This window comes from Canis aureus, chromosome 32, assembly GCF_053574225.1.
Source record: "Canis aureus isolate CA01 chromosome 32, VMU_Caureus_v.1.0, whole genome shotgun sequence".
Lineage (NCBI taxonomy): Eukaryota > Metazoa > Chordata > Mammalia > Carnivora > Canidae > Canis > Canis aureus.
This window is the reverse complement of record NC_135642.1, coordinates 15,722,555-15,841,237: the sequence shown is the minus strand read 5'-3', so window position 1 is coordinate 15,841,237 and position 118,683 is coordinate 15,722,555. Positions and strand designations below refer to the sequence as shown.

Here is a 118,683-nt window from a genome sequence, read left to right as displayed (position 1 = left end):
CTGGTTCATGTGTTTACTTATATATTGTCTGACAGCTCCAACTTGGAAGCTCCCTGAGAACTGAAACCTGGTCTGTCTTATCCACTACAGTATTGTTACATAAGACAATGCTGGGCACATAGGAAGCACTCAATATTTGTTAAATAAACTAGCACTACAATAAACTACCTTAATATAAATCTTTCTGCCCTTCTAGTTTAGCATAGCCTAAAAGATATTCTAAATTTGCTCAAATTTTAGTGTTAAAATGTAGCTATTTGCATCACAAGTGTGATGTGTGTGTATGTATCAGAATCAGCAAAATAGTAAAACAAGTTTAATTTTAATTTATTAGAACCCAGTAAGTGATGATTTTAAAAGCAGAGTTTCCATCAAATTAACACTTAATTCCGGGCAAAAATACATGTAAAAAACCTAAATCTTAAGGCAGAAGTAAAATATTATAAAAACCAGCATGTCTAATACAGACTATAGAAGGTCAGAATTTTAGAGATTCACATAGTATTTTATAGCACTAAAATGTTAATACAGTCAGAAACATCAATTGGTCCAAGATTCCTCAGTTTATAAAATATCTAGACTAATTGAAGAAATTTTGCTGTATAAGTAATAGCTACCATATAATTAAGTGATTGTTTTTATGACAAACATAGGCAGGAAATTTCATGGTTTTCATTTGTAAATATTTTACAGTATTAAATATAAAGTATTACTAGAAGTATGTTTTAGATTCATCTTCCCACTCTAATGCCCAAAGGTGTACATCAATTTTCTTTAACTCCATTTTTATAAATTCTGTGAATTATCATACCTATTCATTATAGGCCTGACTATACTCAGCAAAGGCATGAATTACTTACTTATTTGGTAGAAATAACAATTTTAGTAAATCACTATATCTTTTCCTGGTCACTAAATAATTTCAAACTGAAGTCTAAGAATTTTTGCACCTCCGATAAATGAACAGCTTTTTTACTTCTGTAAGTTTGAATTTTTTATTAGAACCTGAGCACAAAGGGGGGAAAAAAGCATTTCATGTTTATGTGCAATTAACAGTAGTCCTTCTGAAAAACAGAGTTAACAACTTTAAATTTCTTCTTATGACCAAAATCTTTTGTTTTGGAGAGGGGGATAAAATTTAAAAGATATAAATCCAAAAACTGGGGTTAATTATAACTAGCTTATGCATTCTATGGAATAGTGTCAAAAAAGACAAATGTATTTAAAATAATTTCACAAGTCTAGCAAATATGAGGTTTATGGGTTCTTAACAACATATTAATTACAAAGATTCTTTATCTTTATTATAAACTTTTAAGCTATTTTGATAAAACGCCTGTAGACCTCACTGTACTTCTACTTATTTGTGCATTAATAAAAATCTGTTAAAACTCCTTATTTAGTACTTCCGAAAAATTCTAGTCAAATAAGATCACTATAACTACCAGAGAAGCTTTGAAATACTGATTGCAGATTCATTTCAAAGTTGATTTAGCTTCTTTCAGAATCTGGCATTTAAGTCATGAATGTTTTCACCAACTTGGACTCTGAAAATATAAAAATTTTAGCCAATGATGGTTATAAAGTTAAGCAGTACTAGTATTATATGAAAAAATAAAAATTGAAAATATATTGTCAATCATGCATTTCACAATTTCATGAACTAAGGAAGGTATAACTTATATTGTTATGTCTTTGCAGGTTACTTCAACTTCCATCAGGCAGCTAATCTGCCAAAACACATCAGCATTCATGTAAAATAAAAGAAGGAGGGAAATGATTTTGCACACATGCTGTCCAGTGTTCGGCTTCCAAGTTCCAACCCCTCCTTTATGTAACTATTGTAGGTGTAACTCCATGAAGAGCATGAGATGAGGAGTAGATAGAACAGAACACCTGTTGGGCTAGCAAGAATATATTAATTTATAAAAAGTTTTTCAGCTGAGTGTTTTCACTGGAGTTATGCTATGTGCAACATATAAACTGTACAACCAATTTTTCCTATTTGTCCATTTGTGGAATTAGGCTCAATAAAATGTAAAATATACATTAGTTCATTTTAAATGCAAAGATTACAGTTTTGCTTACTTTGTTTTTGGCTCAACTGTAATAACATCAAAAAAAATCTCTGCTTTAATAATACAATATGAAAAAGTTCACCTATGTACATGGGTACATTTCTTCATTAAAATTTTTCTTAAATCTATCTCAATGTATCTTTACAACTGATCTTTACAACAAAAGTCAAAAACAACAAAGTAGAAATGATTCCATTTTACAGCACTTTAGGTTTTCTGAAGTTTTCCTTTTAGGGCTTAAAGGACATCATTGAAACGTTGCTTTCCATAGTCTGCAGGATCCATCTGAAGTTCTCGTTCTTCATCATCTGTAAGGGAAATAATTATGTATCAAGAATATTATTTTTAAAATCACTTGCAGAAAACCAATTAAATAATGCCTCCGTTTTTTTCTCAGGCTTAAGGCAGCTTTCTGCTTGTTATTTTATGCCTCCTAAAATAGGGTTCTACTTCTTAGTTGCTTGGTTAACCAGCAAAAAGTCTGCCTTCCAAAGTATTCCAATATATTGGAAGATTACTTAATTTTAACAAATCTTTTTGATGATAGGTAGATAGAAAGAAGTAGAACTAGATATAGTTAGCAAAACTTTAGGAACTTTAGGAATCCACAAACATAATATATATTATTTCTATTAGATTAAGTAGTCCTTTATTTTTTATTTATTTATTCATGAGAAACACAGAGAGTGAGGCAGAGACACAGGCAGAGGGAGAAGCAGGCTCCCTGGGGGGAGCCCGATGTGAGACTTGATCTTAGGACCCCAGGATCACGATCTGAGCTGAAGGCAGACGCTCAACCACTGAGCCACCCAGGCGTCCCGAAGTAGTCCTTTAAATTGAAGTTTTGGATAGAAATCATTGTGTAGACATTTTCATGCCTTTAAAAATCAGCTTTTTTTTTCTAATTACAAAACAAATCCATATTCATCACATTAAAAAATAGAAAATAAAAGACAGGAAAATAAAAATTACTCAGAATCCCAATATTTAACATTATAGTGAACTTCTTTGCTCCTCTGCAAAGAGCTTATCAGCACCTTCTTAAATGAAATGTACTAACCAAACTTAACTTTTTCTTTACCAAAAAGAAAAAAAGTATTAATATAGTATGCTAGTAAGATCCTCAAAGTCAGGATACCTTGGTGGCTCAGTGGTTGAGCATCTGCCTTTGGCTCAAGTCATCATCCCAGGATCCTGAAATCAAGTCCCACATCAGACTCCCCACAGGGAGCCTGCTTCTCCCTCTATGTCTCTGCCTCTTTCTTTGTGTCTCTCATGAATAAATAAATAAAATCTTAAAACAAAAACAAAAACAAAAAAAAAGATCCTCAAAGTCACTTTCAGTAGCTATATTAAACAGCTCCATATAATATTTTGGAGTTTGACTTATTTAGCCATTGACAGGTATTTCTGGATCCTTCTTGGGTATCATCTATCACTTCACATTATTGTTAGCTTATCTGGCAGTAGCAATCCTTTTCTAATTTCATTACAAACTACAGAATTTGAAATAAGACTGCTCAGAATTTGAAATAAGACTGCTTAAAATTATGTTAGAACAAGAATGAAAAGTAATTTAATCAAAGCAAAGAAGCTTCCTTTTTAGTATACGGCTTTTAATGACATCTTTTGGCTCCTCCACAGCCTTAAAAAAGTGCATTTCATACTTTTTGGTTCAAACTAACCCAAAAGCTTAGTTTTTGATAAACTGAGCTGTTACTATCGTAATTGACCAGAAATATAATGTTATATAGTTTAAAGAGTTATATGTTAGAATTCAAATTCATGTGTATACTATAACTTTCTGAAAACTGTTCTTTTAGATTTGATAGGTTTTCCAGGTAAAATTTTGCTCAAGAAAGATGCCATATGGTGTATGCAGTTATGTATTAACTTTACATAATGATGTATTCTTATTTCTTCTTCACGTTTATTCATAAAAAAATGCCAAATAAACCAATTTTCTTTTTCCTTTCAAAAACTTTCCTGTTAAACTTATAGAAATTCTCATTTAGAATTGCAGGCAACCATTCTGCATCATAATCTAACAAAACGATCTCATATCTTCAATAGAGTAATCCACTAGGTATGATAGTGTCAACTCTGTTACAGGTAAAGGCTGAAATTATATCCATAATCACACTGTAATCTGAAAATATGCTAATCAATCTCTTATGGTACTCTTTGTACTTTAAAAACTATCTTTGGTTTTAAAAGGAAAATAATCACTGGCACCTCTCTAGAAAACTCTCCTTAGGATCCAGTTATAGGACATCACCTAATGACTATAAACATCTTTCAGGACTTTAGTAATTAAACGAAGATTTAATCACCATGGAACAGTGGGAAAAGCAGCTATACAAAAGAGAACTCCTAAAAATTTAACAGGAAAATTATTAAAGGGAAAAAGCAGATATGTCGGAAGGTTTTTAACTAAATAATTGTAAAGACAAAATAAAAGCAAGGCTCTAGAAATAGAAAAACTGAATTCTAGTCCTGACCCAGGCACTTAACAAACCTGATCCAGTTTCTAAACCCCTTTATTTTTTTATTTTTATTTTTTCTAAACCCCTTTAGACCTTTAATTACCTCCTCAGTAAAGTACAGATAGCAACTGTTTTTTGTATCTCAAAATAAAATACTGCATATGAAAGCAGTCTTTACTTCCAAAGTCTTCTATAAATATAAGGAAGAGTTTGTTGGTTCTATTGATTTATGCTTTTAATCAATTTTTAATATGGCACGTTCACATTATTTTTCAGAATTCCAGAGGACATTTGGACTATTGAATATTTCTTACATTGAACTACCATTTACATTAACTAGAGTACATTTTCAGAGTAGCTATTCTAACCAGAATTCAAATTTCTACTGATAATCTTTTTGCATGTATTTATAAAGTATGATGAAATTACCTAACCAAATCTGATATAGAACAACAGAGAACCACTAAATAAAATTATATTTTATTTCATTTTACAAAGCAGCAAAATCTATAAATACCTCATTAATATAAAATGACTAGTAAAGGAAATGAGCATTCATAATTTATTAAATAACTCCTAAATTCCTTCTGAAGTCAAGAAAGGACCACCTTCATAAAGCAAGCTCTACCAAGCAAGAACATTTTGGGGTTAACAAGGCAGTGAATGTCTCCACTAAAATGTACACATTAATCCATAGGCTAACATGCAATTATCCTCTAAAGCAGGCAGTCCTTGGGGGATCCCTGGGTGGCTCATGGTTTAGCGCCTGCCTTCAGCCCAGGGCGTGATCCTGGAGTCCCGGGATCGAGTCCTGCATGGAGCCTGCTTCTCCCTCTGCCTGTGTCTCTGCCTCTCTCTCTGTGTGTCTCTCATGAATAAATAAATAAAATCTTTAAAAAAATATTCAATAAACACTTTAGTGCTTGCAGTGTGGAAGACATATTCTAAGTGCTGAACAAATATCTGAATCATATAATCCACATAACAACAGGTAAATACATTTCTATTTTACAGATAAGGATATTGAGGTATAGAGGGTAGGTAATTCACAAGGTCATAGAACTGCTAAGTGGTGGAGCTATGATTCAAATCCAGGCCATCTGGCTCCAGAATCCAGGCACTTAAGCTTCCTTCCATAAATAAACCTAGTTATATGCAGATCATATTCTGTTAAGCAAACTTGAAGCTTCTATGGGACTAAAGATAAGAAAAAGAGAATTTGTAAACCTCCATCTCCTTAATACAATAAAGAATGAATTAAAAGACATATTCATCAGATGTGTAGTGTTTCCAGAGTTAATCTATCCATTGGGTCACTTAAAAGAAGGCAGGAAAAAGAATTTTTTATACCAATATAAATAAAATTCTTTTAGGGTGCTTCAGGAAACCAGGAATTAAAAAATCAGAATTAACCAGGATTGTAAACACAGGAAAAATTGGCTTCACTCAATTCTTTAAGAAAACATTCTACAGGTAGTGCTGTCCCAAATGATCAATACATATGAACAAGCATCAGAGATAAAGCTGGAATCCTCTATCTCTCTAATGGCAGAGATGATGCCAAAATCTCCATTTCATAATCAAGAATTCTGGGGACCAAAGCCAGAATATCCTTAGCTGAATCCAGAACTTCAGTACTGCAACTAGAATCTCTAATCCTAGGGACCCAACAGATTGAGAAAAAGAACACTACTAATATTAGAGCAAAAGAGCCCCTACTGCTAGAACCTTGAGTATTTCTAAAGTGCATGTTTCAGTTTTTTTGTTTGTTTGTTTTGTTTCAGTTTTTTTAATTGAAGTATAGTTGATACATTATATTAGTTTCAGGTGTATAACATAGTGATTCCCTAAGTTTAAACATTAGTTCTCCAAAAAGTATAGCAATCATCTATTACCAGCATGTTTCAGTTTTTGATATCTCTGGCTGCAGAGTCTCAATGGTGGTAGTAAAGTTTCCACTTTCTTTCCTGAGCTTGGAAGAAGATATGTTTGAGGCACGCTCAAATAAGAAACACATTTTCCCATAATACCTGTGTTATACATAGGGCTTCCACTGTGAATGTGACCACAGAATTTCAGAACTGAGTAGGACCATCTACTGTAGTTCAAGATTCACATTACAGATGAAGGATTGTGGCCCAGAGAGTTTAGGTGTCTTGAAACATAATACACAGCTGGTCTCCTAACTCAGCCTAATGTTTTTTTCCCCACTCTATTCTACGGCCTGCTTTGGCTACAAGTGCACAAACAGGCCTGGAAACCCAACCGTTATTTCTACATTGAAACTATGAAGAAATGCTTTTAAATTCTAAATATTCTAGCTTAATACTAAATATTTAGAATCCAAATTGTTGATAAACAAGGGAACACCTATAATTGCCTCTTCCCACTTTTTGGACTGTTAATACTACACCTAAAGAATCCCTGAAAATAGGGCAGTTCAGCAGTTTAGCGGCGCCTTTGGCCCACGGCATGATCCTGGAGACTCTGGATTGAGTCCCACATCAGGCTCCCTGAATGGAGCCTGTTCTCCCTCTGCCTGCGTTTCTGCCTCTCTCTCTGTGTCTCTCATGAATAAATAAATAAAATCTTAAAAAAAAAAAAAAAAGAATCCCTGAAAATATGTTTAAAATTATTTGGGTCTACAATATTCTTTTTTAGTCTGTTCACTCAAACTTATGCTTCATCTGCTGCAGCTGATGTTCTTGAAACTTTGTTCCCTATGATAAAGGGTCCCCTTGGTAGCTATCCTATCTTTCTGCTGCTGTCATCTAGGGAACCCCAAAATGGGATAAAAAAAGTTAAGTGGCAACCTCCAGCTCAACTAAGATTCACCTGCAAATGAGGAAACTCCTAAATTTAACAATCCCCTCCCTACTTCATTGAGGGTATCATTTAGGTCAGTTCCTCATATTCCTTAGAACTGATGCATTTATTCCCTTGTGGAAGGAAAGGCAGAGCAACATGAGGGTACTGGAGATCTAAAGTGTAAAGTGGCAATGAGAACTGGGGGTGAGGGAGGGAGAAGGGTACAGAGGAGAGAGAGAGAGAGAGAGAGAGAGGGAGAGAGAGAGAGAGGGAGAGAACTAAAGATAAATGTACCTACTATGGATAAAAGCCAAACAAAATACCTGAAATTCTGTGATAAAAGTCATTAATGTTAAGATAGCCTAAAACATAAGAAATTATTTGCTCTAATAAAAACCTCAAAATTATCCAATGAAATGATAAAAGATCTTATAAAAGAAAACCTAACAATGTTTAAAGTTTAAACTAAGTTTATAAGACCAGAAGTTAAGGGGTTATTATTCTAGTCACAGTTTAAGATAAAAACTCAATGAGAAAGCATAAAATTATTAGTTAACAACATTTACCCAGGGTCCTATGTATTATAAATACTATGAGGAAGTGGGGGGATGGGTGAATATAAAGGCAGAAAAAGATACAAACAAAATATAAGGCAAAATAAATGAAAATTCCTGCCCTCCAAGAGCTTACAATCTAATTTGTGATATGATATATAAGCACAACAAAGCCTGAAAACAATGTTATAAAGAATTGCAAAAAAAATCCAAACAAATCACAAAAGCAATAAGAAAAAATGGTAACATTTATGAAAAATGGATGAGATTATAGAAAAGGTGGGTATAATTTATTCAATGGCTCCAAACAGTGTTTGAGAAGGTCTCATTAATATATCCTTGTATAACTCTTAGAATTATCTTTTTCTTTTCTTTCTTTTTTTTTTAAGAATTATCTTTTTCTATTCCCAACAACCATTCTTCCAAAACTAGAATGTACTAACGAAACAATGCCTGTGAAACAATGCCTGCGTGGGAGTCAGTCTCTAGTTTCCCTTTTTCTATTAACTATGTAGCATTTTAGGAGAACTATATTTTCTTTTGAGTTTTATAAAAACAAACCCTGTCGGGTGCCTTGGTGGCTCAGTTGATTAAGTGGCTGCCTTCAGGTAGGGTCAAGATCTCTGGGTCCTGGGATCCAGCCCTAATCCCCTGCTCAGCGGAGAATCTGCTTCTCCCTCTCCCTCTGCTCCTCCTTTTGCCCCCACCCCCCACCCCTTGCTGGTGTGAGTGCACGTGCTCTTTCTCCAATAAATGAATAAAATCTTAAAAAAAAAAGCAGAAACAAAAAATCACCCTTATCATGAACCTAAATAAAATTTGATTACTTTAAAAAGAGTTAAAGGGAAAAGAAAGAGCTAAGGAAGAAATTAAGGCAGTTTACATTAGAAAATATTTCATGCATCACATTATAAAATCTAATACATCACACATTACGTTCATAATCAACTTTTACAGAAAAGAGAAAAACTTCCACAAATATTACTAAATGGTATTAGCAGGCAAAAAAGAGGCCTAATAACTTGCAATAACGCAACATACTTTGATATGCATGCATGGGTAGGCTGCATGCACACAGGTAGATTCTGAACTTTTAATAACTTAAAAGCTCAGAAGTTACACAGTTAACAAGGAAAATATGTTGAATCTGTGTATTAAACATGAAACAGACAAAACTTTACAAACCATTAAATATAAATTTTCAGCTCAGAAAAAATTTCAAAAACAGCCTTCCTATACTGAATTAGTAGTGAGATCATCTTATATTCATTGTGGAGGAGACTTCCTTTTGGTGCTTCCCTTATAACAAAAAGGCTGTCTGGTTAATATTTGTACCTAAAATAATGAAATTTTTTCAGATGAGAAACTGGAAAGGAATTATTTTCTGAGAATATTTGCTTTACATAAACTCTAGAGCTATTTCAAGCAATTTAAATCTAAAATTTCTGAATATTGTTGAGTTTCAAATTATAACGATATCAGTAATACATGTAAGATAATTAAAATGAAAATACTTAAATAAAATAATTAAAATCTACAAATATGACTATGATAAAGTTGTTTTCAAAATAAAATTGAAAACTACACAGGATTTCTTTGTATTAAGAATGTAATTCTACTAATAAGTGGGGAAAATTCTACACAAATTCAACCAAAAAATTTAGAGGTGGGTTTCACGGTCACAGCATGGAGGCCAGGCCCACGCTCACCTTGGACGTCTTCCTCTCCACCATCACCATCTTCTTCCTCATTGTAAGCCAGCTCAGCCTGCTTGTCTGCCTCGTACTCACCTACGTTACCATCATCCCCATTATAATCCGCCAGTTTAGAGCCATGCTGCGGATCAACAGGGGATTCATTCTCATCAAAGAATCGGCCTGTGAAGTAGGTAGAGGATTAATTCAAGAGTAAAGAGAGAAGAAAAGAAGGGACCTACACTGGAGGCAGATCAGAAAGTAGACAAGTGAAACCTGGCAACTTTCAGGGTACTGGTTATAAAAAAGATACATTTGGGGAAGGCTATCCAAGACAAAAAAGAAATAAGAATGAAGATTGAAAATAATTTTTTAAAAGAATTTCTCTTTTGTGTTAATTTCAGTACTTGCTACTTGAGGTTTGAATATTTTCTGAAAGAAAAGGTTACCATTTTCAGGACTGTATTCCTAATAACCAATGACTTCTCCAATACAAGTATTTATCTAATTTACCACTTTAGGAGAACAATAAATAATCTTATTACTAGATATAATACATATTTGAAATCTGTAGTCATTTGCTGCTTTATTAAATATCACTTTCTATTAATAATTTTGGTACTTTTCTTTGTAAAAATAAACAAGTACTAGGCAGACTAGTTTCTTTTCGGACGCTAAGACAAACTAACATAACTGATGGCTCTATCAAGTTCCTTCAGTGATAGTGACTTATGATAGTCTTGTATTTCCAAGGAGGGATGGCAGAAAGAATAAACCATCAGAATTCCTAGTGGTATCTGTTTTGAAAAAACATCCCAAGTAATTCTGACTTATTCTTTCCCATTTCCTAAATAGGACTTTTAAAAGTCAGTGATACAGGAAGCTTAAGAAAGTTGACCTACATGAGACTGTTACATTGCACACATTCATAAAAATAAGAAATAAAAAAAAGCAAAAGACATAGCACCTACTGTAGAAAGCTATTCAACAATTAAGTATTGACAATAAAAATGTTAGGCACACTAAGATCTGACTCACAAAAACAAGTTAAACTCTACTTTGACATGAAAGTTAGGTAGCATAAAAGTAAATTTTATTTCCAATTCCTAAAATTTAAATAACAGTAACCTACTGGCAAGAGAAAAATTTAAGAGTTTTAAAAAATTGTAAAAACTTTCTATAATAAGTCTAAATTTTTTTAATTAAAAAAAGTACAAATGGAAAGAATTATGGAGGTATTGGTCAGTTCTACAAATAGCTCACCACATTATCAGGCCAATATATTTCTAGTTTTTGGATAAAGAGTCAATCAGGAAAATAGTTAAAAAACAAATCACACTTACAAAGACTTTCAATGATAAGGGGTTTTTACATCGGAGACTAATGGGGGCTAATAAAAAGAGCATAAAATCATCTTATATTTATTCCAGAATAAGATGACTTTATTATTACATTATATGTTCAATTAACAAAAAAATGGAAAAGTTGATAAAATAGAGTTAGAGAAAAGAAATGGATATAAAAGAGATAAAAAGGAAAAACAGAAATAAGAATATGTAAGCTATTTGTGAGACAGACACCTTGTCACCTAATGATAGTTATGCAAAACAAAACATTTTGGTGGCTTTTGTTATTATTTCTTTCTCTAACAATAAAACAGATGATGCCAATGTTATAGAGATCTACATTTTCTTTTTAAAAAAGCATTATTTACTATGGACTAAACATCTGGAGCAGTTAAAACATCCTTATGCGATAAGAAACTGCTATTTTTTTTTATATATAAACATTTTAATATGGCAGTGAATTTCACAAGGTATATCATTTCCTCTAAGAAATTCTTTTACATTTTTTATCAATTATGAAATACAGAAGACTAAAAAGTTAGTCTGAAAAAGTTATTGTAAAACATAGTTAATATTATCAGACATGGTACATTAGCCAAAAAAAAAATCAACCTATACTTATTATAATTTTCCAACAGAACAATTTATAGTTTCTTTCTTTTATAGGTGTTTGATGATCTGACTAGCCTGAATTCAGTCCTAAAATTATAATACTACAATTAGTGACACTAGCTACTAGACAGAGATAACCAGAAATCAGCAACAAGAATGATTGAGAAATCAACCACAGGGGTACCCGGCTGGCTCAGTTGGTGGAGTGTGAGGTTCTTGATCTCAAGAGTTGTAAGTTTGGGCATTGAGATTACTTTTTAAAAATCTTATATATATATAAAAAGAGAATGGATGAGCACACCACTGTCCTTTGCTAAATAAGTAATTTGTGCTATCATATATACAGAATTTTCATTTTTGGAGAAACAGCTAACCCTTTGTATAGGGTTTCCAACATTATGATAGACAATAAGTAAGAAAAAAAGAACCAGCTACACAACATTGCCAGTCAAGTTGTGACATCAAACTTCACATTCAATAGTGAATGACTATGACAGTATAAATGAAAATGCATAAGTATAACAGGCTGCTAAATTATATAATGGTAAGGCAACATATTTGCAAAAAAAGAGTTCTATAAGGGAGAAATTTGTGTGGGTTAGAGCTAGAAAGGAAGGTTTCAAAAAAGAGGCAAATATAATAAACCATGACAGAGAGAAGGAAAGAAACATTGGAAGAATGGGTTAAGAAGGGAGATGGAGTATTCAGGAGACAGTAGGTAGATTAATTTGACTGGATTTATATGAGAAGGTAGAAAGAGGAAGTTTAGACAAGAAAATTAGGAATAATTATGGCAAACTTTTACAGATAAAGATCTTAAGGGGTCTCCTACATCCCCTTCACAAGGTCATTGTTAGAATGAATGACAAAGTATATGAAAGTACCTACAATGCTTTTTCATACAACAAAGACTTGCTAATATATGTGCAAGGTATTGTGCTGGGCACTGAGATGCAAAAATAAACTTTCCATCTCCACTTCTGATAACTCATTGTAGTAAGGGAGACAAACATGTAAACAAATATTTAGAAAGTGATGCTATGTGTGTTATACCAAGTGACCTAGAAAGTGACATCTGAACATGGAGACTATTGCTATCATTAGTTTCTATTTGATAGAGAAGTCTGGACTTCAGGAAGGTAAGGAGCTATGAGGACTTAGACTAGGAAGATTTAACAGGAAATTAGTTAGGAACAGGTGAATCAAATACATTTAAAAATAAAAACTGAATACATGGTACAATGAAATGGAAAGACTCAAAGAATAATTTTATAATCCTAGCCTGGAAACTAAAAATAAAGATACTCATACTTAAAATGGAACAATTGGAAGGGTATGGGAAAGCAAATGCTTTAGGTATACTGAATTTAGGGTTACAGTAAGATATGCAAATACAAAATTTTATAGATGCATGGAAAAAGATGGAACTAGACTCTACAAAGTGAGGGCTAGATGTACATACTTAAGATTCATAAATGTAAAGATGATTGGTTAAATTATGAGAAGATAATTTCCATTAGGAAATATTTACAGAAAACAGCTACAAGTCAAAAGAATGATCTTAGGTAATGACTGTATTTAAGAAGGGAAAAAGAAAGTAATGAGGGTAAAGTTATCACATGAGGGTATAAAACTGATATGTTTCAACAAGAATTAAATATTGTACTTGATCTCTGAAGCATTTTACCTATTTATTTATTTTTTTTTTTAAGATTTTTTTTTATTTGTTCATGGCAGAGAGAGAGAGAGAGAGAGAGGCAGAGACACAGGCAGAGGGAGAAGCAGGCTCTACGCAGGGAGCCCGATGTGGGATTTGATCCCGGGTCTCCAGGATTGCGCCCTGGGCCAAAGGCAGGGCCAAACCGCTGCGCCACCCAGGGATCCCTATTTATTTTATTTGAGAGAGTGAGAGTGCAAGGGCGGGGAAGGGCGGGGGGGGGGGGGGGGTGGAGAGAGATGGAGAGAGAGAGAGAGAGAGGGAGGGAGAGAGAGAAAATCTCAAGCTTGATCTGGGATCTCCAGGATCACACCCCAGGCTGAAGGTGGCACTAAACTGCTGAGCCACCGGGGCTGCCCTCATTTTACCTATTTAAAGATTAATTCACTTCTCTCTCTCAGTAACCACAATGTTAAAACTGTGCCCACCTAGTGAGTAATATGGTAATTATATTTCGCTTGGATCCCCAAATTTCCTTACATTTTTGCAAAATTCAATTGTTTACTTGAATATTATTTTCATCCTGGTAGCTGCTTAAAAGTGATTAACTTATCAGTGACAAGATACTAGCTCCAACCTAACAATTTAAACACAAGAACAAGAAGAAAGAAGCAACATATGCTCTAGCTACTGAAAAGTGTTCGGGTGGTATCAAGTTGGAAAAAAAAAATCATAAGAGATTGGTTGATACACTTTTCAGTTCACTTTAAACAACAGAACTTCATACAGAATGATAGGTATTCTGTAAAACACCTTAAACATCAGACTACAAACTTCCAAACCAGTAGAAAACGAAAGGATGATGACAAATAACTACAACACTTCTCAATCACAAAAAGGCATTTCAATCAAGAGAACTAGACTGTATGTTTCAATCTCATACTGGAAATCAAACCAAGATAAGTCACTTCTTTGCTTCATTAGCTCAAGTTCAATCACAGGTTTCAACTTCTCAACTATTATATGAAAAACAGGCTTATGTTTTTCTAGTCATTCTTTTAATATATTATCACTATTATAAACAACATGAATCAATCTGAGTTGATCATAATAACTCAAGAGAGAAAGAGAAGGAAAGTTTATTCTAAAACTTTCCTATAGAATAAAAGGAAAGTTTATTCTAAAACTTTTCCTCTAGAAAAAGAGGCAACTTCTTTTTCTAGCCTTCATACTCCTGGTATCCATTTGTACCATTCATTTGGAAATCAACATACTCGAATAACTCTTACATTATTCAATTTAACACCTACAGTTTTGACTTCTTCAAGTATCCCTAAGGGTCCAAAGCATGTGATAACTTATCATCTGTTGAGACATGAGTTAGAGTTGTAAATGCTGGAATGGTGAGGTGTGCAAATTATGACAGAAATGTTACTGTAGGCTTTCCCCACAAAGCAATGTAGAGGGAAAACTACTGACTGGCTTTAGAATGGCTTACTTTGGTTTCATTAAGAGGCTCATTACGGGACAAAAAGACCATACTTATTTTACATCTCCAGGTATAGGACCTGCATGTAGTAGATACAGGAAGTAAATCTATGGACTTACAGAAGGTAAAGAGAAACCAGGAAATGAAAGCAACACGGTAGCTGGAAATTACATCTAACGGCATCTGAACAATCTGACAATCATCACCCAGACCCCCATTTCCAATGCAGAGGTTCAACTGCTCTTTCCTCTTCTTTACTTTATCCACAGGCCACATTTTTGTTATTTTTTAAGACTAATTCTATGAGGGGGAGAAGAAGAAAAGGGAAACACAATTTGATTTGCATCAAGGTCAAATACTGTTTACCTTTTGCTTTTATCCTCCACCAATCCTACTGGACTAGTCTTAGAAACATTATAAAATAAAGGGGTCTGAGGTGGGAAGTATTTTGCTAATTTTTGAGTAACATTAGGCACACGTCACGTATTTATGACAAGTACATTAATCTTATTATGCACATTAAATAACTGAATGCTCCATTTCAACTTCAGTATTCATTTTTTCAACTTCAGTATTCAAATATTCTTTAAGTCAGAATAAACAAGGCTATAATGTAATTGATTAACAAATTCTTACATGCCAAATATGATTGCCTTTCTGAATTCATGTCATGAAAAAAAGTCATCTCAAAATAATATTGTAGCATATTGAAGAATGGAGCAAACAATTTCTTCAAATATTTGAGAAAAAAATTTTTTTTAAAAGTAAGCTTGCCACCCAACATGGGGCTTTAACTCACAACTCTAAGATTAACAATCCCATGCTTTTTTTTTTTTTTAAGATTTTATTTATTTGAGATAGCAAGCAAGCATGCATGAGCTGGGTGGGGGGCAGGGAGAGATGTAGAAGCAGGCTCTCCACTGAGCAGGGAACCCAATGTGGGGCTTGATCCCAGGACCGTGGGCTCAAGACCTGAGCCAAAGGCAGATGTTCAACCCATTGAGCCGTCCAGGTGCCCCAGATGTCCCATGTTCTACCGACTAAATGGGCCAGGCACATTTATAAAAGTTTGTTTTGTTTTGTCTTGTTTTACATTTTTCTTTATAAAGTAGCACTATGATCCATACTTTACAAAAGTTTGACAGATTTTTCTATTTATTAAATATTTTCAGGTATACAGAAAAGTGTGGAGAACATCCATGTTTCTCCATCATCCAGAACTTTGTCTAATTAAATTTTTTGCCATATTTGTCTTAGAACTTTTAAGATTTTACTTATTTATTTGAGAGAGGGAGGGAGAACGCACACAAGCAGGAGGGAAAAAGGGAGAAGTCGATTCCCTGCTGAACAGGAAGCCCAACATGGGGCTCGATCCCAGGACCATGACCTGAACCCAAAGCAGACGTTTAACCAACTGAGCCACCGAGGTGCCCTGTTTTAGAACTTTTCATAAAGAAAACATTACAGATATAAAGTTTCCTAGTACCTCTCCCTAGCATTCTCCTCCTATCCCCAAATAGGTCAAACATCCCCATGAAACTTTATGTATTCATTAATAAATAATATTGATGGGATACCTGGGTGGCTCAGTGGTTTAGCGCATTGCCTTCGGCCCAAGGTGTGACCCTGGAGTCCTGGGATCAAGTCCTGCATTGGAACCACATGGAGCCTGCTTCTCCCTCTGCCTATGTCTCTGCCTCTCTCTCTGTGTCTCTCATGAATAAATAAATAAATCTTTTAAAAAAATAATATTGATTCATAAACTTTAAATATATCACAAATGGGCAGGAAAGAGTTAACTTGGCATGCCTGGTTTGCTCAAACCCTGTACATTCCAAAGAAAGGTTTGTCTTCAGGACTGGTGGTTGGCTGGAAGCTGGCCGTAACTTCTGAGCCTATGGAATGTTCTGCCTGATAAGTATTTTTGTATGCCTGAGGCCTTGGGCCATGCTATACTAGGATGATTAGATAAGTTTATTCTAACAAAGCAATTATTGTTTATATTTGGTTTTGCTAGGTGAAGGGTGGGAAGGCTAGAGTCTGAGTAACTGAGTAGCTCAGTCACGAGGCCATTGCATGACATGTGGGCACTACATGACTGACCCCCAAGAAAAACTCAAGGATCAAGTAAGTTTTCTAGGTTGACAACATTCACACATCTTGTCACATGTTTGCTTGGAGGATTAAGAAAATCTCCATGCAACTCCAATGGGAGAGGATACCTGGAAGCTCGCCATGTGCTTTCTCCTGGATCTTGGCCCATGAGCCCTTTCCATTTGCTGATTCCAATCTCTGTCCTTTCACTGTACTAAACCACAACTGTGAGTATAACTCTTCTGTGTCCTGTGAGCCCCTCTAGTGAATTATCACATGTAAGGGTGATCTTGGGACTTCCAGCACATTATGCTTTTGAGATTTATCCAGTTGATAAATGTGGCTTTGTTCACTCATATGAACTCCTATATATAATTCCATTGTATGTATATGGTACATATGCCATGATTTATCCATTTTTTTAAAGATTTTATTTATTTATAGAGATAGAGATAGAGAGAGAGAGAGAGAGAGAGAGAGAGAGAGAGGCAGAGACACAGGCAGAGGGAGAAGCAGGCATCATACAGAGAGCCTGACATGGGACTCGATCCAGGGTCTCCAGGATCACGCCCTGGGCTGCAGGCGGAGCTAAACCGCTGCGCCACTGGGGCTGCCCCAGATATATCCATTCTTATATTGATGAACATTTGTTTCCAATTTTCAATGTAATACACAATGAATATTCTTGTACAGGTCTCCTAATACATATGAAAATGTTTTTAAGTACATATAAGGTGCTAAGTTGTAGGGCATGTGCATCTTCTCATTCTTATGATTGATCTTCTGATTAACAAAAGTTCTTAATTTTAATAAAGTCCAATTTATCACTTTTAAAATTCATGGTTAGCTTCTTGGGGGAGAGGAGATTAACCTGGTTGAAGAAATCTTTGCTTATTCCAGGTCATTTAGATATATTTTGTTTCTTCTAGAGGTTTTATTGGCTTTAAATTTTAAATCTGCAATCTATCTTGAATTTAATTGAGTGTACTGTGGACATAGGAGAGCCAAGGTTAATATTTTTCATCTGGCTACTCAATGGACCCAGTACTACTTATTGAAAAGTCTATCCTTTTTTCCATTGCATTATATTATCAGCTTTGTCATAAATCAAGTGACCATATATATGTGGTTAATTTCTGTATTCTCCAATCTGTTGGAGAATTCTGTCTATTCTTGTCCCAATACCATATTGTCTTGATTACTTCATCAATAAGATTTTTTTTTTAAACTTTAGTTACTTAATCATGAGAGACACAGAGAGAGAGGCAGAGACAGGTAAAGGGAGAAACATGATCTCTGTAAGGAGCCCCAAGTGGGACAGGATCCAGGACCCTGGGATCACACCCTGAACTAAAGGCAGACACTCAACTAAGCCACCCAGACATCCCTCACTAATAAAGATTTATAAAAATCTTGATGTCTGATAGAAGTCACTAAGTTTCATTCTTCTTATAGATTATCTTGGCTATTCTTAGTCTTTTGCATTACCCTACATATTTCAGAATCATTTTATTTCCGCCAAATTCCATCCAGTTACCACCAAAAAGAAAAAAAATCTGCTGGGATAACGAACGGAATAGTATTGAAATTCTAGATCAATCAGAGAAGAACGGACATTTTTAAAAACACTGAGCCTTCCAATCTATCAACATGGATTTTTTTTTTTATTATTTTTTAAAATAAGAATGTATTTTATTTTTTTTATGATTTTTAAAAAGATTTATTTATTTATTCAGAGAGAGAGAGAGAGAGAGACAGAGACACAGGCAGAGGGAGAAGCAGGCTCTATGTAGGGAGCCTGACATGGGACTCGATCCCCGGTCTCCAGGATCACACCCTGGACTGTAGGCGGCACTGAATCGCTGTGTCACTGGGGCTGCCCTCAACATGGATTTAGTTATATATCATCTGTCAATAATATTTTGTAGCTTATATAAGTTCTTATGATGATTATTTTGTTAGATTTCTTTTCAAGAATCTGATGTATTTCATGCTATTAAAGATAGTTTTCTGGGGTGCCTGGCTGGCTCAGCCAGTGGAACATGCAACTCTTGATCTTGGAGTTGTGAATTTGGGCCCCATGTTGTATGTAGAGATTATTTAAAATAAAAATCTTAAAAAAATAAAAAAATAAAATAAAAATCTTTAAAAAAAGTAGTTCTTTTTAAAAATTTCACTTGATATGTTTTTGCTGATATATACAATTAATTTTTTTTCTATTAGCCTTCTAATAACTTTGCTAAATATTTATTTAACATTTACTTTAATAGTTTGTAGATTGTTTGGAGTTTTCCACATATAAAATTATACCTGCAAATAATATCAATTAATCAGTTTTATTTCTTCCTTTGTAATCCCCATACTGTTTATTTCCTTTTTTGTACTTTGTATCATTGATTACACCTACAGTGAAAAGTTGAAAAGAAGTGATGATAGTGGTTATCTTAGGCTTCATGATTTCAAAGGGAAATTTTTTGATAGTTTCCCATTAAGTGATGTTTGTTATAAGATTTTTGTATATACTCTATCAAATTAGGGAAACTACTGGCTAGCTCTAGTTTGCTTACAATTGTTGTTTATCACAAATATATGTTGAATTTTTTTTGTTTTTAATATTTTATTTACTTATTCATGAGAGACACACACAGAGAAAGACAGAGACACAGGCAGAGGGAGAAGCAGGCTCCATACAGAGAGCCCCATGTGGGACTCGATTCTAGGACTCTGGGATCATGCCCTGAACCAAAGGCAGACACTCAATCACTGAGCCACCCAGGTGTCCCACGTTCAATTTCTTCAAATGCTTTCTTTGCACCTATGAGAAGCAACTACTCGATTTGTCTCATATGTTTTGTTAATATGGTGAATTATATAGACTGCTTTTTAAATATTACATATTTAATATGTAATATTAATTACATATTAATATTACACATCTCTCTCTGTCTCTCATGAATAAATAAAAATCTTTTTTTTTAAAAAGTAAGGATCTGTATACACTTGAATGAACTTGATAATTTTTGCTTCAAAATTTCTAGTTTTGATGAATTTTAAGTTTTGATAGAAGTATATTAAAATCTTTCACATTAGTTTTTTTCTTTTAAGATTTTATTTATTCACTCATGAGAGACACAGAGAAAGAGGCAGAGACATAGGCAGAGGGAGAAGCAGTCTCCCTGCGGGGAGCCTGATGTGGGACTCGATCCCAGGACCCTGGGATCATCACCTGAGCCAAAAGTAGACAAACCACTGAGCCACCCAGGTGCCCCTCTTCTTTAAATTTTCTTCTTTCTTTCAAAATTACCTTCTTTTCTTCTTTTATCAATTGTTTTTTTTAACTTTATTTTATTTTATTTATGATAGTCACACACAGAGAGAGAGAGAGAGAGAGAGAGAGAGAGGCAGAGGGAGAAGCAGGCTCCATGCACCAGAAGCCCGACGTGGGATTCGATCCCGGGTCTCCAGGATCGCACCCTGGGCCAAAGGCAGGCGCTAAACCGCTATGCCACGCAGGGATCCCTCTTCTATCCATTGTTTGTTGGAAGTGGTACCTTGTATTTCTATTTTTTTAGTGATTACCCTTTTTTTAAGTTTTTATTTTTTATTTATTTTTTAGGTAGACTCCCTGCCTGACGTGACACTTGAACTCATGACCCCTGAGATCAAGAGTTACATGCTTTACGAACCAAGCCAGCCAGGTACTCCACCCCCTAATTTTTAAACATACATAATTTAAACATTTTTAAAAACAAAATTACAAAGTATTCGGTATTACTATTTTCTTTCTGAGAGGGACATGAACTTTGTCACTTTACTCTTGAATACTTTCTCTTTTATTATTATTTGCTGTTTTTGCTGTCTTAACACAAAAATAATTTTAAGTCAATAATGAAATTTCATCAATAAGTTTGATTAATTTGAGTTCCCATTTTTTGTAGCTATTACTAGCCCTCTTCAATTTTTTTTTACTAAAGATTAACCTTTATCCTTCTTTCATCAAATGTGTCTTTGAGAGGGAAACTCAGTCTTATGTAACTGAATGTGTCCTGATTTTATCCTCATTAGGTGGTATAACATTTTAACATTCTACGTTGGTAGTTATTTTTCACTCATTACACTGAGGATATTATTCCGTTATCTTCTGTCATTTGACTTGTTTATGAAAAAGTCTACTATCAATATAATTGTCATTCTTTGGAAATAATCTATGCCTTCTGGTATCATTTAAGTTTTTTTCCTTTGTTTTTGGATACCCCTGAAGCTTTTCTACAATGCCTAAAAGCAAAGCAGGCACATTCATCTGAAAATAGTGTCTTTAAAAAAAAAAAAAAAAAAAAAATATATATATATATATATGTTTTTTAAAAATATAAAAAGAAAAAAAAGAAAAAATATATAAATATATATATATTTTTAAAGATTTTATTTATTTATTCATGAGAGACACACACACAGAGAGGCAGAGGCAGAGGGAGAAGCAGGCTCCATGCAGGGAGACCGACGTGGGACTCAATCTGGGTCTCCAGGATCACGCCCTGGGCCAAAGGCGGCACTAAACTGCTGGGCCATCGGGGCTGCCCTAGGTATATACTTCTTAAGATTTTATTTATTTATTCATGAGAGACACAGAGAGAGAGAGAGGCAGAGACAGAGGCAGGGGGAGGAGCAGGCCCCCCACAGGAGCCCGATGTGGGACTCAATCCCGGGGCTCCAGGACCATGCTCTGGGCTGAAAGCAGACACCCAATGACTGTTCAACTACAGAAAATTCTTTTTTTGTTGTTGTTGTTGTTTTTTTGTTTTTTTTTTTTAACTACAGAAAATTCTGAGCTCTTCAACTTCTTCAAAATTATTTTCAAGTATTAATTATCTACCAGTTCCTCCATTCTCTACCCGAAACTGTTATTAGACATATATATATATTCTGCCTTAATATGTCTGTCATATATACATATATTTGTCTCCATATCCATCTCATTGCCATTCCGCTATATCCTTGGTAAATATCTCAGTACAAGCTTCCAAATAACTTATTTTAGTCAATTATTTTCATGGTCTAGCATCTCATAGACTGATTTTTATTTCAGTGACTGTATTTTTCATTTCTAAAATGTATAACTGGTTTTTATATTTACCTGTTTTTGCTTTCTCTCTGCCTGTTTCTTCTTAATCTCTTCTTTTTTTGAGTAAGTTATCTCTTCATTTACCACTTTGAGCATCCTTAAACTTAGTTTTTAGCAGACTGTTAGATAAAATTCTTTTCACATTCCAGTTGTTGATATGGTGGCTATGTCCCTTAGCACTAATATTTTTCAGACATTTTAGAGTTTTGGTTTGCTCACCCATTTTCCATGTATTTGAGGTATTTATGCTTTTTCTCTTTTTCCCTCTCTGTGTCAACCCATATTATTAAGTTTAAAGACATTTTCACCCAGTTTCCTAGTTGAGAATGAGATTTATAATCACATTTCAGAGTTTCTATTCCATGATGCTATTGGAGATAGCAAAGATTTGGTATAAAACCAATAGTGGTGTGGTATCATACACCATGGTCACAAGGTGCATCTGCAAGTTTCTATCTCTATAAGTCTTCAGATTGCTAAATACTATAGTCCTTGAGAGCAGCCAGCAACAGCTTTATTTTCTGTTTCCTTTGCCAGGTGAGATGGGGCAATAACTAAGTCCTGGCTTTAAACAATAAGCATGGCTCCTATTTTATTGTTGAGCCAACTTCCTGGAAACTTACATTTCCAGACCTGAGAATCATAGGTTCAATCATTCAGTTCCTTTCATCATCTAGTATTTTTGATTCTCTCTTTTTTTTTTTTTTTTAGTATTTTTGTTTCTTGAAAGACCACAAAAATGTTAGCATTGTTTTGAGATTATCAGTACCTTTTTAGTTCTCTTTTTTATATATTTTGTCTATCACATGTATATATATGTATATACTCTCAGATACTCTAGCTTGTCTCTCCAGTATTGTTCAGGAGAATCATTAACCTTGGTTAAGTAAACAAACACCTGCTGCTACTGAAGCATACTATACAGAAAAAACTCATATGAAAGGCAGCTTCATCATTGCCTATTGTTTCAAATAGCTGTCTTTGCAACTTTCAGTATGAAGCTAATATTTGAAAAGAACTGTTCTCTCTACTCAAGGCATCTAAATATACAGAGTTATGTTGCTCCTACTGGCAAAGAGGTAGGATTTACATGAATTTTCAGTTTCAACTACTTTGGAGGATGTCTCACTCCCTCCTTGAAATATGCCTCCAGGATACTTTGAAATATCACCTAAACTCTATTCTGTGTTATAATATAGCCTACATTCTACATTTTAAATTAAACCAACCCAAATAGATCTTCCAGATATAATGAAACATGCCAACAAATTATCTAGCCATTTCCATATGACGTGGCAATACAAAATTTAATTTATAAAAATATATCAATAAAAATATGATATGCTAACATAAAAAAAATACTAAATTTAAAGCTGCCCAAAAATTGTGGTGATTGTTGTATAAAATCTAAGATTGTTCCTCCTATATCCAGTCAGGAAAAATTATAGCTATAAATGCATAACGTTCCACCTCACAGGTATTCAATAAAAGTTTATTTAAATGAATATATGAGTAAGAAAAAGAAATGTGAAGATTTAAGTATCTAAAACTTAAAAGTTAAAAAGTTTAATACCTAAAAACTTAGAAATTAAAGTGATAAACCACCAGTAGCAAAGAATAAAATAAGACAGATTAGAAATTAAACAGTGGCAGGGGCACCTGGGTGCTTCAGTTGGTTGAGTGTCTGACTCTTGATTTTGGCCCAGGTCATATCAGGGTCATGAAATTGGGCCCTGCTATAAGCTTAGGCTCTGCACTCAGTGGGGAGTCTACTTGAGATTCTCTCTTTCTTCCTCTGCTCCTCGTCCTTTACTCTCATGTTATTTCCCTCTAAAATAAATAAATAAATCTTAAAAAAAAAAAAAAAGAAATTAAACAGTGACAAAATCAATAGCTGGGTTTTTGAAAACTAGAAAAATTTAAAAAAACCTGATAAATGGGCAGCCCCGGTGACCCAGTGGTTTAGTGCCGCCTTCAGCCTGGGGTGTGATCCTGGAGACCCAGGATTGAATCCCTTGTCGGGCTCCCTGCATGGAGCCTGCTTCTCTCTCTGCCTGTGTCTCTGCCTCTCTCTCTCTCTGTGTCTGCCATGAATAAATAAATAAGTAAAATCTTAAAAAATAAATAAATAAAACATTTTTAAAAACCTGATAAACTACAATTTAAAAAAGAGTGACTATATAAGTTTTAGGCCTAAGAATTTTAGAATAAATTAAAAGTAGGGAAGTTCTCATAAGCATATATTAATATAATTTATGACCAAGTTATTTTATGTGACTATCTACAGAAATAAAAAATTCTTTTTTTTTTATTTATTTTATTTTATTTTATTTTATTTTATTTATTTATTCATAGAGATGCAGAGAGAGAGAGAGGCAGAGACACAGGCAGAGGGAGAAGCAGGCTCCATGCTGAGAGCCTGACGTGGGATTCGATCCAGGGTCTCCAGAATCACGCCCTGGGCTGCAGGCGGCGCTAAACCACTGCGCCACCGGGGCTGCCCAGAAATAAAAAATTCTTATTTGATACAGTAAGTTTAACAAATATTTAACAAATGCCTACTATGTAGATGAAACCTCTTGCCCCCAAGAAGTTACCACTTTATTTTATTTTTTTTTTGAAGTTACCACTTTAATACAGAAGGCAAGTAAATGAACAGTTACAGAATTCAGGACATACTATCCAACATTGCTGGTTCTTTAATGTTTTGTTTTTCAGATTTAAGGAAACCCTTTTCTCTTCTCTCTTAAGAGATCTATAACTTTTTTTTTTTCATTTTTTTAAGCGATCTATAATTAAAGCAACTTGATAAAATATGCCTTTGTGAATAAATATGAAACAATTTCTTTTTCTCTCTACATGATCCCTCTAGAATTCAGTAATCTTATATTCATGTAATATAGTTATTTGGGTAAGTTCAGTAAGAAATCTGTTCTCTTGGTATTAGGACACTTGGAAACTTTGGGTATATTACCAAGAATCTGACTAAATGTCATACTTGTGAATGATGCATAAAATCCAATATGACCAGACAGCTTTACAAATCTAAGGTTGACTATAAGGAGTCAATATTTATAAAGCACCCCCTTAGAAAGACCAGCTTGTATCAGGGGTACAGGTTTCCCAGCCTTGTAAGTGAATCACAAAGGTCAGTTCCTGGCAGGCTCAGGAAGCTCAGGATCTTGGGAACCTGGAGAAGAGAGGAATTCAAATAGGTCTACAGGTATTGCAGGCAAAGTCTGATGGCCAGTCCTTGGGCTTGGCTTCCTAACCTCCAGAGGCTTTTAAAATTAGAATCTGAGGGGGCAGCCTGGGTGGCTCAGTGGTTTAGCGCCACCTTCAGTCCAGGGTGTGATCCTGGAGTCCCAGGATAGAGTCCCACATCGTGCTTCCTGCATGGAGTCTGTTTCTCCCTCTGCCTGTGTCTCTACCTCTCTCTCTCTCATGTCTCTCACGAATAAACAAATAAAATCTTTAAAAAAAAAAAAATTAGAATCTGAGATTCCTTATGAAAAGTTCCAGCAAACAAACTCAGAAGACCTCTGTGGGCAATCATTACTCCTGCTGCACTCATTATGTAAATAATCGGATATATAATAAATTATATCACATAATAATATATAATTATATATAACATAATATATAATTATAATATAAAATTATAATGTATTAATATATTAATTTACTTTATATATAATATAATTATAATTATATAATTATAATATATAATTATACATGATATATAATTATATATCATATTATATATATATATTTATTTATTCATGAGAGACACAGAAAGAGAGGCAGAGAGATAAGCAGAGGGAGAAGTAGGCTCCCTAAAGGGAGCCTGATGTGGGACTCGATCCCCTAGATCCCAGAACCCCGGGATCATACCCTGAGCCAAAAGCATCTAGATGCTCAACAACTGAGCCACCCAGGTGTCCCAATCAGACCAATTTTAATGAGACTAGCCTTATTTTGCAAACAAATTAATCTTACTTCGATTATCTTTGATAGAAATGGTGGTGACTATAGAGAAAAAAATCATGCTTCAACAAAAAAACTATAGCAAACCCTTGTAGGTATTAAATTCTAGTCCTATTCATTGTCTTTAAGATTTTGTTACCTACTAGGGTGCCTGGGTGGCTGAGTCGTTTATGTGTCTGACTTCAGCTCAGGTCATGATCCCAGGGTCCTGGGATCAAGCCCTGCATTGGGCTTCCTGCTTGGTTGGGAATCTTCTTGTCCCTATCCCTCCACCCTTCCCCCTGCTCGGGCTCTCTCTCTCTCTCTCATAAATAAAATCTTAAAAAAAAAAAAAAAAAAAAGATTTTGTTAACTACTTGCTAACCAGACTGCATCCTGAATCCTTGTTGTTTCCCCCAGTATCTAGCTATAACTCTTCAAATTAAAGTGTCTAATTTTTCTCCCACCTTCTGATTTTGAATTACTAAAAATTAAAACTGTCCTTTTCCCAAGTCCTGCAAACTGAAGCTGGACAATTTGATGTAAACTTCAGAGAAATCACCAAAATGGTTATGTATGGACAAATTTTGTGCCTTCCTATGTGAGCCACTTAGAAAATTCAACAAATCACCTGATGACATTGCCAGAGACATTCAAAGTGTAAACTATGAAAATCTGTCGTATTTCCAGTGCCTTGTCCATATTGCATCTGAAGATGCTTAAGTCCAACATCTAGAAAAATCTTAATTGACTGACTCCTGGGCTAAAAAACTGGTTCCAACCACTAACCGTTGTTTCTCTTTTGTTTCCCTAGACACTCAGGATAGTCTACCAACTCAGTTTCTGGAATGTTATATTTCTTGAGGTTTCAAATGGGGGAATGACAGAGTTCAGAACACGCTTCCCCCAAATACAATGCCTTGGCATATTAAATATTTTAAGCTGGGCAGCCCGGGGGGCTCAGCCAGCGGTTTAGTGCGGTTTAGTGCAGCCTTCAGCCCAGGGCCTGATCCTGGAGACCTAGGATCGAATCCCACGTCAGGTTCCCAGCATGGAGCCTGCTTCTCCCTCTGCCTGTGTCTCTGCCTCTCTCTCTCTCTGAGTGACTATCATAAATAAATAAATTAATTAATTAAAAAAAAAAAGGAATTTCCTAGGTGAGGAGAGCCACAAAGGTGTCTTTTGTTATGCTGATAAGGTTAGTGTTGGAAGGAAGCTAAGGTTGGAAACCAGTTGCCAAGACAACCATGTGATTAGAGGGTGGGAACTTTTAGTCCCACACTCTCAACCTTTTAGGAGAGGGGAGGAAGGCTGGAAGCTGATTCAATCACAAATGGCAACGACTTCACCAATCACACCTACGTGATGAAGCCTTCCACAAAAACCCAAAAGGACAGGGATCAGAATGCTTCTGGGCTGGTGAGCTTTGGGGAGAGTGATGCACTTGGAAAGGGCATGGAAACTCCACACTGTCTCCCTATACCTTCCAATACCTCTCTTCTATCTGGATGTTCCAGAGTTCTATCCTTTCAGAACAAGGCTGTTATCTAGTAATTAAAATAGAGTTCTGTGAGCCACTCTAGCAAATTAAGCAAATTCAAGGAAGGGATTGTTGGAACCTCAGATCTACCATCCATCCCTTGGTCAGAAGCACAGACAACAATCTGGACTTTTGAATGGTATCTGAAGTGGAGGAGAGGAGAGCAATCTTGTATGACTGAGACCGTAATCTCTGAGATCTGAGGCTATCTTGCAGTAGATACTGTCAGAATTGAGTTGAATTGTAGGACACCTAGGGTGGTGTCTGAGAATTGGTTGGTCATGTGGGAAAAACCCATACACATCAGAACTGGTATCAAAATTGTTACATTATGGTAGGGAGAAGGACAAGAATTGGAAAAAATGGAAATTCTAAAGATAGGTTAAAAATAGTGCAACAATTTAATGTGCATATGTGTAAAAACAGAAAAGAAAGAGAAAAAGAAGAAAAACAAAGGATAAAAATTCTGGGACAGATGGTTATCAGGATAAAGAGAAACTGGGACGCCTGGGTGGCTTAGTGGTTAAGCATCTGCCTTTGACTCAGGGCCTGATCCCAGGGTTGGGGATCAAGTCCCACATCAGGCTCCTGCAGAGAGCCTGCTTCTTCCTCTGCCTGTGTCTCTGCCTCTCTCTCCGTCTCTCATGAATAAATAAATAAAATCTTTTTTTAAAAAAAAAGGATAGAGAAAAATTAATTTGGATCACTGTAAATTCCAAAGAAGTCAAATAATCTGTTAGGGGGAAAAATAAATGAAAACTGAGTAGCAGCCCATTTAAGCTCAGATAAAGAACAGATGATTTTAAAAAATGAAGGTTCTCATTAGAATGAAGATGGATATGCCTGAATATATACAAATAAAAATTCAATGCATCAAAAATCAGCTAAGTTGCAGGATACAAGATCAACAAACAAAAATCAGCATAACTGGAGAAATGTGGAGAAAGAACCTTTGTGCACTGTTGGTAGAAATGTAAATTGTATACAGCCACCATGGAAAAGTTCCTCAAAAAAATTAAAACTAGAACTGTCATATTATCCAACAATCCCACTTACAGTATTTGTCTAAAGAAAATGAAAACATTAACTCCGAAAGATATATGCACTCCAATGTTCACTACAGCATTATTTACATTACTCAAGAGATGGAGGGGCACCTGGGTGGCTCAGTGGGTTAAGCTTCCAACTCTTGATTTCAGCTCAGGTCATGATCTCAGGGTCGTGAGATTGAGCCCCATGTTGGGCTCTGTGCTTAGTGAGGAGTCTGCTTGTCCTTCTACCACCTCTGCTCCTCCCCCTGATCACATGCTCTCTAAAATAAATAAATAAAATCTTAAAAAAAAAGAGAGAGAAAGATGGAAACAACCTAAGTGTCCATCAATGGATAAGTAAAGAAGTTGTGTGGCATATATATTCAATGGAATATTATTCAACCATAAAAAGAAGGATATCTTGCCATTTGCGATAATATAGGTGGAACTTGAGGGCATTATATTAAGTGAAATAAGTCAGAGAAAGATAAATACCATATGATTTCTTTTACACATTTTTTTAAAAAGAAAAAAAAACACCACAAACTTATAGATACAGTGGGCAGATTGACAGTTCCTAGAGGTGGAGGTAGGGATGGGAGAAATGGGTAAAGGAGGTAAAAATGTTTAAACAAAACAAAACAAAACAAAAATGCAGCTGATGTAAAACAGGCACAGAAATTCTGAATCATATTCAAAGTATTGACTTTGTGTGTATATACATATATACACGTTTATATATGCTGATGTAAAATATACATATAATATATACAAAACACTGATGCACAGCTATTATTTCTACAAAAATGAAAATATTCTAAATTTTTAAGATGAAACAAATATTACATATTTTTTAGAAATTTGTATAAAAATTAGAACTTCAAAAGCCCAGGAAAAAATCAGTCATATTTCTGTGCATTAGCAACAAACAATCTGAAAAGGAAATTAAGAAAAGAGTTTACAATAACATCAAAAAGAATAAAATGCTTAAAAATAAATTTAATAACCAAGGAGGCACAAGACTTGTACACTATAAAATACTGCTGAAAGAAATTAAAGATATTCTGAATAAGTGGAAAGACACCCATTTTCATGGACTGGGAACTTACTATTGTTCAGATGACAATATTCCTCAAAGTAATCTACAGATTCAATGTAATTAAAATCCCAATTGCCTTGGAGTACCTGGTTAGCTCAGTTACTAGAGCATGTGATTCCTGATCTCAGGGTAATGAGTTCATGTACCACATTATGTGTAGAGCTTGCTTAATTAAAAAAAAAAAAAAAAAGCCACTGTCTTTTTAGTAGTAATGACAAGCAGATCCTAAGAGTCATATGGAATTGTAAGATATCACAAATAATCAAAATAATTTTATAAAGAAAAACAAAGTTGGAGAACTCATACTTCCTAATTTCAAAACTTACTACGAAGTTATAATAATCAAAACAGTGTGGTAGTGGCATCTGGAAAAGAATTGAGAGTCTAGAATAAACCCATCTAATTAATTTTCAACAGGGATTCCAAAACTGTTTGATGGAGAATAAAGAGTCTCTTCATCAAAGAGTATGGGACAACTAATACCTGCATACAGAAGAATGAAGCGGATTTTGACCTCAATATATATAAAAATTAGATTAAAAAATAATATAAGAAATAGATCAAACCCTGCATATAAGAGGCAAAACTATAAAACTTTTAGAAGAAAACACAGGGGGAATCTTTATAAGATTTAATTATGCAAAGGTTTCTCAGATATGACAATAAAAGCATGAACAACAAAACAAGAGATAAACTGGACTTCATCAAAATGAAAAAACTTAGTGCATCAAAGGACACCATCAAAGAGTAAAAAGATAACTCACTGAATGGGCAAAAATAATTGCCCATTGCCAATACAAAAATTGCCAATTTTTGTAATTGCCAATACAAAAATTATGTATCTGATGAGAGTCTAGTACCCAAAATATATAAAAGAATGTTTGAAATTCAACAACAAACAACCCAATTTAAAAATGGGCAAAGGACTTGAAGACATTTCTCCAATGAGGATTATACAAATGGCCAATGAATACATAAAAAGATGCTCAATGTCATTAGTAATAGGGATATGCAAATGAAAATCACAGTGAGGAGCACTTGTCTGGCTCAGACAGTGGAGCATGTAACTCTTGATCTCACGGTTGTAAGTTAGAGCCCCATGATGGGGGTAGAGATTACTTAAAAATAAAACCTAAGAAAAAAAAAGGACATCACAATGAGATACCACTTCACACCCAATAGGATGGCAACAGTGAAAAATAAAACAAAAAACCCCAGAAAGTATTAATTGTTGGCAAGGATATAGAAAAATAACTGTCATGCACTTCTGGTAAGACTGTAAAATGAAAAAAAAAAAAAAGAAAGAAAAAAAAAGACTGTAAAATGGCACAGTCACTGTGGAAAATAATTTGGCAGTTCCTTTATAAAGCTAAGCACAGAATTACCACACAGCCCAGCAATTCCATATTTTAGATATATACTTGAAAGAATCGAAAACAAGAGTTCAACAAAAACTTGTAAATGAATGTTCATACAGCACTATTCATGACAGACAAAAAGTGGAAACAATTCAAATTCAAATAAATGGATAACAAAATGTACTCATACAACTGAATATTATTTAGCCATAAAAAACACTGCACAGACTGAACCTTGACAACATCATGCTAAGTAAAAGCAGCCACACACAAAAAGCCATATATTGTGATTTCACTTATATGAAAGATTCAGAATAGGTGACTCCATCAAGTCAGAAAGCAGATTAGTCCTTGACAGGGACTGTGGGTAGGAGAGAACTGGAATGGCTGCTTAATGGATACAGGGTTTTCTTTTGCAGTGATGAAAATGTTCTAGAACTAGACAGTTGTGATTATCACCCAACATTACAAATGTAGTAAATGCCACAAAATATACTCTCTTTGGTGAATTTTATGTGCATTTTGCCACAATTTAAAAATTATTTTTATTTAAAAAATTCTTGCATGATAAACTATACTTCTCATGTCAGGAAAGGCAATGGAGTAAAACTGTGGTAAAAGTAACTTATAAAAGGTTAATATCTAAATTATCTATAAAGATTTGACACAAAGATATATGCTCAATCTCCAAAGTTATCAGGCGAAGTGGTCAAAAGTGACACACAGGGCAGCCTGGGTGGCTCAACCTGGAGACCCAGGATGGAGTCCCATGTCAGGCTCCCTGCATGGAGCCTACTTCTCCCTCTGCCTGTGTCTCTGTTTCTCTCTCTCTCTCTCTCTGTGTCTCTCATGAATAAATAAATAAAATCTTTAAAAAAAAGTGACACAGATTATATAACAAGAAATAATTACTATAAAATTCTTCACATAAAAATGGAGAGGCCACCAGAAAGTAAAGGCTTATTGAAACATCTTTAAGGAATCATTATATCCTAAATGCATTATAAAAGAGTTAAAAAGCAAATGTGGCCAGGCCATAGGGAAATAAATAAGTTTAAAATCTCAGTGACATTGTGAAACTGTTCTAGAGAATAAACTGACAATGCATAATGAGGTATAAAGCTTGTCAAATACTTTGACCTAGTAATTTCAGTTGGGGGACTACTTTTAAAGGAACACACTCAAAGTAGGAGAAGCAGGAAATAATGTGAAAATAAGATATTCATAGCCATGACAACTAATATGAGAACATATGAAATAATCAACAAAAGAGGAGAGCTGAATGAACTTTTATTATTGCTTAAACACAGGAATATTTGCATGTGTCTATATATGTGTGTATAAGTCTATTTAATATAACAACTGTGTAACTATTTGATAGGTTAAAATGTATGTGAAGATAATTCCAATGTAAATCACAAAACAGTGCTCCCATTGATTTTAGCTCTATATATACAGTGAAAAGAATTTGGAGTAAGAGTTTAAAACTCAATAGGCTCTTTTAATGAGTCGTAGAAAATAATAATTCCCCGGCAATTATTTTCCAATCACATTCTTTATCCAAAGATCAGTTAAAAAAAACAACAGGTATGGCAACAATAAAAAGTTTTATAGGATAAACTATTAAGTTTAGAAGAAAGTCTTAAATGAGTTAAGATACTGAATTAAGGTATTTTGTTTTGCCCTTACTACAAACCTCTTTTTGTTGAGATAAAAGTTTTCAGGCCAATTCCTTAACAAAATTTTGAGAAAAAAATTTTTTCACTGTATTTTTTTAAGATTTATTTATTTCAGAGGGAGGGAGAGAGAAGCAGACATCCACCAGGCTGCCTGACATGAGGCTCGATCTCATGACCCTGAGATCATGACCTGAGCAGAAATCAATAGTCAGACGCTTAACCAACTGAACCACCAAGGTGCCATTCACTGTATTTAAACATTAGGGGCACTTGGCTGGCTCAATTGAAAAGCATCCATTTCTTGATTTCAGGATTGTTAGTTCAAGCCCTACATTGGGTATAGAGAATACTTAAAAAATAAAAATAAAATAATAAATAAATAATAATAAAAATAAAAAATAAAAAAATAAAAAAACATTAGCCACATTTGTTTAATAAAAATGTTTTTCATATGACACTTCATTCAGTCAACATAGATGATACGCTTTAAAATATCAAAGAAGGAAAAGTCAGTTAAATGTATGCAAAGTATATATTCATATAGATGAAGAAATATGAACTGTCAAAAGACCAATAAAAATACCCTGAATAGATTTAAAAATGCAATATTGTGCAGTCCTCACCATACAAGGAACCTGTGCACAAATAACTGCCTGAAGACTGCTCTGAACAATTGTTGCCATAGAAGCCATTATAAAAAGCAAACAAAGGCAAACTGTGGCTTTTAGATATTCTATCTGTTCAGAAGTTGAAGGGAAAAACCTTGAAAAGTAGAAGCAATGAAGAGTATAGTTTAAGGAAACTGACCTAGGAGACACTATCCTGTCCAAATTCTCTCTACTACCAGAATTTTTTCCTATACTTCCTAAGAATCTGCCAATTAGAGTTACACAGATTAGCAGCTATTGTCCACTTATCAAAATTGGTACCTCTGAAACAATTAAGCAGTGATACTTTATTACACAGTACTACTAATTTGTTCAATTTCTTTTACTTCTCTCCCAATTCCTAAATGAAACAAATTGTAACTGGAGGGAATAGTAAAGGAAGGTGCATTAAACCTTCTACTATGGCAGTCTCCTCAGGTCTATATATCTCCCAGAATCCATTTTTCAAAACTATCTATCTTCTTGTCCTAATCAAAGTTTTCATTCATTAGTCTAACAAAATATATCTTTTCTCATTTCTCTAAAAATTTTTACAATCATAAGAATAGCATTTTTTAAAAAATCAACTCACCTGAAGTTTATTATTTAATAGTGGAGAACATGAGAAGCTTTCTAACGTCTTCTTTAAAATATTTCTACCCATTTAGAACCTGCTTTCCTTTTAATTTTACCACCATCATACTTTCTCTTTATATGCATATAACTTTACATTTATTAGACATTATAATAATGAAGACCTTAATTGAGCCTTGTAAACATATTATATTTAAAGCTTTTCAGCATAACATTTGTCAACTGATTCTTACTTTGCTTCAATTTATGGAAATCACCGACTCTATCCTTGGTAGCCTGCTTTAGTATATCTGCTTGAATTCTGGGTACACTCTCCAAGTTTGGACCTGGAATTAAACGCTGAAGAGGATTGGAAGGGTTCTGCTTTGAAGTCCCAGGGTTTCCATTGTGGTGTCCATGAGAATCTATAGCATAAGAACATCAAATTAAGGTTACATTTTGCCGAAGAATTTCGCAAGACCTGCATTAGGAAAAAGGTTAAGACACCCTGTTGTTTGATATTGAGTAGTCAGGTAGCTTTTGGGCGGTGGGGGGCCTTACTCTAATTTCTTTAATCAAATCTTATAGCCAATGTGATTTTAGCTGTGTGAAGTTTACTAATTATTTCTAGGTAAGTATCCCTACTAACTATAAAACCACCCACCAAAGAGATATACAGTAGAAACCTAAAGATTTAAGTGGCATTGAGACTTGTATCTTTTGTTCCCTTCAAACTCTGTATTGCCGTCAGAAATCTCTAGTCTCCAAGTCATTATCATCTACACAGTGACTCACAACTGTTAATTTTTTTTTGTATATTTACTTATTTTTAAGTAATCTCTATACCCAATGAGGGGCTCAAACTCATGACCCTGAGATCAGGAGTCACATGCTCTATTCACTAAGCATCTCATATTAAATCTTGATTATTTCTCTCTCTCTCTTTTAAAGATTTTAAGTAATCATTATACCCAATGTGGGATTCAAACTCATGACCTCGAGATCAAAAACTGTAGGCTCTACTGACTGAGCCAGCCAGGCACCCCATGTTAACTCTTGAGTCTTTCTTATTGGTCACCCCTGGAGAGAACTTTCCTTTTCCCCCACTCCCCTTTCTTCCTCATCAAAACCTTGATTTAGATCTTTATTATAATTAATTTAATTTTTTAAAAAAATTTATTTATTCATGAGAAACAGAGAGACAGAGAAGTAGAGACACAGACAGAGGGAGAAGCAGGTTCAACGCAGGGAGCCCAACGTGGGACTCGACCCAGGGTCTCCAGGATCAAGCCCTGGGCTGAAGGCAGCGCTAAACCACTGAGCTACCCAGGCTGCCCATATAATTAATTTTAATCATATAAATTCTCATTTTAGGGGAACATTTCTATAAAATCAAATGTATATTCAGTAGATAATAAACAGATGCATTTATAGGTATGGAGTAGGGAGTGAATACAGATAAATGTAGTAGTTAATAGAAGGCCTCTGTGAGATAAATTTCAACACATTTTGAAAAGCGTAAATACATATAGACTGTCAAAGATTAAAGGGAATACAATCCAGAGTGGCAGAACAAATAATTCTTCTGCTCTAGACAAAGTGCATTTTTATTTTTATTTTATTTTTAAAAAGATTTTATTTATTTATTCATGAGCAACACAGAGAGAGAAAGAGAGAGAGAGAGAGAGAGAGGCAGAGACACAGGCAGAGGGAGAAGCAGGCTCCACTCAGGGAGCCCGATGTAGGACTCGATCCTGGGTGTCCAGGATCACACCCTGGGCTGCAGGCGGCACTAAACCGCTGCGCCACCAGGGCTGCCCAACAAAGTGCATTTTTATTTTATTTTTTTTTATTTATTTATTTTTTTCAAAGTGCATTTTTAAATGACAATTTCTCCCTGAACTTTGATCAATCATCAGGAAATATATAACATTAACTAGAAAAATGAATGCCACTTCACTATGCTACTCAATGACATGTTTTATTCACTATATAACAATACATGACCAGTAAATTGGTTTTCAAATGGAATTTTAAAAACAAGACTTCATACCTGGAACCATATTTGCGGAGAGAGGTTGTCCTGTTGGAATATGGGAGATTGCCTGATGGCTTTCATATTGAGATACAGAAATAGAGGGTTTCTTTAAAGCTAAAAGAAAAAAGAGATCCATATTATTCCCATCAATATTATGATTTCTGAAAACCAACCATCATGAATTTTTTTGCACCGCACTAATCCTATAATGCTTATTTTAATTTTGTTATCTTTATAGTTGGTATATTAACTAATTAATTTATGGTTACTAAGTGATACATTGCACTATCCATCACAGATTTTGGTGACCAGTAAATCTGACCAGGATATAAAATAGTTGAAACTCTATGTTTTGTACACCACTATATCCCTAACACCTAGAATAAGTGACACATAACAAAAGCTCAACTAAGATTTGATGAATGAATAAATGAATCTCTTCAGATACAAGATCTTTTTCTATTGAAAGTGTAGGTAAAAATTGACATTTACAGATTAGGTGAAGCAATGAGAACATGCTACTCTAAGTTGCTCACATTTTAAATAAAAAACTAAATATGACTGATGAAACAAGTTGTATTTTATTTTTGAAGAGGGAAATTTTCTCTTTTGTAAAAGAGCTTTATTTACAAAGATGTACATACTTCCAGTGGGGGCTTTATTCTCCTTAAGAAATGAAGTAAATGGAGAAGTATCATTTTCCACTCACTACCACTAACTCTGTTTCCTTGGGCAGCTTAGCAAGATAGGCAGAGAGCAAAGAAGGAAATTAGAGAGAAAGAAAACAGATAAGGATAAAAAAAAAAATAGAGAGCCCATCTGTAAGATTGGATTAGTGGCACATTTTATTCTTCTAAAACTTTGGTGGTAGAGATAAAGTGTTCCTATTTCATCAAATTCTTCCTGGGCACAGAGGAATATCAGCCTTCCCTACAGTTAGGGACCCTAAGACTAGGTTCTGACTCTGAGGATATAAGTGAAACTGAATTTGCCACTTCCAGGTATGGCGATAAAATCTACACAAATCACCTAACAATCTCTCTTCCCTCTCCTGCCACAACTTACGATGCTACATACAAAGATGATGATAATCAAGTAACGAAAGAGACACTGCTTGGAGGAGAGCTACAAGAGAATCATCTAACCTGCATCAGACTGTAAAATGAACAATAAATAAATCTTTCTTGTTTTAAGTCACTGAAATTGGGGGTTTGTTAATATAATGTAGCCCCTCATCAATTTCTCTTTCTTCCTTTCTCTTTCTCTCTTTTCCTCTCTCAGAGGGACAGAGGGAAAGGGAGAGAGAGACTCTTAAGTGGGCTCTACAGACTTTTAAGTCAAGCTCAGCACGGAACCTGATGCAGAGCTCAATTTCATGACCTTGAGATCATGACCTGAACCAAAATCAAGAGTTGGATGCCTAATAAACTGAGCCACCCACGCACCCCACAGCCTAATGAATTTTAACTAGTATATTTGGGTTATTTTATAATCTTGAAAGTTTATTTCTTTTTTTTGAAAGTTTATTTCAATGATTGTGTTTTATTTATTTTTACATAGATTTCTTTTTTTTTTTTACATAGATTTCTAAATTTAAGGACCCAAGGAGTTTAAAATTCACTCTAAGAAAGCAACCTACTCAAATTTACAGAAAGTTGAGGTTTTCTATCTCACTATATTCTCATTACCCTGTTCCTATTTCTAGCTTCAATGTCCAACACCCACTTCTGCACATAAGACAGCTAAATAAAAATCAGCTAACATCTTAAAAGAGCAATACTTGCTGGGTTTAATTAATACAATTTTGATTTGCTAACAGACTCTGAGGACACTAAGCATCTGGTAGATAAATTTGGAAAGAGAAGTCAGTCACAATCTACAAATCTGTTAATCACTATTGGACCACAGCTAGCTCTGGCACACTCAAATCAGAAGACAAGAAACAGAATCTCCACAACTAAGCAAGAAGTAATTATAAATGTCCTTAGCTTTGTAGAATAATGCCTCCTGCTCAAGAACAAGGTGACTATTTAAAGGCAAAGCTATGACTTAAGTGAAAAAAAATGCTGGATCAAAAAGAGCCCCTGTAAAACATCCAGAGGAATTTAGAACTGATAGAGTATAAAGAGAGTAGTAGTAATATGGAGACCATACAAGTTTGATATGAATAATATATGTTCCTGGAGAAAACTCAGAAAAAGCAAAAAGCACAAAGAAGTTTAAAACTAACTATATAATTCGGTACACCTGGGTGGCTCAGCAGTTGAACATCTGCCTTCCACTCAGGGTGTGATCCCAGGGTCCAGTGATCAAGTCCTGAATCGGGTTCCCTGTGAGGAGTCTGCTTCTCCTTCTGCCTATGTTTCTGTCTCTCATGAATAAATCAATAAAATCTTAAAAAAAAAATAACTATACTTCTATCACGTACAGGTAACCAGCCTTCTTGAAATTATCATTTCAAGACTACCTTTCTAATGTTCTGTGGGGTTTTTTTCCTGTATGTTAAACTATACACTTTATTTTTTTTAAATGTTTAATTTATTCATGAGAGACACACACATACACACAGAGGTAGAGACACAGGCAGAGGGAGAAGTAGGCTACATGCAGGAAGGCAGACGTGGGACTTGATCCCGTGTCTCCAGAATCATACTGTGGGCTGAAGGCAGGCACTAAACCGCTGAGCCACCAAGGCTACCCAGACTATATACTGCCCAGAAGTAGAATCCTATCATACATACTATCTTACAATCTGATCTTTATTTAATATGTTATACCATTTTTCTTTGTCATCTCATTTTCCTCTACAACATTCCCAAATAGTAATGCTAACCAAAACTTCCAATTTAATGCTCACTATACATCAACTAAACAAATAATTTAAAAACACAATGCATGGGATGCCTGGATAGCTCAGTAGCTGAACATCTGCCTTTGGCTCAGGGCTGATCTTGGAGTTCCAGGATCAAGTCCCACATCGGGCTCCCTGCATGGAGCCTGCTTCTCCCTCTGCCTATATCTCTATGTCTCTCGTGAATAAATAAATAAAATCTTTAGGAAAATAAATAAATAAAATAAAAAATTAAAAAACAAAACAAAATAAAAACACAATCCAAAAAACTTCCAATTTAAAAGGCTTGGCTAGAAAGATCTGGGTGAAGAATTGTCACAGGCATCTTAGACTCCCACAAACTGCATCAATTAAACTAGCTGATGGTAAGTAGATTTCTACTGCTTAGGAAAAAGAAATGTGTGTTCTCTAAACATTTTGGTTTCTATGCTTTTATGTTGCCTTTTGTTTACTTTCCTTTTTTGTTTCTTTGAAAAGATCCTTTTTAAAAAACTACAGCCATGCAAGGCACATGCATGGGTGGCTCAATTGGTTAAAATGTCCCTTCAGCTCAGGTCATGATTCCAGGGTCCTCGGATGGAGCCCCGCATGGGGCTCCCTGCTCAGCGGGAAGCCTACTTCTCCCTCTCCCTCTGACCCCCTCCACTCATGCTCTCTCTCTAATAAATAAATAAAATCTTAAAAACAACAACAACAACAACAACAACAACAACAAAGCAATACTCCAACCTTGTTTTTGTTGAATTAAGGAGAAGGGTAATTTACCTACATCTAGGATAAGATGCAGGCTTCCCCAGGGGTCAGAATGAACAATTATAGTCAGTGGTATCAGAACAAATGAAGACCTAGAAAACTACTAATGTTAAAGATTAAGTGAAAGTGCTAATCTCAGTCTCCAAATTCTATAGGGTTCTTCAGACTGCTTTTCTATACAAAAACAAGTATCTAATGCTTATTCCACAAAAACGAGATACTATACTTTTCCTGTAACTTACTTTTTTCATTTAAAAAATCAAAATATATTTGTATGTTAATAAATATAGCTCCACATTATCATTTTTAACAACTACATATCACACTTTATGGGTATAACAAGTTTAACAAATTAACCCTCTCTATAATACTTATATATAACTCTCGATTTGTCATTATAAACAATTTTGTGTCATTTTTACGCCTACATGATAGAGTAAATTCCCAAGGAAGTACTAAGCAGTAGGGTAATAGCCATATGTATTTCTTAAAGTAAGAGAAACTAAATAATAAATGTGAGCTTAAAGTCAGTAATGTTGTGGGGAAAAAATCAGACATTAAAGACTGCAAAAAATAACTTATATTAAAGCATTTCTAACTTTCTATATATTTTACCCTGGTCCTCTCTATTGAGGACCAATGAGAGCAAGGGGAAAGTCTACAAGTCAACAGAGAGCATGCTGCTATCAGATAATATTAAAAAACAGGCTGCTAAAGTATGTATCATTGATAAAGCCAATATTAAGGAAAAGTACCAAAGATAAAATGACAAAGCCTAGTTATGATAAAGACAAAACAAAGGATACAAAGTCACTGGAGCACATAGCTTTTATCCTACTAGCCAGGTTCTGGGTTTTATATTTTTTATAAAGGAGAGCTATCAGTATGGAAATTTAATTATTCGACAATATTTATTAAGTATCTATCATATGCTACGCACTGTTATGAAAAGCTGGAGATTCAACAGTGAACAAAACAGACCAACTTATTGTCCCCATGAAGCTTATATTCTTGTTGGATAGATAATAAGTAAACAAAAGAGTGTGTATAAAATAGAATATAAATGCCAGAATGGAAAGTGCTATGTACAAAGCAAAACAGGGAAATATGATAGAGAGTGGTGGGAGATTCTATTTTAGATAGTCTGGTCAGGGAAAGCATTTTCAAGGAAGAGACATTTGAGCAGAATGAATGAAACATGGAGGAAAAACATTCAGGAAAATACCAGTAAGTACAAAGGCCTTGAGACAGGAGCATGCATAGTATATCTGAGGTACTGCAAAGAAAGGAGTGAGGATAAAGTGTTATAAGTGAGGTCAGAAAAGAAAGAAGGGTCTCTATTAGGGACACAACAATTAAAAATGTTAAGAATAATTGGTTAGGAAGCTGAGGGGCTGATGGCTGGGACTACATTTGGTAATTCCAAAGAAGGTAATAATGTACTAATTATAATAACAGTAGCTCCCATTTTCTGATTGCTTAGCATAAACTAGGCACTAATCTCAACTATGTCAACACTCAAATCTATGTGAGATAAATATGCCTTTCACAGATGAGGAAACTGAAACTTATGACAGAAGAGATGAGACATACATTTCACTTGACTTAAAAATTCAAAGAAGTCATTTCTGGAGAAACTGGCTGAATACTTATAAAAGGTAACAGACGGTTTAAGGTTACTCTTCATTCACCTCTCTATTAGACCTCAGTTGCAGTCCCTACCATGAGAGCCAAAAAAGAACTGTCTGCATTTCCTTTTTCCAACAATAGGGCTACAACCTTAAAAATGTTCAAAACTTCCAGTTTCTGTCTTACAGGGCTTCACAATCCAGTGACTGTGACTACAGAGAAGTAATACGGCACTAATAAGCAAGAGTCCTCAACTTTGGGAGCACTTCATTATTACAGATATCAGTCTGGACATACCAAATACAAGGGTAGTATCTAGCTATCTACATTAAGAGCTGCAACAGTGGTTCTGTTACATAGCTAAAAGAATAAAAGACAGAATAAAAAGCATGAACTTTGAAGTCAGACAGACCAGGATTTAAATCATGAGCCTGTAATTTATTAACTGTATGATTTTGGGTTAGTGACTAATTTCTCAAAGCCCTAGTCTTCATCGGAAAAACAGGGATAATACCATTTACCTTGCATGACCAATCTGGAGACTAAGTAAGAATATTAGCTAATGAATTATGATATAAGCCTAAAAAATAGTAGGTGTTCTATATATACTGAAGTATTCACAGTTGTCAATGTTAAGAATTAATCCTTAGAATGAAAAAGAACCTAAGATTCATATTGAAAAAACAAAAAATATTTAACGTAAAGCTACTGGCCCTAACCAATATATGGAGCTTCTGATTACATAGATTTAGCTCACACTTAGAGCAGTTCTGATGAATGTTTACTTATAGTAATGTTTGGGAAGTTATGAAACTCTAATTGGTTAAGTGCCCATAAAAATATTAATCATCTTGTTGAGCCTAGATGGCTCAGCTGGTGAAGCATCTGCCTTTGGCTCAGGTCATGACCCCAGAGTCCCTGCATCAGGCTCCCTCTCACTCTTGCTCACTCTCTTTCTCAAGCAGTTCAAAATGCATGTATCTTGAGTTCCAGAAGGAGAAAAATGAGAATAGGGCAGGAAATAATTTGAATAATATTTGATTTTCAACGAAGGCTGAAAATTCCCCAAATTTGGTGAAAAACACCAACCCACATATTGAAGTACCTCAGTAAATCTCAAGCAGGACAAATACAATCAGAAAACTATTTCAAGGTGTATCTTAGTGAAACTCATGAAAATTAAAGCTATAGAGGAAATCTTAAAAGTAGTTACCAAAAAATGAATACTACCAGCACCTGGCTGGCTAAGTTGGTAAAACATGTGATATTAGATCCCAGAGTGAGAGGGTTCAAGCTCTATATTGGACATAGAGCTTACTTAAAAATAATACTAATACATGGGCATAACAAAAAAATGATGGCTGGCTTAAAAATCAATGGAGACTAGAAGACAGTGGAATTGCATTTTGAAAGTGTTAAAAGTAAAAGAAATCAACCTGAATTTCTTTTTTTTAACCTGAATTTCTATATTCAGTAAAATTATACATTAAAAATGAATATGAAATAAAAATGTTTTCAGATAAGCAGAAGTTGGGAAAATGTGTTGTTAGAAGACCTGCACTTCAAGAAATGCCAAAGTAAGTTCTTCTGGCTAAAAGGAAAATAATAATCAAGATAGAGATTAGAATCCAGGGGCACCTAGGTGGCTCAGTTGGTTAAGCATCCAACTCCTGGTTTTGGCTCAGGTCATGATATGAGTCATAAGATCGAGCCCCTCATTGTGGGCTCCACGCTGGGCATGGAGCTTGCTTAAGATTCTCTCTCTGGGGCACCTAGAGAGTGGTGGCTCAGAGGCTAAGCATATGACTTTCGATTTGGGCTCAGGTCATGATCTCAGAGTCATGAGATCGAGCCCTGAGGGAGGCTGCAGTTCAGCAGGGAGTCTGCTTGAGATTTTTTTGCTCTCATTCTGCCCCTCCACCTACTCTCTTTTTCTAAAATAAATAAGTAAATAAATCTTAAAAAAAAAAAAAAAAGATTCTATCTCTCCTTTTCCCTCTACCCCTCCTTCCCAATCACACACACTTTCTCATTCTCTCTCTCACTAAAAAAGAAAAAAAAAAAGAAAAGAAATTAGAATCTTCAGGGAGGAATGAAGAACATTAGAAAAGGTAAATATATGGTAAATACAAGAGACATAACATTTTCTTCTCTTATTTTCTTCAAAGGCTTTTTAAAGAAAAATAATACTGAAAATATTGGGACTTATATATAAACAAAATATTTAACAAAAATAGCACAAAGGATGAGGCACAGTAAATGGCATCACATCTTTATAAACTGCTACATTGCACATGAAGTATTACAAGAATATTTCTAAGTAGACCATGATACAGTGGAAAGGATGCATATAGTAGTTTCTGGGATAAACACTAAAACACAATACTTTAGAAGCATAGTTTTTAAAAAGTCAGAGAAACAGGCACCAATAAAACTTTCAAATCCACTAAGCTAGCTATCCTCTTCTCCCCTGGTATTTTCTAATTCAAGACCCTATTTTGACTCTTTTTTTTCTTAATAATGGCTAGTATAAATTGTGGCCCCATAAAATATGACAATGAAAGAAATGTCTTTCAATGTATCATTAGAATTTTATGTATATTTAGCAGTAATTTCCAGTAATATAATTTGATATTATGCTAATATAAATATTTTTCCCTTACCGAAAAAAAAAAAACCCCTCCTGGTTTTACATAATTTGTTTCTTTGAAAACTTTTTCTTAAAGAGTCGGTTAGTATTTTAGGTTTGAAGGCCATACTCAACCCTGTGCTATTCTGGCACAAAAGCAGCCATAGACAATACATAAATAAATGAGCAAGGTAATGTTGCAATAACACTATTTATTAAAACAGGTAACCAAGCTTTAGATTGTCAATTACTTTTGTACAGGATGCCTAAGAGAAAAACTTATTTAAGTATATCTACACTGATTTAATTTGATAAAAATTTTTAATGTATTTTTATAAATTCAGGTTTTTCCTCTAAAAACTCTAACCACAAGAGAAAATCTTAACAAAAAATTTTACCTACTTGCTTTCTTTCTTTTTTTACTTATTTATTTGGGGGGGGAGGCAGAGGGAAAGGAAGACAGAATCTCAAGCAGGCTCTCTCCTGAGCGCAGAGCTGGACACAGAACTCAAATTTCAAGACTCCAAAATCATGACCTGAGCCAAAATCAAGAGCTGTATGCCTAACTGACTGAAGCACCCAGGCATCCCTATGTTGCTTTTTTTTTTTTTTTTTTAAGATTTTATTTATTTATTCATGATAGACACAGAGAGAAAAAGAGAGGCAGAGACACAGGCAGAGGGAGAAGCAGGCTCCATGCCAGGAGCCCAATGCAGGACTCGATCCCGGGTCTCCAGGATCATGCCCTGGGCCAAAGGCAGGCGCTAAACTGCTAAGCCACCTAGGGATCCCCCTATGTTGCTTCTTTAAAACATAATCTTTTCTTTTTTACTTCTCTCAAATATCACTATAATTACCTCTCTTTAATTAAAAAAGATTATTTATTTTTAATAGGTAATTTATGAATTATCTTATGAAATTTTGAAACCAAAATCCAAAAAGTTCAAAAGATTGTATGATGAAAACTAAGTGAACTTTTTATCTTCATCCTCAGTCTTCTTTCCCAGGGGTAATCACTATTGCCATTTAGAGCAGCACTGTTCAATAGAACTTTCTGCAATGATGAGAATGTTCTATACTTGCAGTGTTCAGCACAGAACCCACTAGCCACAGGCAACCATTTAGCACTTCAAGGGTCTAGTTTGAGTAAGGAATTGATTTTTTAGTTCTATTTAAGTTTAATGAATTTAAATAAATACATGTGACCAGTGGCTATTGTATTATTATTATTTTTTTAATGTTTATTTTTATTTATTTATGATATACATAGAGAGAGAGAGGCAGAGACACAGGCAGAGAGAGAAGCAGGCGCCATGCCCAGAGCCCGACGCGGGACCCGATCCCGGGACTCCAGGATCGCACCCTGGGCCAAAGGCAGGCGCGAAACCGCTGAGCCACCCAGGGATCCCCCGTGGCTATTGTATTAGACAGTGTAGGTCAAGAAAAATCCTCCAAGAGAAGTGGTTTTCAACCTTAGTTATTACATAATACAATCACCTAAGGAACACTTACCATACGGTGCCCAAGCTGCATTTCAGACCAAACATCAAAATCTCTGGAGTGGGACCAACCTAGACATAATTTTATTTTTAACTCTCCAGTGATTCCAATACACAGCCAAGGTCAAAAGCCTCAAATTCAGAAAACTATCATAAATAGAGTAGCTCGGGCAGCCCTGGTGGCTCAGCGGTTTAGCAGGCCTTCAGCCCAGGGTGTGATCCTGGAGTCCCAGGATCAAGTCCCGGGTCGGGCTCCCTGCATGGAGCCTGCTTCTCCCTCTGTCCTTGTCTCTGCCTCTCTCTCTCTCTCTCTCTCATGAATAAATAAATAAAATCTTAAAAAAAATAGAGTAGCTTTATTTAATATGCATTTTAAAACCAAAAGGTCTTTTTTCTAAGTTATTAATTAGAAAAGAATTTCCAATTGTTCAGGTACATAAAAATCTTCATATCAGGATTTTCCCCAAAGTAAATCATGGGAGGCAATTTTTACTAGGAGATTAACTGGATCTTAAAATTAGAAAAAAGTTTCCAAGCAAGAAATAAGATTTTTCTCTTTGTTGATATGCATGACACGGAGAGATACTTGCATTACATACTTCTGAAGAACTCCTAAAGATCAGTAAGGAAAATACCAACAATACAATAGAAAGATGGACAAAAGTGATTACCATGTAATTCATAGAAGAAGGCAACCAAAATGATTAATATATGAAGATGCTTTTTTTTTTTTTTAAGGGATGCTTAATGGTACTAGTACTACGGCACATTTAAATTGAAATAAGACAGCATTTCCTAACTGTCAGATTGGCAAAAAATTAAAGTATATACCAAACTCAAATGTTAGTGAGGATTTGAATAAACAGAAACTGTCATATATTATCAGTAGAAGTGTAAATTGATATTAATCAAGGTGAAGATATCGTACAATGCAAGAGCTCTACTCCTTGTACAGTTTTGTAACCATTGTGCTGAGAATTGTTTACGGGTTACCACTGTGCTGAGCCCCTCAACTCTCAGTGACTGAGGAGGGCCTGGGACAGGTAGATCCCTAGTCATGTTTTCTAGCCAGTAGCAGGCTCACCTTTGTAGTTCAACATACTATTCAAATATTAGTATCTAGAGACTGTCATATGCATAAGAAAACATGAAGAAGAATATCCACTGTGGTATTGTTTGAAATAACAAAAACCTGGGATCCCTGGGTGGCGCAGCGGTTTGGCACCTGCCTTTGGCCCAGGGCGCGATCCTGGAGACCCGGGATCGAATCCCACGTCGGGCTCCCGGTGCATGGAGCCTGATTCTCCCTCTGCCTGTGTCTCTGCCTCTCTCTCTCTCTCTCTCTGACTATCATAAATAAATAAAAATTAAAAAAAAAAAAAAGAAATAACAAAAACCTAAAATCAGCCTTAATGTTGTTTATATGTGAATAATAAATCATAGTATATTTATATAATTAAATAATTATAACTGCTAAAAAGCCACAAGTATGACACAGGTAAGTCGCAAAAGTATTGAGGGGAAAAAAGACAAATTACAGAATGATATATATAAGAAGATATTATGTATTTAAAGTTCAAGGCAGCAAACAAAACAATATAGTTTCATAGATGATTACAAATGCAGTAAAAGTCTAAAAACATGTATGGAAATTGATACACACCAATCTCAGCATAATAGTTACCTCTGGGGAAGAAGAGACAGGAATAGGATCTGGAGGGTACACAGGGAGGCTTCAACTTATCAGTAATGTTTTATTTCTTTAATAATAACATCAATAACAGAAATATCTGAAACAAATGTGGCAAAATGTTATGTTATTTTTGTGGCTTTCTTTGGAGGGGGCACAGTAGGTACTTGGCTATTCTCTGTTTTTCTGTATGTTTGGAATGTTTTAATCTAAAAAAGTTTAAAATAGGAATAGAAATAGGTAACTGTCTAACATAACAGGTGCCTAAGACAGCGTAAAAGTAAATATCCAGGTAAAGAAGGTAATGAGTTAAATTCTAAGACTCTTGTAAAATCTTGGTGACTAACTCAAATCAACATTAAAAACAAACAGAACACAATGAGGTTTAGTGGTATGATTTAGGGAACTCAGAAGCTGAAACGTCAATGCTAATCATAGGCACAGGCTATATACTCCTTGACTGTTTCAGAGCTACATTTTAAGATAGTTCAGCACTGCACTGTTATAGTTTCTATTATAGCCTTGGCTATCATAAATAAAATAGTCATTAACACATAAAAATCTGTTTTATTTTTTTTATTTTTTTTTAAACTTTAAAAAAAAATTTTTTTTTTATTTATTTATGATAGTCACAGAGAGAGAGAGAGAGAGAGAGAGAGAGAGAGGCAGAGACACAGGCAGAGGGAGAAGCAGGCTCCATGGACCGGGAGCCCGACGTGGGATTCAATCCCGGGTCTCCAGGATCGCGCCCTGGGCCAAAGGCAGGCGCCAAACCGCTGCGCCACCCAGGGATCCCCTAAAAATCTGTTTTAAAATGACAAGGATGTGTTCTTTACTTCTCAGTGGGGTTACAGCCTCTATAGCTATTAAGGACTCCACATATACACCAGAATTTGCACAGGCATTAAGAATTTTGGCATAGGGGGATCCCTGGGTGGCTTAGCGGTTTAGCGCCTGCCTTCGGCCCAGGGCATTATCCTGGAGTCCTGGGATCAAGTGCCGCACTGGGCTCCCGGCATGAGGACTGCTTCTCCCTCTGCCTGTGTCTCTGTCACTCTGTCTCTCATGAATAAATAATAAAATCTTAAAAAAAAAAGAATTTTGGCATAGACTACTTCAGAGAGAAAAAGATAACACTCAGTAAAAGGAATGACAAGAAGAAAACAAACATGTTTCTAATGATATGCAATAAACATAACAACAATAGTAACTAAGATTTATGTAGCAGTGGCTATGTGTCAGGCACTGTTCTACATGTTTTACATTTAAATCTCACATTCTCATTATGAGGTTGGGACTGTTGTTATCCTATTTCGTAGGTAAGAATAAAAGCAAATATATAGTTGTCACACACCTATTAAAAGATGAGAACCAAGGGTTTGAATCCTAGCAGTTTTGCCCCATCACTAAGGATATTCTAGTAATTCAATCATACACATTTACTGGGACCCTGTTATGTGTGAGGCATCATGCTAGCAGCTCAAAGTAAATAGATATGATACTACTTTCCTTTCTGTTTGAATATCACTGACTACACAGATCAAAGCTTCTTTTCACCAGTTACCATATCAAAATAATCTTTATATTCAAAATACATATCTAAATAATTAAGATAACTGTTACAAACTATGATTTTCAAAGCAAAGCACCAACAGTTTACGGAGGCTCAAAAATTAATCCAGAGGACTTCTGGTTTCTGGTTCCACATATAAGGAGCTTAGAAATTGCCATGCTACCTAAAAACAAGTAAAAAGCTAAACAGCTGAAAAATCAACAACTCTTCTCGGATAAGAGAGAAGATGACACAGGGCAGACCACTGTTCCTAAGAATAGAGAGACAGAAAGGTGCACACAGAGAAAGTCACAGCTTACAAGAAAGATTTATGAGCAGAAACTGCCACAGGAACCAGTACCAGGGTAGGAAAATCTGAACTGTAATTGATGTTCAGTGTGGACAACTCATTGGAGGCTCAGTGTGGATAACTCAGAGAGTTAAAAATTCTAGGGGCACCCCGTCATAAGGAGGCTCTTCATAATATTGTGAGATTTCCCTTCAGGAGCCCAACTATATTCACATAGTAAATACTGGAAGAAAAATCCCCTCAGGCAAGGAGGAAGGGAAAAGGAACCATTTTGAAATACACCAAAGCACTTTGTTCTTAAGAAGGCCTGCCCTCAGGAGAAACTAGGTAAACAAAGTCTAACCTGCTGGGGTATTGCCAGAACTTAAATGACCAAAATTAGAAAAATCCCCAACTTCAGCCTGCCTTCCTGCCCCACCTAAGGGGAAGAAAAAAAAAACTGAGAAAAACTTGTGCAGTTCACAGTTCAGAGGCACAGACTCTGTAAAAGAATAGTAATCACAGAACTAAAGAACACTTCACACTCTTCACTACTCACACGTCACTACCACATTACTAAAGGCCTACTTATGGCAGTAGCTATTACCTGGTACATCACACCTGACTATCAGGAAAAAATTACAAGTCATACCAAAAGCCAAAAAAGTATAATTCGGGGATCCCTGGGTGGCACAGCGGTTTGGCGCCTGCCTTTGGCCCAGGGCGCGATCCTGGAGACCCGGGATCGAATCCCACATCAGGCTCCCGGTGCATGGAGCCTGCTTCTCCCTCTGCCTCTGTCTCTGCGCCTCTCTCTCTCTCTCTCTGTGACTATCATAAATAAATAAAAATAAAAAAAAAATAAAAAAAAAAGAATTCTTAAAAAAAATTAAAAAAAAAAAAGTATAATTTGAAGAGACACAGAAGGAATTATACCAAACCAGGACTTTAAAACAACTATGATTAATGTGCTAAAGACTCAAATGGAGAAAGTACACAGCATGCAAGAACAAATAGGCAATGTAAGTAGAGAGTTGGAAAGCCCAGAAAGAACCAAAAAGAAATGCTAAAGAAAACACTGTAATGGGGATGCCTGGGTGGTTCGGCGGTTGAGCGTCTGCCTTTGGCTCAGGGCATCTGCCTTTGGCTCCCGGTCCTGGGATCGAGTCACGCATCGGGCTCCCTATGAGGAGCCTGCTTCTCCCTCTTTTCATGTCTCTGCCTCTCTGTCTCTCATGAATAAATAAATAAAATCTTAAAAATAAAAAAAGAAAAAGAAAACACTGTAAAGACAATGAAGATTGCCTTTGATGGGCTCATTAGTAGACTGGACACAGATGAGGAAAGAAGCTCTGAGCTCAAGGATCTATCAACAGAATTCTCAAAAACTGAAAAGCAAAGAGAATAATGGGAAAAAAATAAAAGAATATCTAAGACAGCTACAAAAAGTGTTAACATATGCGTAATGGGAATACTAGAAGGAGAACAGAGAAAAAAACAAAAGAAATACCTGAAACAGTAAATTTCCCCAAATTAATGTCAGACACTAAACCACAGTCCAGGAAGCTCAGAGAACACCAAGTGTAATAAATGCCCCCAAAAAACTACATCAGAGCGTATCATTTTCAAACTATAGAAAATCAATTATAAATAAAAATTAATCTAGAAGGCGGCCTCTAATAGGCCATGATGACATAGACAATTTCTACATATACAAATATTTTTGACATTAATGCTAAATTTACACAAAACATGGACTTTTTTGTGTTCTTCCCAGTTCTAAGCTATAACCATCATATGAGTCAATATGGCAAATTCATACTACAAAAATCAGACATGAATTTGTTGGAATCTCATCAAAAGTAGCATTATTCACCCTATTCATTCTAATGAAATGGTTGTGTGCTTTTTCTCATCAAGCAGAAGCAGCAAGACAGGATTTTTGCCCTAGTAAATTGGTTCATGTATGAAAGACATCTGAAAACCACTGTCTGATAAGCACCTAAATATACCTTAAAATGGTCAAGATAAGATCTCTAAGACCTCTTGCATTCCCATTTCATTTTACTCTAACTCTGGAATTTGTTGGTGGCCAGGTAATAAATTACGATAGTGGACCAATGAGAAAATAAATTGCTATTCTACATTTACAGTAGCAATGATAAAATTTTAACTTGAAAATTATGCACAAAAGAGGTTAAAAATTATAAATTTCAGTGTATATGACGTAAAAAAACAAATCCATGCAAGCAGGTAAACAACCCTTGTTCATACATCTAAATAGAGTGCTTCTATATACTAGAAACCTGCAGTTTGGTAAAACTTCAGGTGAAACTTAAAAAACAAACAAGAGCAATGTAAAAGAGATTAATCAAGCTACAGCTCAGTGACTCTAGGATTGGAGTAAGTGCTGCAAAATTCAAAATAATGCATAGCTAGAGAAAAAACAGCAAATAGATCCTACACCCAGCAGAAGAAGAGAGTTAATAAAGATTCGAGCAGAACTCAACGAAATCGAGACCAGAAGAACTGTAGAACAGATCAACAACACCAGAAGTTGGTTCTTTGAAAGAATAAGATAGATAAACCATTAGCCAGCCTTATTAAAAAGAAGAGAGAGAAGACTCAAATTAATAAAATCATGAATGAGAAAGGAGAGATCACTACCAACACCAAGGAAATACAAACAATTTTAAAAACATTATGAACAGCTATATGCCAATAAATTAGGCAATCTAGAAGAAATGGATGCATTCCTGGAAAGCCACAAACTACCAAAACTGGAACAGGAAGAAATAGAAAACCTGAACAGGCCAATAACCAGGGAGGAAATTGAAGCAGTCATCAAAAACCTCCCAAGACACAAAAGTCCAGGACCAGATGGCTTCCCTGGGGAATTCTATCAAACGTTTAAAGAAGAAACCATACCTATTCTACTAAAGCTGTTTGGAAAGATAGAAAGAGATGGAGTACTTCCAAACTCATTCTATGAGGCCAGCATCACCTTAATTTCAAAACCAGATAAAGACCCCACCAGAAAGGAGAATTATAGACCAATATCCCCGATGAACATGGATACAAAAATTCTCAACAAGATACTAGCCAATAGGATACAACAGTACAGGGATCCCTGGGTGGCGCAGCGGTTTAGCGCCTGCCTTTGGCCCAGGGTGCGATCCTGGGGATCCAGGATCGAATCCCACGTCGGGCTTCCAGTGCATGGAGCCTGCTTCTCCCTCTGCCTGTGTCTCTGCCTCTCTCTCTCTCTCTCTCTGTGTGTGACTATCATAAATAAATAAAAAAAGTTTAAAAAAAAAAAAAAGGATACAACAGTACATTAAGAAGATTATTCACCATAACCAAGTAGGATTTATCCCCGGGACACAAGGCTGGTTCAACACTCATAAAACAATCAACGTGATTCATCATATCAGCAAGAGAAAAACCAAGAACCATATGATCCTCTCATTAGATGCAGAGAAAGCATTTGACAAAATACAGCATCCATTCCTGATCAAAACTCTTCAGAGTGTAGGGATAGAGGGAACATTCCTCAACATCTTAAAAGCCATCTACGAAAAGCCCACAGCAAATATCATTCTCAATGGGGAAGCACTGGGAGCCTTTCCCCTAAGATCAGGAACAAGACAGGGATGACCACTCTCACCACTGCTATTCAACATAGTACTGGAAGTCCTAGCCTCAGCAATCAGACAACAAAAAGACATTAAAGGCATTCAAATTGGCAAAGAAGAAGTCAAACTCTCCCTCTTCGCCGATGACATGATACTCTACATAGAAAACCCAAAAGCCTCCACCCCAAGATTGCTAGAACCCATACAGCAATTTGGTAGCGTGGCAGGATACAAAATTAATGCCCAGAAATCAGTGGCATTTCTATACACTAACAATGAGACTGAAGAAAGAGAAATTAAGGAGTCAATCCCATTTACAATCGCACCCAAAAGCATAAGATACTTAGGAATAAAGCTAACCAAAGAGGTAAAGGATCTATACCCTAAAAACTATAGAACACTTCTGAAAGAAATTGAGGAAGACACAAAGAGATGGAAAAATATTCCATGCTCATGGATTGGAAGAATTAATATTGTGAAAACGTCAATGTTACCCAGGGCAATTTACACGTTTAATGCAATCCCTATCAAAACACCTTGGACTTTCTTCAGAGAGTTGGAATAAATTATTTTAAGATTTGTGTGGAATCAGAAAAGACTCCGAATAGCCAGGGGAACTTTAAAAAAGAAAACCATAGCTGGGGGCATCACAATGCCGGATTTCAGGTTGTACTACAAAGCTGTGGTCATCAAGACAGTGTGGTACTGGCACAAAAACAGACACATAGATCAGTGGAACAGAATAGAGAATCCAGAAGTGGACCCTCAACTTTATGGTCAACTAATATTCGACAAAGCAGGAAAGACTATCCACTGGAAAAAAGACAGTCTCTTCAATAAATGGTGCTGGGAAAACTGGACATCCACATGCAGAAGAATGAAACTAGACCACTCTCTTTCACCATACACAAAGATAAACTCAAAATGGATGAAAGATCTAAATGTGAGACAAGATTCCATCAAAATCCTAGAGGAGAACACAGGCAACACCCTTTTTGAACTCAGCCACAGTAACTTCTTGCAAGATACATCCACGAAGGCAAAAGAAACAAAAGCAAAAATGAACTATTGGGACTTCATCAAGATAAGAAGCTTTTGCACAGCAAAGGATACAGCCCACAAAACTAAAAGACAACCTACAGAATAGGAGAAGATATTTGCAAATGACGTATCAGATATAGATCTTTCCAAGATCTATAAAGAACTTATTAAACTCAACAGCAAAGAAACAAACAATCCAATCATGAAATGGGCAAAAGACATGAACAGAAATCTCACAGAGGAAGACATAGACATGGCCAACATGCACATGAGAAAATGCTCTGCATCACTTGCCATCAGGGAAATACAAATCAAAACCACAATGAGATCCCACCTCACACCAGTGAGAATGGGGAAAATTAACAAGGCAGGAAACCACAAATGTTGGAGAGGATGCGGAGAAAGGGGAACCCTCTTGCACTGTTGGTGGGAATGTGAACTGGTGCAGCCACTCTGGACAACTGTGTGGAGGTTCCTCAAAGAGTTAAAAATAGATCTGCCCTATGACCCAGCAATTGCACTGCTGGGGATTTACCCCAAAGATACAGATGCAATGAAACGCCGGGACACCTGCACCCCGATGTTTCTAGCAGCAATTTTCTAGTCCACAATAGCCAAACTGTGGAAGGAGCCTTGGTGTCCATCGAAGGATGAATGGATAAAGAAGCTGTGGTCTATGTATACAATGGAAATTTACTCAGCCATTAGAAATGACAAATACCCACCATTTGCTTCAACGTGGATGGAACTGGAGGGTATTATGCTGAGTGAAGTAAGTCAATCGGAGAAGGACAAACATTATATGTTCTCATTCATTTGGGGAATATAAATAATAGTGAAAGGGAATATAAGGGAAGGGAGAAGAAATGTGTGGGAAATATCAGAAAAGGAGACAGAACATAAAGACTCCTAACTCTGGGAAACGAACTAGGGGTGGTGGTAGGGGAGGAGGGGGGGCGGTGAATGGGTGACGGGCACTGAGGGGGGCACTTGACGGGATGACCATTGGGTGTTATTCTGTATGTTGGCAAATTGAACACCAATAAAAAATAAATTTATTTAAAAAAATACATGGTCCTTGCTCTCAACATTAAAGTTGAGTTAGTGGTTCTAAACTTTAGCATAGATCAGATACACCTGAAAAGCTTGTTAAAGCACAGATTACTGTGCTCCATCCCATGAATTTCTATTCAGTAAGTCTGAAATGGGACCTAAGAATTTGTATATCTAACAAGTTCTTAGGTTATGCTGATACTGCCGGTCCAAGGACCACACTTGAAGAATTACTGGATAAGGGGCACCTGGGTGGCTCAGTGGTTGAGTGTCTGCCTTTGGCTCAGGTTGTGATCCCAGAGTCCTGCATCAGGCTCCTTGCAGGATAGAATCACTGGATAACTTCATTACTTCCCAAATTATGCTCATTCTAACTCTGTTTTTTTATTTATTTATTAAAGATTTTATTTATTCATGAGAGACACACAGAGAGAGGCAGAGATATAGGCAGAGGGAGAAGCAGGCTCCCTGTGGGAAGTCCATGCAGGACTTCATCCCAGGACTGAGATCACGCCCTGAGCCAAAGCAGATGCTCAACCACTGAGCCACTCAAGCATCCTGAACTCCATATTTTTAAATTCCTGTTATTGCTCTTGTCCTTATCTTTATTTTAGGGGTGTATACTGTGAATTGGAAACCCAAAAGAATACAGACACAAAAGAATTTGAGAAGAAAACTATACATATGAAAGGACTAATAATATTCATTTATTGGGACCTCAGACACTCAGCAATTTCAGCCACATACAATGAGTTATAACCACAGAAGTGATCCCTAAGATTGAAAAGGAATAAAAATAGCCAAGAAGAATGAAAGATACGCTGTTACTTCCAATTTTTCACCACAATAAATTGGAGTCAGCAGGGAGGGTACCTATAACAATCAAGAAACACAGTAATGGCAAGAAAAACAAAGAGACATGAAAAAAAAAGAAAACTGAAGAGGACTAGGATACCAGCAGTGATACAGATTTCAAGTGGAAATGGTAAGAAGTGACACATTAATGAAGAAAGAAACAGACACTGAATAGAGTGGCCCATAAAAGCAGAAAAAGAAAAATAGGGAATAGGGATGCCTGGGTGGCTCAGCAGTTGAGTGTCTGCCCTTGATTCAGGCATGATTCTGGTCCCAGGATCGAGTCCCACATTGGGCTCCCTGCGAGGAGCCTGTTTCTCCCTCTGTGTATGTCTCTGCCTTTCTCTATTTATCATGAGTAAATAAATAAAATCTTTTTTAAAAAATAGGGAATAAACTATTGAAAGTGCGGGGTAATTAACTAAAAGGACAGGCCAAGTCCTAAAAACCTATAGAAGGGTATTACCATGCCATATTAAAGCACACCAAAAGCACAGCAATCTGGGAACATTTTGTCTCAAAGAAATGAGCCATATATACTTTTAGTAAACACAAATGACTAATATAGTATAACTGTTATGAGCAGTAACTCTGAGTCAAGAAAACATTCAAATATGGTTGATCCTTACAAGGCAAAAACAAGTACTTAGGCAAAATTTTAGCAAAGTTTTTCAAAACAACTGTATCCTAAACAAGGACTGGCAATTAGTGGGTAGTTAATTAACAGAAAATATCAATCTTCCATAAATCTATGAATTTTCTCAAGTGACTATGACTTTTACTCAAAAAGAGAATAGGATAATACTCTGATAACTTTTACTTACCAGTAGGAAGATCTTCAACTTTCGCAAGGTCATTCTCTTCTATTCCAGGCATTCCTGCATCACCAACTCGTTTGATTTGTTCTGCTCAAGTAACAAAAGATACAATTCTTTTTTTAAAAAAAAAAAAAGATATATTTATTTGAGAGAGAAAGAGAGAATGCATGTAAGGGAGAGAGAATCTCAGGCAGAATCCATGCTGAGGGCACAGAGCCAGTACAGGGCTTGATTCCATGACCCTGACATAATGACCTGAGCCAAAATCAAGCTGGCCACTTAACCAACTGAGCCACCCAGGCACCCAAATAATTATTTTTTTCTATTACATAAATTCAAAGTGTTTTGAGGAAATGTAATAATCAGTTTCTAAAGCAATAGGCTACATTGACTGCATATCTTTATATATCTTGCTTTGGACATAGCTGTAACTCTAAAATAATTTATTCTTTTTTCTTCTCTATCAAAAGATTCAAATTTGAAACAACACTGACACCTAATCATAAATGAACTAAAATCAAGCAATATTCTCTGACTGAAAATGTTCACTTCAAAATGAGTAGAAAAAGTCAATATCCTATTCACACAAAACAAAATTATAGTAATACCTTTCCCATGTGGAATATGATTGCTCGAGGGTTCTTCGTTCTTATCTGCAGCATTCTCAGCTACTTTGGGATTGTCTTTAGGTACTGCATGATTGTTTATACCCAATTCATTTCCATCTTTTGATTCAAACTTGTGTGACTCTTGCTGTTAAATAAAGATTTGGTAACAGTAAATATTTTTCAGTTCAAAAGATTAAACAATTGACACAACTACCAATTAAATGTTCTGAAACAGTTCATTTTTTGAAACATACACTATGGGCCCAAATTTCAAACACTTGGAGATGTGGGATATAATACTATTTTCTATTCAGTTTTTGTACCTAATATCAAATCAAAGAGTAACACTTTTGAAAGTCTCTATTTATAGTAAATGGTCTAAAATGTTAGGCAGAGGTAATTCTCTTTGGCTATGCTGAGGCTGTGATTCTGCAAGAAGATAGTCTTCCTGAGCACTGTAGGTCACTATGGAGGCTTACCATTGGGCATATCCTAGGTGCTATGGACAGGTGGATTCTCTACAAGCCTAGGTTGTAATCCAGCAGGATGGTGGACTACAGGAGGTTGGCACATAGGTGCCCCCTCAAGTGTGATAGATGGCTACTGACATTGCCAGGATTTTCCAGATGCAGAAACAGCAAGAGTGGAAAACAGGCAAACTTCTTTCTAGGTGCACTGGCCACCCAAGAATAGAAGTAATGGCAGAACAATACACAGGTCAGTATTCCTTCCAACCTGCTTTTAACCCTATTATCTCCTTGGAAACCTGAATCTAACCAGGACCTGGTTAGACCTGACCCAATTCTATCAGTGGGCCAGTTCTATCTTTTATATTGGTTGAGTGGCCTCAGTGGAAAATTGAGAGAGTCAAGGAGTTAAATACACATGCTTGCATTGCCACAGTGGTTCTTCTACTTAATAGTTAATATTTAGTGCATATACAAATATTTTGTCAACATTAAAGCACTATGCAATGTAATCAATAGTAATGTTATAAAGAACAATAGTACTAAAAAATCTAAAGGAAATCTAGAAAAATAAAGCCAAATTTTAAGAATTTGTCACAATAAAGAAGAAAAGGTAAATGTGATGATTAGGCATAGGTTTTCCAGCATACCTGGCAAATAAAATTAATAATAAATATTGCTTCATAGTTTACAAACAGCTTTCAAACCTATCCTCTAGTAAAGTGAACGGTCTTAGGAATAACAAAACCAAACTGAGGCTAAAGAAGTTTAGTAGCCTAACCTAACCACGGTTACCAAAATAGAGAATTGTGGAGAAAGGAATCAAACCACAGTCTTCCTCACTCCCACACTTCCTGGGTGCAAATTCTGAGCTTAATATTCAATGAGTGAAATGATAACATTGAAACTTTGGAACAGGTCAATAGGAAGGCCAAGGATAAGAAAATCCATGAGGTAAGACCTGAACAGCCATCCTGCATCTCTGTGCATTTCACTATAATGCTGTATCATAAGGCTATTTTTATAGTACTCCACTGCTTTGTAGATGTGGATAAAACAAATAATATTATACAAAACTTAAAGTCAACAAAATACTGTTCAAAAATACTTTCCCATTTAAAATATCTAACAAAGTATTGTCCCTTTGAAGCATTATTAATGACAGTACCTTTATGTGAAGGGACAAGAGCAAATAATAAAATTAGATGGCTTTCTAAATGCAACGTTAGTGATTTGGTAAGGGGTCACCTAATTGTTTTTTAAATAAAACTTTTTATTCTGAAGTAATTTTAGACTTACAGAAAAGTAATTACCCCTCATCCTATTTCCCTTAATGTTAACATCTTATATTAGCATAGTATCTTTGCAAAATATAAAGCCAGCATTAGTACGTTGTTAACTGAACTTCTAGACTTTATTTAGATTTCACTACTTTTTTCATTATGCCTGTTCTAGGATCCAATCCAGGATACTGTATTCATTTAGTTCCTCAGGTCTCCTTAGTCTTCTCTGGTCTGTAACAATTTCTCTTCCTTTGTGGCATGAAAGCAGTAAACAAATGAGTATGGCTGTGTTCCAACAGAACAGTATTTATAGACACTAAAATATGAATTTCTTATTTTCCGATGTCATAAAATATTCACTGGATTTTCAACCATTTTTAAATGTAATAACCATATTTTGCTTATGGGTAGTATGGAAGCAGACAGCAGTTTGGGTTCAATTTGCTGGCTTCTTCATCAGAGTAATTTCTAAGACAGGAATGTGCTTGGTTTATTTATTTATTTTTTAAAGATCTTATTTATTTATTCATGAGAGACACAGAGAGAGAGAGAGAGAGAGAGAGGCAGAGACACAGGCAGAAAGAGAAGCAGGCTCCATATAGGAAGCCCAATTTGGGACTCGATCCAGGGGTCACACCCTGAGCCAAAGGTAGACGCTCAGCTGCTGAGCCACCCAGGCGTTTCTACATACTTGGTTTAAAAAAAACAAAAATCCCTGAATACAACTTATACTTGTTTCATATAGCTCCCATTGGATTTGTTCCAATGAAAAAAACAACTCAAATTTCACAGAATCAACTTATGAAGGTAGTAGAAGAATAGGGAATGAAGGACAGGGGTAGGATTAGGCAGCTGGCCTGAAGGGTAAGGGCTGGTGTGCTATCCTAGAGAGGAGTTCTTGAAACCTCTCCCTTCCTCCCCATTTTGTTCCATTTAGGGCAAAATAATGGTAAAGAAGAGTTGGAGAGGACATCAGTTAATTAATATAAAAATGCTTAGTATACACTTGTCTGGAAAAGGGGAAAAGCTCTCATTTGTGCTTCCTGGGAGAACAGAAGAGAATAAATTTATTCCTTTATATATTGGGCTTATAATAATGCAATTATAACAGCAAAACTCTCTTTTCCTTTTGTGTTCTACTATACTCCTCTAGACCCATGGTCTCAATAATACCTCTGGCTGCCTTCAAGACCCTATGCCTCAATGGTAGCTCACTCAGGTTGTCATCTTCTGGCAATCTATGCTCACATCTCTTCAAGGTAGACTGTAGATGGGAGCAGTATTTTATTTTGTACATTCAAAAAATGAAATAGAGAAAAAACAATGTCCTCAATATCATGCTATAAAATAGTGAATTAGCTAAGAACAAAAATCTGGTTTCCTTAACTTCTAGTCCTATAGGTAACCTGTTACCACTTTTCACAATTCCATTTCACTTTACATTATAAGACTTTTTACAAATCATAGATGAGTTTACAAGGTAAAAAAAAAAAAAAAAAAAAAGAATGTCCTAAATGCCTAGAAATTTTCAAATTCCTTCCATTTCTAGCATGGTCTTCATAATATTTATCAAACGAAAATGGATAAATTAATAAAAGAATTTGTCATCCCAGTGGCTAGTGTTTCATTTCTGTTTTAATAGAGGAATTGAGGATAAAAGAGATTGATAGTTAAGGAAAAGGTTTCCCAAGTTTTTTCTAGTTCTCAAAAGCATAAAATAAGAAGTAACTGATTTGTCAGTACAGTTGTATCCACTTTACAACCTGAGAAATATATTAATAGCAAAGATTATTTTTAAAAAACAGATAAAAAATATTTAGCACAAAATTAGTTTTAAGTGTTGAAGTTATATTTTTGCAAATGTCTAATTTACTCAGTAATAAAAACACTGCAAGTCATTTTTAGAAATTGGCAGGCTAGAATACTTAAAAATACAATGTTTTATGACAAAAGTACATGTTTTAATTTCTAAATTACAAGATTTATAACAAGAAGATATTTTGATTTAAGTATTTTTTAAATTTACCTTTTGTTCCTGCAAAAACTGGTCTGCTAACTTTTTAATATTTTCTTCATGCTGTGCTCTTAACTCCTTGATCTGTTGTCCACACTGAAAACTAAATTACAAAGTCATTCTTTTAGGCTATATTATCTTGGATTGTCTTCTCAAGTTGTCTAGAACTTGAAAACATCCATTTATAAAGATAAAGCATCCAGTTAGCAAGACAGTAAGCACGGAAGGACAAAGAGCAGACATAAAAATAGCTCACAGTCAAAATTCTTAGAATATTCGACTCTTTAATAGAGGATAAAGAATACTATAAAGCTTATAAAATAATAGAAATTAGAAAGATGAAAAATTATTTTTATAGATTGCTTTTATAAAGAAACAATCATCAAAGCCAACTTCAATCACAGAAGAGAAAAACATTATAGTAAACCATGAGACCATTATATAGTAATAGATGAAAAACTTAGAATTATGAGAGTTGATAAAGAGTGCAAAAAAAAAAAAAAAAAGAGTGCAGCAGATGATTCATCCAGTAATTAGTATTTTCAACACAAGAGTCTAAACCTGAAGAAGAACAAAAATGGAACGAACCAATTAATAAGACAGAATGGAGCCATCAAGAAAAAAATGTGAAGGAGCAAAACAGATAAAGATTGGGAATTTCCACTGGACAAATGGTCAAAGAACACAAATACATTATTCATGCAAAAAGAAATAAATAGTTAAAAAACATACAGAAAAAAATACAGAAAAATGTTAACTTTTACCATTAAAAACACAATTAAACTTCTTAGATGTATATATGGTAATACGGTAGTACTTTATTCCTATACCAGCAAAATTAAGTCCAAATTATAAAAACCAATGTTGGTAGGGGTATGGGAAAAAATTTATATCATATATTAGTATAACTATTTCAGAAAGTAATCTTTCATATAAGTGATAAAGGCCAATATAATATTCTGTCTCAGGAATACTCTATTTGAGAATATACACCAGTGAAATAACATAAGAGGGAGAAATCATTTTTGCATAAAGATTTTTATAGCTGGCATTCATACTAGTAAGATAAGGAAAATTCCTACAATGGTCCAGCAATTCAGAAAGATTATACAAACTAGTACATTAACATGCTGGAATAATATATCATCTGTGAATATGCTAACTCTCTAATCCTATAGATATTTTGAAAATTATTGAATACTATATTAGGTCAAAATACACAGTGACTGCTAGAAAGAGGTTCCCTGACCTCCTCACCAACTGAACGTAGAGATGTACATTCAAGAGGACTGAAATGCAGAGCAGAAGAAGCAGTTGGCACTCAGGCCCTCAGCTATTCTGGGGACACCTCCCAGTGTCAGTTTAACTTCTGGATGCCCCTCAAAAAGAACCATGGATTCTTCTTTCAGTCTTTGCACGTCTAATGCAATGAAACTCAGCCCTTGCTAGATTTTCTGGCTCACAACGAACTCTTCTATATGGGCTAATATCTTGTAAAAGATATTTTCATGGTGTTAACCTATCAAAATAAAAGAGTGTGGAATTCAAAGAGGCATAGAAAGACCACAGAAAAGTAATTTAAAAGACCTAAGGAAATTAAAGAAAAACAGAAACCAGAAAGGAAGAAATAAATTGTTCAAAAGTTGGACAAATATTCCAGATTCATAACTATTTGTTGCATATAGCATCTCACCTCTCATACTCCAACCTCTTCACAAGGTAAGTAGTGTTCTTCCTATAGTCCTGAAGCTGGTCTTCTTGTCGAAGAAACTCCTGACGAAGTTCAGCAAGTTGCTCTATCCACACAAGGTAAAAATTAAAGGAATAGAGTTTACTCACTCTAATGTTTCTTATCAAGAAGTTAAGGGATTTTAAAAATTTATACACTATTTAATTCTTTACTCAAACTCTGAGGCAGTAAAATTGTATAATTAGGACATTTAATTGCCTTTTATAACACAGCATGGGCAATAAAATTTTTTTAAAAGATTGACTGATTTGAAGTGAGGGAGAGAGAGGGAGCAGGGGGAGGGGCAGAGGGAGAGGGTGAGGGAAAGAATCTCAAGCAGACCAGGCATCCTGAGTGTGAGCCCAACAGGAGGCTCCATCTCATGACCCTGAGTTCATGACCTGAGCCAGAAACCAAGAGTCAGATGCTTAACCAACTGAGCCACCCAGGTGTCCCAGCAATAAAATTTATTTTAAAAACAAGATAGGGGATCCCTGGGTGGCACAGCGGTTTAGCGCCTGCCTTTGGCCCAGGGCACGATCTTGGAGACCTGGGATCGAATCCCACGTCGGGCTCCCAGTGCATGGAGCCTGCTTCTCCCTCTGCCTATGTCTCTGCCTCTCTTTCTCTCTGTGTGACTATCATAAATAAATAAAAATTTAAAAAACAAACAAACAAAAAAAAAACAAGATAGCCTTGGGGCACCTTGGTGGCTTAGGGGTTGAGCATCTGCCTTTGGCTCAGGTAGTGATCCCGGGGTCCTGGGATCGAGTTCCACATCAGGCTCCCTATAGGGAGCCTGCTTCTCCCTCTGCCCATGTCTCTGCCTCTCTGTGTCTTAAATAAATAAATAAATAAATAAATAAATAAATAAATAAATAAATAAATAAAATCTTTAAAACAAATAAATAAGATGGCCTCAGTGGCTTTCACATAAATCAGAAATATTAAAAAATTAGACAACTTTTCATATTACGTAGATATATACTAATTGTGGAAACTGTGCCAAAACAAAACAAAACAAAACCCTACCCAGCTCTTTAAACTTATCTGCTTTATAAAAGGGAGGCAGGGAATCTTATTTTTTAGATGTGTTGGTTATGGATACAGAATTCAAGGTTTATTTTTCATTCTAAATCACATATGAAAATCAATCAATCAATCAATCAATCACATATGACTCCAAAGTTAAGGGCCAACCACTTTAGATCTCATTTCTAGTTCTGCTACTAATGCTAGGCCCATATACACCATTAATTATATTTTCAAAGTTCATAGTTTCTGGACAAGAGCTCAAAGTTTTAGTTGTAATAAATAACATGAAATTCCAAGCTGGAGAGTAGATTAGGGCTTCACACTTTTTCTTTTCTTTTTTCTTAAGGGTTTATTTATCCATGAGAGACACAGAGAGAAAGGCAGAGACACAGGCAAAGGGAGAAGTAGGCTCCTTACAGGGAGCCCAATGTGGGACTCCAACCCCGGATGGGGATCACACCCCTGAACCGAAGGCAGACGCTCAATCGCTCAGTCTCTGAGCCACTCAGGTGTCCCTGGAGAGTAGATTAAAAATGAGGCTGATGCTCTTCCCTGTCCCCCTGCCAGAGAGGGGTAGGGTGAGGAGGAGTATAAGATGAGGAAAAAGGAGACTGAATCATAAGTAGGCTCCACACCTAATGTGGAGCAGGAGCCCGTGTGGGGCTTGATCTCACAACCCTGAGATCATGACCAGAGCCAAAATCAAGAGTCAGAAGCTTAACCAACTGAGCCACAAAGGCTCCCCAGATGGTCTTTTGTGAACATTTAATCCACAATCACTGGCCCCACATTTCTAGTGTTGCTCCGTCTTCATGTTACCTAGAAATACAAGAACTTCAGCCAGAGAAGAGATGTCAGTTTCTTAAAGAGATGATTAAAAAAATTAGCTAACAGCCTTAAGCAGTCAGCAAAAGTAGTAGTTAAGAAAGTCTTAATTTGTATAAATGGCAACAAGGGTCTTTTCTGTATAAGTAACATCTCTTAAGACTAAATATATCTAACCATAATGTACCAATATTATAATACCTACTTTTCATGGAAGGCTTCTAAAATTAGTATTATTTTAAAGGCACTCCAAAAGTGCTTTGGATATAAATTTTCAAAAAGCAGATGTAAAAATATATTTATAATGTAATTATATACATATAAAGAACTGGACTAGAATAAAAATATACCAAAGTGCTGCCAGTGATTATGTTTAGTGGTGGGATTCTGAGAATATTTTTTCTCTACTTTCCAAATTTTATTATGGAATCATAACTGTGACAATGACAACAAAAACTTAAGGTCAGATGAACATCTGCAGAAGTATATAATTAAAAGTTTAAAATATACATATTAGTAGTTATTGTATAATATAATAATCAGGTGAGAAAAGTTAATGATTTACATAAAATGCTTGTAGTTGATAATTTACATATTCAAGCCACATTTTTTTACTTAAAAATTTTTTTCAAGATATAACATTGTGTAAGTTTCAGATGTACAACTTGTTGATTTAATTCACTTATACTGTGAATGCTTACCACTGGAGCATTAGCTAACACCTCCATCATCTCACATAATCATCATTTCTTTTTGTGGTGAGAGCATTTAAGAAAAACTCTCTTAGCAATTTTCAAGTACATAATACAGTACATTAACTATAATCATCCTGTTGTTTATTAGAGCCCTAAAACTTATTCATCTTATAACTGAGAGTTTGTACTCTTTGACCAACATTTCCTCATTTCCCCAGCTACCCCCAAACCTGGTAATCACCATTCCATTCTGCTTCTGTAAGTTTATTTAAGCCACATTTTAAATTTCTCTTTACTCTATTAATTCTCCAATACCTAAACATGGTTGATCTCCATAGTTTTTCATCTATTATATCCACCTCAGATAAAAGTAGCAAATCTGACACCAGGTATCCCTGAATAACACATTCTGCTTGTTACTTGATCCCTGGCCTCATCTCCTAAGAAACAGAGAACTAGAGGTAGCACAAACTCTGGCCTCAGCTATTGATGTTGATCCTACAGAGACAATGAGATCCCGGCAAGAGGCAGCAACAAAAAGCCTTGTAGCTTACAGATAGTTAGCCAGTTCAGTGAACCTGTGTTCTAGCAGGAAAGGATACATTACAGAAAGGCATGGCCATGCTCCTTCAATTTAACTCCAGAAGATTACTGATGTAGTTAAGAAATGGGTTGCCTAGGACCAGCATTTAAAGAAAAAAAAAAAAAACTTACTTCTAGAAAATTCTGATTTCAAAATTTCTTTCCGTAACAGGCATAAAAATAAGGTGAACTATTCAAGATAAAAAAAAAAAAAAAAAGAACTATTCAAGTTAAATCGGTATATACTAGAATGTCAGTCTGTTATCTCAGGGATTAAAAACCAATTCTCATTCCTTTCATTTCCAAAAAATATTAACTACCATAAAGCTTTTTAAAGAATCTTATTGTGTATTAACTCCATTATATCTAGTATTAATTTCAATGAAAATACTCCAATCTGGATTTTATAGTTGGAGTTTGCTTCAGTAGAAATAGCTCCAAAAGTGCAAAAGTCCATTTAAAAGGATATTCAATCTTAAGAGTCCAAGCTTCAGTAACTGCACTAAAATCAAAAGTTGCACAGTTACTGGGAGGCCTAGGTGGCTCAGTGGTTGAGTATCTGCCTTCCGCTTGGGTTGTTGTCCCAGGGTCCTGGGATCGAGTCCTGCATAGGGCTCCCTGTGGAGAGCCTGCTTCTCCCTCTACCTGTGTCTCTGCCTTTCTGTGTCCCCATGAATAAATAAATAAAATCTTTAAAAAAAAAAGTTGCACAGTTATGAGTTCAAATCAAAGCCCTTTTTGTTGCATCAGAGTATCATAAAAAATTTCAAAACATCTCAGGATCTAATTCAATGCACACAATACAATAAAGATGTTTACTCAGTAATATAGGCTGTCCTTTTCCACAGCAAAGACTAGCAGAAGCCACTGGACTTCTTACTCAACTGATCTATTATTATTTAATAGAAATCTACTTCGCTGACAAGCAGAATCATTTGTAAGAAATAGCAAGCAGGAGGAAGCAGTGCTGACAGAATGGCAGCTTCTGTGTCATCCTAATATACTCCTGTGAGTCAATAAGAGTAGAACATAGACACAAATGTAACAAAAACAAATGTGGCCACCCAGGAAGTAAATTTCTAAGAAAAAGTCAAAGCTGTTCTAAATCATAGATAGTAAAAAATTAATAATTTCTATTTTCAGTTTACAACACACATACACAAACAATGGTTTAGCCAGGTGAAGAGCAAAGACCTCAATAAATTACAAAGCTAGGATCCCTGGGTGGCTCAGCAGTTTGGTGCCTGCCTTTGGCCCAAGGCGTGATCCTGGAGACCCGGGATCGAATCCCACATCGGGCTCCCGGTGCATGGAGCCTGCTTGTCCCTCTGCCTGTGTCTCTGCCTCTCTCTCTCTCTCTCTCCCTCTGTGACTATCATAAATTAAATAAATAAATAAATAAATAAATAAATAAATAAATAACAAAGCTAGCTAAGGTTGACTTCTTCAAGATGATAATAAAAATGTACCATCTAAGTCTATCTAAAGAGAGTCAAAGTGGTCATAGAATAAAGATATATATACTAAATTAGGAAGCATTTATTACTCACACATAAAAACTTAGAGTCATTGTTGCAAAGTTTTAAAATCATATAGTGTTGTAACTAAAGGATGTGATGGCGAAGAGGAGTGCTCTCCAGACCCCAAATTTCAAAGGCCAGTGATGGTGAATTAATGCAAGGCAAGCATAGAGTTTATTCTCCTCAACTATTATTGTTTATAAAAGTTTTAGTCATCTATTACTTCATCTAAGAGGGGAAAAAAAAATATATATATATATATGCACACATACTGCATATATATCCAGGTTTCTTCCTGGCTTCTTTCCAGGTTTTCTTTCTATCCTAGGTTTCTTTCTGTTCCCAGTGTTATCTAAAACAGTAAGCATCAGTAAGTGGGACCTATCCAAAGCATCCCTAGATCTGAATGGATTATTTTGGAAGTTGGACACAGTAAAGAGGGATTACCCCTTACCTTTCCCCTAGAAACTTGATAGCTTCTGAAGTTACAGCTCAATTTTCTTTCAGGCTTCTTTTAACAACATTTCATTGCATGAAATCAGTCTACCACACAAGATTTAGATGCAAATTTTAATTTACACTTATTATATATAAAGCAACATTAAAATTTTTTTATCCTATCTTAAGATGAAAGGATAAATGTCTTGCCATCAGAGGATCTTTGTTCAAAAATTTTTATTTCATTTAGCTATTTAACTGAGGATTTTATATTTAGTGACCTTTATCTTTAATCTGTAATTAAGTTTCTTACCCTTTAAATGATGAATATCTGCCATCTGATATGATATGTTGCTCTGTAGTTTAACCTGAAAAAAAATTAAGTTTTCATTTTACTACAGAATATGCAGTTTTGCTCATATTTCCTTTTTCCCCTCTTATTCACTATGAGCTTGATCATAAATGCAAAAGAAAAATCCTTAATTTATACAAACCCACCCCTTTTCAAAAAAAAGAATTAGAGATAAACTCTGATTTTGTAATACTCATTTTAAGTTTTCAAAGGAATACTCATTTTACTTAATATATAATACTTAATATATAGTCTAATAACTTTCAAACATTTAAAAGTTTGAGTTGAATATTGCTTAATGAGATCTTTTTCCAAAATCTTACCAGAAGAGACCTCTTACTAACTCTATATTAAGAAAGGAATTAATTGTTTGAATCAGTTAATGGCAAATCAAAAGTAACTGATGCCTATTAAGCTCCCATAGTATGACAGATAACACACAGGACCTGTTGTGGTCACTGTTCTTCAGGAGCCAGTATAAAAGAGTAATAGGAATTTGGAAGGGTACCAAAATATGGCTCAAATTAAGGCTTAGCACTTACTTTAAATCTTTTGTTTAAAGTAATCTCTACATCTAACGTGGGGCTCAAACTCACAACCTTAAGATCAAGAGTTGCAAGCTCTACCAACTGAGCTAGCCAGGCACTCCGAGGCTTAGTACTTAATTTAAATTAAAACAAGGCCTTGGAGAGCTAGGATGTCATCCACATAGAACTACTGTCCCAGTTCTTGCTTAAAGAGGTTTCACCCAATTGTTACATGCGACTAAAATATCACTACAAACAGGTTCTCTTGTCAACCTCAAGAGTAACTTTATTTGAAAGCCTAAACAGATTCATACTGATCAGAAGCAGCACCATGAATGCCAAAATGATTGTGATAAATACCTTCTCAAACTCTAAAGAGAAAGTTTTAATCTTCTTAGTTTGAAATAATTATAGATTTGTAAGAAATTACAAAGATAGCACAGAGAAGTCCCATGTACCCGTCACACAATTTCCGCAGTGGGTACATCCTATATAACTATGGAATAACATCTAAGCCAGAAATCTGACATTGGTACAACATGAAAGTACAATTCTATGTCATTCTGTCATATGCGTAGATTCATGTAACCACCACCAAAACCAAGATACAGAATTACTCTATCACCACAAAGATGTCCCTCATAATATCCTTTATGGTCAAATCTTTCCTCCTTCCTCACACTATTTCTAATCCTTGGTAACTACTAATTTGTCCTCCATTTCTGCAATTTTGTCATTTCATGAATGTTATGTAAATGGAATCATATAATATGTGATCTTTTAAGACTTTTTTCTGAGAGGAGCACTTGACAGGATGAGCACTGGGTATTATACTATATGTTGACAAATCGAAACGCCAATTAAAAAATATACAAAAGAAAAAGACTTTTTTACTCAGAATAACATTGTTGTTGCATAAATCAATAGGTCATTCTTTTTTATTGCTGAGTAGTATTCCATGATATGAATGTACTACTGTTTGTTTAAAGCATTCAACTATTGTATAACATTTTGGTGGTTTCTACTTTTTGGCTATCACAAATGCAGCTGCTATGAGAAAACTGTGTACAGATTTTTACATGAACATTAGTTTTCACTTCTCTGAGATAAATGCCCAGGAGTGAGGTTGTTCCTTTTCCAAAGTGGCCGTGGCATGGCACTTTCATTTTGAAAAATTACTATACCAAGGTAAAATTACTATACCAAGGAAAAATTACTATACCAAGGTACTGGATGGCAGAGTATAAAACAATTGGAAAACACAAGAGCAGTCCCAAGGGATTAGTAGGTAAGGTAGCATCTAAAGCAGTATAATTATTGTAGGAATTCAGAGATGAACCTCAGCTGATATGATGAAGGAAAACTTCACGGAAGGGATTTTATCTGGAAAAAGGCATTGAAGACTAGGTAAAATTGTAAATTGGTAGAAAAGGGCTTTTTAAAAAAATATTTTATTTATTTATTCATGTGAGACACAGGGAGAGAGGCAGAGACATAGGCAGAGGGAGAAGCAGGCTCCCTATAGGGATCCTGATGTGGGATTCAATCCCAGGACCCTGGGATTATGACCTGTGCCAAAGGCAGATGCTCAACCACTGAGCCACCCAGGTGTCCCAGAAAAGGACATTTTATATAGAGGAGATGATGTAAGAAAAGTTGCAGAGGCAAGAAAGCATAAGGCATATATGAAGACCTGATCAAAACACTGCTTGTTTATAGTACATCATACAGGGAGAAGAAACAGTGGGAATGAAGGTTTGAGAAAAAGTCCAGGGAGGGCTCTTCAGCCCTAAAAGTCTACTTGTCAAACAGAGAGTCAGTGACTTTCAAATTTCAAATGAAAGTTTATCGATAACAAATAACTAATGAAAGCATGCCTACTCTAGTTGAAGCAGAAGTGGAAATCTAGGGGTCCCTTTTTCTTTTCCCTTAGGGTACTGGTGGCTTTGAAGAATAAAGCTTAAAATATGATGTTGAGGGATCCCTGGGTGGCTCAGCGGTTTAGTGCCTGCCTTTGGCCCAGGGTGTGATCCTGGAGTCCTAGGATCAAGCCCCACATCAGGTTCCCTGCATGGAGCCTGCTTCTCCCTCTGCCTGTGTCTCTGCCTCTCTCTCTCTCTCTCTCTGTCTCTCATGAATGAATAAATTAAAAAAAATATGATGTTGATATTCAGTTATAAACAAGAATGAAGTATTGGTATATGTTACAATATGGATGAGCCTTGACGACACTATACATGCTAAGTAAAAGAAGCCATTCACAAAAGGACATGAGGTTTCTTTGTGTGGTGATGAAAATGTTCTGGAATTAGAGGTGTTGGCTGCATACTATCATGACTATACTAAAAACCAAGCTGAACTGCACACTTTAAAAGGTTAAGCTTTATGATATATGAATTATATCTTAAATTTTTAATGCAAAGAAATAGAAATGAAAATATCAAGGGTATTATAGAGTGCCAGACATGAAACTGGGGATAAAATAATGGACAAACTCCAGGCACTCAGGAGTTTATTATTTACAAGAGGTAGTCAAGTAACTAGTCAATTATAATATCATAAAATAAATGCTGTTATTACATCCTACAGACATGCCAAGAGAACTTAGTAGAAACACTTAAATCCTTAGGAAATGAAATGCCTTAGGGGAGTGAGAAGAAGCTTCCGGAGATTATAGCTAAAATATGTCCAATAGGAGGAGCAGCGTTTTCCTAGGTGGAAGTAGGCAGAGGGTAAATATTAAAGGCATGTATGTGTCAGGGCAGTATCGGTGGCTCAGCGGTTTAGCGCCGCCTTCAGCCGAGGGCGTGATCCTGGAGACCCGGGATGGAGTCCCACGTCAGGCTCCCTGCATGGAGCCTGCTTCTCCCTCTGCCTGTGTCTCTGCCTCTCTCTCTCTGTGTCTCTCATGAATAAATAAATAAAATCTTAAAAAAAAAAAAAAAATAAAGGCATGTGTCAAAACTTAGAAGTGAAAAATACTATACATTACAGAAACTTCACAGAGTTCTAAGCAGCTGGTACAGAGACTTAGAAGGAAGTGGCAAGAAATACAGTCAGAAAGGTAAGCAAGGTTCATATTATGAAGGGTCTTGGCCAAAAAATGTGGATACGTTACAATGGCTACGGGCAATTTTTAAATGACTTCAAGCAAGGTAAAGAGATCCAATTTGCAATCTGACTTCAGTGTGATGAGTGGAACAGAGGGGCAGGACTAGAGAGAGGGAGACAGGGTAGGAGAGCAGGAGACTACTTTGTATATCAGGTGAGAAAATGATGGTGTTAAGTCAGGGGTGGGTACCTTATGGCCTGAGAGCCAAATCTGGCCTGCTTCCTATTTTGGTAGGGATGACAAGCTAAGGATGGTTTTTACATTTTTAAATGGGTGGGGAATCAAGGAAGAATAATAAATTATATGAAATATAAATTTAAATGTCTATAAATAAAGTTTTATGGGAAACAGCCACACCCATTCATTTACATATATATTATTTCTGGCTACAGTGATTGTGACAAAGATTATATGGCCTGCAAAGCCTAATGTATTTACAATTTGGCCCTTTATAGAAAAAGTCTGCCAAACTCTGGTCTAAACTAACAAAATGAGAGCAGAGAAATATATATATATGGGAAATGTAAAAGGGAAAGAAGGAATGAATAATCTTTTTTTTGTTTGTTTGTTATTTATGATAGTCACACACAGAGAGAGAGAGAGAGAGAGAGAGAGAGAGAGGCAGAGACACAGGCAGAGGGAGAAGCAGGCTCCATGCACTGGGAGCCCGATGTGGGATTCGATCTCAGGTCTCCAGGATCGCGCCCTGGGCCAAAGGCAGGCGCTAAACCGCTGCGCCACCCAGGAATCCCAGGAATGAATAAACTTGATGACTGATTAGATACAGGGGTAAAAGAAGAAACATCTAAACAGTGATGTTTAGATTTCTAAAGTAGGAAACTAGATGAGTAAGGTTGCAGTAGTCCACAATAGGGAAGCAGGAAAAATAGACTTATGGTGGGAGGGAGAAGTGGGGGGATGATTTTTTCAGATTTGGACCTGCTAAATAGGAGGCACTTGTGACATACCCAAGAAGAGCTTTGGAAGAGGTCTGGAGCTTGGGCACCTATGATTTGAGAGTCATTAGCATATGAATGGCAATTAAAGCCAAGGGAATGAGATCACTGGTGGAAAGCTACAGAGGCAGCAGGAAAAACTGACATCAATTGCTATGTGATCAGCTGATCACAAAGAACTGCTCTCCAATCATTTGTAATTAGCCATGTTTATCTTCTTCCCCCCTCCTTTATTTTTATGATCCAATCTTCTTTTTGCCTTTTCTTACCCCTCCAAAGAACATAACCATCTTTTAGTCTTGTTTTCAACAAGTTAGCATCACTTTGTTTTTTATACATTTTTATGATGTTATTCCAACTTCTCTACATTCTATTTTAAACTTGCCTTTTAAATTGCTAGAGAGGGACACCTGGATGGCTCAGCGGCTGAGCATCTGCCGTTGATTCAGGGCATGATCCTGGGTCCAGGGATCCAGTCCCACATCAGGCTCCTTGAGTGGAAACCTGCTTCTCTCTCTGCCTACATCTCTGCCTCTCTCTCTCTCCCTCTGTCATGAATAAATAAATAAATCTTTAAAAAAAATTAAAATGAAATAAAAAATAATAAATTGCTAGAGAGATGCTGTTCTTGAATGCGAGGCTATGAGTAGCCTTAGCTTCCCTGAACTCTTTTGTATTCTTATATATGCAAAAAAAAATTTTAATGGAGGAAGGGAAATTCAATCTACAGACCACAAAAATAGTGCAGGATTATATGAGCAGTATTGCTTTGTTCTTATCACTTTAATTTTCTCCCCAATCTTCTTTATTGAGAATGGAGATGCTGATCCCAATGGCTCATATATAAAGTCCTCACATTTCAAAAGCTGCTCTGGAACAATATATTTTACATGGCATTAAAGAGAAAATCATAGCTTGTCTACATAAAAGCTTTTTCTTAATCCAAGCATAATGAATTTATTTCCCATCCTATTCCTTTGCCATGTAAGAATTTTTCAGTTAGCTTCTCAGAACCCCCTTATGGCATATTGTTCCCCTGGCATCTCATGTTCTCTATTATTCCTGTCAATCTTTCCAGCAGGAGTCTCATAATAATCTTATATTTAGTATTTAGTATTATCAGCAAGTACTCACTTCCTATTAACACTAGTTTCATTGTGCAAGTTATCTCACCTTCCAAATGCCTTTGAACAGAGATGCCAAGGATTTGCTCAAAGATCTCAGGAAGCCCAGCTGGTAGTTCATTAAAAACTCAAAAGTAATCATCCCTCTACAGCAATTTCACTATATTGCTCACTTTCAGAATCTAGATGTCTGCTAAACTATTTGCTCATCTTTTTGACATTGCAATATCATAGGCATCTGATCCCTCTTCTCTCCATATATACACCTCACTCAGCCAATTCTTACCTAGCTCTTAAAATGGTTTCATAAAGAATCTTTCTAACATTCAATGTTATCCTGTTAAGGAAGTCTGAATGTGTGTTTGTTTTTTTTTAGTATATGTGCTGCTGAAGCGAGCACCTGAATGTGTTTTTAGCTATCATGACACTCCTTTGTATTCTTGCCATATCTAAGAATATAAAACAATAACTTAATTTTGGCTCTAATCTTATGTTTTCTACTATCTTGAGTCTGTTTATAAAGACTTCCCATTTGGTTTCTGACTTTTTTATTTGCCCTAATTTCTTCAACTTTGTTTTCCTTTCCTTTTAAGCTTTTCATTAATCATTTCTGCAAAGAAATAAGTCTCTTTGGTTCTTTAACTCCTTTGACTTTAATCTTTCTTCTGAAAGCCTTTACTTCTTTTAATACTTCTACCATCTCATCACCTTCAAAAGGAAGCTTGGCTTCCCTTCTGATTATTCCTCCTTGTAGTTTTAATTTTCTTGTGTTCTAACATGAATTTGCTTACCTTCTAAATGACTCCACCAAAACATCCCAGTTGTTTAGAAACTAATTTGAGTTCTCACTATTGCAAGATTAGAAAAAAGATATTTTACCACAAAAACTCTGTTGGAACTGGCAATGCTATAGGAATACTTTCTTTTTTTTTTTTCCTAAGTATATTCCAGACAGGTAATAGTACATAAATTCTAAGAAGTATTATTTAATCCTTTTTTTATGAAAGAATTCTCATTGTCTGGCTTCACAGGTCCCTTCAGGTCACTTTCAAACTTTTGCCAAAATACTCTTTTACAATATGCAAGAAAGATATCAAATAATTTCTCTTTCAAATTTCTTTGGGGATGAGAGATGTGTGGTAAATAGACACATGTGTACACAAACACATCCCCAGACCCTGCCTAATTTACATCTATGGTCAGATAGATTCCAACATACTCTTCAAAAGCCTACAATGCTCAAAATGCCTTGCCTGATTCTGGGAAGAGCTTCATATTTCACTCCTGGCAAAAACAAAACATTTTATCATACACAGTCCTATTTCTAGTAAGAACATCAGCTTGTTTCTCTTCTACTCCCAAGGTTTATCAAAAATGAGAATTCCATGAGAACAGGAAATGGGTCTCTCACTCATCCCTGTGTATCCATCTCAGTAAATGTTTGCTAAATGACTCCCTAGGTTTTCATGCTCCATACTACTTGTACTACATATTTTTCTTCATTTTATTCATGTTTGTATATGCATTTTATTCTTACTTATATAATTCTAATTATCTTTCAAGACTTCTTCTAAACTCCTTTATTTCCCCTTGTTATCAATTTCATTGCCGTAGGCTTTACTTTCCTTCTGTAATGCTTGTTTCTCTGGGATTTGGAGTCCATCTGTGATTGCCTGATTAACCATGCTGTCTTTGGCCTTTTCCATGTTAATCTCTTAAAATGTGTTAATTATCATTCTTGAGATCTTTTTTTCCTCTCTTCCAAGACATGTCCTTTAATGTTTTCTTTAGTAATAATTAACCTTTTCCTGATATTTTCCTATAGCACTTTTCACTCACCCCAGATATTTCATCTATTTTCCTCTAATCTTTCTTCCTCCAATACTTAAAACTTTATATTTTTACCACCTCTTTCTGAAGCTCTTTTAAATCCCTTCCCCAACCCACATGGCTACTTTGAATTAATTTTGGCAGCTGTTACCAGCTCAGTTGGTCTGCTTCTCTTTTCATTCTGGGACCTTGAAAATGGCTCAGCTGTGCATGCTTTTTCATTATGACCTGTTCTTGGGTAATCAGCACAACTCTGACCATTAATCCCAAAGGTTTCATACAGTTGGCTTTCTACAGATGTCATTTCTGGCTCCTTTTTTTCCACACTAGAAACATTTTCCTTATTATATCTCACACTCAGATGATTTCTAGAGATAATTCTATCTCCTGTAATATAACTGCTAAACCTGGATCATGCTCAGGATCATCTAGGGAGCTGTAAGAAATACATATTCTTGCCTCCTCCACCCCACTCTAGTGTGATTTAGTAGTCTGGGGATGGGCCCAGAAATCTTTTTTTAAAAGCTCAAGTGATTCTGATAAGCAGCCAGGTTTAGTGATTACTCATCTATAGTATGTCTTTGACTGGCACCTATATCAGCTGGATCAAAATGGGATATTAATACTAACTCATGGGTATTAAATGTTTTGGTTTTTTTTTTATGTTTACTTTGTGTTAGGCCTTCTGCTAAGTGTTTTACAAGTATCACTGCATTTAATTCTCACAACCATCCCATGAGGTGGGCTTTACATTTTACAGATGAAGAAACTGTACTCTATTTCATATGCCTACAGCAGATTCTGGATATTCTCCCAAGCAACCCACACAAGAGTCTGTGCTCATGACCACTATGTGTATAATATTAGATCAGGTAGGTGATTAAACTTCTTTTCTCATTGCACACTTATTATTCAGTCAACATTCCAAACACACTTGCAAATTTTACTTGATCTGTTAAAGAATTAGTCTCTCTTGCAGCAAGTTTTATTTTAAGCTATAGCCAGGAACACTGTTAAAGAGAATAATCAAGATATTTGGTCTTAGTTGGCTATAATGAATCATCACAAAGTTTTTTCATTCACTCCTTCATTTTTATTCAATTAGACATTTATAAAGCATTAACTAAGTTTCTGCTATGTGCTAGACATAGGGATATGAAATATTTGGTCTTGGTCTATTAAGATGAATTAACAAAGAATCACCACTAAGTTTGTTTAGTCATTCATTCTGTCAGCCAGTCATAAGGAAAACATTTATGAAACACCTAACCTACTAAGTGAAAGATACTGAAAAAGGCCTAGAAATACAGCAATACACTAGAATAGGAGACAGATCTCGGTAAAGTATACACATTTGGAGTCAACAGCATAAGTGAAGTTTCTGAATGAGTATGAGAAGAGGATCTCATAGACAGAAAACTATGAACTAGTGGCACCTGGCTAGCTTGGTGGGTGAAGCATGCAACTCTTAATCTTGGGGTTGTGAATTTGATCCCCACATTGGGTACAGAGATTAGTTAAAAAATAAAATCTTAAAACCTTTTAAAAAAGGGAGCAGTGCCTGGGTGTCTCAGTCGGTTAAGCATCTGGCTTCAGTTCAGGTCATGATCTCAGGGTCCTAGGATAGAGACCTGTGTCAGGGAGTCTGCTTCTCCTTCTCCCTCTCCCCTTCCCCCAGCTAATGCCCAGCCCCCCGTAATAGATAAATAAAATCTTAAAAAAAAAAAAAGGAAACTATAAACTATACACTTAATAATGAATAGAGGCGAAGCTAGCAAAGAAGACTAAGAACTGAGAAAAGAAAAATAAGAGAGTCTGGTGTCATGGAAGCCAAGAGCACAGAGAGCTGGGCAAAAAGATGCTGAGATATCGGGAGTAGGAAGAGAAAAATCCAGATGTGAACAAAGACAATTCTCTTTTCAAGAAATGTGACTGGGTAAAGAAGGAAATATGCACACATTTTTTAAGGGCTGAGGAGCACGTAGAGACAGAAAGGTTGAATATAAGAAGGAAACCGGAGTAACAATAGTACATGGTTTGAAAAGTTGGAGGAAATTAGATCCAGAAAACAGGTGCAGAGGCTGGTCCTAGAGAAAGTAAGAACTTTTTTTATTCCAATAAGGAGGGAAGACATATGTATAGAGAAGTAGGTGTGCCTGCAGATTTGGTAATAAAAAGTTGTATCAGTTTCTATCCAATTCTTGGTCAAAAAGGAGACAAGATCACCTGTTGGGTTAGAAAAGGAGGAAGAAGGATTTAAATGGGGGAAAGGAGGTGGGTTGGCTATAATGAATCATCACAAAGGCTTGACGAGGGTAGAAGTTTGAAAACTGTTGGAATGGATATGTTGTCTATGTTGTCTAGAGAACACTGTAATTTTTAAAGGCTGTTGAAAACCCAGGTGGAACAAATGATCATAAATTTCTACAAGTACCAGTCTGGTTATATCATTTTCTCCAGCAATGCTTGATATAGATTCGTGAAAGAGAGAAAAATGGCAAGAAACTAAACTGAAATAACAGACCATGGAATCTTACCTGGAAAGGGAATAACTAATAAACAGGGCTGCTGGAAAGGAAGGAGGAAAGGTCCAGGTGAAGTTGAAAAACAAGTATAATCCATTCTGCAATTTTTTAAAAAGATTTTATTTATTTATTAAAGAGAGATACAGCACAAATGGCAAGAGTGGGAGAGGGAGAAACAGGCTCTTCACTGAGCACGGAATCTGATGTGGGGCTTGATCCTGGGACATGGCATGAGCTAAAGGCAGATGCTTAACCAAGTGAGACATCCAGGTCCTCCCCCTTCAGCAGTTCTAATGTCTTTTTTGTTGTTGTTGTTTAAATTTTATTTATTCATCCATCTGAGAGAGAGAGAGAGAAAGAGAACAAGGCAAGTAAGAGGGAGGGGCAGAAAAGGAGGGAGAAGAAGAGGGAAAGAATCCCAAGCAGACTCGGTGCTGAGTGCAGAGCAGAACAAGGGGCTCAATCTCACAATTAGGAGATCGTGACCTGAGCCAAAACCAAGAGTCAGATGCTCAACTGACTGAGCCACCCAGACACCTCCTGATCTCTTTTTGGTATATTTTCCCAAGAATATGCAAGTTTGAAGTTCACAACCTTTAATTTTTTTGTTTGTTTAATTAAGTAAACTCTACATGCACTGTGGGGCTCAAACTCACAACCCTGAGATCAAGGGTCAGGTGCCTTACTGACTGAGCAGCCTGGTGCCCCTGAAGTTCACAAACTTTAAATTTCAAGGATGTGAAATCCTAGGTCAGATTTATGTTAGAATGAATTAATAATCAAGGCCTTTAGTTATCATTAGTTGTTGGCAAATATTTCTTAATTCTCATCCTAGGCACTTTGTAGAACTGTCGCTCCGGATGTCTTTGAAGTTGGGTGGAGGGAGGGGCAATGAAATTTGAGCAAAATGACATGAATCACTTCCAGATATAAGAAATTACAAGTAGCACACAATTTACCATTCTCTCATTCTGCCATAGCAACCTGTGTTTCAGATGGGGGCTGCTCAGTCTGCCTAATTCCTAGAATGAGGAAGATACAGAGCAGTGCTTTCAGTCAACCCACAAAGGGCATGTTGAGTGAGGGATAATTTTTAAAAATATTTATTTATTTATTGTGAGAGAGAGCACAATCCCAGTAGCGGGAGGGGTAGAGGGAGAGAATCTTTCAAGCATGTTCCCCGCTGACAGAGGAGCCCCAAGCAGGGCTCAATCCCACAACCCATGAGATCACAACCTGAGGTGAAACCAAGAGTCAGACGCTTAACTGACTCAATTTTTTTTAAGTAGGTTCCATGCCTTGGGACGACTGGGTGGCTCAGTGGTTGAGCGCTGGTGTGATCCTGGGGTACTGGGATCAAGTTCCACATCAAGCTCCCCACAGGGAACTTGCTTCTCCTTCTGCCTATGTCTCTGCCTTTCTCTCTGTGTCTCTCATGAATAAATGAAATCTTAAAATAAAAAAACAAAAGTAGGATCCACGCCCAATGTGGGGCTAGAATCCACAACCCTGAGATTGAGCTCCAAGCTCTACCAGTTGAGCCAGCCAGGTGCCCAAGTCAGTGATAAATTTTAAGCCACATAAGAGGGTGCAGACTGAGGGCTATGAAAGGGAAGGAGAGAATAAGAGGAAAAGAAAGGCAGACTTTCAAAGTATGAGAGCAAGGGTCTCCTCCCCATCTGCCATTTCTGGTTCATAAAGCAATTCTACTTACACATCTCACTAATCTTCAAAACTTGAAATGTATAAAATCAAAACAATTGCTCCACAAATTAGCAGTCCTTCTCAGCTTCCCTACTACATTCAGTGACATTTTCATTCTTTTGGTTCTCTGCCTCTTCTCTCTCTTCATCTTATTAACCAGCCCATTAATATCTAGTAGAACTGCATGCATTCACACTCCACACAAGTTTTCACCAAGTCTAGCCAATTCTTCTTTTGCAATGTCTCTCAGATCTGACCCTTAACTCTTTCTATGTTCATGGCAACCACCTTGATCTACAAGGACTATTTTTTTAAAGATTTTATTTATTTATTCATGAAAGAGAGAGAGAGAGGCAGAGACATAGGCAGAGGGAGAAGCAGGCTCCATGCAGGAAGGCCGATGTGGGACTCCATCCTGGACTCTAGGATCACTCCCCTGAGCCAAAGGCAGACGCTCAACCGCTGAGCCACCCAGGCATCCCTACAAGGACTATTTTTATCTAGCTGCACTAGAATATAAGTTCTATAAGAGAAGAGATTTCATTCGTTTGGTCACCCCTTATTCCCTGGCAAATGGCAGGCACTCAACTTTATTAATGAATAAATAAACGAAGAAATCTAATCTATCACTAGTCTTTTCCCACTTTTATCTATTTCCAAATGGTAGTGACAAACATCTTGGCAAAACTTGTTTTCCATAAAAATCTTTCTTCTAGTCAAAATCCAATAACAGAATACTATTATCCATAGTGTGGAATCTAAAACTCATCTACCAAACATTTAATGCCTTCTGTAAGGTGGGCACCACTTTATCCAGTTATCAGAAATCATTTCCTTGACATAATCAAGCCAGTTTTAATCATCTCTAATTTAAACTACTTTTTTCCTATGCCCATGGATCATCAGCAAACAGAATGTCCTTTCCTTTCCTTTTTACTACTATAAATTACATACTTTCCTTTAAAATAAAAGCCAAGGCTTAATCTGATTCTACAATATCATGATGTTAATTTCTATAGACAGAAATTTCATTATAAAAAAAAATAAATTTCATTATATTCACTATCCTTTATCCTTCCACATGTTCCCAATTTTTTATGCCATTAGGACCTAATCACACCTTCCACTTCCAGGCTCCCTCTAATTTAGTCATATTCCAGCCACCTCCTACCAAAACTATCCACCACCGTCGTCAAATCCTGTTTTAGGTCTTAAGCACGCATTTAATTTCTTCCTATGTTAATTTATTCAGCATATATTTATTGAGTAGAAATTTCATGCAAGTCACTGTTCTAAGCACTGGGGACAAAGCATATCACAAAAACAGACAAAAATCCCTGTTCTTGTTGCATGATTATAATATTTAATATGTAATATTTATCACAATAAACAAAAGAAGTCATAGGATAGAATTGAAAGTGCTAAGTGCTGTGGAGGAGATATATTAGAGATGGAAAAGAGGGGAAGGCCTTAACAAAAAGGTGTAAAAACTTTTAAGAGTGAGAGTTACCATGCAGCTATCTAGGAGTGTGTCCTAGCCAGAGGGTACAGCGAATGTAAAAGCCCTACCGCAGGACAATGACTGATACTCCAAGGAACTGATCAAAACGGCATGTGTAGTATGAATGAAGTAAGCAACAAGAAGGGTAGTAAGAGATGGGTCAGAGAACTGTGAGGTAAACAGATGGCCTAGGGCTGTGGACCACTAAAAAGACTTGGACTTATTCTGCAATTGGTATGGAAGCAGCAAGAACATCTTAGGCAAATAAGGAATATAATCTAATTGATATTTTAACATAGTGCTGTGTTGAAAACAGATTGAAGCAGGAGTAAGGACAAAAAGGAATCTAGTTAAGCTATCACCAATAATTTAGGCAAGAGATGATGACAATTTATTTTATTTCATTTTTTAAAAGATTTTATTTATTTATTCATGAGACACAGAGAAAGAGAGGCAGAGACAAAGGCAGAGGGAGAGGCAGGCTCCATGCAGGGAGCCCGATGCGGTACTCGATCCCAGGACCCTGGGATCAAGACCTGAATCAAAGGCAGATGCTCAACCACTAAGCCACCCAGGTACCCAGATGATGATAATTTAGACCAGAATGGCAGTAAAGGAGGTAGAGAGAAGTGTCTAGATTCTGGATTTATTCTGAAGCTAAGCTAACAAGATTTGCTGATAAACTGATTGTGGAGCTGAAAAAGAAAGTTTCTAGAATGACTCCAAAGCTTCTGGCCTAAGAAACTGACAGGCAGGAGTTGCCATTAACTGAGCTTAGAAAGACTGTGAATAAAAGTTTTGGGGTAGGGAAAAGATGAGGGATTTGGCTCTGGAGTGGTTAAATCCAAAACTATCCAAGAGGACATGATGAGTAGAGCTGGATATCAAGGCTGGAATTTAAGAGAATAGTCTGGGTAAGAGATACAAATTTGGAAATCAATGTATAGATGGTATTTAAAGATGTGGCAGGGTGAGCTCTCTCCAAGGGACTGCAGGTAGATAAAGAGGTTCAAGGACTAAGCCTTAGAGCATTCTATTTAAAGAGGAACCAGAAAAAAAGAATGAGAAGGAATGACCAGGGAGGTGGAAAGAAAGCAGTATTTCCTGAAAGCCAAAATGAAGAACATGTTTCAAGGAAGAAGAGAAAGTAATCAACTATATCAAATGCTGTTCATAGGTGAAGTAATAAGATGATAATTAAGAACTGACAACTGGATTTTAGCCAACACTCAAATACTGAATCACAGATGGTATGATGAGGGCAAAAGCCTGATTAGAATGAATTTAAGGGAATATGCTTAAGCTGTTTTCAGAATAAGCTACCAGACTTACTTTCAACAGTAATCCTTCTACCGACCAAAACTGGGTTTCAGCTCACTTTTTGTGAAAGTTATCTTAACTGATCATACTCATTACTTTCAAATAAAAAAATGATAGAGTCAGCCCTTAGTTCTTTGATACTAATTCCCCAGAAGTAATTATACTAAGCTCACTTTAGTTCTCAGCACCTTGAGTGACTTTATGTCCTAGATTTTCTAAAGGTTCCAATTTAATATAATATTCTGTTAACAAAAAGGATCCTTACACATGCAATTAAACATTTAATTTCATGCCACTGTAATAGTTTTTATATTACATTTTTTTCTTTCTCAAGTCCAGAAAATTCTCTTTCAGCCAGGGGCTGGGGAGAAGGGCAAAGAAGAGCTTTGTTCAATGGGTATAGAGTTTCAATTTTGCAAGATGAAAAGGTTCTAGAGCTCTGTTGCACAACAATATGCATATAGCTATACACTTAACAATAGTCAGGATGGTCAATTTCACGTTATGTGGTTTTTCACCATAGGTTTTTTTTTTTTAATTCTTTTTCAGACATGATGTCCTGATTTTCAATTTGGAAAATATGGACAATATGCTGCTAATTCAAATCTCTAAATGAAAGCATTCCAGGCACCATAACATCATCTGAGGAGTAAATGTTTTTTTGTTTTGGGAAGAAGTACAACTTAAAGAAGTAAAATTTGTTAAGAAACTTTCCCCACTAAGCTTTAAACTAGTTTCCTCCTTTCTTCCAGTTAAGGTGAAAGATAACATATGGTATTAGGAGACCAGCATAAGCTACCAGAATGGGTCACTACTAAGTAGAAGGTGTATAAGCATAAAACCACCTTGCAAAATTTGGTATGGGAAAGTTTACATCTGTATTTTTAGTCATATACCACCCTTCCATTCTTTGATTTCAGTTGTTCTTTCTATCTTTATTAAACCTCCCTCATGCAATCAATGCTAACAAAGTATTACACATAAGGAAAGATTGTGACTAGGAAGAACCCAATAACATAGTGCTTAAATGAACAGCTCTTAAGCTTCCTAGGTCTAAATTTTAAATTCGTAACCTATTATTACCTTGGACATACTGCTTGTTAACTTCTCTGTGCTTCTGTTTCCTCATTTGTAAAATGAGAATATTATTTGCCTCACAGGGCTGAGATAAAGAAACTGTTTACAACAGTGCCTGGCACATAGTAAGTGCTTAATAAATGTTAGCTAGTAGATTATCTTCTTTACTGTTCCCAGTACCTAGCATGGTGGTCCCTCAAATTTATTAGCCTTTTTGGCCAAAACAATACATTGGGAATTTCACAGAATTTCCTAGCATATTACTTTAGTCTCAATTCCTTTTTTGCCGGCTTGAAGCTACTTACCCCCTATAAATAAGCATACTTTGGATTATTTTCTCCTAAGTGCTTCCACTTCCACTGAAGCTTCAGCTTTTTTCCCAACTCACAGTTAGTGATCTTTCTGTTAATGATCCCTTTAAGAGAGCCACCTGTACACTGTGAACTTTTTCTAAGTTGTTCATTAAAAATGTTAAGTATGACCAGTCCCAAAATTAACCCTGTGTTTCCCACTGTTTATCATAATTCTCCATCTGAGAAAGTAACCAATGAACAGTAAAAACAACTACAGTAGAATTAGGAATCAGAAGACCTAAGATTTTAGATCCAACATCAGGTACTAGAGACCAGAGGTAAATAACTTTTAAAAGCTTTAGTTTTCTCATCTATAAAATGGAATTGCTTGGGGTTTAGCTATGAATAACATAATACCTTGGGGTTTAGCTATGAATAACAAATGTACCAGTCTTTCAATTCTACTATTCTCTATTCTTGGGGCCATTGTTTTAAATATAGATCCACAGTTCTTGACTAAACTTCTGCAACAATGTATTTCCTAACTGATATTGATTTCATTTTCTTTTCTCTATAATGATCCTCTATACTACACCCATACTATCTTTGCAAAATACAAACTTGATTATATTGTTCCCCATCACCTAGAAGGTGAAATCAAAACTCCTTAGTTTAAGATTTTTAAGAAAAAAAAAAAAAAAAAAAAAGATTTTTAAGAGTCTGGCTCCAGAGAGATAAAATCCCATATATATGGTTAATTGATTTTTCAGTAAGGATGCTAAGACCATTCAATGGAAAGAAAAAGAATTTCTTCAACAAATGGTGCTGGGACAACTGGATAACCAAATGCAAAAGAATGAAGTTAGACTCTTATCTTGTACCATACAGGAAAATTAACTCAAATATATCAAAAACCTAAATGGGGGGGGGGGGGGAACAAAAAAACTAGCAGACCTAAATTTAAGAGCTAAATCTATAAAACTCTTAGAAGAAAATATAGGGGAAAATCTTCACGACCTTTGATTTGGGAATGGTTTCTTCATACCAAAATATAGGCAACAAAAGAAAAAATAGATAAAATTGGATTTCATAAAAATTAAAAGTTTTTGTGCACCAAAGGGTACTATCAACAGAGTGAAGAAACAACACACAGAAGAGAGAAAATATCTGCAAATCATAAACCTGAAAGGGGTGTAATGTCTAGAATCCATAAAGAACTCCTACAACTCAACAAAAACCAAATAATCCAATTAAAAATGGGCAAAGGATTTGAATAGATCTTTCTCCAAAGATAAAAATGACCAAGAAGCACATGAAAAAATATTCAACATCATTAATCATTAGAGAAATGCAAATCAAAACCACAGTGGAGTACCACTTCAGACCCAGTACGATGGTTTTTTTTTTTAAAGAAGTTCTTTTTTTTTTTTTTAATTTTTATTTATTTATGATAGTCACACACAGAGAGAGAGAGAGAGAGAGAGAGAGAGAGGCAGAGACATAGGCAGAGGAAGAAGCAGGCTCCATGCACCGGAAGCCCGACATGGGATTTGATCCCGGTTCTCGAGGATCGTGCCCTGGGCCAAAGGCAGGCGCTAAACCGCTGCGCCACCCAGGGATCCCCAGTACGATGGTTATTAAAAACAAAACAAAACAACAAACAAACATGCTGATGACAATAAAAGGAAACTGGAACCCTTGTGCATTGCAGGTAAGAATATAGGATTGTGCAGGCACTGTGAAAAATAGTTTGGTGCTTTCTCGGAAAATTAAACACAGAATTACCATATGACCTAGCAATTCCACTCCTCTGTAAATACCCAAAGAACTGAAAACAGATTCAAACAGATACTTCTACATCAATGTTCAAAGTAGTAGTATTATTTACAATAGCCAAAGGGTGAAAACAATTCAAGTGTCCGACAACAGATAAATGTATAAACAGAATGATACACATTCTATCTCAGAATGATAGAGAGAGAGAGAGAGTAATATTATTCAGCCATAAAGAGGAATGAAGTTCTGATACATACTACAACATGGATAAACCCTGAAAACATTATGCTCAGTGAAATAAGCCAGACAGAAAAGGACAAATATGGTATGATTCCAGTTATATGAAGAACTGGAATAGACAAATTCATAGAGACAAAAAGTAGAATACAGGTTACCAAGGGCTGGTATATTGCCTGCCTAATGGGTACAGAGTTTTTGTTTGGATGGTAGAAAACATTCTAGAAATAGATAGTGATAATGGTTATATATCATTGTGAATGTACTTAATGCCATTAAATTGTAAATTTAAAAATGGCTAAAATAGTATTTTTTTTTTAAAGAGGGAGGAGGAGACGGGCAGAGGGAGGGGAAGAGAGAGAATCTTAAGCAGGCTCCATGCTGGGCTTGATGTAAGGCTCGATCTAACAATCCTGAGTTCATGACCTGAGCCAAAATCAAGAGTTGGACATTTAACCAAGTACCCCCAAAATAATACATTTTATGTTAGGTATATTTTACATGCCACTCCCCTACTGAACTACCTGACCTGTGAAGGTACAACAGACTTTCAATCTTTCCTGGTTTCATTTATGTTTCTTCTCTCCTTATCTCTAAGTTTGGTGAACTACTCTTCATGCATTAAGATTCATCTTTAGTGAATTCTTCCTTTCTTGACTTCCTGAAGCAGTTAATCTGTTATTCCTTTGTACTCTCAACTCTTTGTAAATAGTTCTACTATAGCATGTAATCATGCAATATGGATTATTTCTCAATGTGTATTTCCATTACATTGAGTTCCTTAAGGACAAGTATTGAATCTTATCCTTCTATGCCCAGCACCTAGCACATGGTAGATACTCAACTTTCCCAAAGAAATAGCTTATGCATATAGCATGCTTTGAAAAAATCAGAAAGCACTATGTCAGTAAAAGGACTTATTTCATTTTACCTTTTGTGAATTTATTTATTTAGGTCCCTCAAACTCAACTCTCCTAAATTTGTACTTTTTTTCAAACTAACTTCTAATCTTCTAACTTTCTAACTATCTTAGGTCATAGCACCCCCATTAGCTGGGCTACACAAACCAATATCAAGGGATTCATCTTTGAATCCCCATCACACATCAAATGTATTATAAAATCTTAATTCTATTTCTATTTCTTTTTTTTTAAGATTTTATTTATTCATGAGAGACAGAGAGAGAGAGAGACAGATAGAGAGAGAGAGACAGAGAGAGAGAAAGGCAGAGACACTGGCAGAGGGAGAAGCAGGCTCCAAGCAGGGAGCCCAATGCGGAACTCCATCCTGGGACCCCAGGATCACGCCCTGGCCAAAGGTGGCGCTAAATCATTGAGTCACCCGGGCTGCCCTCTACTTCTATTTCTATGCTTTAATGATCCAGTGTTTCTCCATCAAGTTGCTATTGGCATTTGAAGCAGGACAACTGCTCATTGTTGGGACTCTCCTGCAATACAGAACATCTACCATTCCTACCTCCATGTCTAAATGCCATTAATGTTTCCCTGTCATTACTGTTAACAAAAATGCTCCCTGAGGCTAGTATTGACTAGGTTAAGAATTGCACTATGCTTAGTTGAAGACTGTTATCTCTTACTTAGACTACTAAAAAATTTTTAAATAAAAACCTTATCATTATTTTCCCTACATCTATTTTTCTTCCTTCAATCAATTCTCTATTCTGCCACCAGAATAAATGTTTTAAGCTCAGTTTGATCAAGTAATTCCTCTACTCAAGACCCTCAGTGTTTCTGGTCTTAGGAGAAAACATTTAGTCTTTTGCCATTAAGTATGTTAGCTGTGGGGCTTTAATAGATATCCCTTATAAATCTGAGGAAGTTTCCTTCTATTCCTATTTTGCTTAGAATTTCTATCATAAATAGGTATTAAATTTTGTTAAATGCATTTTCTCCAAGGATATACAATCTTACCAATTGTATCTAACATTGTACTGGTGATCCTAACCAGTGCAGGAAGGCAAGGAAAAATAAAATAAAAATCATCCAATTGGGGAATCCCTGGGTGGCTCAGCGATTTAGCACCTGCCTTTGGCCCAGGGCGTGATCCTGGAGTCCCGGGATCAAGTCCCACATCGGGCTCCCTGAGTGGAGCCTGCTTCTCCCTCTGCCTGTATCTCTGCCTCTCTCTCTATGTCTTTCATGAATAAATAAAATATTTTTTAAAAAATCATCCAATTGGAAAGGGCAGAGGGTCCCCCTGGGTGGCTCAGTTGGTTAAGCATCCATCTCTTGACTTTGGCTCAGGTCATGATCTTAGGGTTTTGAGATCAAGCCCCGTATCAGGTTCCACATCTAGTGTGGAGCCTGCTTGAGATCCTCACCCTCTCTCTCTCTCTCTCTCTCAACCCCCCTTTGTTTCTCCCCCTGCCCCCGAAAGAAAGAAAGAAAGAAAGAAAGAAAGAAAGAAAGAAAGAAAGAAAAGCTGTCTTTATTTGTAGATGACATGACCATGCACATAAAGAATTCTAAGGAGTCTACAAAAAGAGCTACTACAAATGAGTATTATGACCCTGACAACACCTTAATTTTGGCCTTCTCCAAAACTGTAAGACGGCATGTTTTGTTTTGTTTTTCTCTTTTTTTCAACTTTCTGTTGTCTTATTTTTTTAAGGATTTATTTATTTACAGAGACACTGAGAAAGAGAGAGTGGAGTAGTGGCAAAGGGAGAGAATCTTCAAGCAGATTCCCCACTGAACAGAGTCCAATATGGAACTTGATCCCATGACCCATAAAATCATTACCTGAGCCCAAACTAAGGGTAGTAGGCTTAACTGACTAAAGCACCCAAGTTCCCAAGTTTCTGTTGTTTTAAGCCATTCTGTTTGTGGTACTTTGTTATAGCCCTAGGCAACTAATACACATTAGTGAATACTCAAAAGTTATTTAATTTGTTGGTGAGATAACTGCTCTTACATAATATTATATAACTTATTTTATATATACAATTTTAGATATTTTTTCTTTTCAAAAAAGATTATCTATCTATTGATTGATTTACTGGGGGGGGGGGGTGGCAGGCGCACACACAAAAGAAAGAGGGCAGAGGGAGAGAATCTTCAAACAGACTCCCCGCTGAGCACAGAGCCTAATGTGGGGCTTGATCTCACAACCTGTGAGATCATGACTTGAGTCAAAACCAAGAGTCAGTGGCTTAACTGACTGAGCCACCTAGATGCCCCTAATTTTATATATTTTTAAATATAGGTATAAAATACTGTGTAGCAATATAGTTTACTGGGAAAAGCAAGGGTTATTGTAATCAAACAGTCTTGAGTTTTGTTTTGTTTTTAAAGATTATTTATTCATGAGAGACACAGAGACACAGGCAGAGGGAGAAGCAGGCCCCTGCGGGAAGCCCAATATGAGGACTCGATCCCGGGACCCTGGGATCACGACCCAAGCCAAAGGCAGGTGCTCAACCGCTGAGCCACCCAGGGGCCCAGACCTGAGTTTAGAACTCTGCCTTAACTTTCTTAAGCCTCCTTCTTTACTCATAAAATGAGGAAGATTAATTAAATAAAATATGTAAATGCCTGTCCAGTACAGAGTATGACATCCAGTAATGTTGGTTCCTTTCTTTCCTGGGTACATTGGTTTAGTTAGTCTTGTTAGTATTGCTCTCTTTAAACTTGCGATATTAAACTGACAAAAATATACTGAGCACTTACTCTATACTAAAAAGATCTTTGAAACCTGTCCCCGCTTTTCTTTTTTGTCCAAGGTTCCCTGTAGGCACAGACTAGGTTTGCAATAATTTCAGTTTCCACCATGGCTTCAAGGTTCTCTGATTCCTAAATAACTTGATCTAGCTTTCTTGCCCTATTTTTTCCTGGCCAGATAGCTCCTCCTTTGAACAATGTTACCTCAGTTAACTTCCATGTCTGATTCTTTGTGGCAAACTAGGTCCTTCCCCTAAGGATGAATTCAAAATTTAATCTACAGGAAGCCTTCTGTATTTAATATAAAATGATATTTGCCCCTTATCATTTCAATCCTGTATGTCTAATTTAAATTCACCTTCGGGCAAAATTTCTTCTCATTTAATGATTAACAAAGGCCTCATCAACTAACATTTTTCACTCTTATACTTGACTCTTTTGAGCATTTTGTACTGATCTGTCCTGTCCTTCCTTGAACTTTTTATCCCTTGGCTTCAATAACACCTATCCCTCTCTCATCCTATCCCTCTCCTATTCAATGTTTATATATCCTGTGCTTCCATTTTTAACCCTAATTTAATTTCTTTATTCATCAAATATGTTTGAGTTTCTATTTTGGGGCAGTACCTATGCTACATACTGTGGATGCAGCAGTGAACAAGAGAATGGAAACAAATACAGTGGAAATGATTCTACAGCTTATAATTGAACAGGGAATATGAGGGGAAGATCTAACCCAATTTAAGGGTTTTGGGGAAGACATTCTTGAGAAAGAAAGTTTTAGCTGCGTCCTAAAAAAAGATGAGGCTTTAGTGAGGTAAAGAAAGAGAGAGAGGTTTGGAGGAATAAGAAGCTTGGAAAAGATGAGAAGACTTCTGAATGGAAGACGCTGCATGTTTCAAAGCACAGAATAGGAAAAACCATGGAGTGTTTGAGGATGTAAAAGTTCGGTATGTGCAGTGGAGGGAACCAAAGGGAGAATAATCATATTTGATGCTGGACTGCAAGGCTGGAGTCAGACTGTGAAAAGATTTGTAGGCTATGTTAAAGGCAATAGGAAGGCACTGACTAGCTTCTTCACCACCTTTTGTGACATGCTTAATTTTTATTTTTAGACAACTTCACTGATGTATAATTTACATATACTTAAAGCATACACTTTGATGACTTCTGATAGCTTTATACATCCATGTAACCTCCACTACAATCAAGATAGAGAATATTTTTACCACCCCCTCAAAGTTTCCTTTCATCCCTTTGTCATCCCTTCCTTTACCTCTGGCCTCATGCAACAATGGTTCTGTTCTCTATCACTATAGATTAGTTTCCTTTTCCTAGAAAACTATATATATACTTTTTTTTTTTTCCTAGAAAACTATATAAATGGAATCCTAAGTATGTACTGTTTTATGCTGGGCTTCTTTCACTCAGCACAATGGTTTTAGGATTTATCTATGCTGTTGGGTATATCAGTAATTCATTCTTTTTTATTGTTGAGTAATATTCTACTCTACAGAAATTTATCACATTTTGTTTATCCATTAGCTTGCTGATGCACATTTGGGTTTTCCAGTTTGAAACCTTTATGAATATAGCTACTATGGATGTTTGTGTATAAACTTTTTGTTGTGATCATGTTTTTATTTCTCTTGGGTAAATACCTAGGAGTGGATTGGCTGGGTCATATGGTAGGTATATATTTAACTTAATAGAAACTGCTAAGCAGTTTTCCAAAGTGGTTATACCATTTTATTCTCCCACCAGCAGGAGATGAGAATTGTAGCTGCTCTACATCCACACTAACACTTAGTATTGTCTTTTTAATGATAGTCATTTTATGTACAACATGATGGGACAACTCTACATTATGCTATGCTCATCACAGGTATAGCTCCCATCTGACAAACAATGCTATTGCACTACCATTGACCGTATTCCCTATGCTGCACTTTTATCCCTGTGACTTAATTCATTCCATAACTGGAATTCTGTACCTCCTAATCCTTTTTACCCATTTTCCCTACATGTTATCTTCTTATTATTGAGTTTTAGGAAGTTTTTATATATTGATACAATTTTTCTGTCAGTTAAATGTATTGTGAATAATTCTTCCAATCTGTGTCTTGCTTTTTCTTTTAAAAAACAGTGCTTTTGGGGGCATCAGGGTGGCTCAGGTCATGATCCCAGGGTCCTGGGATGGAGCCCCACATCAAAGAAGTAGGCTCCTTCTCCCCCCTCCCTCTGCCTGCCGCTCCCCCTGCTTGTGCTCTCCCTCTGTCAAGTAAAAAAATTTAAAAAATCTTTTAAAAAAATAATTAAAAACCAAAATAGTGTTTTTTGAGTTTTTAATTTTGATAGTCCAATTTATCAATATTTTTCTTTATGGTTCATGCTTTTTGTGTCCTCAAAAATCCATTTCGTGAGGGAATAGAAGGCTAGCTGAGGACAAAGCACAAGCTGACACCCTACAAATGATCTGTCCCTCTCCTCCACAGATGGGATGCGTGTAACATTCCTTAGGCTAGCAATCCTTGTCATTCCCTGGCTTGTAGATGGATCACTCCAGCCAAGGCCTCCATCGTCTCATGGCCTTCTTTCCTTTGTGTCTTTGTGTAATCATGTCCAAATGTCCTCTTATAAGGATACAAGACATTGGATTAGGGTCCACATTAATCACTTGGTACCATCACTATGGACTATGAAGAATCCATAGGAAAAGATTTAAAATATGGTCCTTCCTCAAGGAACTTAAAATTTTGTTGAAAAGACAACATTAACATATAAGAAGTTACCAGTGAAATACAAAAAACAAAATCAGTGTGGTTCAAACGGTAAATGTAGTTAGTGTATAGGAAGGAAAAGCAGGCTCTGGGGCAGAAGTCCCCCACATAGATCAAAAGCTGGATAAAAGATTGATAGAATATATACACAGAAAAGACGTAAGGTACTGAGAGTCAAGCAACAGGAACAAAAGTACAAAAACAGGAATTAACATGACACAGAAAGGCAGGTGGGGAGACAAAAGTAAACAAAACATGTCTGGATAACAGTTTGAGTTAGGAGAGGGTGGGAGCAAAAGGTAGTTGAAGCCACTCCATGGAAGACCTTAAAGGTTAGACATCAGAATTAATACAGTGACATAGCCACTCTGAAAGGAAGGTTTGAGGAAAATCAGATGTGCTTAAAGGGAGGAATTGACTGAAAGAAATAGAAACTGGGGAAGCGAGAATACTGCTGTTTTGATTTTTTTTTTTAAGATTTTGTTTATTTATTCATAGAGACACACAGAGAGAGGGGCAGAGACAGAGGGAGAAGCAGGCTCCATGCAGGAAGCCTGACGTGGGACTCAATCCCAGGTCTCCAGGATCACACCCCAGGCTGCAGGCGGCGCTAAACCGCTATGCCACCGGGGCTGCCCTGCTGTTTTGATTTCAATCAAATTCTCTATTCTGCAACCAGAATGTTTTTTAACTCAATTTTATCAAGGAACTCCTCTGTATGTCGAATCAGAGCATGAGATGCTAGGAATCAAAGATTACACCAAAATTTCTAATCTCAGTCTTAATAATGGTTGCATGGCCAAGAAGATATGACATATAATATGGAGAGGAAGTATGAATTTTATATGGTTTATGAATAATTTGAGGTCGCAATTAAGTGACATCTAGAACTTGGCCAGATTATGACTAGTGCAGCAGGGGCAAAGGCAGGAATTATCATGTGCATATTAGAAGAACTGTAGGAGGCTGATCCTCAGATCACATTGGGAATGGCAGGCTCTAGGAGTCAGCTAAGAAAAATATAGGAGGTGTCAACTAAGCCTAACTAAAAATGGACCAGGAAATAGGGGAGGAAAAAAAAATCAAACAATAAGGGGCAAAGGGTAAAGCAGTTATGCTGGAGGTGGGACCGGATCAAGGCAGGAACTCTCTTCATCCTGGAAAAGCAGGATGTAGCTATGGAATAATAATAGCTAATACAACACTTATTGAACCTACCTTTCTTTTCTTTTCCTTTTCTTTCCTTTTCTTTTCTTTTCTCTTCCTTCCTTTCTTTCTTTTCTTTTCTTTTTTAACATATGGTAGGCATTATCCTGAGCATGTTAATAAATTTATTCATGTAAACTTTATAAGAATGAGAGGTAATTATTATTGTCCTCATTTTACAAATGAGGAGAGTGAGGCACAGAGAAGTTAAGTCATTTGCCCAAGGTTACACACATCCTAAATGGCAGCACCAGGATTTGAGTCCACAGTAATAAATGTTAACTATGTGCCAAGGTTTTATACACACACCACCACACACTCTCCCTGACGATATTTTTTGGGGAAAGACAAAAAATGTAGTATGCTTCCCATCCTTCTTCCCATCCTCCTTTCTGGCACATAACCTTTTTCCTATTTAACCAAAGGTATATACTGCCTCAGGGAAGATTGTAGTTGTTAAAGGCAAAAGAGATTTTTTATTATTCAGCTCCAAACCTCAAAAAAATGCTTGCTTGCTGCTTTCTTTCTTTTTTTTTTTTTCTTTTTTTTTTTTTCATTTGTAATAACACAACAATTTGGAGGAGGACTGTCTCTACATTCTAACAGCTCCTTTTAATTATCAAGAACTTGACTTGGTTCATGTGGACCACACAGCTGTAATATAAGATACATGCACGAAGAATTCAAGGTCAGATAAATGCCTTACACACTGGAAACAGAAAGGTCCTTTCTGACAGAAAGAGGAAAGAAAGGCATTCTGTATGTCATAGATTCCTCCTTCTTATGGGCTGAACTGTGTTCCCCACAAAATCCATATATTGAAGTCTCAACCCCCAGTACCTCAGAATGTAACCTATTTGGAATTAAGATCTTTAAAGAAGTGATTAAATAAATTGAAGCCAGTAGGGTGGGGCCCTAATCCACTATGACTGGTGTCCTTATAAGAAGAGGAAAAAACACTAGGGATTCCTGTGCAAAGGCAGGGGGCGGGGGGACGGACGACTCTGCGATAACAAAAGCCAAGGAAAGAGGCTCCAGAAGAAACCAATCTGCTGCACTTTAACCTTGGATTCCCAGACTCCAGAACTATGAGAACATAAATTTCTGATATTTTCAGCCAACCAGCCTGTAGTATTTTGTATGGGTGTCCTAGCAAACTAATACAACCCTCTGGGGGAACTCCTTTAGGGGGATGGTAAATAAGATAAATATGAGGAATGTCACAGAAGTGGGACTTGCTTCTTACTTCCCCAGACAACTTAAGCTCCCTTAAGTTATTTCTGTGTTCTAACAACTCAGGGAACAGAGGTAACAGACTGAAAATGGCAGGACAGTATAATAAATTGGAAGAAGTCCAATATCACCTTTCTGATTCCTAGACTTCCAAAGCTCATCTGACAGTAGCAGTGAGCACACCTAGCATCTAGATCTTCGTCTCTAATACCATTTTCCTATAAAACGAACCAAGTCTTCTTGGAGAAATTGCTAATTCTAGGACTGGGGCACAAAATATACAAGATGAGCCTGAAGCATCTTGTATGGCCAGAAAGGAAGGAAGGGACATGTCACAGCAAAGAGTATTACATCAAAGGGATGTAAGAGGCATCTCAGAGAGCTTCCAATGGTCAAAGTTGGAACAATTTGAGCAAAAAAATAAGTGGCAATGGATTACAACCTGAAGTACAAAACAAGTATCCATGAGTCCACACTAATATAAATAAATGATCAAGTAAATTAATAAACGAAGGAAAAGAGACAAAGGTCCACACAGAAGAATTTTAAATAATTTATACAAATACTCTGATCTTAAAGAGATAGAGTATAGCTCCCACTCATTAAGTGTGGGCTGCACATAGTAACTTCCTTCCAAAGAGTACAGTAAGGAAAAAGAGGAAAAAAGAGTAATTTTATGGTAGAGAAACATGACAAATACTACCTCAAGCCAGGTGATCAAAGTTAACATCAACAATGATAAGTCTTTTTGAGAGATGTATCACTAATATGGTATGATAAGAATGACACTTTACCTCTGTGATCTTCTTCCTCAATACCATAAAAACCACAATCCCAATCGAATCCTGAGAAGAGCATCAGACAAATCCCAGTTGAGGGATATCTGACCAGTAATCTTCAAAACTGTCAAGGTCATCAAAAACAAAGCCTGAAAAACTATCACAATCAAAAGGAGCCTCCAGAGACATGATAACTAAATGTAATGTGGTACTCTGGATGAGATCTTGAAACAGAAAAAGGACATTAGGAAAAACTGAGGAAACTGGAACAAAGTATGGACTTTAGTTAATAATAATGTATCAATAGGGATTCATTAACTATGACAAATATACCATACTACTGTAAGATGTTAATAATAGGAGAAACTAGGCGTGGAGTATATGGAAATTCTCTGTACTATCTTTGCAGTAATTCTATACATCTAAAATTGTTGAAAAATAACAGTTTTACTCGCCAGAGTGAGTGTGGCGAACAGGGGGGAGGTTTAGAGGGAAAGGGGAAGCAGACACCCATTAAGCTGGAGCTGGAGGAGGGGCTTGATCCTAATCCTGAGAGACTCAGAGATCGTGACCCCAGCCAAAAACCAAGAGTTGGCTGTTCAAATGACTGAACCACCCAGCCATCCCTAAAAGTTTATTTAAAAAAAGGAAAAGAAAAATATAGCCTGAGCAAAGACTGCCTTGACAACACCTGCTACACATATCCTAACTAAAGCAGCTCAGCAAGGCAAAGGGATTTTTAGTGCGAAACATCTATCGGAAAGACAGTTGTAAATGGGGAGTGATGCCTCCATAGGATCACAGTCTTCGAAAGACTATTAAAAAAGTACCTGGCTCAATGGTTGAATGTCTGCCTTCAGCTCAGGTTGTGATCCTAGGGTCATGGGATCAAGTCCCTGCATCAGCATCCCTGCAGGGAGTCTGCCTCTCTCTCTCTCTCTCTCTCTCTCTCTCTCTCAATAAATAAATAAATAAATAAATAAATAAATAAAATCTTAAAGAAAAAAAAGAAGAAGTACCTAGTCAGGCATCCAAACACCACCACTGATACATAAGATAAAAACCCTTGAGAACAACCAAAACCACATGCAGATCTGAGGTCACTGTCCACATTGCCGTGGGAACATATAAAATTTAACCTACACCTCAGACACTACCTACCACAATGAGAATGTTAACAGGACACCGTAGGATGCAGTTAAGGAAATCTAACTTGACTGACTTAAACAATTAGGTAATTTTTTTTTTTTTTATCTCATATAACAAGTGCCAATATTCTATTACAATATTCTACTCTATAATCTTCAGTGCCTCACCCATTCCTTAGCTAACTCTCCTGGCACTTTTGTAGTCTCCATTTCAGGTATCACATGCAGGAGGAACAATATCTGACAGAAGATCATCTCTTCAAGTGAGACTCTTTGGAAGAGCACCTGTCAAGTATTTTGCAGAATGTCATTCAGTTTGAGTTTGATGCTTTCTCATGATTAGACTGGGGATTTTTAGATTTGGGATAAGAATACTAAAGAGAAGCAAGTGCCATTCTTTTAAGGAAACTTCCCCTCACAACTCATCAGCCACATCATAGTCCCCTTCCTAAATTAATCACGGAAGAATAATGAAATTACCATAATCAGTTTAGACCAATCAGGACTTAGCCCTGAATCACAAAGGGAATGATATATACTAGACAAAATAGGGCTGGTCTGCAAAAATAAAGCATATGTGAATGGACACTGAGCAGGCCACCACCAGTGTCTGTAGGTAAAAACCCTAAAAGGCAGAGCCTCTACTCAAGAGACTGCATTAAATGAACAAGCCTGTTTTAAAATGAAAGAAACATTTTTCATTGTCCAATTTACTTCTCCTTCCTCTAACACTATCACCACCCAGAGGGATTTTCAGATCAGTTATTGAAAATAAGAAAGTTTCAGGCTTTGTTTTTTCTACAATCTGATGTGCAATGTGTCAAGGTCGATACTTAAATATCTCAGATCTGTACAATATCCAGGTAGGTACTGTGATCCCCATTTTACAGATGAGAAAATGACCTCAAAGTAGTTAAATAAGTTGCCCAACACCACATAACTACAAACTGAGTTAGAATTCTAAGCTATATCTCCAGTCTTCAAAGCTTGAAATATTTTTTAAGCTACCATATACTCTCCCAGATATCAATGGAGTAGCAGCAATAAAGGAAACATCTCTGAAAGAGAACTTTCATCTATAGCTCCTCTAGACCAAGGCTACCCTCTCTATAAACAGCTCAAAGCCCCCTCCTTAGCCTCCAAAAGAAACCTGCACAAGTACTCCAACAAAGATGTTATAGCTAGCTCAAAATATGGAACTAACATACAAGTAAGATTAGATTTGTGAGCTAGTTGCATAAATTATCCAAACAAAAGTAGTTAAGATACCTAGGGCAACATTTCCCAAACTAGTGTGCTTTGCTGGATTCTTCTCTAGCATGATAACAAGTAGGCCGTGAAAATAGTACTCTGTGATCAAATTAACTGAGAGACTAGGCTAAACACAATTAAACAGGCTTATCAACCACAAGAGCTTTATACACTACCAGGCATTATGAATTCCAAGAAAAGCATATTCTACTTATAATGTTTAGCATTTATCTCCAGAAAAGAAGGTTTTCCTTTTTAATCCTGACCACCTATAAACAATTCCTAGGAGAGTATTCTGTTTAACACCATTTTGAGAAATACTACCCTAAGGGGAAAGCAAAGGCCCAAGAATAGAGTTCATTATTAAGGGGCTGGAGGCAAACAAACAAACAAATCCAATAAAGAATATAGTGAAAAAGGCAGGAAGCAAATCTGGAGAGTTCAATATTATAGAAGCAAGAAAGGAGATGGCTTCTAAAAAGAGACAATCAACAGAACCAAACTATCGAGAGATTAAACAGATTGAGAGTAAAAAATTGTTCAGATTGGACTAGGAAAACTGTCACTTGTGACCTCTAAGAGAATAGCTTCAGAAAAGGGAAGGAAAGAAGGATGTGCAGGCAGAATTTTAGAAGAGTAAAATGGAAATGATAAAAGAAGTAGATGAAGCATTTCTAGACGACCAATAATTGTGGTTTACCAGTGAAAGTAAGAAAAGTAATTGGTTGGTTGGGAGAAGGTGGTATATAGAGAAATGAAAAAAATTTAGAATGGGTGCACCTGCACCTGGTTAAAGGTAAAAGTGAAAATATACCGAAAGAAACTGATAGTTACAGATCATTAGATGGAAGAAATGAAACCTAGAGTATAAAATGACTAGAAAAAACATATCTCTCAGATTGGAGAGAATTTGAATAGACCTTATTTTAATACCCCCAAATTTCATAGATTTCTGCCTACTCCACCCAGGAGAATTTTTCAGTCTTTAGCGTTCAGTGTGTAGCATGTGTATAAATTTGCTGATTTGTTGCTCCTCTCAGAGGACGTCTATGTTGTGGGCAAAAGGAGAAGGTTATAGAGCAGCAATTACCTGAGGGTCCCAACCTGTACGAAAATAAGAAGTCAGGTGGAGGCAGATAACAGTAAGGAAGTTGAAGCTGATGGAGATTTTAACTTATAATGACTTAGTACGAATGATTTTGATACAAAACTAAAACTTACAGTAGGAACATACAAAAAAGTAATGTGAAGATGACCAAAGAAGGGTCCAGAAAAAAGGAATCTACTTAACCTACTCAGATCTTTTTCACAACTCTGCTATACCAACAGAAGTTGCATAAGTCATAAACTAATAATGTAACTCCAATATGCTGGAGAGAAAAAAGACTATTTGGTAGCAGGTCTAGTTACAGTCCAGCTTTAAACTTTTTAAATCAAAACTTTGTATGTTTTCCATCTACATAAAATGCCAACCCCAAGAGCTACTTAGGCATGAAATTTTTCGCTTTTATTTAAGAACAATAAGGACACTGACATGAGATTCTGTTGCTTAGGACATAATCATAAATTCTATCTTTTAGGCTAATTTCATTACTTCAAATTGAGTACATAACTTTGGATTAACTATATCTAAGTCACAAGTGTGGCCCATATATGGCTCCAGAGTCCATTTATCATAACATTTTGAACACAAAAAAGGCAGTAACATCGGATTCTTCAACTGTTTAATATATCAGCCTACAGAGTTCAAGAAAAGTCATACTGCTTAAAAATATATATATAAGTACCGGAGTCAGAGGAGGCCCCAATCTTTAAATAAAGAAATTAATACTGATCAGTGTGCACGGAATCCTTATTCCAGATCTGTGTATCTGTAAACCCAAGGCAGCCACATAGGCCAGATGACTACTACTGCCAGCTCAGCAGCTGAGCTTGGTGAAAAGGCGGCATCCACACACACAGGCCACTCTTGAGAACCAGAACTTATGGCCAGTTTCATCTGGTAGATCCTGGAGAACGTGGCAGTGATAAACCGGGAAAAGTCTGGCAGAAACAGGGTTGTTGGCGGTAAGGGGGGCCTCAGGGCTGCAATCCTGGAAGGCATAAAGCAGCCGCGGCGGGCTAACCCCCCCCCCAACCCGGGGCTGAAAGAAACTATGGGGGTTGAGAGGGGAGGGGAGGGCTCGTCCTTACCTTGTCATCCTCGCATCTTTTCCCCAGGCCCTCCCTGGCCTGCAGCCGGCTGCTGAGGCGGCCGTAGTCGGCCTCCTTCTGGTCGATCTGTTTCTTGTGCGAGTCCACCAGGAGCAGGAGGTCTGAATTGCGTTTCTCCAGGCGCCCGCGGGCCACCTCGGTGCGCTGGACCTGGCCCTGCAGCTCGGCCACCTCCTCCTGAAGCAGGACGTGGCGGGAGGAGATACTCCAGTAGTTGAAGGCGAGGACCGCGATGACCACCAGCAGCACCACCAACACGAAGGAGGGCAGGCGGCCTGCCCGCCGGTTAGTTCCGAAACCCACCATGGGGTCGAACTGGGCTGTGCCCTCGGGCCTCGCCGCCGACACCTGCGGGCAGAAGCTCAGGCCTTAGCAGCTGAGTTGCCGGGGGGACGCGGCCCCAGGGCCGGCCGAAGGAGGAGGCGGGCCAATCTGCCAGCCGGCTAGCCGGAGAAGGGGGCGGGGCCGCAAGCCGCAGGCCCCTCCCCGCCCCCCCTCCTCAAATCCGGTCGAAGCGCGTTCCCAAAGCTTCGAAAACGACCCTGCACCAGCCGGGTGGAACCTGGAGAACCCAGCTGCCCGCACCGGGGGCCCAACACCTCAGGGGCGGGGGGCGGGGAAAGGTGCCGGAAGGGGGCGGGTTTAACTCTGGCCCCGCCCATTGGCTGGGTCCGGGTCGCTTAGGCGAACATTGCCTAGTTTCCGCCGACGCCCCCTCTTCTCGCGAGAAAATGAGTTTCTCTCGCCCTTTATATTCTTATCTCGCGAGTGTTATCGCTATTGGGAAGTGTTGTGTTGATTTTGGTCCTCTGTATAAGCTCTTGCACCTGAATTCGAATCCCTTCAGTTTTTACCCCCTCGGTTCCTTTGACCCACGATTTAGGGAGTGCCAGCCCTACCTTGAGAGTTTTTTTGTCTTTGAGGATATCTGCGCTGCGACCGTTTTGTAGGGAAAACAGGTGAGCTGAGGACAGAGAGGGCGACTAGTAAAGTTTCGTACTTGATGCAGTAAAAAGAGATTTTCTCGTTTGTGCTAATGATGTGGAGAGTAAACAAAAAAGACCATTAAAATAGCGGTGCCCCAAACCCTACAAGAAGAATCAAGAGAAACTGAGCTTTACGACTGAAGGGGGTGGTGCCATCCTGGTTTCCAAGGTTACTGCTTTCAGGAAACAAGAACTTCAGAATGCGTGAGTTCTGTTCTTAAACTCACCGCTGCTTTTGCTTTGAGCTAGGCTTCCGAATAGAAAACCGAGAGGCTGCCCTCGATGAATGGTAACTAATGCTGTTACAGCTAGCACGCTCTGGGTTAGAGAAATAGTAGCTCTTTTACAAATTATTTTTGCGTGCCTGGTCTCCTGTTATCCTCTCAAACAGCACAGTTTTACACATGAGGAATCCAAGACACAAAGATGTTCTAGAAGCTTTCTCAAAGTCTTGTTTGAGACAGTTAAGCTTGGATCTAGAACACTGTTCTCTAATTTCATTGCTCTTTGCATTATACCAGGCTAACCATTGCTATATGTTCAGGTTTATTCATAATGACACAGGAAAAAGCTGCCACCCTTTCTGTTTTTTTCTGCAAATTTCCTTTGTCCTGGCATAAAAATTTTTGAACGTTATTGGCTCTGTCCTGTTTAAGGAAACAGAATTGCTTTCTTTTTCAAACTTCCATGGCCGTAAAACCCCAAGAATAAAAAAGCGTTGGTGTTTTCATTCAAATCAGAGTGTGTGCCTTTGAGGCAAGAAGACTTGTCTTTTTTTTATATATATAAATTTTTTTTGTTTTGTATTTTTAAAGATTTTATTCATTTATTCATGAGATACACACACACACACACACACACACACAGAGGGAGAAGCAGGCTCCATGCAAGGAGCCCGATGTGGGATTCGATCTGGGGACTCCAGGATCACAGCCTGCGCTGAAGGCAGGCGCCAAACCGCTGAGTCACCCAGGGATCCCCTTGAATAATTATTCTATGCTTCCTGTCCATTTCAAAAGTGAAATTGCTGTCTAATGGTCCCATTAATAGCCTGGAAGAATTACTGTACCTTCAAGAAGTGATGATTTCAAAAGAAAGAAAGAAATAGAAGTGAGGATTTCTCTCTCATAGATACAGAAAAACAAGTAAGGCCAAAATTATTAATCTTTCATCCACATCAAACTTAAGCTTTTTGCTCTGGCTTCATAAGGTCAAAGAAATCCCCTCCAGTCTCAAAGGAGAAGCAGACTTTGGCAAGAGGGAGCAAGGCAAATATGAGAAATCACTGGCTATAATAAGCCTTTCCTTGTATCTTTTTTTTTTTTAAGATTTTATTTATTTATTCATGAGAGACACAGAGAGGTAGAGACAGCGGAAGGAGAAACGGGCACCCCGTGAGGAGCCCGATGTGGAACTCAATCACGCCCTGAGCCGAAGGCAGCCGCTCAACCGCTGGGCCATCCAGGTGACCTGTCCATGTATCTTTACTCAATTTCATAAGGGCCTTGCTTTGTGTAGCCAGCGGTTGAAAATTAACTATAGTGTTAACTGCTTAAGATGTCACTTCTTCAAAAATGTTTCAATTTTACATGGGATTCTGACGTGTAAGAATTTAATATCATATAAAACACATTCACATACATTTTTTCAGCAGATGCTTAAAAGAACTATTTGGTACTTACTATTTTATTATCCCATTTTACAGATGCAGAAGTAACTTGCCCAAAGTAACGTGTCTAGCAGATGGCAGGACTGAATCTTGAAAGCCAATCCTCTGTCCACTCTTCCCCCAGTGAAAATATCTTTATTCTACTTTAGTGGTTACCTCTTCAAACTATTCTCCCTACTGGGAGAACCCAATCCACATATCATCATGACAGTGTATAAGTGATCTCCTAAAGATGGTTCTGGGTTAGGCATTAAACAAATAGAAGTAAAAGTCAATCCTTAAGCCAGATGATCAATTTTAACAAGAACACTGATAAGTCATGTTATTAATATGTATCCTTGATATGTGTGATGAGAGTAGCACTTTTGGTCTTCCATCCCAAACCTCATCACTCTAGTCTAATCGTGAGAAAATATATCACACAAATTCCAATTGAGGCACATTCTACAAAATACCTACAAAATAAAATCTTTTAAAAAAAGGAAATCTGAATAAAATATAGATGTTAATAACAATATATTAATTGATTGTCACAAATGTACCATGATCATATAGGGTGTTTATAATAGGGAAGATTGGATGGGGGGATATGTGGGAATTCTATTATTTTCACTGCTTTTCTGTATTTCTAAAACTATCTAAAAAGTATTTTTAAGATTTTATTTATTTATTCATGAGAGACACACAGAGAGAGAGAGGAAGAAACATAGGCAGAGGGAGAAGCAGGCTCCGTGCAGGAAGCCTGATGTGGGACTCAGTCCTGGGACTCCAGGATCACGCCCTGAGCTAAAGGCAGATGTTCAACCACTGAGCCCCCCAGGCGTCCCTCTAAAAATTATTTTTAAAGCATCAGTTTCTATCTTTTGGGATATCTTTTATGTTATCATGTGTACACTAAGATATTCACATAGCTGGAAAGGCAGAATAATCACAGAGAAAGAGTGTTTTCAGATTTATTTGAGGGGTAGGGGCACCTGGGTGGCTCAGTCAGTTGAATATCTGACTCTTGGTTTCAGTTCAGGTCATGGTGTCAGGGTCATTGGATGGAGCCCCACCTCAGGCTCCACACTCAGCATGGAGTCTGAGAGCTTCTCTCCTTCCCTCTCCCTTCCCCCCTGCTCCTCCTCCTGCTTATGCATGCTCTCTCTCAAATAAATAAAATCTTTAAAAAAACAAAAAAGATTTCTTTGAGGGGTGAACATCTTCTATAAAGGGGCAAGGGAGATTGAATAACCGGAATTTTGCACTTAAATGGAGTTTTCTTTGGGCAGCCCGGGTGGCACAGCGGTTTAGCGCCGCCTGCAGCCCGAGATCCTGGAGACCCGGGAATCAAGTCCAGCGTCAGGCTCCCTGCATGGAGCCTGCTTCTCCCTCTGCCTGTGTCTCTGCCTCTTCTCTCTCTCTCTCTCTCTCTCTCTCTGTCTCTCATGAATAAGTAAATAAAATTTAAAAATAAGTAAATAAATCTTTTTAAAAAAAAGAAAAAAACTGGGCAGCCCAGGTGGCTCAGCGGTTTAGCGCCACCTTCAGCCCAGGGTGTGATCCTAGAGACCAGGGATCGAGTCAGGGCTCCCTGCATGGAGTCTGCTTCTCCCTCTGCCTGTGTCTCTGCCTCTCTCTCTCCTGTGTATTTAAATAAATAATTAAAAAACTCTTAAAAAAAAAAAAAAGAAAAAACTTCATATGCTGCAATTGAGCAGACGAGTGGATTATTTTATAGCTTATTCCTCAATGTTTATTTATTTTTTTAAAAAAAGATTTCATTTATTTATTTGACAGAGAGAGAGAGAGCACAAGCAGAAGGAGTGGGACAGGCAGACAGAGAGACAGAAGTAGACTCCCTGAAGAGCAGGAAGCCGGACTTGGGCTTGATCCCAGGACCCTGGGATCATGACCTGAGCTGAAGGCAAACGCTCAGTCAATTGAGCCACCCAGGCACCCAAATATTTTTTTAAAGATTTTATTTATTTATTTATTTATTTATTTATTTATTTATTTATTTATTTATTTATTTTTATGAGAGAAAGAGAAAGAACAATGGAGGGCAAGGAAGAGGGGGTGAGGAGGTGGAGGGGGAAAGAATTTAAAGTAGATCCTGTGCTGAGCACAGAGCCTAACTCAGGGCTCGACTCCATGACCCTGAGATCACAACTCAAGCCAAAACCAAGAGTCAGACACTTAATCAACTGAGCCACCCAGGTGCTCCACTATTTATTTAAAATTTTATTTTTCAGCAATCTCTACACCCAATGTGGGGCTTGACCTCACAACCCTAAGATCAAGAGTTGCACACTTTACCAACTGAGCCAGGCCGGTGCCCCATTATTTCTCAATGTTTATGACATCAATAGAACTATGTTAGGGAACGTGGCAGCTCATAGAAATACAAAATACATAAATCTGTTAGGCAAGTTCTTTCCATTGCAAATGAAAAAAATGCCAAAACCTTTTTAAGCAAAAAATTATATATGTATAATTATATATATCTTGGAAGCATACTAGGACAGTTCATGGTAATATTGGAAAAGCAACACAAACTAGGGTACCTATAGGGGACTCAGTGCTTCCAGGACTCAGTCTTTCTGTTTTTCCTCTCTGCTTGGCTTTATTCCTTCTTTTTTCAGATGGTGCTTTTCTTTGCAGACAAGAAGTATGACCCCATAATTCCCAGGGTCACATCCTGCTAGTTCCATGATCTGAGTAGCAAGGGAGGTTGGGCTTCTAGCTTCCAGTACAAAAATTACCAGGGAAGGATTCTAGTTGTCCAAGCCAGATCATTACACACCATTTATATCCATCACTGAGGCCAGGGAGGTAAGGTATTGACTGGCCCAGCATAAAGCTCTTCTGTATGGCCAATGGTCAGTCTAATACCAAGAAACAGAAAGAATATTGGGAAGACCAAAACAAATAATGTTAGCTACAACTGAATTTTCTTTTTCTTGAGATGTATTATCTTCCTTCCAATTAAGAACAGTTAATAAGTGAATAAAGACATTGTGTTAAAAGTTGGGTTCCCCAAGAAATAGGCTCTGAGATGGAGATTCATAGTAGGAAACATAATGGAAAACAATATTGGTAGAGATAGAATTGGAATGCTATGCAGTCTCAGCGAAAGCCTCAGCCAGTTTCCTGTAACGTCTGAAGCTCAGGTGGCCCTTCAGAGTTTCATGAATTGGAGGGGTCCCAGCCTTTATACCCCACATCGACCAGATTTTGAACGGCTAGCAAGGAAGGGCTAATAGGCTGTGTGCTAACTCTAGTCAATTAGTAAAATGCCTGAATTACTGTATTTTTAAAAATTGAGAAAGTGTATCTTGGCTAAGTGAGGAAAAATGCTAAGATCAATCAGTAATTTGTCCACAGACATAGGAAGAGGTATGATGTCATGCATGGGAGGTGGATGCTATGATGTGCAACCCAGATCTCCTTTCAGGCATGAAGGACTCATTCCCCCAACTGCTGGAGTGCTGCCAACAGAGAGCCTTCAGCTGTCAGCCCTCTTCAGAATTGCCTCAGTTGAAGAGGACTACCTTGTGAATGCAAGGCCCCATTCCCATGGCAACCAACAACTAATACTAGTGAAGAGAACACACTTTTGTTATTTCCCTATATTACCCATTTCCTATGGAAATTACCGTAGGGGTAACGTGGGCCCTAGAGTAAGAATATGTGAGTTAAAATCTCTGCCTCTTATTAATTTTGTAACATAAGGCAAGAGACTTAAGTACCCCAGGTTTCCTGTTTCCACAATGGCATATCAATTAGGATTAAGTTTGGCTCCTAAAGGGGGAAAAATAACTTGAACAAAATAGGATTTTTTTTCTCTCTCACATAAAATATATCCAGACACAATCCAGGACTGATATGGCAGGCTTCTTTGAACTCACTGTCATCATCCCTATGGTACAGATCTCATCTTTGCTTCCAGACATGACTTTCTTGATCCAGGAAACAGAAAGCAAGAAGGGCACCACCCTACCTACCTTCAACTTTTAAGAAGACTTCGGAGGCAAGGAAATAGAGTCTTAGAGCAACAATGTCTTCAGTTGAAAATTACAGTTTTTTAACCAGGAAGGGAAGGAAAAGTATAGGGAAGCAAGAACAAATTCTGTCACAAATGGGGATAATAATAATGCCTATCTTATAAGGCTAATGTGTGAATTAAGTGAATTAATATTTGTACCATAGTGAGGAGGAGCTAAGATGGATGGAGTAGAAGGAGGACCTTTAGCTTGCCTGGTCCCTGAACCTACCTAGATAAGTATCAAATCATTCTGAATACCCAAGAAATTGATCTGAGCACTGGCAGAGAATCTGCACAACTAGAGGGAGAGAAGAGGTCACATCACGGAAGATAGAAGATGAGGAGATGTGACTTGAGGGAGAAGCTGATCAGAGGTGCCGTGGAGGGGAGGGAGCCCTGGTCTCAGAGACAGGAGAGAGAGAGAGAGAGAGAGAGAGAAGAGCGTGGAGGATTGCACACACACACACATACACACACAAAAAACACTTCCCCCAAGCCATTGACTGGAAAAATGAGGGACTGATTTTTGTGAATTTTTACAACCACAGGGCTCAAAGACTGGAGTTTTAGAGATCTGTGGTTTGGCAGGTGAAAAGCCAGTGGGCACTGCAGTGCACTGCACACAACCTGGGGGTAGAAGATGCAATCTGATGATCCCCTGGGACACACTGAGAGAGACAGTTCCCCTTTCTTGGAGCACATCTGAGAGAGGTAGCATTGCCTCTCCAGGGACAAAGGAGCCCTTGGCCACCACTATTCTCCCCAGCCCTTCAGCATAAACTAACCTCATTAAGCAGCACAGCACCAACACTGGCAGTACAAACCACTTACACCAAGACCCGCCCCTCTGCACTCTGCAAGTGCTGCTTTACTCTAGCAAGTTTGCCTAAGAACCAACACACTGGGCCCCTCCCCCAAAATACCAGCACAACCCCCCCCCTCCCCCAGCAACACACCCTACATCTACTGACCACAGAGTTCTAAGCTTCAACTCTAGTGGAAATAGTATCAGGTCGTAAGCACACCTAATTAAAACTCACCACATTCTGGAAAAGGTCAGAACACTCCCTACTCTAAGCAAGGAGAAACTACAGAAGACTGACCTGAGGGAAAGGGCAGCCAAGACACAGCAGCAGAGTACACACAGATTACACCAGAGACACTTCCTGAAGTGCCAGGCCCTGGACAGTATATGACCTCTTCTTTATAAAGCCATTACTCTCAGGAGCAGGAAACATAACAGGCTTTCCTAACACACAGAGACGTAGACAAAAAAACCAAGACTGAGGAATTCATTCCAAAAGAGGAACAAAAAAAGTCATAGCCAGAGATCTAACCGCAACAAATATAAGTGATATGCCTGAATCAGAATTTAAAGCAACAACCATAAGGATACTAGCTGCACTTGAGAAAAGCATAGACGATGCCAGGGAGTCCCTTACCACAGAGACAGAAGATCTAAAAACTAGTCAGAGCAAAATTAAAAATACTATAACTGAGATGTGAAACCAACTGGACGTAATGACCACAAGAGTGGAAGAAGCAGAGGAACAAATAAGTGATATAAACGATAAAATTATGGAAAATAATGAAGTTGAAAAGAAGATGGAAAGAAAAATATTGCATAATAAATGTAGACTGAGGGAACTCAGTGACTCCATAAAGCCTAATAACATTCATATTACAGGAGTCCCAGAAGAAGAAGGGGGGTGGGGGAAAGGGCAGGTTTGTTTGGGCAAATTATAGCTGAAAACTTCCCTAATCTGGAGAAGGAAACAGACATCCAAATCCAGGAGGCACAGAGAACTCCTGTGAAAATCAACAGAAGCAGGCCAACACCAACATGTATCATAGTTAAATTTGCAGAATAGAGAGATAAAGAAAAAAAAATCCTGAAAACAGCAAGATAAAAGAAATTCCTAACTTACAAAGGAAGACAAATAAGGTTAGCAGCAGGTCTTACCACAGAAACTTGGTAGGCCAGAAGAAAGTGGCATGATATATTCAACATGCTGAATGGGAGAAATATGCAGCCAAAAATATTCTATCCAGCAAGGCTGTCATTCAGGATGGAAGGAGAAATAAAGAGTTTCCCAGAAAAACAAAAATTAAGGAGTTTGTGACCGCTAAACCAGCCCTGCAAGAACTATTAAAAGGGACTCTTTGAATGGGAAAGACCAAAAGTGATAACGACTAGAAAGGAACAGAGAAAATCTTCAAAAACAATGACTTAGCGATAATATGGTGGCACTAAACTCTAACATCTATCAATAATCACTCTGAATGTAAATGGACTAAGTGCTTCAATCAAAAGAGATAGGCATCAGAATGGATAAAAAAATAAGACCTGTCTATATGCTGCCTACAAAAGACTCATTTTAGACCTGAAGAAACCTACAGATTGAAAGTGAGGAGATGGAGAATCATTTATTTTGCTAATAGACATCAAAAGAAAGCCAGAGTAGCTACTTATATCAGACTAGATTTTGTTCTCTCTCTTTTTTTTTTTTTTAAGATTTTATTTATCAGGGATCCCTGGGTGGCTCAGTGGTTTAGTGCCTGCCTTCGGTCCAAGGCATGATCCTGGAGTCCCGGGATCGAGTCCCACATCAGGCTTCTGCATGGAGCCTGCTTCTCCCTCTGCCTGTGTCTCTGCCTTACTCTCTCTCTGTCTGTGTCTCTCATGAATAAATAAATAAAATCTTTAAAAAAAAAAAAAGATTTTATTTATCAGAGTACCTGGGTGGCTCAGAGGGTTAAGCATCTGCCTTTACCTTAGATCACAATCCTAGGGTCCTGGAATCAAGCCCCTCATTAGGCTCCCTGCTCAGCTAGAAGTCTGCTTTTCCCTCTGCCCCTCACCTTGGTCATGCTATGGCTCTCTCTTTCTCTCAAATAAATAATTAAAAAATTAAAAAATAAATATTTTATTTATTTATTTTAGAGAGAGTGAGCATAGTGGGGAGGGGAAGGGGGGAGAGAGAAAATCCTTTTTTTTTTTTTTTAAGATTTTATTTATTTATTCATGAGACACAGAGAGAGAGAGAGAGAGAGAGAGAGGGAGGCAGAGACACAGACAGAAGGAGAAGCAGGCTCCATGAAGGGAGCCCGACATGGGACTCGATCCCTGGTCTCCAGGATCACATCCTGGGCTGAAAGTGGTGCTAAACCGCTGAGCCATCTTGGCTGCCCGAGAGAAAATCTTAAGGAGATTCCCTGATGAGTGCTGGGGCTCAATCTCACAACCTAAGCCAAAATCAAGAGTCAGACATTCAACTTACTAAGCCACCCATGCACCCCCAGACAAATTAGATTTTAAACCAAAGACTATAACAAGAGATGAAGAAGAACATTATATCATAATAAAGAGGTCTATCCAAAAAGAAGATCTAATGATTGTGAATACTTGCGCTCACAACTTGGGGGCACTCAAATATATAAAACAATAAAAACCACAAAGGAACTCATTGATAATAATATAATAGTAGGGGACTTTAACACCCCACATACATCAATGAACAGTTGATTTAAGCAGAAAATCAACAAGGAAACAATGGCTTGAATGATGCACTGGACCAGATGGTCTTAACAGATATATTCAGAACATTTCATTCTAAAGCAGCAGAATACATATTCTTTTCAAGCACACATGGGACATTCTCCAAAACAGATCACATTCTGGGTCACAAATCAGGCCTCAACAAGTACAAAAAGATTGAGATCATAGTATGTATATTTTCTAATCACAACACTATGAAACTTGAAGTCAGTCACAAGAAAAATTTGGAAAGACCACAAATACATGAAAGTTAAAGAGCATCCTACTAAAGAATGAATGAATCAACCAGGAAATTAAAGAAAAATTTAAAAATACATGGAAACAAATGATAATGAAAATACAACAGTCTGAAACCTTAGAGATGCAGCAAAAGCAGTCATAAGAGGGAAGTATATAGCATAACTGGCCTACTTCAGGAAGCAAGAAAATCTCAAATACACAACCTAACCCTTATACCTAAAGAAGCTAGAAAAAGAACAAATGAAGCCTAAAGCCATCAGAAGAAAGGAAGTAATAAAGACTAGATCAGAAATAAAAGAAATAGAAACAAATAAACCAAAACAGTAGAACAGATCAATAAAACCAGGAGCTGCTTCTTTGAAAGAACTAATGAAATTGACAACCCCTAGCCAGAGCTATCAAAAAGAAAAAAGAAAGGACATAAGTAAATAAAATCACAATTGAGAGAAGAGAGATCACATCCAACATCACAGAGATACAAAAGAATTATAAGATAATGTTATGAAAAATTATATGCCAACAAATTGGGCAATTTGGAAGAAATGGATAAATTCTTAGAGACATATAAACTACCAAAACTGAAGGGAGAAATAGAAAATTTGAACAGATCGATAACCAGCAAAGAAATTGAGTCAGTAATCAAAAAGTTCCCTTTTAAAAAACTCTGAGATGCTATTGTGATGAACAAAATTAAAATTTATTTAGAATTACCAGTAATTTCATCATACACTTCATTATATATTTTCTTAATGGACACTAAAACTAAAATTACCATCACATAGTTATCTGTACAATTTCTGATATTAAAAAAGTTCTAGAGTCAAAAGATTAGTAATGTTGGACTCAGAGCCCCATATTTTTGGTAGGACTGTAACTTAGCCTTTATCTGACTCTCCAGACTTTTTTTTCCCTTCTATCCCTTATACTCCAGCTTCAAGGATATCCTGTTTCCCAGGCTATATTATCTGACACCTTTTTTGGCTATTTCATATTGGAATGCTTCCCCAAGTTCCTTCTTTCTTTCACTACCATTTCTTCATGACTTTTATTTATCATTAGTAACAATGATACAAATTTTTCAGGTACTTATATAATCACAATTATGTTGTTAATATTTAAGAAAATAATTGAAAAGTTTATTATAAAGTGAGTAATGTTTTTACTTTTATTTTTTTTAAAGATTTTATTTATTTATTCCTGAGAAACACGAGAGAGAGGCAGAGACATAGGCAGAGGGAGAAGCAGGCTCGTCGCAGGGAACCTGATGCAGGACTCCATCCCCGGACCCTGGGATCACAACCTGAGCGGAAGGCAGACGCTCAACCGCTGAACCACCCAGGCGTCCCGAAAGTGAGTAATGCTCACTTTAAATGAAATTTTTAAAAACTATAATGGCATTGAATTATTGGAATCCTACTTTATGCAAGCCTTTATATCATGGATTGTGCGTTAAGTAATTGACTAATTAATCAAATATTCATTGAGTGTGTGCTACGTTCAGATACAATTGTAGGTAGGAGTTGCAGGGCATTCAGAGAGACAGAAGGTTCCCCTGAAACCTCTAGTCTCTTCTTCCTCTTATTTGTGTTACTTTCAAATTTTTCTCATAACAGTTTATTTTGCTGTGACACATCAGCCTCTTACTAGACTTTTAATAGATGTTTTTCTATTAAACTTAAGTACATTTAACAGTGTGGAGGAGGCTGTGTTTTGTTTTGATCTTATTACCATTAGGCTTTCCTCCCCTTTTCCAATGACTGCTCACTTCCCAGTATCTTTGGATTTGTCTGAAACACTTTCTGAATGCTCTCTTAAGGATTTCACCCTTAGGCTTTTTTTTCTTATATTTTTTTTTAAATTTTTTTATTTATTTATGATAGTCACACAGAGAGAGAGAGAGAGAGAGAGGCAGAGACACAGGCAGAGGGAGAAGCAGGCTCCATGCACCGGGAGCCTGATGTGGGATTCCATCCCGGGTCTCCAGGATCGTGCCCTGGGCCAAAGGCAGGTGCTAAACCGCTGGGCCACCCAGGGATCCCTCTTATATTCTTGAATTATGGAATTTTAGACAGAAAGGGAATTTAGAGATTACCTATCTAAAATTTGATTTTATAGATGAAGATGAAAATCCAGAGAAGTAATGTGACTAGCTCAAAATTATTCTGTTCTACCAGTTAATGGCAGACCTGAGATCAGAATGCAAACTTTCTTCAAGATCCAGCATAAATCTGTCCTCCCTGAGACCTTCTTCCAAGTTACAGGTCAGCTCATATTTTGCCCTTCTGAATTATGAATGAGGTATCTACAAACTGCATCATTTTGGCAATGGTCATAGAGTACAATACTGCTTTACATAATTACTCAATTCCTTCACACTAGTATATCCTAACTGGGCAGTTAGTCATAAACATCACTAAGCACAGATTTTTTATTTTCTCTTTTTAGCAGGTAGCACAGTAGCTAGGAGATAAGATAATGGGCATTAAGTGAATCCACATAGTAGGGATTTAAAAAATATTTTTACTTATTAACTACCTCTTTTCACATATCCTCTTTTTTTTTTTTTTTTAAGATTTTATTTATTTATTCATGAGAGAGGCAGAGACACAGGCAGAGGGGGAAGCAGAACTCATCCAGGACCCTGGGATCATGACCTGAGCCAAAGACAGACACTCAACCACTGAGCCACCCAGGTGCCCTCTTTTCACATATCCTCTTAAAACATAATTATTTTGGGGGCATTTCAGTGTCACAGTTGGTTAAGCATCTGTCTCTTGGTCTTGGCTCAAGTCATGATCTCAGGGTTGTGAGATAGAACCTAGCATGAAGGGCTCCACGCCTAGCATGAAGTTTGCTTAAAACTCCCTCTCCCTCTCCCTCTGCCCCTCCTCCTAGTAAAATAACAAATAAATCTTTAAAAAAAATATAAGTGTTCTTGTTCCTTAACATTTTGGTTGTAAGTCCTTTGTAATTTTTAAAAATCAGACTTAGATTCTTGGCAATCAATGAAAAGACAGTTATGCTTCTGCATAGTCTACTGCAATGTATTTTTTTGAGACTTGGCAGAAAACCCAAGGTTTCTGTCCTATTTTTTGTTTTCTACACTGCACTTCATCTAATCTTCTAGTTCTTGGTGGCTTTCTCTTCTAGACATCGTTCTGTAGAATGACCCAATTAAATGCGGCCCCGTTTAATGTAGTGGAATTTTATGTGAGGCTGGTTTCAAATGATCATCTTGTAATTTTCCAAACCTTTATTTTATTTGTTTATTTTAATTCCCTGGTACAGAGTACTTGCTGCTGATGCTAGTGTGGTATCACAGTAAATCCTCCCTCACTGATGTTCAGGCTGAAGACACAGCTATGAGCAGAGCTAGTCATGTGTCATGTATTGCCCTTTAAGCAGATCCACTGTCTGAGCTTTAAGTAGAAGTTAAAGGCTTTTTTCAACCTACATAGTTTTTCACTAAATCTGTTAGTTTCAGCATGTTGTTTGTGTTGTTTTCAGCAGTGCAATCCCCTGATCTATATCAAGTAAACATGATGATGGATTGAACTCACTTCACTGCTCCCGCTCAGGTGCTCTGTTTTGATTTGTCAGTATCTTAGAGCGGCACGTTGCATGCCAAAACAGAACAGAAGCCAGGGTTTAGAAAAGACCACATTTTCTCCCACAAAAGACCACTTTTTAAAAGCAGGGTAGTGTAGTAAATTTGAAATACTGATATGTTTTGAAATCTGCCTATGAACACTTACATTACATTATACTGGTTACTTGTATAATGTATTACTATTACATTATACTGGTGTATGCAATATTATTTCTTTTGGCATCTAGACACTGCTGGGATTATTTACTTATTTTTATTTATTTATTCTTTAATTTAAATTGAATTTGCCAACATATAGTATAGCACCCACTGCTTATCATGTCATGTGCCCTTCTTAATCCCTGTCACCCAGTTACCCCATCCTTCCACCCCTCCCCTTCAGCAACCCTCTGTTTGTTTCCCAGAGTTAAGAGTCTCTTATGGTTTGTCTTCCTCTCTGATTTTCCCCCATTCCATTTCCCTTCTTTCCCTTATGGTCCCTTGCACTATTTCTTATATTCCACATATGAGTGAAACCATGCGATAATTCTCTTTCTCCGACTGACTTATTTCATTTAACATAATGCTGGGATTATTTAAAATCCATATTAAAAATTATCAGGGGGCACCTGGGTGGCTTAGTTGGTTAAACGTTTAAACCAGGGTCCTGGGATCAAGTCCTGCATGGGGCTCCCCACTCAGCAGGGAGTCTATGTGTCCCACTCCCTCTGCCCCTCCCCCTGCTCATGCACTCACACTCTTTGTCTCTCAAATGAAAGGATAAAATCTTTTTAAAAAAATTACTGGGACTTTTGAGGTGCCTGGTTGGCTCAGTCTCTTTTTTTTGTTTTTGTTTTTTTTAAATTTTTTATTTATGATAGTCACACACAGATTGAGAGAGAGAGAGAGAGGCAGAGACACAGGCAGAGAAAGAAGCAGGCTCCATGCACCGGGAGCCCGATGTGGGATTCAATCCCGAGTCTCCAGGATCGCGCCCTGAGCCAAAGGCAGGCGCCAAACCGCTGCGCCACCCAGGGATCCCCTGGCTCAATCTCTAGAGCATGCAACTGTTGATCTTGGGATGATGAGTTTAAGCCCCATATATGGAGTAGAGTTTACTTAAAAAAATTGTTGAGACTTTAAAGAAAATCTGTTAATTTCTGTAGCCAAGTAACTTATTTCAAATGGTGACTAGGGGACTCTCTATACACACTGTGCTATTTCATGCCTTCATGCCTTGGTACATTCTATTCCTCTTTTTTTTTTTTTTCTTTTCCTATTCTTCTTTCCTCAAAAGAACTCCCTTTTCATTCTCTAAGTCCTTTATGATCTTATTTGAATGTCTCTTCCTGAGCTGTTTCAATGTTGTGCCCGTACTACACCTAACTTACATGTCTGATATTACACTTGTTTTACTTATATTATAGCTGTTAGTTTATGTATTTATCACCCTGTTAGACTGTGAAATCCTTAAGGATAAAGACTTTGTTTTATTTATCTTCCCATCATCTAATGCTGTGGCTGGTATATATTATGTTTGATGAATGAATAAAAAATATCTATTTCCCCTGGATGTAGCCAACTCATCCTTAGTTTCTCTACCACGTGTAAGAAAAATCCTAAAAAGGGTTGCCTGGTTGGCTCAGTGGTTGAGTGTCTGCCTTCAGCTCAGGGTGTGATCCCAGAGTCCCAGGATTGAGTCCCACATTGGGCTCCCTGCATGGAGCCTGCTTCTCCCTCTGCCTGTGTCTCTGCCTCTCTCTTTCTCTCTCTGTGTGACTATCATAAATAAATAAAAAAAATTTAAAAAAATATTTAAAAAATGAAATATTAAACACACATTTAGTGACCTGCTTTTTCACTTAACAACATCTTATAAGCAAGTTTCTGTGTTGATAAATTTTAGCACTATATATTCAGTTAGGGTAAATGCATAGGAAGATGCACCATACTTTATTTAAACAGTCTCCATAGGTACACACTAAGTATTTTAGGTAAATTCTTATGGTTGCATGAAACAAAGACACTCCTCCCACACCCAGGGCACTTAAAAAAAACATAAATAAGGGGGCACCTGGGTGGCTCAGGGGTTGAGCATCTGTCTTTGGCTCAGGTCATGATCCCAGGATCTGGGATCGAGTCCCACATCGGCCTCCCTGTGAGGAGCCTGCTTCTCCCTCTGCCTGTCTCTGTCTCTCTCTTTCTCTCTCCCTCTCTGTCTCTCATGAATAAATAAATAAAATCTTTAAACAAACAAACAAGAAAAACATAAATAGGACCCACTCAGATTGTCTCAAAGAAAAGGAGGTTGTATTGTAAGGATGTATATATAGGCTAGAACTGGAACTAGGGGACATCTGGATGGCTCAGCAGTTGAGCGTCTGCCTCCATCTCAGGGGATGATCCTGGAGTCCTGGGATCAGGTCCCACATTGGGCTCCCTGTATGAAGCCTGCTTCTCCTCCCTCTGCCTATTTCTCTGCCTCTCTGTGTGTGTCTTTTGTGAATAAATAAATAAAATCTTTTTAAAAAATTAGAACTGGAACTAGAAATCTATCAGGAATCAAGCTCTGGTAACCAGTTACTCTTTCTGCTGCTGCTGTTTCTCCTCTTTCTTCATGTCTCCCTAATACTCCCTTCCTAGAGCATTTGCTTACACTAACCCTCCACTCACACATAGTTTTGACTTGGCTTACTTCAGATTCATAATTTATGACATTCTTTCAGTTACTCTTCCTACTTCTCAGTCTATACAGGTTCAAGTATTTTCATCCCACACGCAGATGACCTTGTCCACTCTACTTGGTATCCTCTGGGTATAGAAACTAGAGAAGAAGTGGCAAGAATGTTGAAGAGATGAATGAGATGAAGAGATAATGATGAAGATGAAGAGATGAAGAGATAAATGAATGTTAGATCATGAAGAAGCCCCTACCAATTGGGTCTGGATTTCTAGCTAAGTGTGATTGTGCTTGTGCTTACAAGTCTATAGAAGGCAGGAAGACCAGTTAGGAGACTGCTGTAATAATTCAGGTAAGAATTATTAGTGGCAAGGAAACAGTTTTTATATTTATTTATTTATTTATTTATTTATTTATTTTTAAGGAAACAGTTTTTAATTTGGACAACCAGATCTATACTGAGCCCATTCACTGAAATAGGGAACCCAGGAGAAGTGATCAGAAGTTTCTTTGTAGAGCACCTGGGTGGCTCAGTTGGTAAGCATCTGCCTTTGATCCAGGTCATGATCCTGGGGTTCTGGGACTGAGCCCCACGTCATCTGGCTCCCTGCTCAGTGGGGAGTCTGCTTCTCCTCTCTCTGCCCTCCCCCCTGCTCATGTGCACACACTCTCTCTCAATAAATAAAAAAATTTTTTTAAATAAATAAATAAATTTTTTAAAACTTAAAAAAGAATTTCTTTGTAAATGAATTTAGTAATTTCTATAACTACAGTTTTTGCAGTTATAGAGAAAAACTGCACATCACTTCATTCAGTCCTTGAAGATTTTCACCTGACAACCTCAGATCTTTCTACTCTCTCAAATATAAACAAGAACTGTGTGGGGATGTAGTTGTCTTGAGTCTTCAGCCATACAGCTAACATATTCTTCTGGCTTTATCCTCTATATAATGAAATCAATTTTCTTGACTGAATACCATGTCATGGCTTTCACTTCCTCCTGCCAATGTGTAAGAAATATGTAAGAAAAAATACTAAGATATCTTTTGATAACCTGTTTGTAAAGTGTCATCCATCTCTATGCCCCTTTTTCCCTTTTCTTTTTCCCCCTTTGGGAAGTTGTTTTGGAGGAAACATCTGTCTAAACTATTCTTCACTTCTAGAAAATATTAAGATGTCTGATTGATGCTTTAGAAAATGAATTCCTTGGGGGAAAAAAAAAAAACAAGATTCTTGGCTTAGTCAGCTAGATTTGTGATAAGACACAACCATTCCCTTGGTTAACGGTAGAATAGTAGGTAAGGCCTGGAAAGTTTTATCATACCTGGTGCTATTTGTACCCTGACCTGCCTTTTATTTCCCAAGAAAGAACCTATCCAAGCAAGACATATGTGCAACTTCACGGAGCATGCTTGGAGCAGACCTCTCTCCAATACCTTTCTTCCTTTTCCACTAGGGGATAATTTTTGAGTGGGAGAAAATTAAGAATTTACTAACTTGAAACGTTGCTTGTTAGGATACATGTTTTATTTTATTTTATTTTTATTTTTTAGGATACATGTTTTAGCTATAGTATTACTTATCTATAAATTTGGCTAAAGTAGCAGGACCTGACCCATCTCACTTAAACCCATTGAACTATTTCCCCCAGACACTATCCAAGAATTAGCAAAGATTTATCTCTTGCTTGGAATTAAAGATTATTTATTTTTAAAAAAGATTGTTTATATATCCTAGATGAGAGTTCTTCTAAATGGCTACATAGAAATACCATTTTTGTGGGGTGCTCATAAGAAAGAAGGGGAGGTGGTCCGTGGAGAAAATCATTTTGGGAAGCACTTCATTCTCTACTTTCCACTTAAAGATTCACAAATTACATTAAGATATTAAGAGCTATATGAGAAGTTCTGTAATAAAGAAACATTTTGACTTTTTTGACAGTTTTAT

At 36.8% G+C, this 118,683-nt stretch overlaps 1 protein-coding gene and 1 long non-coding RNA gene across 7 annotated transcripts; one reads left to right on the top strand and one right to left on the bottom strand.

Annotated features, from left to right (window-relative positions):
* Positions 1-311: 311 nt before the first annotated feature.
* GOLM2 (golgi membrane protein 2) lies at positions 312-101,124 on the bottom strand. 5 transcript variants are annotated; one of them, XM_077880902.1, is made up of 11 exons: positions 100,886-101,124; positions 99,966-100,334; positions 67,675-67,729; positions 62,231-62,333; positions 60,550-60,640; positions 56,774-56,918; positions 56,172-56,252; positions 35,887-35,985; positions 34,088-34,258; positions 9,636-9,803; positions 312-2,386 (listed from the first exon to the last, which is right to left on the bottom strand). In XM_077880902.1, exons 2-11 carry the CDS (start codon positions 100,290-100,292, stop codon positions 2,316-2,318), a joined length of 1,311 nt encoding a protein of 436 aa, XP_077737028.1. In that variant the 5' UTR covers positions 100,293-100,334; positions 100,886-101,124; the 3' UTR covers positions 312-2,315. The 5 variants fall into 5 exon arrangements, with proteins under 5 accessions (XP_077737028.1, XP_077737027.1, XP_077737029.1 ...); XM_077880901.1 differs by lacking the exon at positions 100,886-101,124 and having other exon boundaries at positions 99,966-100,610; XM_077880903.1 differs by lacking the exons at positions 56,172-56,252; positions 100,886-101,124 and having other exon boundaries at positions 99,966-100,613.
* On the top strand, positions 100,609-117,424 carry LOC144303121 (uncharacterized). 2 transcript variants are annotated; one of them, XR_013370120.1, is made up of 5 exons: positions 100,609-100,945; positions 111,648-111,817; positions 112,642-112,728; positions 116,803-117,088; positions 117,161-117,424. It is a non-coding gene; the product is annotated as an uncharacterized LOC144303121 (long non-coding RNA). The 2 variants fall into 2 exon arrangements; XR_013370119.1 differs by having other exon boundaries at positions 100,609-101,261.
* Positions 117,425-118,683: the final 1,259 nt, after the last annotated feature.

Excerpts from the sequence above, each read along its gene's own strand:
- GOLM2 (XM_077880902.1), bottom strand. The coding sequence starts at position 100,292 with ATGGTGGGTTTCGGAACTAACCGGCGGGCAGGCCGCCTGCCCTCCTTC. Across the intron at positions 56,919-60,549 it reads AGTTTTTGCAGGAACAAAAG|CAAGAGTCACACAAGTTTGA; the intron begins GTAAATTTAAAA and ends TTTATTTAACAG. Across the intron at positions 56,253-56,773 it reads TCATATTCCACATGGGAAAG|AACAAATCAAACGAGTTGGT; the intron begins GTATTACTATAA and ends TTACTTGAGCAG.